The 144,179-nt window shown below is 42.5% G+C and overlaps 1 protein-coding gene across 1 annotated transcript; it reads left to right on the top strand.

Annotated features, from left to right (window-relative positions):
• The first annotated feature begins 68,486 nt into the window (after positions 1 to 68,486).
• Positions 68,487 to 119,386, top strand: LOC126336100 (uncharacterized). Its single transcript, XM_049999580.1, has 4 exons — positions 68,487 to 68,630; positions 97,806 to 97,886; positions 110,188 to 110,379; positions 119,058 to 119,386. The coding sequence occupies exons 1-4, from the start codon at positions 68,487 to 68,489 to the stop codon at positions 119,298 to 119,300; spliced, it is 660 nt and encodes a 219-aa protein (XP_049855537.1). The 3' UTR covers positions 119,301 to 119,386.
• The last annotated feature ends 24,793 nt before the right edge of the window (positions 119,387 to 144,179 follow it).

Genomic DNA, 144,179 nt, shown 5'->3' with positions numbered 1-144,179 from the left:
TGGAGGAGAGAGCTTTTAACAGTCTGACGGACGGACAGATACGAAAATGATCCTACAAGGGTTCCATTTTTACCCACTGTGGTGAGGAACCCTATAAATGAATTTCTGAATGAAGACACCTTTTTAGTAATTCATTTTTTATTCACTCAGTATTTGAGATCCGTCTTTTCTGGTTCGACCTGGTCTGAGACAGGACAAAGTAAAGCAGAGTGGAAGTTGTGTTGCGTTTCCGTGGCTAGTTGTGCATGCCGCAGGTCGACCGTGAGTTGTGGAGGTCTGTGTGGGACGCGACGTGACGTGACGTGACGTATGAGAGGACGCCGTGTCCAGCAGGTCGTAACTCAGTTTCCTCCTGTCGACCTGGTCAGTGACCTGCCAGCAACTGCGAGTACGATGATGTACGTGTGATGCGCAGCTAGCCACAAGCGGCGAGAGATGTATCTGGTGTCAGCTGCAGTGCTGTGCCCAAGCCCTTCTCGCTTGTCCACTGTCTAGCTTGTCAACTGCCTCTAATAACTAATTTCTTTCATGGACTAATGTCTCACCATCACCCAGACCTTCACAGACAGACAGTAAATCAGTTTATTAATGATAGGATACAGTCGTTTAGAGAACTTCTCCGAGATTCGCGTAAACTAAACTACGGACTCGGAGTTTTGAAACCCGTATGTATCGAATGTGAGTCCAGAGTTTTATCCATAGCTGCTGAGCGTTACTACGAGAAGAATGTGAAATAATTGTGCATGCATTCTAACGCTCAATAAAAACTTTGTGGTCGAAGGTCTTTCCGTGCCCGCCTTTGTTCCTAATACGTAATAAGGAAATATGATTCTGCCTCGAGCAAACAGGCTTTTTCTTGTTTTACTGTCCATAGGTATGTATGCTTCGGAGAAGTTTTCTGTCTTTAGTGGGTTTTATTTATTTCATGTAGAACAATATACAAAGACTCTATACTTTGTGATATTTGCCACTTCTTGGGATAGTAAGATTTGCATCACTATAAATACTGAAATTATAACTGTGCTGCAAATACCGGACAGACTTGTAAACACCAATGTCTAATAATAATGTTGATGTTAATATTTTGTCAATAAAATTGTGTTTTCTCAAGGCAGCACCACATTTCCTTTTTACATACTGCTTAATTTTAAAATGTCATGTTGTAAAACTAGACAGTCGCTAAAAAGTTGCGCTGCTTGTTGTCAGGTTACCGATCAATAATACTATGATAAAGTACAGTTGTTATTATTAACATGCATCACTGCATAGAGGAATAACACATGTGTGGGTGTACTTAATTACGGCCAAAATATATTTTAAATATTTGATAATTTTTCTTACAATGCTTACTGCCCAAAATTAGTACAGAGTTTATTTTGCAATTGTTGACTAACATTGAAGTATTTGGGTGGCCGGGCGGTTCTAGGCGCTTCAGTCTGGAACCGCGCTACCGCTACGGTCGCAGGTTCGAATCCTGCCTCGGGCATGTATGTGTGTGATGTCCTTCGGTTAGTTAGGTTTAAGTAGTTCTAAGTTATATGGGACTGATGACCATTGATGTTAAGTTCCATAGTATTCAGAGCCATTTTTTAAAGCATTTGGATATGACAGAATTTATATAACTTTTTTGAAGTAGTTGTCTCAGTTCATTCATGCCAGTTGGCCAATTTCAACCCTCAAGTAATGCAGTTTTCAGTCATGTTTCTCAGCCTGTTCAAGTTTCTACATTACACTGACGCGTGATCTACAATTTGGTTACCTCCCGTGCATGGACGCATGCCGTCGTTGGTTATTCAGACTCGACGATAGTAAGCCTTCAGTTTTCCTTGCATCGTTAACATCACTGTGAAATTAGAAGAGGTCGCTAATCTGATCGCCAGTCTTTGATGCACCGTTGGAAAATATTCTTTTGCAATGATTCCTTTTTCAATCTGTTTCCATTTTTCCTCCCATTCCTCCAGAATGCTTCTCGTGACATTTGCTTCGCGAAGGTTTTGGAACGTTTGGCATAGCTAACTTCCTCTTGTGACCTGCATGTCTCTCCTGCCGTCTGTCTGTGTGTACCTGTGTGAGCTTTAATCTATGTTAACTCTATAACCTCATTGTTCATTTGCAACGTTTTTATCGTAATTGACTGAAAGTGTTGTTGCCTAGTTTAATGCAGAATGTTCCTGGATACGATTATACACTCTCACGGTCACAGAGAGGATCTTTCTTCTTCCTTTCTTTGTGCTGAGACGAACACACCTCCGAACTGTTCGTATAATGTACGCAGTACACATTGCTGTAGAATGTTTTCATATCCTTTCACAGATTTCGTTTACTTAATCGCCGAAAGTGTGTAACGTGCGCGTGGGGCACACAGTACTCGCTAAAGCCTGTGCTACGGTAAGTGAGCGGGATTCACCTTATGAGAAAGGATTTTCGTACAGATATAGATCGCGTGTACCTGAATGGTGGCAAATCAGACTTACACCCACTCTTTAATAGCAATGATCCGTCAAGCAAGTTCGAAATGCAATTACACGTCCGTATGGACCAAAAGCAACACTGAAGATACCAATTTAATAATAATACGGTCGCCAGCCTAATTAGGCATTAACTGAGTTTCTTCCCTGTACAAGTTGGTATATATTCATGCAAACCAACAAGTAGTATCACTGCATAATATAGTAGAATTTTAGAACCAGAAAATCTATGGAACTGATAGTTTCACGTTCTGTACTGATATGGAAAAAACCATGAATACATAACACTACACTATAATGTATACTACAAAACTTTATACTTTCTATTAATCTGATTAAAATCGGGCATAGGTTACCCTATAAATAGCACTTTCGAGCCACCCACAAAAAGTCAATTTTGATGAAGATGGAACACTGATAAATTTTTACTTTTATATTGACTTTAACTTTTGCTGGTCAAACGAATTTAGAACACTTCATAATTTAAATGAATAAAAAAAGGGTGGGGGGGGGACGACAGTGAAACTGTATTTAAAAAATGATTACTGATTTTATTATGCTTTCAAGATTTCAAGTATATAAGTTACTATTCTTTTCATCTTATTTACTGCTCATTTAAATACCTTTATGTCTGTCTCGAAATAATTAAACTTCATTACTATATCAATATTAAAGTTATCTTTCAACTTCGTTAGACCTTCGTTACTCATTTACTGGTTTATTAACAAAACAGTTCTTTAAACACCATTCTAACATAGCTAGGACTGCAAGTAATTATTATTAACACAAAATTTAATTTTTCATTTCGGGACACTCGGATTGCACAACATTTGGAAAGGACCCTGTCTAGGTTAGTTGTGAGGATAATTAAATGATGGGAAAGTTCTGGTAAAATTTAGGTCATTATTGAACAGTTCACTTTCTGGTCCATACAAATACAGTACTAAAAGTTTCAACCTGCTAGTATCGATGCGGCGGTTGGCGAGCGGCGAGATGTCGAGGCACAGAGCACACATACAACCACAGCTACGGCTCTTGACGTATCGGCACTTTAATGCTTCTTAGCGTCGCAATATTTTTCCATTTAGTGCCTATGGAATTTTGCCATGCTGTGTAGGATTTGCAACGGCATACCCGAGGCTCAGTGAAGCTACGTCTTCCAGAAGAGCCTCCTCGCTCCAGTGCCAAACCCCAACCACTGCTGCTGAGCCCGTTGTGCCGTGCAGTGCCCGTGCACATTTCCCCGCGCTCGCCTGCCATCCACCTTTTACCGCTCCCTTACAGACAGGGTATTCACCCGAGGTTTTGCATTCTACATATCCTAACACATTGCCTACGTATGGACCAGACGCACAGTTACAATTTTAAACATCTTACAACAGTTCCAAAATTTGTTACATTTCAACTCTATCACAATATTACTTGACATTTAACATAAACATTAATCTTCACATTGAAACTCGTTTACAGTTTTCTTAACACAATGACATGACACAAAAAAGAAATGAAATCAGGACATCAATTACACTAGTTTATCGAAAAATCAGATGGAAAAAAATTACTTATATGTACAATAGTACAACGTCGTTGTTGTTAGAAGTGGACCACACACTAATAATGAAATATGCCTCAATACCGTAGCAGTACCTCCTCGGCCTTCACTGTTTGCACTATACGTGATGGAAAGTGACGTTCTCTAGGAATTCGTCAAACCCAGACCCTTCTACCCGATTGCCACATTGTGATTCATCACTCTTCTCCAGGCATCCACTGTCCAATGTAGTCGCTGTTTCCACTACCTCAAGCGTTTCTATGTACTGACAAAGGAAATGTGTGGCTTACGAGAAGCTGCTCATTGTTCTACCTAGTTCTTGTAAACTCCCTACGTACACTGTGCTAGCAGGACTGATCATTCACTTACTTTCGCTGGTTTCATGCGATTTAGTACAACCATCTTCCGCAGTGCTCCAGGGTCCCTGTCCTCCAGTACGACTTGAGCAGCTGTAAAAGTACTCAAATACCCCCGACTGAACTGTTGTCCGGGTGACATGTAATGAGTGGTCGAAGTTCGAAGCCACTGAGCTCTCCTGGACGACCCATGCTGCTGTTACTTCGTCTCTACTGACAAAACAGTACTGCTCTTTTTATACTGCCGGCTATGTTTCTCGTGACATCTAGTGGTCCATTCCGCAATACATAGGGGTGTCCGCATAACTGATGTACCGATACTTTTAATCGGGTAGTGTATACATCCGCCGCTCCTGGATTAGAATGTACGGTGTTTAATGTACAACGAAAATGCTCTCTCCGACGTTATAGAGAAACCATTACTCTCCGAAGCATAGTGCGATCACCTTTCGAAGCTCCGACATGTCGCCTGGACTATATTTCAGGTAGTCTATCGGTTTTAGCCGAGAAAACAGGTGAACGATTTGTGACAGAGATTCGAAGGAAGTTCGAGTGAGGCATTGTGCTATTTACCCTACCCTTGGAGGTATTGGTTTCTGTGAAAGACTATAGAGGACTTATGCTCATAATTGCTACATATTTATTTGCGACGATTGTAAATTAAAATATATAGAAATGCGTCTAAACTACGAAATATAACATTAATACAGAACAACATTCACTCATAAAAATTGAATTAGGCACTCACCTTTTAGTGTGTAGGCCTAAGTGATGCCGGCAACGCATCAGTAGACTTGACGATAGCGTTGAGGTGCCGTTCACATAAGCGTTCGGCACATTTACTGCACACATCTCATCCTACCCCAACTTTGTTTCCATCCCTTCCTCGCTCCATCTCTGTATCTATTTCATCCTCCTAATTCTGTCTTCCTCGTCCTACAACTTTCTCTCTCTCTCTCTCTCTCTCTTCATCTCCCCCTCCCCCTCTGACTTTGTTCATCTACTCTGGCCCCGCTCTCCAAAACCCCTCCATTTGTCCATACCCTATTCCCTCTCTGTTCATCTCCTCCTCCCTCTTCTTCCTTTCCCAACTTCCCAAATACACCTCCTATCTGCCACAAAGTCTCCCCCTCTTAGTTCCTCTCTCTTTCATCTCCTCCTCCTTCTCTCTCAGCCTATCCCTTTCACTGTGGCAAAATCCTGTGCCCTGTCTCCATCTCCACCTCATCTCCTCCACATACTCTCTGCCCATTTCCTCCTCTCCCTCTCCCAGTCCATTTTCATCTTCACCTCTCTGTCCATCTCCTCCTTCCTTTCTCTTTCTGTCCATCTGCTCCTGCTCTACTCTGTCTGTCCATCCTCTGCTGCCTCCTCTTTTCCAATCCATTCCATCCTGCCGTCTCTGTGTCTGTGACCTACTATATCCATCTCTGTCCTCACCCAGTCGTGACCATCCATACGTGTAGCTCGCGTAAAACAGCTCGATAAAGTGCGCCACTCAAAATAAACGTGTCATGTGAGGCACGATACGTATCAGGGGCTGAAAGGAGCATCTTTTGGCTGTATCTGCATTTCAATTGGAGCTCGTAACTTATGAACCTCACAATGCTGACATTTGTGAAGTTTTCTTTCTGTGTGCCAAGTTTCGCTGAAATCGATGCAGAGCAGATAGACATAGATCTATTCTGGGCTAGTATCCCATGGTCAGATGAATTTCTTGTCGAAAGCCAACGTTTCATCCGCTTCTGCGGGGCCATCTTTGAAGGGGATTCTAGTTTTTCAGTTTTTTTCGGAGGCATAATAGCCGAGAATATTTTAATAAGTGTAACGCTTCAGGCCTTGAAGGTTTACGTTTTACGGAGTACTATTGGGCCAACAGCATTACCAAAAGTCCTTTGCGAAGAGGAATGTGTACATCACAGGACATGAATGTTTACAGTGTATCTAGTAGTTTGTGAGTAAAATGTTCGTTGTCCAACTGAATCACTCTTACATTTTGAGAAATCGATAGAGTTATTCGTTTTCGGAAGGAATACGCTCTCGATGGCTGTGCAACAAATCTGATTGTCAATGAAGAGCCAGATAAACTGGTACACCTGCCTAACATGGTGCTGGGCCGCCGCAAGCACGCAGCAGTGCCGAAACATGATGTCACATGAACTCGAATAAACTCTGAAGTAGTACTGGAGGGAACGGACACCATGAATCCTGCAGGGGTGTCCATAAATGCGTAAGACTATAAGGACGTGGAGACCTCTTCTGGAGAGCACGTTCCAAGGCATCCCAGATGTACTCAATGATGTTCATGTATGGGGCGTGTAAACTCAGAAGAGTGGTCCTCTCAGAGTCGTATCTAGGGGTATCACGGCTCCCATACCATTCCAACTGGACGCGCCCGCACCATTACAGAGCCTCCATCAGTTCGAATGGTCCCCTGGTGACATGCGGGGTCCTTGGACTCATGAGGTTGTCTCCGTACCCGTACACGTGCATCAGCTCGATACAATTTGAAACGAGATGCGTCTGACCAGACAACATGAATTTTTGTGTTCACGGGCCCAGGCGAGGCGTAAAGCTTTGTCTCGTGCAGTCATCAAGGGTACACTAGAGCCCCTTCGTCTCCGAAAGTGGCGGCTGAGCACACGATCATCACCAAACGATGCGCGGAAGAGATCTTTCACGCGTCTAGCAGTATGGGGTGCTTCTAATAAAACCCCATGTCATTCCAAGTATGTGTGTCAAATTTTACCTCTCTATCTACATTATTCCGTAGTTTATTAGGTTTTCAAATTTATACGGACTTTTTTATCACCCAGTATTGACACAGATTTTCAGGAGAGGACTACTAACAGTCGTAAAGTAATGCATGACGTGCATGTTTGGCCATGTTGTGTACATAGTTCCGCGTAGTCATCGCACACACAACTTTCCCACTAGAGCGCGCCCCGCTAAGCACAACAGCGCAGGCGCAGCGCTCGTCCGTCTCCGCACTACGAGATGGCGCTGCCATAGAGGCGGACCAAATTCTGCTTCCGCCGATCTGTGTATTAATATGTAACGCAGCCAATGAGATTGCTGCTAACGTAGAACCTTTTCTCCTCGCGGATCACATTCGCGCAGTGATACATGAACGCTCGAGGTATTATAACGAGTGTACAGAATCAAGTTACGTAATATCTATGGCTTTTATTATTTTAATAAATATGTGTGAAAATTAGTCAAGTTTTGCTTAAAGTTCGTCACCGTCAATCTGTTACTCTAAGCGTGCAAGTGGCATTTCTATCGTCTGACCTAACAGCAAAAGATAAACACGCCACGATAAGACCACGAGACATATTGCTGACACTCGCCTACTTCGTTTGAGCGACAAGTCAAATAATCTGATGGTGTGTGTACCGAAGGTCTCACAGTACGCACACCACAGGCCACCAGTTGCTTTTTATTTAAAACCCAAGTATCGACCGGTTTCAGCCACAAACCATGTTCACGGATTAATGTGAAAACAGTTTGTAATGGTTCTTTATTTGCGAAACAATTACCACCCGCCAACCCAAGTTTTCGATACAGTAGATTAATAAGTATTTTTCTACGTAATGTCTCATATTTTTCATTCTATTCAAGTTTGGTTTCATTATATATGTAGGTACGTCGATATTTTGAGATGTTGAAATCGATATAATATCTAGCGTATTACTTATTGTTAACTTTGATGCTGGTTTGTGGCTTTTGGCGCGGAAGCGTACAGAGCAGTCAAGTTTTTGTGTTGAATAAAATGAACAGTCTTGACTTTGTGTTGGAAATGAAAAGATGAGTCTGCGTTGTGGACAATGAAAAATGTTGTGAGTTTTGTTAATAGCAGTAACGGCTGCGAAATTGTATGATGAAGTAATGTTTTGAACATGCAGAAGTATAAGAAGTTAAATAAATGTGAATTTTTGTGAAAAATTGTCTTCGTAAGTTCTTCAACTCGGCGTAATTAACATCCGAGTGCCTTTCGCACCAACAGCGATAGTCATGCTAGCTAGACAACAATTTTAATTACGAGCCAAAGCCAGAGCGAGATCGTCGTTGGCTTGCAAGTACAAGATAAGTGATATTATTGTTAATTTTCTTCACTGACTGTAATCAATTGATGTAGCAATACCTGCCACATTAAAGACCTCTTAGTTGCGCAATAAAGAGATTGTACTTTGAGTGCGCGATGTGATAATTTTTGAACTAATCAGCTGTTAGTAGAGATACTGTTATAAGTTCAGGCCACATCAGCACATCTGTCATTACTTAAATAATGGTCGCATCTCATATGTAGAGCATGCCATTAATTCCTGTATAACTCCATTAGAGGCAAACACACTAATAACGTGAGAAAACAAAGCTGTACTGAAGAGATCTTCCCTCAGTCGTAGCCAGGTGTGTGGCGCATTGTCATCCATAAAAATTCCTTCGTTGCTTGGAAACATGAAGTCCACGAATGACCAAAAATAACAGTTTCCAGTCAATAATCGGTTCAGATGGAGCAAAGGAGCCAGTCCATTTCGTGTAAATACAGCCCACACTCTTAAGGAATCACCAACAGCTTGCACAGTGCTTTGTTGACAACGACGGTGCATTGCTTCGGGGGTCTGTGCCACACTTAGACCCTACCATCAGCTCTTACCAACTGAAATCGGGACTCATCTGACCAGGCCAAGGGTTTCCAGTCGTTTACGGTCCAGCCGGTATGGCCACGAGCCCAGGAGAGGCGCTGCAATCGATGTCGTGCTGTCAGCAAAGGCACTGGCGTCAGTCGTCTGAATTAATTTATTTATTTACTCATGCATTTATTTTACCTGGCAAGATTAGGGCCTTCAGGCCCTCTCTTACACCTAACCAGGCATACTCAGATTGAACGAGTTACAGTTTCCACAAAACATTAAGGACATATAGCGTATTATATAGTATTGATGTTAAATAAAAAATAGAGATTATAACAGTAGTACAATGATAATTATAACAATCAAAAAAATAATTATAACAATCAAGAATAATAATGATAATAATAATAATAATGACTATGTACATGAAAGTAAACATACTTTTCTTTTGTGAATGTCAGTCCTACCGTTAGTTGGGAATTTTCTCGTTATGTTCTTGAAGCTTGTGAGTTATTCTCATCGAGCAGAGACATAATACGATAGAATGGGGTGAAAGAGATATATAAGAGTTAGATAGGTTAGAGGAAGAAAAATAGAATGGTAAAATTCGAAGCTGTGATGGAGAGGAGAAAGAAAGAGATGAGATGGGCACAACAATGGTGGCTATACCGTCCCAAATATGTAAGTTTTGAGTTCCCTCTTGAATGTTGAGTGGTTCTGGATAAGACGCAGATCACAGGGGAGCGCGTTCCATAGTCGAATGGCTGAGATGAAGAATGACACGGAGAAAGATTTTGTGTTATGTAAAGGTACAGCCAAGATGCTAGACGTATCCGATCTGGTATTGCTGTTGTGGAATGATGATAGGTGTTTAATGTGAGAAGATAAGTGTTGGGGGCACCAGTGCCTAAGAAATCGATGAAGTAAGCACATCGTGTGGAGATCGCGTGCCTTATGTGGGCGTATCCAACATAGCTGGGAGTATGAAGGACTGATATCATCATATAACCGAATATTTCACACGTATCTAACGCAAGAATTCATCACTAGCTCGAGCCATCTAGAATTTTCACTATTTGTGCCGTGTTGAACTACATCACAGTAGTAAAAATTAGGTATATTGCGCCACACCGTCCTAAGGAATGTGTTCGTTGTTCGTCCCACATTGATTTCTGCTGTTATTTCACGCATCTACATCTACATCTACATTTATACTCCGCAAGCCACCCAACGGTGTGTGGTGGAGGGCGCGTACGGTTCGCGGGAAGAACGACTGCCGGAAAGCCTCCGTGCCCGCTCGAATCTCTCTAATTTTACATTCGTGATCTCCTCCGTAGGTATAACTAGGGCGAAGCAATATGCTCGATACCTCATCCATAAACACACCCTCTCGAAACCTGGACAGCAAACTACACCGCGATGCAAAGCGCCTCTGTTGCAGAGTCTGCCACTTGAGTTTGCTAAATATCTCCATAACGCTATCACGCTTACCAAATAACGCTGTGACGAAATGCGCCGCTCTTATTTGGATCCTCTCTATCCCCTCTGTCAACCCGACCTGGTACGGATCCGACACTGATGAGCAATCCTCAAGTATAGGTGGAAGGAGTACTTTGTAAGCCACCTCCTTTGTTGATGGACTACATGTTCTAAGGACTCTCCCAATGAATCTCAACCTGACACCCGCCTTACCAACAATTAATTTTAAATGATCTTTCCACTTCAAATCGTTCCGTACACATACTCCCAGATATTTTACAGAGGTAACTGCTACTAGTCTTTGTTCCGCTATCATATACTCATGCAATAAAGGATCCTACTTTCTATGTATTCGCAATACATTACATTTCTCTATGTTAGGGTCGGTTAGCCACTCCCTACACCAAGTATCTATCCGCTGCAGATCTTTCTGCACTTCGCTGCAATTTTCTAATGCTGCACTGTTGCTTATCTGTTAGCACTGACAATCCTACGCAAAACGCCACAGCTGTCAGTCGTTAAGTGAAGGTCGTCGGCCGCTACGTTGTCCATAGTGAGGTAATGACGGGAATTTTGTATTCTTGGCACACTCTTGGCACTGTGAATCTCCAAATAATGAACCCCTAACGATTTCCGACATGGAGTGTCCCGTGCATCTAGCTCCAACTACCGATCAGCGTTCAGAGTCTGTTAATTCCTATCTTGAGGCCACATCCACGTCGGAAATCTTTTCACATAAATAACGCGATTATAAATGATAACTCCGCGAATGCACTGCCCTTTTGTATCTACCGCCATTTGTGTATGTGCATAGCGCTAACCCCTGACTTCTGTCAAATCATAGTAAGCTTTCAAAGAGAACTGGCTTTTTGTGTGTGTTACATAATTGATTTGGTCACTGCAGATAGACGTCAGTTAGCTTTCAAACGATAACGAGTTATATATTGGAAGTGGATGGTGAAGGAAACCCTGAGTAATTGTTACAAGGAGGGCAGAAGTCAAACAACAAATGGCGTCTTAAACTTTTGTACTTCTGTCTTCCTCAGTTTTGTGTAATATTTCGGTATAATGATAATTTTTACTTTATGGGCCATCTGACAGCAACTGAAAGACCGTCCATAAAGTAAAAATTATCAATACACCTTAATATTACACGCAACTGAGGAAGACAGGACTACAAAAGTTGAAGATGTCAATACAGCTATGTCAAGCATTCCCTGTCGACGTGTACAACAGGTTCAAGAAAATACATCTGAGACTCCATAAGACGATACAGCATATAAAATTCGACAAAATATGCAAAAAGAACGATTTAATTCCAAATTACGTTAATGTAAAGGTTAAAAACTCTTTTACAGTGGCCGGCCGCGGTGGTCTCGCGGTTCTATGTGCGCAGTCCGAGACCGTGCGACTGCTACGGTCGCAGGTTCGAATCCAGCCTCGGGCATGGGTGTGTGTGATGTCCTTAGGTTAGTTAGGTTTAAGTAGTTCTAAGTTCTAGAGGACTGATGACCTCAGAAGTTAAGTCCCATAGTGCTCAGAGCCATTTGAACCATTTTTTCTTCTACAGTGGCACAAAAGTCGAGATCAGTTGCAGAACGATATTGGTTACTAAATGAAATTAAGGTGCTATATTCGAAAAAACTGTATCTAAACATTGTACTCTATGAGACTCATCTATAATTGGCGCAAAACATAGGAAACGCCACAGTTCTCATGGCACTAATAGAAAAAACTGAACACAACACGTACACAGCGGTGAAAAATTTAAACAGAAGATAATGAAACCAACAGTAAAAGAGACACAAAAATATATTTACATTTTAAATGTGAAACCACATGAATTCCAAAACACATTCTATCCTCGTTTAGTTAGCCTTACCAAGACAGAACTACACGAAAAAGGAAAAATTCTATTGGAAAAAGGGTTGAAACACTCCACCACTAGCAAATTGAACAACCACTGCATAGAAAATCTCATAGTAGAAATTTAAAACATCCTAACAACGTGAAGAACAACAAAACAATTGTGAAAAAAACAAAGGACTGACAAGAGAACTAGTAAATGAAGAAATAAAAGGCATAATAAAACAAACACAGCAGACACACAATAAGAACAACCAAACAGAAGCAACCACCATGAAAAGGTTAAAACGAAAGATAAAAAACAACAACATAATAGTAACAAAAACAGACAAGGGAAATGTGGCAGTACTCATGGACAAAGAGCAATACAGCACAAAACCAAGGAATACATAAACACCAACGCTATATAAAAACTGAAGTCTGATCCAACTACACGATTCCAGACAAACGTGAAACAAACACTGAAAAACACTGAACATACACTCACAGACAAACAGAAATGCAACATAACACAGAAAAACCCACAAACACCAACACTCCGCAGTCAACAGAAGGTACATAAATATGGAATGCCAGTGACAGCTGTTATCAACTACAAGAAAGCCCCAACATACCATATAGCCAAACACCTCCAAACGTTAGTTACAAAACACTATAAAATAGAAAACAACAGAACAGTGATAAACACAGGAAACCTAATAGAACACATACAGGTACCACACACAGCAACACTGATTTCATTCAACGTGAAAAATATGAATACCTTCATCCCTATCACAGAAACAATAGAAATCACAGAACAAAATCTCTCATTCCACAGCAACCTCACAACAGAAGCAATTAAAGAAATAACATATATGCTCACACTAACGACTGAGCAAAACTACTTTCAGTTCGATAAACACTATTATCTTAAAAGTGATGGACATTCCGTGGGATCCCGAGTAACAGGAACATTAGCAAACATTTTCATCAGTCATCTAGAAAATCAGATATTTGAAAAGATAACCAATATAGAAAGTTTAGAAATCATATATTGGTACACATATGTGGATGACATTATTTGTCTGGTAGATGAGCCAAGTGAAAAAAAAAACAGATAAACTCCATAAGGAAATCAACAAAGCTAACCAGAACACAAAATTCACACTTCAAAAAGAAAAGGATATCAAATAAATTTTCTTGACACTACAATAAAAAAAGAAAATGGCAAACATACATTTAATATCTTTAGAAAACCAACAGCCACAAACACAATTGTCATTCCACATCTAACCATCCCCAAAACCAGAAACTTAAAGCACAAAGACATATGGAAGGTAAGAAAAAATCGTCCCTCTCCCACAACCAGGAAAAAAAATCTCTCTCCCCCCGTCGCCTTCTGGACACACACACAAAGCCCACAAAAAAAAGAGTTTATACCACACCAAAACACACACACACACACACACACACACACACACACACACACAAGCGCGCGCGCGCGCACACAAATGCATATGCAAACAGATCACAGATTAATAATTAGACTCGAAATTTGGCAATAGGATTCGATCTTTGGCAATAACATCTGACAGTCGGCAACACAAATCAAAACAAGCGTTCAATTCATAGTATTGTGAAATGTGGAAAAAATCCGCTAATTGGCATTTATAAGAAGAGGAAAAACACCAAAACTGCAACAGGAGCGTAATATGTAAAACATCGTCTACGTAACCTGTAACTACAGTTCAAAATATTAGTACATAATAGCAAAAACCAACCACCAGAACTGTTTATATCCTAGAGGTACAGTGACAAAATGTAAACTAAACAGCAAACATATGTACATATTCCAGGACACTGAAGATGTCTTGCAGTAAATAAAGGCGAACCGCGTGTGGCAGGAAAATTGTGTTTCATTCAGTTGCTGTCAGACGGCCCGTAAAGTAAAAATCATCAATGTACCGTAATGAAATGGCGTCACTATCGGTGTTTGAAATCTTCGCTTAATGAGAAAGGTCATGTGTCACTGACACGTGCACTTTTTGCAATGACTGTATGGAAGTGTGTTTAATTGAAAGCAAAAGATATTGTGACCTGTTACTACGTTCCTCTTGTTAAGTTTAGGTTGCAGTAAGTACTGGGATATGAAGAAGCTTGTACAGGATAGAGTAGCATGTAGAGCTGCATCATACCAGTCTCCGGACTGAAGACCACAACAACAACAACAACAAGTTTGACTAACTGTAACAATTTGGTTAGGGGTTCACTGTAAAAGATGCAAAAAATTTCGCAGTAAAATTAATGAAATTTCTGAAATGAAAAGCAAAATAATGTCTGTTGGCTGATGTTTCACAACATGCAAAATTTACTGTTACCAAATATTCCTCTTCAGGATATCTTTTCTTTGAGAAAGCTACCTGACAATTTTCTTAACATATAATATGAAAAGTAAGCACTCACACTTTTATGGCTATCATGAAAGAGAAGCCAAGAAAGGAGAAAATGAAGTTTGCTCATGTCTGTACTAAACCTCAAAAGATGTGAATGAACTACACCTGTTCTCTAATAGTTGTGCCGGTCGGAATAAGAAAAACATAGTAATTCACTTTTGTTTAACGCTTCTACAATCAGCATTTACTCTACATCTACATGGATATTCCACAAATCACATCTAAGTGCTTGGCGGAGGGATCATAAAACCACCTTCAAAATAAATCTGGAACTTTAGCTAAATCTGTACTAGTCTACTCTCGAACAACGAGCGGGAAAAACGAACACCTAGATCTTTCCGTGCGAGCTCTGATTTCCCTTATTTTAACATGGTGGTCGTTTACCCCTACGTAGATTAGCGTCAAACAAATATTTTCGCATGCGGAGGACAAAGTTACTTATTAAAATTTCGTGAGGTCCCACCGCAACGAGAAACGCCTTTCTTTTAATGACGTCCACCCCAGATCCTGTATTATGTCCGTGACACTGTAATTTTTCCTCCTATCTATGTAGTTCTCAATTCGTTTGAGCAATCAGTCATTCATAATATGAAACACAGTCATAGCTCATTCACTCAAATGATTCAGAAATTTTACTTGTTAGAATGAAATCAGGAGATGATTCTTCTTCTCCGCAGGCTCTTGCTTTGCGGCAGTCTTCTAATCTGTACAAATAAAATGCCTCGTAATTTTGGGAGCGTTGTATCATCAGTCTGGAAACCTCAGATCAAGCGGATATTTGGCTTTGATGAAGTTTAACCTTCCGAAAAAGTAATGGAGCTCTGGGATTATTAAATGCAGGTTAGGATCCAGTCTTTTGGAAGTTCCCTTCTGATTAACAACTACGCAATATATCGATGAATATCATTAATTCTCAAATGTCAAATACACACCTTTTGTATGAAGGAGCAACATATATGTATTTCCCTTCTAATCGTACAGTTCTTATCAGTTATCTTCTGTCATAAATCTTAATAATCAGATTACAGTTCTTCAAAACAAAGCTCATGTTAATCGGCACGAAGATAATCTCGGAAGCTTTTTTCTTCTAACAACCACCAGAGAGAGTACTACAAAGAATAATTATGCCCTCATGGCATAGCTATTGCATGAAACTACTTTGCGCATGGATTCTGGGAGTATGAAGATAGAAAATTAAATTTGTAAACGTCATTCAAGGGTAGAATTGTATCAGAATAATTCATCGAATATAAAGAGATATTACAACTATATGCCTTATTTCTCGGCAATACAAAACATGCTGCCCTTCTCTGAACTTTCTCGATGTACTCCGTTAACCGCATCTGATAAGGACCCCACACCGTGCAGCAGCTCTCCAAAAAAGAACGGTCAAGCGCAATTTAGGCAGTCTCATTAGTAGATCTGTTGCAGTGTCTATTCTCTGCCAATAAAATCCAGTTTTGGTTCGGTTCCTCGCAACACTTGCTATGTGTTCTTTCCAACTCAAGTTTTTTGTAGTTGAATTTACAGCCTTTGGATTTGATCGATTTATCGTGTAAGCGAAATTTAACATATTCCTTTTACTACTCATGTCGATGACCTAAAATTTTTCCTTATTTAGGGTCAGCGGTCAATTTTCTCACCATGCAGATATATTTTATATATCTTTTGCAGTTTGTTTTGATCTTCTGATGACTTCTCTTGGCAGTAAACAACACCGTCATCTGCGAATAACTTTAAACAGCTGCTCAGATAGTCTACTAAATGATTCATGTAGATAAGCAATAGCAGAGGGCCTACGACCCTACCTTGGGTAACGCCAGAAATTATTTCTGTTTTACAAGATGACTTTCCACCAATTACTAGGAACGGTAGACTGACTGATAGGAAACCTCGAATCCAGACGCATAACTGAGATAATGTTCCATAGCCATGAAATTTTATTGAAAACTGCCTGCGAGGTATGGTGTCGAAAGCATTCTGGAAATCTATAAATACGAAATAAATCCGAAATCTCTTGACGACTGCATTCCACACTTCGTGTGATTAAAGAGCTGTTGTGTTTCACAGGAACGATGTTTTCTAAATCCGTGTTGACTGTATGTCAATAAGTCATTCTCTTCGAGGTAATTCATAATGTTCGAACACAATATATGTCCAAATTCCTGCTACAGATAAACGTTAATGATTCAGTCACTTATTCCCTAACTAGTTCGTTTGCATACTCTAGTTACTTTTCTGATAAACCACAGTAGGTAACATTTACTTCACTGTTGCACAACATCCTGTCTATTTTCCAACGCAAAAACGCCCTCTTCTACCACTAGCCACATCATTCCACCACTAATTTTGTTGCACTGATCCTTTCATTCACACGTTATCTCTAGTAATGTGTACACCACTACATCAATATCCATTGCCTGTTGTTCAGCACAACACATTTTTCGGCAACAAATTACTTTATTTCCTCATTAATTACTTTTTTGCTAATTATAGATCCCTTTATTACAGCTTAAAACGGTATGTCATTGATTAAAAATTGCCAAATTGCAATCTAGTGGATGGGTCCAAAACAAATCGTAACATAGTGATCGCCTCACCAGTACATACGGAACCGCGTACTGAGGACGCGGCAGCGTGCTCTATCATACTACGTAAAGGATCTAACTATTTCTGACTAACAGCATTGCAGTATTTCTCTCACCATTCACGCTCTTAGCATTTGGCAATCTGTCTGCTAATGACAAATCAGAACACTTCTCCTCTCTTTGCTCAGTATTTAATTTATTCACTAACTCTTCGTCAACTTAATCCTTCCATAAATTCTCACTGGGTCCTATTACGGTCGCCACCTGCCTGCACTTCTACCACTGCTGCGCATAAATCTTCATCAGTTGCCTTCAATATTTCCTCCAACCTTTTACCTCCTAACTTCTGTAACTACATCTACACCTAAATAGATACTCCTCGAGCCACGATGCTGTGCATGGTGGAGGCTACCTTGTGCGACTACTTGTAATTTCCTTTTAAGTTCCACTCGCTAATAGAGCGAGGGCAAAAATGGGCAATCTCTGTGCCTCCGTATGAGCTCTAATTTCTCGTATCTCATCTTCGGAGTACTTAAGCGCAGTGTATGTTGGTGGCAGTAGAATCGTTCGGAAATAGCTTCAAATAACGGTTCTCTAAATTTTCTCAATAGTGTTTCCCGGAAAAAAACGTCGCCTTACTTCCAGGGATTTCCATTTGAGTTCCCGAAGCAACTCCGTAACACTTACGTGGTGTTCGAACCTACCGGTAACAAATGTAGCAGCCCGCCTCTGAACTGCTTCGATGTCTTCCTTCAGTTAGACGTGCTATGGATCTCAAACACTCGAGAAGTACTAAATGCCATCTCCTTTACTTTCGTAGAATCCTCCCAATAAACAGAGGTCGATCACTCACCTTCCCCACTACAAATCCTGCATGCTCATTATCTGTGTTCTTCTTTTTCCCATGACAAGGTTCGTCGTCGGTTTCACTGTACACACTTTCTTGTATACCAGGTGATATGCCATATTCGCTTTAACTATCTACCTTTGCTCTATACTGCAGTTCTAAGTTAATTCTTTCCCATTAAGCAACTCTTCCAAGCCGCCTTTAAAAATGCCTATCCTAACTTCATTATTCTCGTAAACTTCAGTTGTATCAGTCCTTTCATTGATTTCAAAATATGTTATTTGGGTGTTGCTATATACAAAGAGAATTGCTTGCGTATTCAAATTACTGTTATCTGTTCTGAAAATGCTAGCCACGTCACAGAAGGCATCTAGTTCAGTGTACTCAGAGACTCTAGTTCGTTTTCTACTCTTGCCCCCATCTGTTCTCTGTTTTGGAGATGGCCATCGTCGTATCTCGGAGAACGCGACCTATACACGGATCCCTACTCTCTACTAATTAATGTATTTGCTGCATTACGATACCACCTCCTGACTCCTGTCGTGTTATCTTTGCGCGACATGCCGTTCTGTTCACATTGACGTTCTGACGTGTTTCCACGTTTCCCTGGGCCCTGAAGTTCTTATTCACTTGCTCCTCTTCCTGTTATAACTTCTCGACGCCTTCCAAGTAATTAATAAACTTAATGATGTCATCTCTGGGGGCAGCAACTACCTTGCAACGCCAATTCTAGGAAATATTCCTTCCACTCCCATAATTATTTCTTACTGCTGTCAGTGGTTCGTGAAATACGACAAATTAGTAACCCACCGTAAAGAAAATATTTTTACACTTTCCTTACTGAGTTTAAATTTTTGACCTGCCCAGACACTATTTCGGAACTTTATTTGCCTGTTTACTTCAATTTTCTTTGAAAAAGGCTTCCTTAAAATTTTCTAACGTAGCATACTGCTCAGTAACAGTAACGCCGTATGGTCCAGCATCACGAGGAATTTCGACGCAAAGAGACCAATCTTTTGTCAGTCAGTCCACAAAGTAAGCTAAAAAATTTTCAAAGTCATTCCAAAACTCTTTTGGGTGCACATTTCCAGACGGATCAAACCCTAAAACTTGTCTGCTTGTAACATAAGATATTTCAGAAGATTCCGTTTTCAAACTATAACCTCTACCATTAATACCACTTTCTAAACGATATTATACAACCTTCACAGATATCAAACACTCTTCACTTTGTGCATTAATTTTACTATTTAAAGCTTTGTGGCCATTTTTGCAAAAAAATTGTATAGTAGCAATTTTTTGCCGATTTTATGAAGTCCTTTGTTAACTTGATATCCTCTTTGCTTGCTTCCAATGGCTACCTTTTTAATAACTTCTGTTAACTGAATTTTAACATTTTCTGAGAATTTCTTGCAATCTCTCTCAACCTGAGAAATTCTTTTGTCAGCCATAATATCAAACAAATGCAAATCTTTTCTCCTCCTTTTCTTTAATTGAGCAGTCCGGTTTTGCAATTTCACATTAATTTCAGATTTAAACCTTTTAAGTTGACAGCCAAAGTTTCAATAGTACTAGAACGCAGTCTAAGCTCGAAGCTCGCTAGACTGCTGTTCAATTTTTCGTTTATACCTTCTTTTACTTTACTTTTATTTATTACAATGAAATTGTCTTTCATGGGGGCCATCAATGAAGCAAAACAGTTATAGTAAGCTTGCTCTGTTTGCTTTACAGGCAACACATCAAGTTTGGCATCTGCTTCAAGTATTTCTTGCTCATTCACTTAAATTGTGTAACAAAAAGTAGACCATTGCTAGTAACGTCACTCAACCGATTACTGTCACAATTTAAATTCTCTCCTGTACTTGTAATTGTCGAAAATTTTGGTACCAGTGCTACCCTCACAAATGGAGATAATTCAGTTATCTACATAATCAACTGAAACATTTTTATTTACTGGATCATCTGTTCCTCTTTGTTTAGGAGTGCTTGTTTGACTAGAACTCACACTGACCTGTATCTCGTGCCCTTCTTTCATATTTACAGACTTATCACTTTCTTCCATCCTTTCACGTCTTTTAATACGAGTACATAACAAATACACACATCAAATAAAAAAAACTTTTGCATCACCTCTACGCATTGTCATATCGCTGGCTCAGTTGTGGAGTATCTTTGCGGACAGCCGAGTCTGTACAGAGTCGATCGCGGGACACGGTACTGTTATGTTGTGTAGTGTGTAGCTCTCCATGTGAGAGGAATTTTTAGTATTCAAGTTGAAGAGTTGCTACAAGTGCTGTTACAGTAAAGTGATGAAATATGGAAGTGATTTAGAGGAAAGTGCGTCAAGAAATAATGAAAAAATGTGCAGTGCCGTCCATAACATAGTTATGTATCCTCTCGTTGCGTCTCCAACAGCGTCGATCATCCCCGCCGTGTTCGGTCTCGCAGAATGAAATGAAGTGAATCAGTAGAAATTAATTACCATAAAAGAGAGCAGTGAAGTGCCAGTGTCTTGTAGCGAGCGTGAGGACGTGCGTTCAGTCATCGCGTTTCCGCATTATCAACAGTCAGCCGCGCCGCGACGGTTACGCCCACGCTCGTACAAGTGAGAACTGAGAAATGAAAAATTAACTTTACGGACTGTGTTATATCACTACTAGTGACAAGGAGGACTATCACCAGATACTTGTGTATGCGTGACGAGCGTTAGAACTTTCGTGCGATCATTCGGAATCCGCATCATCAACAATCACCCGCGTACGCTCGTTTAAATGATTTTTGTGGACTGTTAATCATCCATCAATTGGGATAACACTTCTGAATTAGAATGTAAACAGTGCAACCTGCGACATTCTTTATCGTGTCAGAATATAGTTGTGCATACAAGACGTCGAATAGTGTTGTGTTTTAACGTTGAGTGGCTCCCCTAAACCCGCTTGCATATTTCGATAGATAATTTCAGGCAAGCCAGCACCAGTGTGAAGCAGAACAGTACGATCGCCGCGGGATTACCAGGTACGTGGCGTGGACAGGGCGCACGGTCACGAAACGACAAACAGCTTAAAAGGACTCCACCCATTCGCACTCCCGGACGTGTTACACTCTGTTCCGAGAGTTGAGGAACCTGTACAGAAAATTGGATTAGAGATCAACATAAATATCATTCCGACTCTTTAATTGCTCATGGAAACCACACATTGCACGTTGTACCATCTTACAGCGAGACCTTCAGAGGTACTGGTCCAGCATGCTGTACACACCGGTACCTCTAATACCCAGTAGCACGTCCTCTAGCATTGATGCATGCCTGTATTCGTCGTGGCATACCATCCACAAGTTCATCAAGGCACTGTCGGTCCAGAATGCCCCACTTCTCAACGCCGATTTGGCGTAGATCCCTCAGAGTGGTTGGTGTGTCACGTCGTCGACAAACAACCCTTTTCAGTGTATCTCTGACATGTTCGATAGGGTTCATGTCTGGAGAACATAGTGGCCATTCTAGTCGAGCGATGTCGTTATACTGAAGAAAAGCCATTCACAAGATGTGCACGATGGAGGCGCGAATTGTCGTCCATGAAGACGAATGCATCCCCAATATGCTGCCGATATGGTTGCACGATCGGTCGGAGGTTGGCATTCACGTATCGTACAGACGTTACGGCGCCTTTCATGACCACCAGAAGCGTACGTCGGCCCCACATATTGCCACCCCAAAGTAGCAGGGAACCTCCACCTTTCCGTAATGAGATTTTCACTCTGCAGCGGAGTGTGCGCTGATATGGAATTTCCTGGCAGATTAAAACTGTGTGCCCGACCGAGACTAGAACTCGGGACCTTTGCCTTTCGATCTCAAGTGCTCTACCAGGCAAAAGGTCCCGAGTTCGAGTCTCGGCCCGGCATACAATTTTAATCTACCAGGAAGTTTCAACCTCCACCTTGCTGCACTTTCTGGACAGTATGTCTAAGGCGTTCAGCGTGACTGTGTTGCCTGCAAACCCGTCTCCCACGATTGTCTGGTTGAAGGTATATGCAACACTTATCGGTGAAGAGAAAGTAATGCCAATCGTGAATGGTACATGCGGCATATTTGGGCCCATCAGCACCGCGCCGTATGGTGTCTTGGTTGCAAAGATGGACTTCGCCATGGACGTGGGGAGTGAAGTTGCGCATCGTGCAGCCCCTTGCGCACCGTCTGAGTTGTACCACGACGTCCTGTGGCTGCACGAAAAGCGATATTCAACATGGTGGTGTTGCTGTCAGGGTTCCTCCAAGCCATAATCCGTAGGTAGCGGTCATCCACTGCAGTAGCAGCCCTTCGGCGGCCTGAGCGACGCGTGTCTTCGACAGTTCCTGTCTCTCTGTATCTCCTCCATGTCCGAACAACATCGCTTTGATTCAATCCAAGACGCCTGGGCACTCCCTTTGTTGAGAGCCCATCCTGGCACAAAGTAACAATGCGGACCCGATTGAACCACGGTACTGACCGTCTAAGCACGGTTGAACTACAGGCAACACCAGCCGTGTACTTCCTTTCTGGTGGAACGATTGTAACTGATAGACTGTCGGATCTCCTCAGTCTAATAGGCACTACTCATGCATGGCTGCTTACGTCGTTGGGCGGGTTTAGTGACATCTCTAAACAGTCAAAAGGACTGTGTCTGAGCTACAATGTCCACAGTCAACGTCTATCTTCAAGAGTTCTGGGAACCGGGGTAATGAAAAACTTTTTTTGAAGAGTGCAATTTATACTTATTACCAGTTGTCTACTGTAGTCGTGGCGTGTTGTCCGGTCCCATCTCCTCTTTCAGCTACGCCAGTTTCATGGACCTCATATGCTGCGTATTGTCAGCGCTGCTCTACTTCGGTGGCCGTTAGCTACAGCACGTGCCGCTGCCCCGTCCAACTCTACACTGTGTCCTACCTTGTCTCGACGACATTTGCCATCCGTTCATCATAAAATTCCCAGCCTCTTGGTATCTACCTTCTTATGCACTTTTGCGAGTAATGTCCCATGCTACCTGTCTGCTGGCCGGTGTGACCGAGCGGTTCTAGGCGCTACAGTCTAGAACCGTGCGACCGCTACGGTCACAGGTTCGAATCCTGCCTCGGGCATGGATGGGTGTGATGTCCTTACGTTAGTTAGGTTTAAGTAGTTCTAAGTTCTAGGGGACTGATGATCTTAGAAGTTAAGTCCCACAGTGCTCAGAGCCATTTGAAGCATTTTTGCTACCTGCCTCTCTTTGCGTTACACTGTCCTCTTTCTAAAGTTCCTGACATCTGCTTCAATCTACTACAGCTTTAAATTTCTTGGCTGCTGTCTCCCATTTGCAACATAACATCACTCATCTTGCGGTGATTTTTTCTTTAGCAGTCCGGTCTACACGGCTGCAGCGTTAAAAACGAATGAGGTTCCTTTACTGGAAAAGCTGTAGTAGAGCCAATACCATTGTACGAGTCCAATGGGTGCAATAAATATTTTCATTATTAGGTTAATTGAGTGATTGACTGAAAGATAGTTTGTGAGTGAAGACCTCAATAAATTGGCACCGGATTAATACAAAAAATAGTGCCAAGATCTTGGTGTTCTTAAGTATTAATTTCAGCAATCATACAGTCACTCGTAATAGCCAGCTTACGGTAATCAACTGAACCCGTTACCAAAACGATTACCAAACGGATTATCTGTGACAGAACGCTCTCTCAAATATTACACAATTTCACCACTACAAATTTTCAGTTTGCAGTCAGAGCTTGTATAGCACGCCATGCGCATTCTGGTTATTCAAAAGTCATCGTTTACATATTACAAATAGATTCTCACGTCTCCGTTTTTCTCAAACGTTCGCATCCACAATGCGGCACTCCATGAGCAAGTTTTAATCATTCTTGTGCAAAATTATCACATCTTTTCAGAGTACCTTACAACCGCATCCCAACATGATGATGGTTGAGCTCCAAACTGCCTTTTACACTTCACAAAGCAATTCATTAACCTAAAGTTAACTAAATAATCAGAATGAGATTTTCACTCTGCAGCGGTGTGTGCGCTTATATGAAACTTCCTGGCAGATTAAAACTGTGTGCCGGACCGAGACTCGAACTTCGGATCTTTGCCTTTCGCAGGCAAGATTTAGAAACTCCACAAATGTCAAATGGCTCCCTCCTTAAATAACAGAAATATCATAAAGTGTTTCTTGTTTTCCCAGTCCCGTAAAATGGTTAGTTGTATGTTAGAAAATTTCCCTGAGAGTATAATTTCTTTTTTTCGTTTATTGAGTTCCGAATCCCCCCCCCCCTCAAAGGGGGCGGGCTGGCATCAGTTTAGTATGCCACTCTTCAGCCTACAGACTTTTAAAACAGAAGAAGATAAACAATAAAACCAAGCCATAAGAACGCTGACTTAAATTGTAAAATGGTGGAAAGTTGTGGAAGTTAAAACATAAAACAAAGGGTTCGCGATGCTAATAAAATTCACAGGTAGCAGACAGGGAAATTAGTTGACAGACAATTAAAAAAAAACATGGCGACAGTCTGGTTTCTGTTCGCAAGACATATACAAATCACACCCAGCGACAGTATGACTTCTGTTCAAAACACTTCAGAAAAGATGCATAACACTTAGCACCTACTTAAAACACTGCACTAAAAAGTTGGCACGTAGATGACACACCACAGCCAAGGGCAAATTGGAGGGGGGTGGGACCTGGACATATGAGAGGAATAAAAACGGGGGAAGGAGTGGAAAAACTAAGTGGGGTGGGAGGAGCAGATGGAGGGAGAGGACTCGTAGGGGGGTGGGGGGCAGGGCAGATGCGAGAGGGAGTGGGGAAAGGCAGAGGAGGGGAATGCAAAAAGACTCGGGGGAGAGAAGGGAGGCAGAGAGAGAGCAGGCAGGGAAAAAACAGGATGGACGGGGGGGAGAGGGTGTCCAGGAAAAGGACAGAGGAAGGGAGGGGGAGATGTGGATCAGAGTTGATTGGAAGGATAAAAGGAGGGAGAGAGGGCATCATCCGGGAGAGGGAGTTGATGGAAGCCTCCTTGGGAATGGAGATGAAGGGTGTAGAGATGGAGGGTAGGGGAGACACAACAGTGAAGACGTGGCAGGGGGCGGGGATGGGAGAGGAGAGGAGCAAGCAGGGGGTGAGGGGGATCAAGGCGGTGGGAGGTGTAGAGGATGTGGATATGTTTGAGGAAAAGAGGCAGATGCAGGAAAGGAATAAGGTCATAGAAAAATCGCGTGGAGAGAGTATAATTCACTTTTTCTGACCAAATTTTACACGCTACCGTGTACTCACGTATCAGACACAACAAAATTCGTTTAATACCTTACGTTCCATTCACACCATCAATCACATCAATAAACCAATTAACAATAATTAATGACAGTCGAAATTGTCACAAAAACTATAGTTTTTTTCCAAAAATATGTTTTAAATACTTGAAAATTCAAAGTTCGTAAGAAACTGACATCTTTCAGCCACAATCGTAGCTACTTGCAGCTAGATCAGAAGGCATCTCTTATCCGATAACTATGACATTGACTGAAGCTGTATGCCCACTACTGTCTCTCGTTTATCATGGGCCTGCAACACCTGGTTCTCTTCAACTCAGCAGCCATCTTCCTGTGTATTGACCTCCTCCTCTCTGATCGCTCCATCCACACATTTGTCCACATTAAACCCACCAACCATCAAGAGATTCGTGGAAACGAATATGAGAATCATGTTAACTTCTGTACACGGGCAAAAGACAGAACAATCCACATGTATCATGTATCTTGTTTGGTGATGAAGCCAAATTTACCAAGCATGGCCAGGTAAGAGGCCGAAGTATACACTATCGGTCTGTTAACAATCCTTATTGGAGTTGTCAGGTGGAACATCAGCGTCCATGGAGTTTAAACGTGTGGTGTGGGATAGTGTATTCTCAGCTCATACGCCCGTTTTTGATATACGGAACATGAACGAGCACGAGTATCGCAACTTCCTACAGACCATTCTCCATGGATGCTATAAGATGCTCCTAACCCATAGTGTACGAAGTACTACTGCACTTCTTCACGACTTCGCTACAAATCGTTGGGTTGCTCGCAGGTGACCCATACATTCGGCAACCCGGATTTGAAGCCCATAGACATTTTCCTGTGGAGAAGGCCGCAAGGACATACCAACTGCACCCTATGATGTACAACGACGAATTACTGCAGCCTGTCCGGACATCTCCACTGAAATGCTAGCTCGTGTCCAGCACTTGTTACATACCAGACTGGAAGCATGTATTTCCGCTGCCGGTGATCATTTTGCACACAACCTGTGATGCTCAGTCGTATCTTTATTGGTCAGAATCCACATAAATATTGTATGCACTTGTGTCGTTTTTTAGTGCTACATCAGGTATTGTACGAGTATAGGTGTGGAAACCTCTCAAAATACGAGTGAGACCTGATACCAAGAAAGGCAGGATTGGGTTGCGATTTCGGATTGGGCCACAATCAATTACAGTTGGTTAGTTTATTTTTCAATCACGTACACTTTGCTTAGAAACAACAAAAATAAAAGGTGGCAATAAATTAATAAGTATTCCACGGCTGAAGCCCTTAATGACACCAAATTCAAACTATTTCTCGGCTGAAGGCCCCAATTCTGATAATTTAAAAACAGTTTCACGTCTGAAGGCCTAAATAGCAATCTTTTAAGAAGCAGTTAAACACATTAAAACTTGAAATTACAGTCTTTAAAATATTAAAAAAATCATCAAATCTGACAAAACCAGAGGGGAGGGGGGCCGCAGACGTTGCTCCAAAGATCTACCTGGGAAAGTCCCTCAGAACTTCACAAGCGATGAGACAGGCAGCCAAGAGTTGCATTCACTTCACGAGGTGGTAACTCAAACTAGGGGCAGTTTGAACGCATAACCAATAATTATTTGCCGTGACCTGCGATGACCGAAACAATGATGGAATAACACACAACTGGCAGTCAGCACTACGTCTTCAGACTCTGGTGTTTAGAGCATCTGGAAGCAAAAAGGAACCTCAACTACCAGAGACCAGAGTAGGAAACAAAAACAGCTCCCAGCCCACAAATAAAGAAAGCTGCCGAACTACACGCATTACTGGACACCAGCGGCAAGGTGAGGAAAAGTACACTGCCGTATCATACACTATGCTCCAGGGCAGGTAACTGGGGCGTTAGCGGCCACTAGGCAGGAAAAATACCACTGGTTGAACTTCATAAATAATAACATATAGAATGCAACAATTGATAATAAGAATTGGGGAAAGGCTAATTAGGTTCACCTTCCCCAAACGCTCCACTGGCTGCTCTTCACCTCGGTGACACTGCGAGCAGCAACACGCAAGCAAATGGCGAGATGTCACAATGGTGGAGGTTTCACTACTTGAATTAAGGCCCACTCAACTTAAGCTTCCTGGGTCCGGTTGACAACAACGTTGTACCCCTCGCAACTATAGCTCTTCCATCCGGTAGTGCATTTGTGGTGCCAATGGTCCCGGTGTGTTCTCGCACTGCGTGGACCTGACTGCTCGTCCGTCCCCAACCGACTCACTCGACACGGAGACACTCTAACATTCTGCGTGGTGTCTGTCTGTTCTATATCGTGTCTCACTACCACTTTCGCGCAACGACGCTCTGACCGTGTTTTTTACGGAAATGATTAGTTTGAAGCTGGGACCTGTTGCTGGTAAGGAGACGTCAGACTACACATGACATGTAGAGTTCAGAAGAGTTCAGTGAGACAAGCGATGATATAACCAAATACTTAATGATTTCAGCGTCAGCTCCACCGCACTCCCTGTAAAAGAACCTAAATACTAACTAAATTTAGTGGAAGGGGTTCAAGGCTTTCCTATTTTTAGTTAGTTGGTAAAATAACGTCGAAAAAGCAGTTAAGTTTACCATTGGAAATTTTATTCTACTCAAAAAACATTGTTTATAAATTGCACTATTGATAAAAGGAAATGTTTAAATACAGAATGGTAAAAACCAACTGCGTTCAACAAAAATGTGAACGAATTTTCCCTGAATGGGTCTCCAAGTTCTACAATGGATCGAACCTATGGACCTATGCCATATCAAATCAATAATATAGGTGTTGACAGATGTGAAAATTACCGAACTATCAGTTTAATAAGTCACAGCTGCAAAATACTAACGCGAATTCTTTACAGACGAATGGAAAAACTAGTAGAAGCCGACCTCGGGGAAGATCAGTTTGGATTCGGTAGAAATGTTGGAATACGTGAGGCAATACGGCTTATCTTAGAAGCTAGATTACGGAAGGGCAAACCTACTTTTCTAGCATTTGTAGACTTAGAGAAAGCTTTTGACAATGTTGACTGGAATACTCTCCTTCAAATTCTGAAGGCGGCAGGGGTAAAATACAGGGAGCGAAAGGCTATTTACAATTTGTACATAAACCAGATGGCAGCTATAGGAGTCGAGGGACATGAAAGGGAAGCAGTGGTTGGGAAGGGAGTGAGACAGGGTTGTAGTCTCTCCCCGATGTTATTCAATCTGTATATTGAGCAAGCAGTGAAGAAAACAAAAGAAAAATTCGGTGTAGGTATTAAAATCCATGGAGAAGAAATAAAAACTTTGAGGTTCGCCGATGACATCGTAATTCTGTCAAAGACAGCAAAGAACTTGGAAGAGCAGTTGAACGGAATGGATAGTTTCTTGAAAGGAGGATGTAAGATGAACATCAACAAAAGCAAAACGAGGATAATGGAATGTAGTCGAATTAAGTCGGGTGATGCTGAGAGAATTAGATCAGGAAATGAGACACTTAAAGTAGTAAAGGAGTTTTGCTATTTGGGGAGCAAAATAACTGATGACGGTCGAAGTAGAGAGGATATAAAATGTAGACTGTCAATGGCAAGGAAAGCGTTTCTGAAGAAGAGAATTTTATTAACATCGAGTATAGATTTAAGTGTGAGGAAGTCATTTCTGAAAGTATTTGTACGAGTGTAGCCATGTATGGAAGCGAAACATGGTCGATTAATAGTTTGGACAAGAAGAGAATAGAAGCTTTCGAAATGTGGTGCTACAGGAGAATGCTGCAGATCGATCACATAACTAATGAGGTAGTATGGAATCGGATTGGGGAGAAGAGAAGTTTGTGGCACAACTTGACCAGAAGAAGGGATCGGTTGGTAGGACATGTTCTGAGGCATCAAGGGATCACCAATTTAGTATTGGAGGGCAGCGTGGAGGGTAAAAATCGTAGAGGGAGACCAAGAGATGAATACACTAAGCCGATTCAGAATGATGTAGGTTGCAGTAGGTACTGGGAGATGAAGAAGCTTGCACAGGATAGAGTAGCATAGAGAGCTGCATCAAACCAGTCTCAGGACTGAAGACCACAACAACAACAACAACAATCTAGGTTTAAATTAAGTTTCACAAAAGAGAAAACTGTGAAAATGGTCTACAGAGACCCTCAATTTTCTGTAATTACTTATCTAACTTGTCGTAAATTACAGTGGCTGATGTGGCTTCTCAATAACTATACACCAGAAAAATCTTGGCGTTTCAGATTTTTACTTCAAATGGCAAATGTGAACACCATGAGTTTTAATTGACGATCGACACTAGCAAAAAGGGGGCGTAACAGATGAGACTTGTGCAGTTCTGAGTGAAGCTTTATGCGCTGTTACGCGGCATCGCGTGCGTTCATTACCTTGTCGGTGTTCGTCAGTGGACGCCGGGCAGCACAGCTCCGCTCACCTCGCTGTCTCAGAAGCAACCCTCTCCTAACTTCTCCTTACTACAATTTACCGAAGTTGGTTTAAAAAAACTATCTGGCTGTGTTTTCGCCTGACCAATCAGGGTCTCAATGCTAACCTTAAGCTCCGCCTACATAAATTCTGTCTATCCAATGAGAAACGTTATACTTTTCGTGGTGGGGCAATGTTTTTAAAGTTTGAAACGTAACAGAGACGCGAAAAAGCCTCACGCTAATACTTGCAGCTGGTGTGGTCCTTTTAGCGTTATTGTAAGATCTATACTGTTCTTCTGGAGATCTCTATCTTTTAACATGGGCTGAGAGTGGTCCTAATGGTTAGTTGGAGACGTGGGTGTCCAGCCCCTCCCTTATCGTAGGGGCCTTCTAATTTAACATGGTTCTGCTCTCGGCTTCTGTTCTCTTTTGTACCCTCTGAACTGTGTCTCACGGTGGGAAGGTATGACATGCATTTAGGCATTATTGTGTTATTCTGTGGTATTCCATTTGGTCACTTGTTACTCGTATTACTTTGGTTAATTTAATGTCACGATTTAGTCGGAGCTATGTGACATTATACTGGATTTGCTTATCATGTCAGGGATTTCATGGAAGGTGTTGGATTTTCCTGACGCCTTACAGCTTCCCTTTTTGTAATTAATTTTTTTTCATTTACATTCAAAAAAAAAATGAAGTAGAGGGTGATGTAGGGAAGCAGCATACTCACGCCTTATTAAATTCACATAAGTCTTTCCATTGTGTGCCAGCCTAGTCCGCTGTAACTAGCTCAGACGTCATAAATGTTGCACAATACTTTAAAAATCAAGTAAATAACCTGAAACATTTCTAGTATGTCAGGAGTAATACTAAATCAATATGTATTGAATATCAGTTCAATCACTTTTACCATTTTCGATATTTGGACGTTTTTCTGTAAAAATCATTGGCGCAACAGAAAAGAGCTTGAAACTTAAAAATTGAAATTTAGATTCCTTTTGTATAATAATTTAGTAGAAACAGTATTCTAGGTCTCCAATTCAAATTTTGGTAGAAATTCTTGATTTTCTGGTTTTATGTCTTAGAAATTAAGGAAGCAAGATAGATTAAGTAGGCGCATAAATAAAGCTAGGATGTTTAAATTTAAGTTGAAGGGAGGTCCGTTATAATCATAAAAATGTGAGAAGTTTCAACAGAATAACTATAAAACTATAGCTATAGCGTATCTCCAAAGAGCACGTTCAGAGCTCGTGTACTGTGTGTAGTGTAATTAAATTAATTCTCTCGCCCAAAATATTTGACATAGCCATGTCAGAGTTTTATTATGATTACTTACCTGTGTGCTGATTGCACATTTAAATTGAAAGCTTCATCGGCCATCAGCAAAGGAAGCAATGATTTATTCGATAACTTAAAGTGGTGCATTACTAACCCAGCAGCTAGTCGGGAGAGCAGATTTGATCAGGCGTTCCCTTAGCCGTCCGTAGTTTATATGTAAGAACGCTGCGTGACAAAAAAGAAGGCCCCTCTTCTCTCCAGACGCTGATTAGCGCACCACCTGTGCTGGGAGTCGCGTTGCGTCGGTATCGATGCAGTAATAAGTTACTTGGGATATGCGTAACCATGAAATCGTTTTCGAGTGAAGTGTTAATCCTAGGATGACTTTAATGGTCTATCTTCAGTTTGCGTATGTCGTATTTTCACGTGCCGCCACAGGACAGTCATTCTACCATTATTTAGTGTGGTGTTTGATGCAAAATTATCATCAAATTATGGCGAGCATTCACTTAAACAATTAATTTGAACAGTTATAGTTGCATCAGCGCATTAGACTCTGAACTGCTCTGGTAGTTGGATTGTGTGAATTCTTTTTGGTCTGTGACTTTCAGAATATAGTGAACATTTTAGAGAGAATGGTTTTTGATTATTAATCCCAGACAATCTCCTAATTCCTCAGAGCTATAACCTGTAGCTATAAATGTATTTCTCAGATGAAGTGGGCACTAGGAATTCTAATTACAGGCTTCACGTTTTGCTAATCACTTTCTGGTTGCCAATATTGTAGTTAGAGAGCCAGTGTTGAAAATGGCAAACAACAGCATTAAATAAATAATATGAACATTAACATTTATTCTCCCCCCCCCCCCCCCACAACCTCACTTTTATTATGGACCCTTTCTAATTCCCCGGGATCCTGCCCCACTTCATCACCCTATCCTTTGTCCCTTCTAATTCTTCCTCTATACTACAAATCTTATAGGTATACTCAGTTGTCAATTTCTTTTTTCTAGACAATGATAGAGTAACTTTTCTCCCACTTATTTCTAAAATCACAGAATCATTATTAAAATCCAACTTGTCTTTGTATTTTTTAAAGAAATTTACCCAAATCGACATATTAATGCTCAGACCAGAAATTATCAGAAGATGTGACACAACTGGATACCATTTATGTTAATAGGTAACATCACCTCATTACTTTTCCTGTTGCTACAATTATTTGGATACCCATGGTAGACAGTATTACCAATTCCTTGTATTTAGAATTGAGTATTAATAATCACTTCAGCTGTATATTGGTCCTTTATTACTGTATCATTACCGATTTCGTGGCGTTAAAGGCGCATTCTCAGGTGACATATGATTAAAACATTAGACCGGAAAAGCTGGGATTCTTTTTTTTTCTTTCTTTTTTCGCAAGATTCGTTGCCTGTCAAAGACAAAACACAACTAAAAACGGTGTGTAATGGATTTAAAAGTTACAAATTCCAATGTAGTGGATGGGTGCAAAACAAATCGTATCATAGTGATCGCTTCTCCAAACTATATGGAACCGCGTATTGGGGACGCGGCCGCGTGCCAGGTAAAGCATCTAACTGTTCCTGACTAACGACATTGCAGTATTTATCTCACCTTCCACACTCTTACCATTTGGCGATCTGTCCACTAACGACATATCAGAACACTTCTCCTCTCTTTGCCCAGTAATTAACTTTTTCACCAATTCATAGTCATCTTAATCCCTCCATAAATTCTCATTAACTGATTGAGTCCTATTATGGTCGTCACCTGCCTGCAGTTCTACCACTGCTGCGCATACATCTTCATCAGTTGCCTTCAACATTTCCTCCAACCTTTTCTCTCCTAACTTCTGTAACTACATCTACTCCTACATAGATACTCCACAAGCCACCGTTGTGCGTGGCGGAGGGTACCTTGTACCACTACTTGTCATTTCATTTCCAGTTCCGTAGAGCGAGGGCAAAAATGGGAAATCTCTGTGCCTCCGTATGAGCCCTAATTTCTCGTATCTCATCTTCGGGGTACTTAAGCGCAGTGTATGTTGGTCGCAGTAGAATTGTTCGGCAATAGCTTTAAATGCCGGTTCTCTAAACTTTCTCAATAGTGTTTTTTGAAAAGACCGTCGCGTTCCCTCCATGGATTCCCGTTTGAGTTCCCGAAGGAACTCCGTAGTACTTACGCGGTGTTCGAACCTACTGGTAACAAATCTGGCGGCCCACCTCTGAATTGCTTCGATGTCTTCCTTCAATTCAACCTGCTATGGGTTCCAAACACTCGAGGAGTACTATATGACATCTCCTTTACTTTCCTAGAATCCTCCCAATAAACAGAATTCGACCATTCGCGTTCCCCACCACAAACCGTGAATATTCATTATGTGTGTTCTCCCCTTTTTCGTAATAAGATTCATTGTCGGTTTCACTGTACACACTTTCCTGTATACCAGGTGACATTTCATTTTCGCTTTAATTATCTACCTTTTGACTATGCAGCAGTGTTACGTTAGTTCTTTCCCATTAAGAAACTCTACCTAGTCACCGTTAAAAATGCATATTCTAACTTTGTTATTCTCGTAAACTTCAGTTGTATCACTCCTTTCATTGGTTTCCAAGTCCGTTATTTGGTTTTTGCTATACAGATAGAGCATGGAAAAATTACTGTTGTGTGTTCTGATAGTTGTTGTTGTGGTCTTCAGTCCTGAAACTGGTTTGATGCAGCTCTGACACTGATAATGCTAGCCACTTCACAGAAGGTATCTAGTTCAGTGTACGCAGGGATTCCAGTTCATTTCCCACTCTTTATCTCCACCTGTTGTCTGTTTTGAAAATCGCCATCGTCATATCTTGGAGTATGCGGCCTATACACGGATCCCTACTCTCTTTTAATTAATCTATTTGCTGTAGTATGATACCACCTCCTGACTCCTGTCCTGTTATCGTTTCGCGACATGCCGTTCTGTTGCCATTAACGTTCTAAGGTGTTTCGACGTTTCCCTGGGCCCTAAAGTTCCTATTTCCTTGCTCCTCTTCCTGTAATAATTTCTCGACGCCTTTCAAGTAATTCATAAACTTACTGATGTCATCTCTGGGGGCAGCAACTACCTTGTCATGCCAATTGGCAGGAAATTTTCCTTCCAGTCCCATAATTATTTATTCCGGCTGTAAATGATTCGCCGGCCGCTGTGGACGAGTGGTTCTAGGCGCTTCGGTCTGGAACCGCGCGTCCGCTTAGGTTTAATTAGTCCTAAGTTCTAGGAGACTGATGACCTCAGACGTTAAGTCCCATAGTGCTCAGAGCCATTGGAACCAATTTGTAAATGATTCGTCAAATACGACAATTTAGTAACCCACCGTAAAGCTAATATTTTTACACTTTATTTTCTGGGTTTAAATTTTTCACCTGTCAGAAACTATTTTGCAACTTATTTTCTTCTTTTTTTATTTCAGTATTCCTTGAAAAAGGTTTCCTTAAACTTTTCTAACATAACATACTGCTCAGTAGCAGTAACACCTCATGTTCCAGCTTCACCCAGTAATTTCGTCATAAAGAGACCAATCTCTTGTCTGTCAGTCCAAAAAGTAAGCAAGACATTTTCAAAGTCATTCCAAAACTCTTTTTGGTGCACATATCCAGACGGATCAAAGCGTAAAACTTTTCTATTAGTAACATAAGCCACTTCAGAAGATTCCGTCTCCAAACCACAACCTCTACCATAACGCCACTTTCCAGGCGATAAGACACAACCTTCACACATCTCAAACATTCTTCACTTTGTGCATTAATTTTACTAATTAAACCTTTCTGGCCATATTCGCAAACAAATTGTACAGCAGCAATTTTTTGTTGGTTTTATGAACACCGTCCTTAACTTGATATCCTCTTTGCTTGCATCCAGTGGCTAGCTTTTTAATATCCTCTGTTAACTTAATTTTAACATTTTCTGAAAATTTCTTATAACCTTTCTCAACCTGAGAAATTCTTTCGTCAACCATAATATCAAACAAACGTAAATATTTTTCTCTTGTTGTTTTTAATTCAGCAGTCCGGTTTTGCAATTTCACATTAATTTCAGATTTAAACCTATTAAGGTCACTAGCCAAACTCTCAATACTACTAGCCTGCGGTCTAAGCTCGCTAGATAGTTCACTTAACGCTTCCGGGCTGAGATGCCGTGGTCCATACATAAGACTCTCCCCTGACGTTTCGCCTTCGACTGCGGAAGGCATCCTCCGAGGACAATGGGCCAACTGGCAGTTCCTCAGAGGATTCCTTCCGCAGTCGAAGGCGAAACATAGGGGAGACTCTTATGTATGGACCACGGCATCTCAGCCCGGAAGAGTTAAGTGATGACACCTGCCGTGAAAGTCTTCATTCCATGCTCACTAGACAGTTGTTCGTTTTGTTTATCAATATTATCATTTATATCTTCTTTTACTTTAGGAAACTTTTCATTTTTTATCATAAAATTGTTTTTCATGGGGGCCATCAATGAAGCAAACAGTTCTAGTAAGCTTGCTAGTTTATTCCCCCTCCCATACATTTCTCTGTTCTGTTTGCTTTACAGGCAACAGATCGAGTTTGGTATCTGCTTCAACTATTTCTTGCTCATTTACTTAAATTCTATAACAACAAACAGACTATTGTCACTTAAGTCACTAAACCGATTACTGTCACAATTAAAATCTCTCCCGTAATTGTAATTGTCGAAACATTTTGTTCCAGTTATACCCTCATAAATGGAGACAACTGAGTCACATCATCAACTGAAACATCATTATTTATTGGATCAACTATTCGTCTTTGTTCAGGAGTACTTGTCTGACTGGCAAGCCCACTGAACTGTATCTCGTGCCCTTCTTTCGTATTTACAGACTTATCACTTTCTTCCATTCTTGCAAGTCTTTTAATACGAGCACATAACTAACACACACCACAAAAAAAGTTTTGCATCAAATCGGTTCCGAGAGTTTCGGAAGCTGCACAAAAAATTGAAATAGAGACCAACACAAACATCATTTCCGCCCTTTTTATTGCTCATGGAAACCACACATTGCATGTTGTACCACCATACAGCGAGAACTTCATAGGTGGTGGTCCAGATTTCTGTAGACACCGGTACCTCTAATACCCAGTAGCACGTCCTCCAACTCTGATGCACGCCTGTATTCGTCGTAGCATACCATCCCCAAGTTCATCAAGGCACTGTTGGTCCAGAATGCCCCACTCGTCAACAGTGATTCGGCGTAGATCCCTCAGAGTGGTTGGTGGGTCACGTCGTCTATAAACAGACCTTTTCAATCTATTTCAGGCAAGTTCGATAGGGTTCATATCTGGAGAACATGCTGGCCACTTTAGTCGAGCGATGTCGTTATCCTGAAGGAAGTCATTCACAACATGGGCACGATGGGGGCGCGAATTGTCGACCATGAAGACGAATGCCTCGCCAATATGCTGCCGATATGGTTGCAGTATCGGTCGGAGGGTGGCATTCACGTATAGTAAGCTGTTATGGCGCCTTCCATGAGCGCCAGCGGCGGACGTCGGCCCCACATAATGCGACCCCAAAACAGTAGGCTGTCTCCACCTTGCTGCACTCGCTGGATAGTGTGTCTAAGGCGTTCAGCCTGACCGGGTTGCCTCCAAACACGTCTCCAACGATTGTCTGGTTGAAGGCAAATGATACACTTATCAGTGAAGAGAATGTGATGCCAATCCTGAGCGGTCCATTCGGCATGTTGTTCGGCCCACCTGTATCGCGTTGCATGGTGTCTTGGTTGCAAAGTTGTACCTCGCCATGGACGTCGGGAGTGAAGTTGCGCATCATGCAGCCTACTACGCACAGTTTGAGTCGTAAGACGACGTCCTGCGGCTGCACGAAAAGCATTATTCAAAATGGTGGCGTTGCTGTCAGGGTTCCTCCGAGCCGTAATCCGTAGGCAGTGGTCATCCACTGCAGTAGTAGCCCTGGGGCGGCCTGAGCGAGGCACGTCCTCGACAGTTCCTGTCTCTCTGTTTCTCCTCCATGTCCGTACAACATCGCCCTGGTTCAATCCGAGACGCCTGGACACTTCCTTTGTTGAGAGCCCTTCCTGGCACAATGTAACAATTCGGATGCCATCGAACTGCGGTACTGATCGTCTAGTCATGGTTGAACTACAGACAACACGATCTGTGTACCTCCTTCCTTATGAAATGACTAGAACTGATCTGCTGTCGGACCCCCTCCGTCTATAGGCGCTCCTCATGCATGGTTGTTTACATTTTTGGACAGGTTTAGTGTCATATCCAAACAATCTGTGATACATCATCCAGAGTCAGCGTCTATCTTCAGGAGTTCTGGGTACCGGCATTATGCACATTTTTTTATATTTTTTTCTGATGTGTGTAAATTATACTTATTTCCATTGTCTGCTGTAGTCATGGAGTGTTGTCCGGTCCCATCTCTGCTTTCAGCTATGCCAGTTTCATGGTCTACACCTACATCTACATCTACATTGTTACTCTGCAATTCACACTTAAGTGCCTTGCAGAGGGTTCATTGAAACATTTTCATACTACTTCTCTACCCTCCCACTCTCGAATGGTGCGTGGGAAAAAGGAACCCCTAAATCTTTCTGTTCAAGCTCCGATTTCTCTTATTTTATTATGATGTTTATTTCTCCCTACTTAGGTGGGTGTCAACAAAATATTTACGCTGTCGGAAAAGAACGTTGGTGGTTGAAATTTCGTAAATACCTCTCGCCGCAAATAAAACCGCCGTCGTTTCAATGACTGCCAACCCAACTCGCGTATCATACCAGTGACACTCTCACCCCTATTGCACTATAACACGAAACTAGCTGTCCGTGTTCGTACTTTTTCGATGTCCTCCGTCAATCCAACCTGGTAAGCATCCCACACTGCACAGCAATATTCGAGCAGAGGATGGACAAGTGTAACGTAGGCTGTCTCTTTAGTGGGTTTGTCGCATCTTCTAAGTGTGCTGCCGGCAAAGCGCAGTCTTTGTTTCACCGTCCCCACAATATTATCTATGTCGTCATTCCAATTTAAATTGCTAGTAATTGTAATTGCTAGGTATTTAGTCGAATTGGCAGCTCTTAGATTTGTGCGATTTATCGCATACCCAATATTTATCGGATTTCTTTTATGCCCATGTGGATAACCTCGCACTTTTCTTCTTTAGTGCCAATTGCCACTTTTCGCACCATACAGATATTCTCTCTAGATGATTTTGTAATTGGAATTGATCGTCTGATGATTTTACTAGACGGTAAATTGCAGCGTCATCTGCAAACAATCTAAGGGGACTGCTCAGATTATCACCTAGATCATTTATGTAAATCAGAAACAGCAGAGGGCCTGTGACACTACCTTGCGGAATGCCAGATATCACTTCTGTTCTACTTGATGGTTTACCGTGTACCACTACGAACTGTGACCTCTGTGAGAGGAAATCACACAACTGAGACGATACTCCATATGCACGCAATTTGATTAATAGGCGATTGTGAGGAACGGTATGAAAAGCCATCTGGAAATCTAGGAATATGGAATGGATCTCAGATCCCTTTTCGACAGCACTCATTACTTCATCGGAATAAAGAGCTAGCTGCGTTGCACAAGAACGATATTTTCTGAATCCTTGTTGGTTATGTATCAGTAACTCATTTTCTTCCAGGTGATTCATAATGTACGAGTACAGTATATGCTCCAAAATATTACTGCAAATTGAGGTCAGTGATATGCGTCTGTAATTCAGTGGGTTACTCCTATTTTCTTTCTTGAATATTGGTGTGACCTGTGCTACTTTCCTGGGTTTAGGAACAGACCTTTCGTGATGTGAGCGGTTATATACGATTGATAAGAAAGACGTTATTGTGTCTACATACACTGAGAGGAACCTGATTGGTATGCCATCTGGACCGAAGAACTTGCCTTTCTTAAATGATTTAAGTTGTTTCGCAACACCTAAGATATCTACTTTTATACCACTCATGCTAACAGCTGTTCTGGTTTCGAATTCCGGAATATTTACTTCGTCTCCTTTCGTGAAGGAATTGCCGAGAACTGTATTTAGTAACTCCGCTTTAGTGGAACCATCGCTGTGACGGTATTGACTGTTTTTTGCCACTGGTGTTCTTTACGTACGACCAGAATCTCTTTGGGTTTTCTACCATAATTTGAGACAATATTCCATTGTGGAAGCTATTAAAAGCACCTCGCATTGACTGCCGCACTAAATTTCAAGCTTCAGTGTAACTTATCCAGTCTTGGGGAATTTGCGTTCTTCTGAATTTGGCATGCATTTTTCGTTGCTTCTGCAACAGTGTTCTGACGTGTTTTGAGTACAATTGTGGATCGGTCACGTCTCTTATTAACTTATGCGGTATGAATGCATCTCTTGTTGCCGCTACCTTATCTTTGAATGTGAGCCATATCTGGTCTACACTTACATAATTGTTTTTGTTGTTGTTGTTGTTGATGTGGTCTTCAGTCCTGAGACTGGTTTGATGCAGCTCTCCATGCTACTCTATCCTATGCAAGCCTCTTCATCTCCCAATACCTACTGCAGCCTACATCCTTCTGCTTAGTGTCTTCTCTTGGTCTCCCTCTACGATTTTTACCCTCCACGCTGCCCTTCAATACTAAATTGGTGATCCCTCGATGTCTCAGAACATGTCCTACCAACCGATCCCTTCTTCTACTCAAGTTGTGCCACAAGCTCCTCTTCTCCCCAATTCTATTCAATACCTCCCCATTAGTCATGTGATCTACCCATCTAATCTGCAGCATCCTTCTGTAGCACCACATTTCGAAAGCTTCTATTCTCTTCTTGTCTAAACTATTTATCGTCCACGTTTCACTTCCATACGTGTCCATTCTCCATACAAATACTTTCAGAACCGACTACCTGACATTTAAATCTATGCTCGATGTTAAAAAATTTCTCTTCTTCAGAAACGCTTTCCTTGCCATTGCCAGTCTAAATTTTATACACTCTTTCCTTCGACCATCATCAGTTATTTTGCTCCCCAAATATCAAAACTCCTTTGCTACTTTAAGAGTCTCATTTTCTAATCTAATTCCCGCAGCATCACCCGACTATTCTCGTTTTGCTTTTGTTGATGTTCATCTTATATCGTCCTTTCAAGACTCTGCCCATTCCGTTCAACTGCTCTTCCAAGTCCTTTGCTGTCTCTGACAGAATTACAATGTCATCGGCGAACCTCAAAGTTTTTATTCCTTTTCCCTGGATTCTAATTCCTACTCCGAACTTTCCTTTACTGCTTGCTCAATATACAGATTGAATAACATCGGGGATAGGATACAACCCTGTTTCACTCCGTTCCCAACCACTGCTTCCCTTTCATACCCCTCGACTCTTATAACTGCCATCTGGTTTCTGTACAAATTGTAAATAGCCTTTCGCTCCCTGTATGTTACCCCTGTCACCTTCAGAATTTCAAAGAGAGTTCTCCAATCAACACTGTCAAAAACTTTCTTTACGTCTATAAATGCTAGAAACGTAGGTTTGCCTTTCCTTAATCTTTCTTCTAATATAAGTCGTAAAGTCAGAATTGCCTCACGTGTTCCAAATTTCTATGGAATCCAAACTGATCTTCCCCGAGGTCGGCTTCTACCAGTTTTTCCATTCGTCTGTAAAGAATTCGCGTTAGTATTTTGCAGCTGTGACTTGTTAAACTGATAGTTCGGTAATTTTCACATCTGTCAACACCTGCGTTCTTTGGGTTTGGAATTATTACCTTCTTTTTGAAGTCTGAGGGAATTTCGCCTGCCTCACACATTTTGCTCACCAGATGGTAGAATTTTGTCAGGACTGGCTCTCCCAAGGCTGTCAGTAGTTCTAATGGAATGTTGTCTACTCCCAGGGCCCTGTTTCGACTCAGATCTGTCAGTGCTCTGTCAAACTCTACACGCAGTATCATATCTCCCATTTCATCTTCATCTACATCCTCTTCCATTTCCATATTGTCCTCAAGTACATCGCCCATGTACAGACTCTCTGTATAATCCTTCCACCTTTCTACTCTCCCTTCTTTGCTTAGAACTGTGTTTCCATCTGATCTCTTGATATTCATACAAGTGGTTCTCTTTTCTTCAAAGGTCTCTTTAATTTTCCTGTAGGCAGTATCTATGTTACCCCTAATGAAATAAGCCTCTACATCTTTACATTTGTCCTCTAGCCACCCCTGCTTAGCCTTTTTGCACTTCCTGTTGTTTTTGAGACGTTTGTATTCCTTTTTGCCTGCTTCACTTACTGCATTTTTCTATTTTCTCTTTTCATCAATTAAATTCAGTATTTCTTCTGTTACCCACGGATTTCTACTAGCCCTCGTCTTTTTACCTACTTGATCCTCTGCCGCCTTCACTACTTCATCCCTCAGAGCTACCCATTTTTCTTCTACTGTATATCTTTCCCCCATTCCTGTCAATTGTTCCCTTATGCTCTGCCTGAAACTCTGTACAACCTCTGGTTCTTTCAGTTTATCCAGGTCCCATCTCCTTGAGTTCCCACCTTTTTGCAGTTTCTTCAGTTTTAATCTACAGCTCATAGGCAATAGATTGTGGTCAGAGTCCACATCTGCCCCTGGAAATGTCTTACAATTTAAAACCTGGTTCCTAAGTAACAGTCTTACCATTATATAATCTATCTGATACCTTTTAGTGCCTCCGGGGTTCTTTCATGTATACAACCTTCTTTCATGATTCTTGAAGCAATCTATACTCGATGTTAATAAATTTGTCTTCTTGAGTAACACTTTCCTTGCTACTACATGTCAAGTTTTGGCGATTTTCATCCACGGAACGTGGAGAACACTGAGTGGTGCCTGCACGACCCGCTGGTTGCAGTTTCCACGGAGTGCCTCACACCCAGATAGAGGGCGCAGGTGTGGGCCGAGGCAGGCTGAGGCTGGCTGTAAATTTCCGGCAGATCCCTTTGACGGGGAGAGCAGCGCCTGCCAGCCTGCGCTATGAGCAGATCCCACTCACGCGTCGCGACCGGGTTTAGCTGAGCCCGGGGGTGAGATCCGGAGGGGTGAGAAGCCGCGGAGGAGCGTTCTCTGCCCTTCCTTCGGGCCGCAACAGGCGCCACGCCCTGGCGGGTTTCCCGATAGATTTTACTCGGAATGTGTGGGGGGATAACCAGCTTTCATGAGAGATATTTTTTTTATTGTGGAAGAGATCGCAGCTGTCAAAATGCAGGTACTGTTGGTGGGTTTAATGTGGACAAATGTGTGGATGGAGCGATCAGAGAGGAGGAGGTCAATACACAGGAAGATGGCATGCTGAGTTGAAAAGGACCAGGTTCAGCAGGTGGGAGAGGAGTTGTTGAACTATATGGTGTGGTAGGTGGCTGTTGATGCTAAATAACGAAACGTGTGAAGTGATCCACATGAGTTCCAAAAGAAATCCGTTGGAATTCGATTACTACCTGGGTGTTAAAATTACGAACAACTTCAGTTGGGAAGACCACATAGGTAATATTGTGGGGAAGGCGAGCCAAAGGTTGCGTTTCATTGGCAGGACACTTAGAAGATGCAACAAGTCCACTAAAGAGACAGCTTACACTACACTCGTTCGTCCTCTGTTAGAATATTGCTGCGCGGTGTGGAATCCTTACCAGGTGGGATTGAGGGACGACATCGAAAGGGTGCAAAGAAGGGCAACTCGTTTTGTATCATCACGTAATAGGGGAGAGAGTGTGGCAGATATAATACACGAGTTGGGATGGAAGTCATTAAAGCAAAGACGTTTTTCGTCGCGGCGAGATCTATTTACGAAATTTCAGTCACCAACTTTCTCTTCCGAATGCGAAAATATTTTGTTGAGCCCAACCTACATTGGTAGGAATGATCATCAAAATAAAATAAGAGAAATCAGAGCTCGAACAGAAAGGTTTAGGTGTTCGTTTTTCCCCCGCGCTGTTCGGGAGTGGAATGGTAGAGAGTTAGTATGATTGTGGTCCGATCAACCCTCTGCCAAGCACTTAATTGTGAATTGCAGAGTAATCATGTAGATATAGATGTAGATGTGAAGGAATGAGGATATGATGTATTAGCCCTGAGTCCAAATCATGAAAATGTCATCAATGAACGTGAACTAGACCAAAGTTTTTGGAGACTAGGAAGATTTCCTCTCTAAGTATGTTCACTGGAGGTGAGGGTATCATCTGGAGTGCCCCAGGGAAGTGCGGTAGGTCCGCTGTTGTTTTCTATCTACCTAAATGATCTTTTGGATAGGGTGGATAGCAATGTGCGGCTGTTTGCTGATGATGCTGTGGTGTACGGGAAGGTGTCGTCACTGAGTGACTGTAGGAGGATACAAGATGACTTGGGCAGGATTTGTGATTGGTGTAAAGAATAGCAGCTAACTGTAAATATAGATAAATCTAATGTTGAGTACTCCATTAGTAGTGTAGCGCTTGACACAGTCGCTTCCATTAAATATTTGGGCGTAACATCGCAGGGCGATATCAAGTGGGACAAGCATGTAATGGCAGTTGTGGGGAAGGCGGATAGTCGTCTTCGGTTCATTGGTAGAATTTTGGGAAGATGTGGTTCATCTGTAAAGGAGTCCGCTTATAAAACACTGATACCACCTATTATTGAGCACTGCTCGAGCGTTTGAGATCCCTATCAGGTCGGATTGAGGGAGGACATAGAAGCAATTCAGCGGCGGACTGCTAGTTTTGTTACTGGTAGGTTTGATCATCACGCGAGTGTTACGGAAGTGCTTCAGGAAATTAGGTGAGCCTCTAGAAGAAAGGAGGCGTTCTTTTCGTGAGTCGCTACTGAGGAAATTTAGAGAACGAGCATTTGAGGTTGACTGCAGTACAATTTTACTGCCGTCAACTTAAATTTCGCGGGAAGACCACAAAGATAAGATAAGAGAGATTAGGGGTAGTACAGAGGCATATAGGCAGTCATTTGTTCCCTCGTTCTGTTTGAGAGTGGAATAGGGAGAGAAGATGCTAGTTGTGGTACGAGGTACCCTCCGCCACGCACCGTATCGTCGATTAAGGAGTATGTATGTAGATGTAGATGTGCTGAGAGACTGAACTGTTTCATTGCTCATATTTAGAGAGAATGTCTCAAACAGCGAGTGAACTGTCGCACGTGTTGGAAGACAGTGCTGCAGCTAACTATTTTTGCCCGCGGTCCAGTCACATTAACTTGACCACCGCTTATGTTCGATGTCAACGTCCACTCACAGCCGGCAGCTGGCAGCACGACCAATAGAAGATATACAGGGTGAAGCTAAATTCGCGCACTCGGGCTTCGCACCGCGACTCCTCACATAGAAGCGATAAAAAAATGTCTCTCGCAAAATTTCGTCCGTCAAGTGCATCCAGCAGAAAAGGTTAAAGAGTGACAATCTGGCAACACTGTAACCACATGAGAGACGTCTACAGACGTTAAAGTAAACTGTGGCGTGCCACAGGGAAGTGTCATGGGACCATTGCTTTTCACAATGTAAGGATTTTACCAAAAGGTACGGCCAAACTTTCAGGAAACATTCCTCACAGACAAAGAAAGAAAATATGTTATGTGTCCGGAAACGCTTACTATCTATGTTAGAGCTCATTTTAGTACTTCTCTTCAAATCACATTAATCATGGAATGGAAACACACAGGAACAGAACGCACCAGCGTGACTTCAAATGCTTTGTTACAGGAAATGTTCAAAATGTCCTCCGTTAGCGAGGATACATGCATCCACCCTCCGTCGCATGGAATCCCTGATGTGCTGATGCTGCCCTGGAGAATGGCGTATTGTATCACACTGAAATGAGGATTGACACATTGTTGGATGAACCATTCGCAGATGTGTACCCGTGGAGGCCAATCAGCTGCTGATAGTGCCTGCACACGCTGTACATGGTACGGAAACAACTGGTTCTCCCGTAGCACTCTCCGTACAGTGACGTGGTCAACGTTACCTTGTACAGCAGCAACTTCTCTGACGCTGACATTAGGGTTATCGTCAACTGCGCGAAGAATTGCCTCGTCCATTGCAGGTGTCCTCATCGTTCTAGGTCTTCCCCAGTCGCGAGTCATAGGCTGGAATGTTCCGTGCTCCCTAAGACGCCGATCAATTGCTTCAAACGTCTTCCTGTCTGGACACCTTCGTTCGGGAAATCTGTCTCGATGCAAACGTACCGCGCCACGGCTACTGCCCCGTGCTAGTCCATACTTCTAATGGGCACCTGCCAACTCCGCATTTGTAAACGTAGCACTGACTGCAAAACCACGTTCGTGATGAACACTAATCTGTTGATGCTACGTACTGATGTGCTTGATGCTAGTACTGTAGACCAATGAGTTGCATGCCAACACAAGCACCGAAGTCAACATTAACTTCCTTCAATTGGGCCAACTGGCGGTGAATCGAGGAAGTACAGTACATACTGACGAAACTAAAAGGAGCTCTAACATGGAAATTAAGCGTTTCCGGACACATGTCCACATAACATATTTTCTTTCTTTGTGTGTGAGGAATGTTTCCTGAAAGTTTGGCCGTATCTTTTTGTAACACCCTGTATATAAATGACCTAGTAGATAGTGTCGGAAGTTACATGCGGATTTTCGCGGATGATGCTGTAGTTATACAGAGAAGTTGCAGCATTAGAAAATTGCAGCGAAATCCAGGAAGATCCGCAGCGGATACGCACCTGGTGCAGGGACTGGCAACTGACCCTTAACATAGACAAATGTAATGTATTGCGAATACATAGAAAGAAGGATCCTTTATTGTATGATTATACGATAGCGAAACAAACACTGGTAGCAGTTACTTCTGTGAAATATCTCGCTCAGTCCGGAACCGCGCTACTGCTACGGTCGCAGGTTCGAACCCTGCCTCGGGCATGGATGTGTGTGATGTCCTTGGGTTAGTTAGGTTTAAGTAGTTCTAAGTTCTAGGGGACTGATGACCACAGATGTTAAGACCCATAGCTCTCAGAGCCATTTTGTAAAATATCTGGGAGTATGCTTACGGAACGACTTGAAGTGGAATTATCATATAAAATTAACTGTTGGTAAGGCGGGTGCCAGGTTGAGATTCATTGTGAGAGTCCTTAGAAAATGTCTTCCATCAACAAAGCAGGTGGCTTACAAAACACCCGTTCGACCTATACTTGATTATTGATCATCAGTGTGGGATCCGTAGCAGGTCGGTTTGACAGAGGAGATAGAGAAGATCCAAAGAAGAGGGGCGCGTTTCGTCACAGTGTTATTTAGTAAGAGTGATAGGGTTACGGAGATTGTTAGCAAACTTAGGTGGCAGACTCTGCAAGAGAGGCGCTCTGCATCGCAGTGTAGCTTGCTGTCCAGGTTTCGAGAGGGTGCGTTTTTGGATGAGGTATCGAATATATTGCTTCCTCCTACTTATACCTCACGAGGAGATCACGAACGTAAAATTAGACAGATTCGAGCTTTCCAGCAGCCGTTCTTCCCGCGAACCATACGCGACTTGAACAGGAAAGGGAGGTAATGACAGTGGCACCTAAAATGCCCTTCGCCACGCAGAGTTGGGTGGCTTGCGGAGTATAAATGTAGATGTAGATGTAGATATACCGGTAACTTGCTTGAAGTGGACAATTTAGCTGGACTGCAGAGTTGGTGCAGAGGCTGGCTAGAGTTTTGGGTTCGCCTGCAGGGGGTCGTGAGTTCGATCCTCGGTTGGGACACAGTTTTTTTTTAATTTACTAATTTCATTCTGACATTTCGTACTGTAAAATACACCGTCTCTTACGTCACATGTATCCTAAACTAATATTTTGTAACTCTGAACGTAACAAATACATGGTTAGACAAATAATGAATAGATAGTCGAAGCAAATGACCTGTCATAGTACAGTACAGCTGCAAACAATTTCGAGATGCTAAACGTGGGCCTGTTCCATGTAATGCGCACTACCCGTCTGACAGATATTGTTCTGCACGATTCAAACCGACATCGCTAATTGTGAAATGTTCTGTTTCGAATTACACTGCGTGTCCCTAACGGTAATAAACGTGATGTTTGCACAATCCCACCGATAGAATAATAATATTAATAATCTAGAATGAAATTTTCACTCTACAGCGGAGTGTGCGCTGACAGGAAACTTCCTGGCAGATTAAAAGTGTGTGCCGGACCGAGACTCGAACTCGGGCCCCTTGCCTTTCGCCGGCAAGTGCTCTACCACCTGAGCTACCCCAGCACGACTGCCGGCGGAATTAAAGCTGTGAGGACGGGGCGTGACTCGTCCAGGGGTAGCTCAGGTGGTAGAGCACTTGCCGGCGAAAGGCAAAGGTCCCGAGTTCGAGTCTCGGTCCGGCACACACTTTTAATCTACCAGGAAGTTTCATTTAATATTAATAATAATAATGGACTGAAATACGTAGTAAACAGCATGCAATTACCAGACTCAGTGTTGAAAGGCATAGGACCATGGTGATAACACATACAAATAGGAACCGAGTTTGGACATTATTCGGAAAGCAGATTGGTAGTCCTATTGATAACGGAAGGCCCTAACGAAATGTATGGACCTGAAAGAGGCTAGAATAATAGTTGCTACTAAACTCTGGGACCACTGGAGGGGGATACAAAGAAAACACGTTTCGCATCTAGTGGATGAGCTAATTGTGAAATTCCATGACATGTAAAGGGCTTCTTTCAAAGCTGACCAGTCTTCCATTTCTACGACTGTAGTATGTAAGTGCAAGTGTTTTCTAGAGGAGCCGCTGCAATCACTGTTGACGATTAAGATGCCAGATAACCTGCACTACATTTACTAAATAAAAAACCTAGGCCTCAACCCATGATCGAACCATCGACCTGCTGCATTGTAACTTATAACGGTATTCACTGCACCAAGTGTACAGCGCAAAGCGCAAAGATTGCTTGCTGACAGAGGTAGCTACCACACATCTGGTTACAGTGTGGCCAGATTGCCACTCTTTAACGTCCCTTTTTCTGCTGAATGCACTCGATGGACGAAATTTTGTGACAGACATGTTTTTATCGCTGGCATGTGAGGAGTTGCACTGCTAAGCGCGAGTGCGCGAATTTCGCTTCACCCTGTATAAAGCCTGACGGGGTACGCAGAAAACAGTGTAGTCGTTGTTCTAATTCAGAAAAGGAGCCATTGTCGGCTTTCGGGTACAGGCTCGAAGCATTTCCGAAATGGCTATGTTTGTAAACTGTTCACGTGCCGCCCTGCTTAAAGTATGACCAAATGGTGTTATCCAAAACTGGCGCCGAGTGAACTGTGGAAGCAAAACAGGCAACAGACGGTAGGGGTGAAGGACACACATGCAACTACTGAGCAATTGACCGCCCACATTAATCGAGTGCCTGCAAACAGTGTCTCTTCAACGACCGCCAGGGAACGTTGCAGCGTTTGGGCCCTTGCAGCAGTCGCCCGGTACATGCATCTGTGCTGACTGCTGTTTAATCGACGACGAAGGCTGGAATTTGCACGCCATTACCGCAGCTGGATATCCAATAACGACATTTGGCCTTTCCGGATGACAGATGGCCGTTTGCGTGTGAGGCGCGAAACGTCTGAAAGCAAATATTTTGCAACAATTACTGGAACGGTTGAGGCCGGTGGAGGGAGCGTCATGGTTTCAGGATTGTTTTCGTGGCACTCCCTGCGTGGCCTCGTCATTGTGGAAGGCGCAATGGATCAACGCAAATATGCAACTATCCTTGGGGGCCACGTCCACCCCCATATGCAGTGTGCTCATTGTTGGCATTATGTCGTGTTGTTGTTGTTGCTGTGGTCTTCAGTCCTGAGACTGGTTTGATGCAGCTCTCCATGCTACTCTCCCCTGTGCAAGCTCTTCGTATCCCAGTACCTACAGCAACCTACATCCTTCTGAATCTGCTTAGTTTATTGATCTCTTGGTCTCCCTCTACCTTCCACGCTACCCTCCAATACTAAATTGGTGATCCCTTGATGCATCAGTACATGTCCTTCCAACCGGTCCCTTCTTCTTGTCAAGTTGAGCCCCAAACTCCTCTTCTCCCCAATTCTGTTCAATATCACTAGTCACGTGATCTATCCATATAATCTTCAGTATTCTTCTGTAGCACCACATTTCCAAAGCTTTTATTCTCTTCTTGTCCAAACTATTTATCGCCCACGTTTCACTTCCATACATGACTACACTCCATACAAATACTTCCAGAAACGTCTTCCTGACACTTAAATCAATACTCGATGTTAACAAATATCTCGTCTTCAGAAACGCTTTCCTTGCCTTTGCCAGTCTACATTTTATATCCTCTCTACTTCGACCATCATCAGTTATTTTGCTTCCCAAATGGCAAAACTCCTTTACTACTTTAAGTGTCTCATTTCCTTATCTAATTCCCTCAGCATCATCCGACTTAATTCGACTACATTCCATTATCCTCGTTTTGGTTTTGTTGATGTTCATCTTACATCCTCCTTTCAAGACAATGTCCATTCCGTTCACGTGCTCATTCAGGTCTTTTGCTGTATCTGACAGAATTACAATGTCATCGGCGAAACTCAAAGTTTTTATTTCTTCTCCATTAATTTTATTTCCTACTTAAAATTTTCTTTTGTTTCCTTTACTGCTTGCTCAATACACAGATTGAGTACCATTGGGGAGAGGCTACAACTCCCTTCGCAACCACTGTTTCCCTTTCATGCCCCTCGACTCTTATAACTGCCATCTGGTTTCTGTAGAAATTTTAAATAGCCTTGTAAGGTGTCAGGCAAATCCAACACCTTCCATGAAAACCCTGACATGATAAGCAAATCCAGTAGTATGTCACATAGCTCCGAATAAATTGTGACATCAAATTAACCAAAGTAATACGAGTAACGAGTGAGCAAATGGAATACCACAGACTAACACAAGAATGCCTAAATGCATGTCGTACCTTCCCACCATGAGACCGACGCAGTTCCGAGGGGAGAAACGACAATAGAAGTCGAGAGAAGAACCGTGTTAAGCTAGAAGGCCCTACGACAAGGGATGGACTGGACACCCACGTCGCCCGACTATCGCTAAGACCACACAATCAGCACATTTTAGCGTGCGACTGTTTTGCGTCTCTGTTACGTCAAGGACCACCCCCCATCCCATGTTAAAAGCTAGAGCCCTCCAGAAAAACAGTATAGATCTTACGATAACGCTAAAAGGACCACACCAGCTGCGAGTTTTAGCGTGAGACTTTTTCGCGTCTCTGTTACGTTGCAAAGTTTAAAAACATTGCCCCACCACGAAAAGTATAACGTTTCTCATTGGATAGTCAGAATTTATGTAGGCGGAGCTTAAGGTTAACATTGAGACCCTGATTGGTCAGATGAAAACACAGTCAGATATGTTTTTTTTAAACCAAGTTCGGTAAATGGGAGTAAGGAGAAGTGAAGGGAGTTAGTTCCTAGACGGCGAGCTGGACGGAGCTGCGCCGGCCGCCGCCCCCCTGACGAATACCGACAGGGTAATGAACGCACGCGTTGCCGCATAACAGCGCATAAAGCTTCACTCAGAACTGCAGAAGTCTCATCTGTTACACCCCCTTTTTTTGTAGTACTAGTGTAGATCGTAAATTAAAGATCGTGGTGTTCACATTTGCCACTTGAAGTAAAAATCTGAAACGCGATGATTTCTCTGTTATATAATTATTGAGAAGCCACATTAGCCACTGTAATTTACGACAAGTTAGATAAGTAATTAAAGATAACTGAGGGTCACTGTAGACAATTTTGATAGTTTTCTCTTTTGTGAAACTTAATTTAAACCTAGATTATAGATGTGATATGGCATAGGCAATTTATAAACAATGTTTTGTGAGTAGAATAAAATTTCCACTGGTAAACTTAAGTGCTTTTTCTACTAACTAAAAATAGGATAGCCTTGAACCCCTTCCACTAAATTTAGTTAGTATTAAGATTCTTTTACAGGAAGTGTAGTGGAGCTGACGCTGAGATCATTTAGTATTTGGTTACATCATCGCTAGTCTCACTGAACTCTTCTGAATTCTACATGTCATGTGTGGTCTTACCAGCAACCGGTCCCAGGTTCAAACTAGTCAGTTCCCTAAAAATCATGCTCAGAGCGTCGTTGCGCGAATGTGGAAGGGAGACACGATATAGAACAAATAGACACCACCATGAATGTTTAGAAAATGGCGACCCTGCCAGGATGGTAAAATACCATGAGTGAAGGTCGACCACATGCCTAACTAGGTCAGAAAAATACCTGCTGAAAAATTTTCGTAGTAAATTTTTTTTCCTAAAGTTATACACAGTCGAAAACAGTATCTGCAGCGATAGATAGTGAAGTTATTCAATAGAAACGAGTCAGGCAGAGACAATACCAGAATTAAGTTATGAATTTTAATATTGTTAGAATTAATTTTTCTCTCCAATGCAAGCGCACACGTTCCGGATACATCGTTGACAAGTTGGTTCTGACCCAACAAGTAAGTGATGGATTGTCAGTCTTGGTAGTGTCAAGTCGTGTGAACAATAAGTTTATGAAATGCGTGAGATTGTATGAGCACATGTTGACGCGAAGTAGGGCGCGTGAATTGCTTTTAAAACAGAAAATAAGGGATTCGGAAAGATTAGCATTGGCAGATCGCGACCTTGACCGAATTGAGGTAGAGACCCAGCATGAAAATGGACAGAGAATAGAGGACAGTAAAACAGACGATGCTGTATCGCGAGAAATAGGACATATAACGCACCATAACGAGGATATTGTACGTCAAGGCATAGAAAACGTAAGTCCTCAGACGACAGAGGAGCAGGAAAGTAGAGAGACAGTCGATGAGGATTCTAACTTGCGTCTTGAATTCACAGAACCTATAGTACAAGTAATCAGAGCTCCCTCACCACAAAGTACAAGGAATGCGAGCAGAAACGTGTCACAAAACAGTTCAATGCAATCGGTTGCGAACCAACACTTGGGCGAAAGCGTAGGACGTTGGAAGAAAACGCAATAGGACCCACCAATCTGGCAGAATTATTACAATAAATTACGGAAATCATGACAAGGCAAAATAAAGACATAGCGAACCAAATTCAAATTCAGAATGCAGGTACCACGAGACAAATGCGTGAGATTAAAGAACAAAACAAAAAAATTCAGTTACACCTAAGTCATATTGAAGACGCGGCAAAAGAATCTCGAGATGTGGTAGAAAACTTAATAACAGGTTACAATCAGTTGAGAACAGGCATTGACAAGGTACAAGCGGACGTACAAACATTGCGTAATGACACTGAGGACGAGATCAAAACATTACGTAACAACACCCAGGGAGAAGTCAAGAAAGTAAAGAAACAGATAAACGTAATCACTAGACAAGCAACAGGTACAGCGCGTGAAATTGTTGAAAAAATTATGTTACACAAACGTATCACAAAAGCAGCGCTGAAAAGATATAATAACCGCATAGTCAAAATAGCAAAATACTAACGCGAATTCTTTACAGACGAATGGAAAAACTGGTAGATGCGGACCTCGGGTAGGATCAGTTTGGATTCCGTAGAAATGTTGGAACACGTGAGACAATACTGACCTTACGACTTATCTTAGAAGAAAGATTAAGGAAAGGCAAACCTACGTTTCTAGCATTTGTAGACTTAGAGAAAGCTTTTGACAATGTTGACTGGAATACTCTCTTTCAAATTCTGAAGGTGGCAGGGGTAAAATACAGGAAGCGAAAGGCTACTTACAATTTGTACAGAAACCAGATGGCAGTCATAAGAGTCGAGGGGCATGAAAGGGAAGCAGTGGATGGGAAAGGAGTGAGACAGGGTTGTAGCCTCTCCCCGATGTAATTCAATCTGTATATTGAGCAAGCAGTAAAGGAAACAAAAGAAAAATTTGGAGTAGGTATTAAAATTCATGGAGAAGAAATAAAAACTTTGAGATTCCCCGATGACATTGTAATTCTGTCAGAGACGGCAAAGCACTTGGAAGAGCAGTTGAACGGAATGGATAGTGTCTTGAAAAGAGGATATAAGATGAACATCAACAAAAGCAAAACAAGGATAATGGAATGTAGTCAAATTAAATCGGGTGATCCTGAGGGAATTAGATTAGGAAATGAGACACTTAAAGCAGTAAAGGAGTTTTGCTATTTAGGAAGTAAAATAACTGATGATGGTCGAAGTAGAGAGGATATAAAATGTAGACTGGCAATGGCAAGGAAAGCGTTTCTCACGAAGAGAAATTTGTTAACATCGAATATAGATTTAAGTGTCAGGAAGTCATTTCTGAAAATATTTGTTTGGAGTGTAGCCATCTATGGAAGTGAAACATGGACGATAACTAGTTTAGACAAGAAGAGAATAAAAGCTTTCGAAATGTGGTGCTACAGAAGAATGCTGAAGATTAGATGGGTAGATCACGTAACTAATGAGGAGGTACTGAATAGGATTGGGGAGAAGAGAAGTTTGTGGCACAACTTGACTAGAAGAAGGGATCGGTTGGTAGGACATGTTTTGAGGCATCAAGGGATCACAAATTTAGCATTGGAGGGCAGCGTGGAGGGTAAAAATCGTAGAGGGAGACCAAGAGATGAATACACTAAGCAGATTCAGAAGGATGTAGGTTGCAGTAGGTACTGGGAGATGAAGCAGCTTGCACAGGATAGAGTAGCATGGAGAGCTGCATGAAACCAGTCTCAGGACTGAAGACAACAACAACAGTCAAAATAGAAATGCAAACGAAGCGACAATTTCAGAAATTGCGAACAGAGTTGTTGCAAACCATTGAAGAGCTTAGTGAACAGGATCGAACAAGCACAGAGTCTGCAACTACATCCGTATCTGTAACAGCACCGGAAAAACAAGCAATTAACGAAGATATTACGCATTTGCGATTCCAATCACAGGCGGAAAGTAACATACGTGAAATCAGACAGCCTGCACAGCAACAAACACGTTTTGAAATTCTTGATGAACAAACGTCTTCACAAACACATGCGGAACCACAAATGTATGTTTCAAGACATTTTGGATCGTGCAATGAAGCAGCAAGGTTAGCCAGACAAGATACCCAACCAATAAGTGACAATGGAAAGCCACGTCGCGAAGAGTACAGTGCAATGCATTCAGCTACACGTTCACATCCGATGGAAGAAAATTATTGCGTACCACTCCAACGATACTACGCAAGGGTAGGCGAAAGTTACAGTGGACAATATCCAATGGATCTACCACAACAGGTAAGAACGACGGGAGAAATGATCTGAAACAAAAGTGGCGAAGAATCATGTGGAACTATGACGAAGTACAACAACGATCATTTCCTCACAGTCAGAAAATTTCAACACTTTGAGAGAAGGAAACTCATTACATCCACGAACTTTTATTGATCAATTCCGAGTAGGATTACCAGAACACTGGACGCTAGCACACGAATTAGGCTTGATATGTGCACACATGTCAGGAACTGTCGCAGAAACCATGCAGAATGTTGCAGCGACATGTCGATCGTACGAAAATTTCAGAGAGAAGTTTCTCTCACGATATTGGTCCAGCGAATCACAGAACAGAGTGAAGTACGAATTACTACAGAACCCATATTTTGAAAATTCAGGAGAGAAGAGTCCCGTGATATTTTTCGAACTAATGGCAAAGAAAAATCAATGCTTAGATGTACCATACAGTGACGGAGAGTTGATTAAATTATGCGCGATGAAGCTACCATTGAAATACCAGCAATCATTAGTAGGTCGCGGAGGCAATGACGTTGAAGCATTTAATGGTATTCTAAGGGAACTAGAGTTCATATTTTCGGAAGATGACGCAAGAAAAAGACGAAGCGCACGTGAAAACGAAAGCAAAAAACAGTGGAATCCACAAGACACAGTACGAAGGAACAATAACTACGAACCACGTGATAACTTCGCACCAAGAAACGACAATAGATTTCATCAAAGAACTGGTTATGGATTTAGAAGAGAATATGGCAGTAACTATAATTCACCCAGGAACGGCAACAACTATTACAGAGGGAATAACGACAACCGGTACGGGTACTGGAGAACCAATAGACCGACAAATTATCAACAAAGAAACCACTATCAACAAGCTGAACAAGAAAAGAGAATACATATAGAAGAGGTGGAAGTAAGTCCACTAAACTGCCATAAACGTTCGAATTGACAGCTAAGCGCCCATGCCAAAGAGAATAAGGCACCGACCCAGAACAATTGGAGCACCCTGAATAGAGAAGTAAAAGTCTTATCACGAGATGAGAAGAAGGAAGAAACAAATCCGCAGGGACCAGATGAAAACGAAGACAAGAAAATAACAATATCGTGTTGGGACGAAATTATTTGGGAGAATACTGACGAAGAAGATGAATTACCAGAGGCATGCACAACGAATGTAGGAGGAAAGGCCGAAGTAATGAGTATTGCAGAGCTATTTGAGATGGCAACCAGGGAAAGCGAATTCAATGAGGATAATGCGCAGTCGACAGAAGTTGAAAATAAGTTACGAGTGGGCACACAACCCAACTTATATAATGAAGGAAGTTATGAAGCGATAATTAGAGCATTTAGATGCGATTATGTGGAAGTAGCGACGAAGAAGGAGAAGATAGACGAGGATGAGAAAAAAGTAGAGGATGTAGAAGAAAGCGTAAATGAAGGAAGAAATAGAGAAAAGGAAATAAAAGAGAGAGAAGTAGCAGTCGAAGGTTATCCTACAGAAAGTTAGAATTCACAAGGGAAATTCCTAAAAAGACTCATGTATGATTCAGTGGAGGATTCGTTGATGCAAGAGGAAGAAGAACAGAACCAACCCTTTCAAATTCAACCAGTTGTGAAGGCCATGGTAAAGCATATCCCAGTCAATATTGTAATTGATAGCGGAAGTGAACTGACTGCGATCTCAGAAAATTTATTCATGCAGTGTAATACCAATGAGGAAATGCCAATTCTGAAAACACGTAAGATTAAAGTAAGAGATCCTATTATAAATAATGCTGCGGATGTTACGAGACAAACAAGGTAAACTCTTTCGTGCCAAGGTCAAAAGATCGAAGCTAACTTCGTGATTATACCTAAAATAACTGTACATTTGATTATAGGTGCAGATTTTTTAAATGAGAGACGAGCGAAAATAGATATGGGGAAAGGTAGCGTAACATTCGGGAATGTCACACTTCTCTTTGAGCAAAAGCTAAAATTAGAAGAAATACCAGTTATAAACAAGCAATTAAGAATGACGCGAGATAAAGAGGATGAAGAATTAGAATGGTATGCACAAAAGAAGGAATCGCCTCAACTCATGTCAGAAGTCCACAAAGAAATCGACGAAAAATTGCGAGAAGTTCAATGTATTTCGGAACACAGTAAAAGAGAATTAGAGGATATTTTACGAGATAAAGCAGAGGTATTTTTACCCAAGACTGGCAGTATTAAACACTTTCAGTACAAGTTTGAAGTAAAACAGCACAAACCATTTAGAGTGCCACCCTATACAATCCCATTAAGCACAGGAATAAAGTATTCCAGGAGATATCCAAAATGTTAGATGGCGATATTATTGAACCAGCTATCTCCACATATAACAGCCCGCTCCATATTGTACAAAAACGAGATGGGAGCATCAGATTAGTGCTTGATTCCAGACAGATCAACACAATCATAATCACTGAGACAGATCACCCAGAAAAATTAGAGGAATTGATACAAAACTTCCACGGTGCTAAGATATTTTCATCAATTGATTTACGGAGTAGTTTCTGGCAAATAGAATTGGCCCCAGAATGTAGAAAATTTACAGCATTTATCGTATTCGGTAGATGTTACCAGTTTAAAAGATTGCCATTTGGTTTAAACATATTATAAGCAGCGTTTATTAGGGGATTTAATACTATACTCAGTCCTGAAATTTTACAAAAAATTACTTGTTATGTTGATGATGTGATTATAGCAGAACCCTCTTGGGAACATCACAACGACACATTAAAGCAGTTTTTACAGATCATGAAAGAGCATGGGGTCACAGTAAATATAACAAAATCCAAATTTGGAAGGCGAGAGGTCAAATTTCTAGGACACATAATTTCCGAGAAAGGGGTAATGCCTGACCCAGAAGAACTAACGGCAATCAAAGAATTCTGTACTCCATATAATAAGAAAACTCTCAGAGGATTTCTAGGTCTCACCGGATTCTATAAAAAATTTATTTGGATCAACTCTCTCGCAACACCACGCTTATGTGCACTGACTGGAAAAAACACGCCATGGGTATGGGATCAACAGGCCAATGAAGAATTTTTAAAAGTGAAAAACGCACTAACAACAGCACCGATTTTAGCACATCCTGATCTAACACAAAATTTTTGTATGGCCACTGATAGCGCGAAAACAGGTTTAGGAGTTGTGTTATTCCAAGAATACGAACAGGCAGGGCTAAGATCATATCGAACAATTGCCTTTGCCAGTCGGGTACTCACAAAAAGCGAGAAAAACTATTCAGTCACGTAGCTGGAAGCATTGGCCATTGTATGGGGCTTCCAACGTTTTCGATACTTCCTATTCGGAAGAAAAACAAAAGTATACACTGACCACAAAGCATTAGAATTTCTGTTATCCGCCAAACTAACTCATGGGAGGTTAGCCAGATGGATGTTAACACTACAAGAATTTGACTTCACTATTACACACATACCAGGACCAGCGAATATATTAGCAGATGCTTTATCACGAAGTCCACAGGGTGCATCCAATAACATAGGTTTGGAAGCAGCAGAAGACCAGTTTACAATGTACTATATGAAGCAAGTACCTTTCGAAAACTACATAACGACACCATTGAAAAACATAGGCAAAGAACAGGACAAAGATCCCGAAATACTAGGAACACAAGTGGAGAAGTAACGATTTTCCCGACATTCGACAGCACTATCTCGTAAAAAACAATGTTTTATTTTTCAAACGAAATGTTGCAACGAATGAATGATTAATTTATATCCCAGATGAACTAATTAATAACTACATATGGTATACACATTTAAGTAATGGTCACTTTGGACCAAAGAAATGCTTTTTAAAAATAAAACAAACAAGCCATTTTCCTAATACGGAAAGACGAATTAGAACAGTATTAGTCAAATGCAAAAAAAATGTATGAGGGCTAAACACGTCACTTTCCAAACCAAACCACCTACATTTCCAGTAATCCCTAAAAGATTAAAACAAATAGCTGCTACAGATTTGATGGGGCCCCTCTCACGCACAAAAAATGGATACATTTTCATATTTGTCGTTTTGGAACTTACTTCTAAATATGTGACCTTGACACCATTAAAACGGGCAACAGGTCTTGCAATAAGTAAAGCATTTAGAAAAGATTTTCTCAGACAAGTAGGTCGAGTGGAACGAATAATTTCTGATAATGGCCCACAATACAAATCAGTGCAATGGCAGAACACGTTAAAACAACACAAAATAAAACCCATCTACATATCTAAGTACAAACCTAGCGTAAATCCAGCAGAACGATCTATGAAGGACATAGGCACTTTATGCCGATTATATGCACGCAAAAGACATAACACTTGGGATATATATACCTTAAAGATTTTCAAGAAGTAATAAATGAAATGCCACATAGCACTACACTATTACCTCCAGTTACTGTACTTAAAAGTATTGAACCCCCAAACATAACCAGAGAAAATGTTAGATTTCCTATTGTACCAGGTAGACAGCAAAAACAAGTCATAGCAACAGACTCTCCAACATCAGAAAGGCAGCCATTAAAAGAAAAGAAAGACGAGATAGAACAGCAATTAAAAGAACATTCTCAGTAGGCCAGAAAGTATTTGTAAAAACACACCATCTCTCCAGCAAACAGAAACACAAAATACGTAAGTTTTACGCTGCATACAAAGGACCTGTCATAATTAGCCGAATTGCTCATGATAATGCTGTGGAACTAATGAACCCAAAAACAGGCAAAACCTTAGGACTTTACCATGTGAGCCATATCAAAAAGTTTGTAGATTAATTTTATTACTGGTAAATAATAAGCACAATATTTCACGATTATGTTGCAAATAAGATCGTCAGGAGAAAGAAGAATGAAGAGAGAGGAAGGTGGGAAAAAGAAAATAGTTTCAATAATAACAGCAATAGTACCATAGATTAAGGTGAAGGGATAAAGCGTAGATAGTCTAACAGCATGAAATACTAAAATGCTACACATCACGACACTACACAAAAATAAAAAAACCAATTTGAGGATTCTTGAGTAGATGTTAAGACTCCAAATATCTTAGAATTGTAACATGGAAAGGGCGCCGAAATTTGTAAAGCATTTTAAAAAAAGGCGAAAAACAATGTAGGTGCTAGACATATGTTAGATGATTATAAGTAAAACTTTTTGTAAGAACCATTGTAAAAATTCCAACAAAGACCAGATGCAACGACCCACAAGTTGCAATGCGAGAAGTATCAAGAAAGAAAAGGACGTAATTAGCAAGACACGAGGACAGCGAGACCAACAGAGTGACCTTCTTGTAGCGAAAGTGGGCAATAAATTTGCCCGCTAGGGGGAACCCTGCTGAGACGTGCGGGAACGCCGAACGTCAGAAGGGACCGGTGCAGTGACACCAGACTTACACCGCTCGTAAACCCCGGGGCGCCCCCGACTCAGCGGAGCGAGGAAAAAAAACGGCCGGACGAGAAGACCGCTTGGGCAAGCCACCGCTGGCAAAAAATATGTGTAAAAGTCACACTACTGCTATTAAACAGCACGCTGATGTGCGAAACTGAAGAAGAACTTCCACAAAGTAAAAATGACACGCCCAAACAATTTATCAAACTGTTACTAGGAGGAGAACTTCAAAGCGACTAGTTATCAATAAATATTTCCATATCCTGCCCAGAAAATAACCAAGAAGCAAGTAAGAAACAGAGAAAAAGCAGGGAGAACAGAAGTTGAAGATTCGCAAGATTGAGACCAAGACAGGAGATGGGTGAAGAATAGACGACATACCTTCCCAAATTCCTATCCTATTGTAAAGTAGTCGTCTGCGAAGTATTACAACGAAAAACGACCGCTTTTAGCGACACATAACGATGGCTTTCAAACATACAAACCAGTAAACCACGAGATTCAGCACTCACAGCTCCATTCCATTATGGGACCTCCACAACAGCAACACACACTTGCCAAGCCAACAAGGAACGACGAACGAATCTGTACATCAAATACTTGCCCACATCCATCTCGCTCAAGTCCATCACCTTCGTGCAAACACATTCGCCAACCTCATGCTTAAACATTCGTAGGATTGTGTGAGTGTGTGAAATCAAATTATGTGACGTAGGAGTTGGGCAAAAGAAATATGTGAAAAGCTAAATAAGTTAAGCACACCAAACAGCTAATAAACCACAAAATAACAGTCATTGACTATGGACTTAAGTAAAAAATAGACTATTGATAAAAATAAGCCGTTAGTTCTGAAATGGACAGTATATAAAGTAACAATATGCCACTTATTTTCTCCTCATAAAAATAAAAGAATAACTATATTTTACTTATTTTCTCGTTATAAAAACAAAGAATAAAAAATTATGTTGTTGGATGTTTTCCCTTTCTTTTTAACATTTGTACCACTTATTAGGATAATATCTCAATACTTGTGTATGTATATTTTTTTGTCAAAGCAATTCTTGGAAATAATTCTTATTTGTTAGTGTAACAATGTTGAAATGAGTGTCTAGAAACAAAAACATTTTCCTTGTACATGATATTTAGAAAATGTGTTAGGAATAGATACTTAATTACTACATTTATAAAAACAATATTTCTAGGAAAATCGATGTGAAAGACTTCTCACTTTCGAAAACAAACTTCTTAAAAAACAAACTTCACACTTAAATAAAGAAAGAAAATAATTAAAAATAAATAAAAGCATAAAAATATTCTTCTCTTGTCATTTTCAATTATAATGTGGAAGAATTTAAAACATAAATTAGTAATACAAACTAGCATAAAACCGAATAATGTGGCTGAACAGTGTGCAACAAAACTTAGATAAATTAGAAAATTTTTGACTGACTTAGAGAACGATTCAATCATTGCCTAAATTCAGTGCAAAAATTAAGTTCGAAGGGTGGTGATATGTAAGGTGTCAGGCTAATCCAACACCTTCCATGAAAACCCTGACATGATAAGCAAATCCAGTAGTATGTCACGTAGCTCCGAATAAATCGTAACATTAAATTAACCAAAGTAATACGAGTAACGAGTGAGCAAATGGAATACCACAGACTAACACAAGAATGCCTAAATGCATGTCGTACCTTCCCACCGTGAGACCGACGCAGTTCTGAGGGGAGAAACGAGAACAGAAGCCGAGAGCAGAACCGTGTTAAGCAAGAAGGCCCTACGACAAGGGACGGACTGGACACCCACGTCGCCCGACTATCGCTAAGACCACACAACCAGCACATTTTAGCGTGAGACTGTTTCGCGTCTCTGTTAAGTCAAGGACCACCCTCCATCCCATGTTAAAAGCTAGAGCCCTCCAGAAAAACAGTATAGATCTTACGATAACGCTAAAAGGACCACACCAGCTGCGAGTTTTAGCGTGAGACTTTTTCGCGTCTCTGTTACGTTGCAAAGTTTAAAAACATTGCCCCACCACGAAAAGTATAACGTTTCTCATTGGATAGTCAGAATTTATGTAGGCGGAGCTTAAGGTTAACATTGAGACCCTGAATGGTCAGATGAAAACACAGTCAGATATGTTTTTTTTAAACCAAGTTCGGTAAATGGGAGTGAGGAGAAGTGAAGGGAGTTAGTTCCTAGACGGCGAGCTGGACGGAGCTGCGCCGGCCGCCGCCCCCCTGACGAATACCGGCAGGGTAATGAACGCACGCGTTGCCACATAACAGCGCATAAAGCTTCACTCAGAACTGCAGAAGTCTCATCTGTTACACCCCCTTTCTTTGTAGTACTAGTGTAGATCGTAAATTAAAGCTCATGGTGTTCACATTTGCCACTTGAAGTAAAAATCTGAAACGCGATGATTTCTCTGTTATATAATTATTGAGAAGCCACATTAGCCACTGTAATTTACGACAAGTTAGATAAGTAATTAAAGATAATTGAGGGTCACTGTAGACCATTTTGATAGTTTTCTCTTTTGTTAAACTTAAACCTAGATTATAGATGTGATATGGCATAGGTCATCCTTCGATCCATTGTAGAACTTGGAAACCCATTCAGGGAATATTCGTTCACATTTTTGTTGAACACAGTTGGTTTTTACCATCCTGTATTAAAACACTTCCTTTTATCAATAGTGCAATTTATAAACAATGTTTTGTGAGTAGAATAAAATTTGCACTGCTAAACTTAAGTGCTTTTTCGACTAACTAAAAATAGGATAGCCTTGAACCCCTTCCACTAAATTTAGTTAGTATTAAGATTCTTTTACAGGGAGTGCAGTGGAGCTGACGCTTAGATCATTAAGTATTTGGTTATATCATCGCTAGTCTCACTGAACTCTTCTGAATTCTACATGTCATGTGTGGTCTGGCGTCTCCTTACCAGCAACAGGTCCCAGGTTCAAACTAGTCAATTCCCTAAAAAACATGCTCAGAGCGTCGTTGCGCGAAAGTGGTAGGGAGACAAGATATAGAACAAATAGACACCACCATGAATGTTTAGAGCCTTTCGCTCCATGTATTTTCTCCTGCCATCTTTAGAATTTGAAAGAGAGTATTCCAGTCAACATTGTCAAAAGCTTTCTCTAAGTCTACAAATGCTAGAAACGTAGGTTTGCCTTTCCTTAATCTAGCTTCTAAGATAAGTCGTAAAGTCGGTATTGCCTCACGTGTTCCAATATTTCTACGGAATCCAAACTGATCTTCCCCGAGGTCGGCTTCTACCAGTTTTTCCATTCGTCTGTAAAGAATTCGCGTTAGTATTTTGCAGCTGTGACTTATTAAACTGATAGTTCGGTAATTTTTACATCTGTCAACACCTGCTTTCTTTGGGATTGGAAGTATTATATTCTTCTTGAAGTCTGAGGGTATTTCGTCTGTCTCATACATCTTGCTCACCAGATGGTAGAGTTTTGTCAGGACTGGCTCTCCCAAGGCCGTCAGTAGTTCTAATGGAACGATGTCTCCTCCTTGGGTCTTGTTTTGGCTAAGAATACGAGCCCCTGACTATTAATCCATTCTGCACATCAGTAGCACTTTCCATTACCACAGTATTTGTGTAGCAAGTTTACATGCTTTACTCTGAATATGAACCTGAAACGAATTTTTGTTTGTAGATGTGATAATGTCGACGATAAACACTCTGCACATAGGGGTGGAGATGGTCCCCAAAGTTAGATGTATATTTATGTTGATCTGTACGTTTAGGTTGTTAATATCAATAGGCATAGTTCCATGTAAAAAAAAAAACACACTTTGTAAGTATTATTACAATCTGTTGAAGGTTACCGGTACGAGCCCTTGACTACCAATCCATTCAGTGAAAGCCGCACATCAATAGCACTTCCCATATATCTTCGGTGGAAGTTTCAACCACGTACTACTTATTACAATCTTCAGAAAGACTCACAAAGTAATTGGGCTGTAACATTTTATTTTTTTTATTGCAACGAAAAGCTCATATTAACATTGAATCAATAACAACAGAACTATGATATACAATGAAAGAATAAACAATCTGTCCCTTGTGCGCGCCGCCACAGAACAATGCTATCCTTTACTGTGCGTCTACTGATGTTCTGCTGGCGACTCCCACAGTGATACTGAGGTAATTTGGAATATTAGTTTCTTATTTCAGGACAATTTTAGGTATCTCATTTTCGTTTGTAGGTATGGATTTGTTTGTTGCGATGAACACGGATGATTTGAGAGAGGCTATGGGCGTAGACATGTTGCCTACGATTTGTTTTTTACAAATGTGTGGTCTCGTTGCCGAGTATGTTCGATGTCGTGAGTGCGGCGAACATATGCGCCTCACAAGTGTACCTCGTCGCTGTACTCACGACATATTCGAATGGCGCTGCAGCAAAGGTCGGTTGTGGCTCTACATTAGACGAGGGACGTGGTTAGAAAAATCTAAGCTCGCCTTGAGAGACATTATGAAAATCACGTACTGTTGGTGTTTGAGATATCCTCTGTGGCTGTGTGTCCATGAATGTCGTATGAGTAAGTGTACAGTTGTGGATTGGCACTCTTTTTTCAGGGACGTTTGTGGGGAATACGTGAAATACAGGGGGTCGGGGGGGGGGGGGGTGATGGTCGTTAAATGATCAGTCGCGTTTTGGTAAAAGAAAGCACAACAAGGGAGAAGCTCCGATGGGATTATGTGTTTGCGAGGCTGTAGTTCCAGGTCAAGAGTGTGACGATGTAGTCTTTAAAGTAGTACCCACTTGAAAGAAAGAAGTTTTGGTCAGCTTAATTGAAGAACACATTGCATAGGGTTCCTCTGTAATTTCAGATGGTTTTTCTTCATGGGGATTTAGGGGAAAGGGGTTGTCAGGACCTCATAGTTAATCACAATATTGACCCACAGGGGCTTGCACAAATAGCATAGAGGGTTATTGATCAGCTGTGAAATCTCTTGTAAGGAAGGGGAAACGCCGGATTTCCACACTTCAAAGTCACTTAGATGAATATTCATGGAGGCGTAGTATTCCCCAAACATATTGCCCGTCTAAGTGTTTTGTTAAACGTGATGGGCAAATGTACTGTCCGAAATATCTTAGCTAATTTCAGATTAGGATGGGAGGTGGGGCGGGGGTGGGGTGAATGTGTGTGTCTGTGCGAGCATGTGTTTGTGTGTGTGTGTCTGAGTGTGTGTGTGTGTGTGTGTGTGTGTGTGTGTGTGTGTGTGTGTTTGTGTGTGTGTGTGTGTGAGAGAGAGAGAGAGTGCTTTCGTAATAATTTGCTTGTTGTGTATGTGGGTATGTGATTTTTGTTGACGTATTTCTAGGCGAGCCGAGCTTCGGTTCTTTTAAGAAGTTCCTGTATGGTAAGCTCAATTTTCAATTTTTTTCTTTTACTGCATTTGACTATTTTGACGTATTTCATTGTTGTATTACACCAATACGTATGTTTTCGTGTAGCCCAGTACGTAACAGAAATTTCGCAGCTGTCGTTCTTCTTTCATTTCCCAGCACTAGTGTCAGTACGATTATTTCGTATCTGTAGTAGCAATATTAAAGGCGAAACGCCTTCGGCACAACTAAAGTTTGTATCCCGTCCTTCAGTTGACCTTTACACTGACACCACCTATACGAAAAGAACGACATGTGTATAGCTATACAGCTCAACTAAAGAATCAGATACTATTGTCGCTGCTGTAATCGAAACTATAACTTTCAATCGATACTGTTAGCATCAAAGACGAAAACAAAAACTGAACCCCTTAGAGAAGTACGGGCTACAAATTGTACATGTGTCGTCTTATTGCCTCTTCGCGTAGTTCAACTGAGGTACAGGTTGCAAATGTAACGTACGTTTTCCTTAGCAGTGTACATATATGTAGGTCAACGGAAGTATGGGATACAAATATTATGTACGTAGCTCCTTCTGCCATCGGTAGAACTACTATCTACGTAAGAACAGACTATTAGTGGTAGCGGAGGCGAAAGAAACAACACATGTAAAATTTGTATCCCGTCCTTCAGTTGCCTATATAGTTAAACTCAACAACAGGATATTAAAGCTAACGAAAACGAAGAAATCGGCGTACGCTAGACTTGTATCACGTACTGCAGGTAGCCAACACAGTTCGAATGAGTTCTAGATACCACCCATATATATTTTACGTGAGGTATTCTATGCTACCAGTATTTCCATCCTTTTTCCCCTTCATTTTCCTCAGAAATAATACGATACAAACACGGTATATCCTTAACGTGAAAATACTACTTGCCTTGATATATATAAACTATATTTTTCGTCTGTCGTATTCCATTGTTTCTGAACAGTCTTGTCAGCTCTTTCATCTGTGTAATAAATGTTCTCTGGCCAGTTCTGACGACATTGGTCAAAGACGAGGGGTTGTATCCCCTGCTTGACTAGACCCGATTATTCCCTATTAAAAGGCAGACACAGACGGCATTCGGGTAGCTATGCCACTAAGCTGTCTTTCGGCGGACGACGTCGAAACCATACTTAGTACGTCCACTAACCCCAAGGTAGCAAACGTTATTCATCGAATCAAAATCGACGTCTTCTTTCCAAATGTACTACTTTTTCTCCGGCAATGTAAAACACGAAGAGATTTTCTCGGTGTGACTGCGAAGTTGCGCAGTATTAATAATACAAAAAAGGCCACATTTGCCAAATTGCTACACATATTATTCATAATCGGATAGATTCCAGTGTCCGATTCCACTCGTCGGCTTTGAGGAATGACGTCATGCCTGAGGCAAAGACGCTACCTATAGGCAGTCTATGAAATCAACGGATCACACTCGTAAACAAACGAATGTAGCAAACGATAAAATTGCAATCACATTCACGCAGTTATTTACTCAGTTACGAAGTATATCGAAACGAAATAAAGATAACGAGAACAATTAAGAACAAGAATTAAAAATAAATTTTCATGTACAGAGCGCCTTTAAATTGCTTTACAGTGAAGCACATCGTGAAGCCATACTGTTATAACATAGCGTTAATTTTGTATTAATTACTGAACCTAACGGGAGAAGCGCAGGTAAGTGGGTATTTTCGGCGGGGAGAAACTAAAACGGAAAAATTAAATGAACGACACCAGATACGAAACAGTAGCATAAAATGTCGAGAAACCGACACACTAAATTCTAAAAGAAAAGCCAGTACATGACAAACGAATATCTAGAAAAAATAAAGAATATTGGAATCGATAACTATAATTAGCCTATGTAAGTATATTCCAGTAACAGATTCCTATCGCTCCATGATTCATATGTAAATTATTTTTGCAGTTGTATGCACTGAAACGTAATACTATTCTACATTTATAATGTACCTCTAAAACTACGGCGTTGTATGACAAAAATCGGAATCGGTAACTGCAACTGATCTTCTATATAGGTCAATCTAGTTACCGATTCCAATATTAGCAACTTTTTTGCTGTAGTTCAGAGAGCAATTGCAAATGCAGACGTCATATTACCCTATATTTTAATGAACACACGTGCTAAAAAAAGATCTAATTGATGACTCACCGAATGGCTAGAATCGGTGACTAGAATTGATCTTCACTTCTAGTTTCCGATTCCAGCTTTTCGATTGTTCATAATTTGGGACATTTTCGCAGTAAATATCTGGAATATGTTTTTGTACGATTTCTAGATTTCGTATTGATCTCAGAACTTCTACGAAAAACTAATAATTATTGTGCGTACACCTTGCAAATTTTTCTCCGTTTCATAGTAATTAAGAAAGTAATTCCATATGTAGAAATCCTGTAACACTTTAGTACACACAGTTATTGTTAAAACGATCTAAATAACACACCGCGGAATGGATGGAATCGGTAACTGGAATTAACCTATATAGGTCAGTTCCAGTTACCGATTACAGTATTTTATTTGTTAGATCCAACTATTTTTCGATTTTCGTTACTTGTGTTCTCGTCCCGCGAGATTTAGTAGTTAGTATTGGCAGTTAAAGCGAATTCATAATATTATGACTTCATGCTCTATATTTCACAGGATTTAAAGGTTCTCTATACTTTCCTTACTCGCATAAACTGCGATAGTAATTTATTTCTGACATGTAGGTATTTCTCTTTTTCTGCTCTTATTTATTTTCGTTACCTTTAATTCTTGTCCGTATAATTTGTGGCTAATTGATCGATCACGTGAACTGTGTTTGTAATTTTATCGTATGCTACAGTCGTTTGTTCATGAATATGGTCTGTTGCTTTAAAAGACTGCCTCTATGTAGCATCTCCGCCTTAGGTACGACGTCATTGCACAAAACCGACGAATGGAACTGGATACTAGAATTGACCCTAATAATCTGTTTACGTTTATGTGGTGCAACGTGTTGACAATGTCCCGCTTGACGTTTTCCATCTTCCGTGCACGACAACAGAATTTATATCTCTGGCGTCAACAATGGCAGTGCAGTTGCAGCCGGCGCCCCGGGTCGTTGCCGCGTAACTGAGTTCCGCGGCAGCAAACCGGCAGGTCGCGGCGCGGACGCGGGCCATGAGCTGGTTGGAGAGCGCCGCGCGATGGTCTGTGCGGCTGCCGCGAGGCGCGCTGCGGGCGCCCGCACTGCGCATGCGCCAGCCGGCGCGAGCCTTGGCCGACGAGCCCGAGCAGCGCCAGCCTGGACCCGGCCGCGAAAGGGTTAGTACGCGTGCGAGACGCTAAGCGCTGCGGTCCAGCATCTGCACTACAGTTGAATTCTTTTATCTTGGCGGTTCGCGAATGCCCGCCCAGACGCGGGAGATTGCTGCGTTGCCAGTTGCAAACGACACACGCGCCAAGTTGAGCAGCGCCGTAGTATAGTATAGTTCGCAAACTTATTTTTAGGGGGGAGCGCGTAGTTTATGAAGTAAAGCCACAGCGGCCGCATTATCCCTTTCGCTGCTACACAGACGTGCTCCACGCATTCCGTGCTGTGCACGATTTTGTCATCACTGCATTTCTCGCCTGTGCAGGCACATGGTGTTTCGACTGCTTTGACAGACTTTATCACTCGATTTCACAAAATCTATTTGGCCCAAAAATTTGATTTTTACACATCTTCTTGACTGATACCTTTCCCCCCATAAATGACTTAACTTTGTTTCGATGTTCAACGCAGTTATTGTGCAGCATTAGATGTAGTAAACCCTTGCAGGAAATATTGAGTACTTTGCAGAGGTAAAAGTCCATAGCGTATACTTTTCGTATGGTCGATTTTAGTTGCCACTAGAAATTTTAAAAAATTACAATCAAACGAATAAAATTCATGAAGTAAGACATAACGATATTGTTTTTGAATAAATAAAATATTAAGCACCGAACGAGGTTTGAACATAGAATCTTTCACTAAGGTGCTAAACACTTTAACCATCACGCTAACGCAGCTTGTCATTCAATACATCTCACTAAGGACTTTAAAACATAACGCAAAATACCGACAAACACTGTTTGTATGACAATGAGTTACGTTTCATCTACGTAGAATAGGAAATAAACAATTACCGCTGTTCTTTATTGCAAAAAAGCGGTTAGTGAGGATGATACACAAACCTTTCCTTGGTATTGCCTGAATTAGGAGGCTTATTGCTTGTTTTGTTTGATTAATTAATTAATAGAATATGAAGCAAATGGCATAAAAAATGCTTTTTTCCAACATTCTATAAAATAAATTCTGCTATCAAGACACTGCTTTTGTTCAATTACTTTATTTATAACTGAACGTTTCTAAAAATGAATACACTCGTCTGTGTTCTGCACTGCTGTCGAGCTCTGGCAACATCGTTCTCTGTTCATTGGCTGAGTGTTCTGTGACGTCAGATGCGCAGAACGAACCTAAACTCGGCCGTCGTCGTAAATGACGCTTACTTTAGACACCGGCTTACGTAGCAGAAGATCACAGAGATATAGTCACCTCAGAAAATGCGGAGTCGCATCAAGTCCTTTCGTGACACTACTCGTCTGTTTCTTCAGTAACGCAGTCAACATGGCGGCTGTAACATTGTAGGTTCTCGCGTATTTCGACTGTTCAAATGTGTGTGAATTCCTAAGGGACCAAACTGCTGAGGTCATCGGTCCCTAGACTTACACACTACTTAAACTAGCTTAACGCTGAGCACAACTCTCGCACCCATGCCCGAGGGAGGTCTCGAACCTCCGGCGGGAGGAGCCGCACGATTAGTGACATGGCGCCTCTAACCGCGCGGTCATTCCGACCGGCACTTCGATTGTTATAAAGCTAATGGAAGACCAAGCAATAATGATGCTAAGACGTATAAGAGATTCAAGTTTTTGGAGATGTAAGGGGCGATCAAAAAGTTTCCCTTTGAGGGCGTTGATGCAGCGTATATGCAACGTAGTGCGTCTCCGCTGCAGGTGTATAAGCACCGACATGTAGGCAATGGGTCATGGTGGCTTTCACGTCTTTCCGACGTGTGACGGTAAATGCGGAAACGTCAGCTATGGCGACGTCATTACCAAATGCATCCAAACAGGACCAACGTGAGGTTATTGTTTTCTTTGCTGCTGAAGGACAAACACCAGTAGACATTCTAACAATACCACCACTTGCAAAGTAGGTTAGAAATCAGATTAATAATGTTGCTCGCGCAGCATATGTTCGCTTTATCGGGCAACAGCAAACTTATTGACTTTGGATGGTATCGTCAGAATGGAAATAATGAAGTCACTGTAAAAAAAAAGTCATTAATTTTGGCACTTATCTTGAATGGATCCCCACCTTGTTTTCGTCGAAGTTGTTATGGCTCATTTGGCTGATTCTAGGCTGATTCCACTTTGACTGCTAGAAGGTCCAGATCTGTATTTCAGCAATACCTGAAGACCTAACAAATGCATTTTTCAGGAAATTCTTAATGATCAAACAATCCCAGATCAGAGCAATGGTATGGTAGAAATGATTTTTGACTTGGTGTTCACGATCCACATTTTTATTAAACTGCTTGTAAATTCACATATACTTCTTCTTAATTGTCACATCATTAAGAAGACAGTTTTGTATCAATCTTTGTATGTTTAATTTCCACTTTAACCATTCACAAGACTTGACTGTTCTTTAACAAAGCGGTATAACAACTTAATTTCTGCAAAGTGAAACAAAGACTGCTCTGTGCGCATTCGCGCCAAAACGGTTACAAGTAAGTCAAAGATTATGACAGTCTCACAGAAATGAATACACACAAGAACCATATCACTGTAATATATCGATACATCGGAGCACCTACACATTAAGAAAAACAAATGTGAATATTGTCACAAAAATAAGCCTGTTTCTTCGTAGAAAATTAGTACGATATTACAGGATCGAGAACTGGCGTTGGAGTGCCGTAATGGCCACGTAAATAAAGAACCATTACAACATTCATCGGAGAATCAATAATGCTTGTGAATCAGTAAGTTTGGCGAAAACCGTCATTGTGGAATGGTGTACTAAGTTATGTGTTGGTCACAGTTCGGCACAAGACGCCAGTGAGTTCAGAAGGTCAACCTCACCATTATGAATGAGGTTCATTGGCAGAACGCTTACAACGTGCAACAGTTCTAGTAAAGAGACTGCTTACATCACGCTTGTCCGCCCTGTTATGGAGTATTGCTGAGCGGTGTGGGATCCGCATCAGGTGGGACTGACGGATGGCATCGAAAAAGTACAAAGAAGGGCAGCTCGTTTTGTATTATCGCGAAATAATGGAGATAGTGCCACAGACATGATACGTGAATTGGAGTGTCAATTGTTAAAACAAAGGCGTTTTTCTTTGGGACGGGATCTTCTCAAGAAATTTCCGTCATCAGTTTTCTCTTCCGATTGTGAAAACATTATGTTCGCACCCACCTACATAGGGAGAAATGATCATCACGATAAAATAAGATAAACAGGTCTCGCACAGAAAAATTTAAGTGCTCGTTTTTCCCGCCCGCCATTCGAGACTGGAACGGTAGAAAGACAGCTTGAAGGTGCTTCAATGAACCCTCTGCCAGGCTCTTTATTGTGAATAGCAGAGTAATCACGTAGATGTATATGCAGATGTAGGCAGACAAGTGGGAAGCACTCCAGCACTCGTCCTGTGATCCCGATGTCTCTTCATCTGATTATCACGCCTTTGATCCTTTAAATAAGGCCTCCACGGCTATACTGCCTGATTGGCTTACCGATTCTCAACTGTTCAGTCATCGAACGGTAACTTTTAGATCGCCCGTATTAGTTTCCGCCAATGTTGACCGTAATACATTCTTTAAAATTCTGTGGATAAAATACACAGCACTCGCTATCGTCTACAAATGAAATTTGACTGATGTTATAAGGCTCGGATATGTAGGGAACACATTAGTTGAGAACAGACTGAAACACCGTTGTGGCCTATAGCTGATGTTATCAGTCTGCACGTTGACCAAGCAGTGAAGGAAACCAAGGAGAAGTTCGTGAACGGGAATTGAAGTTCAGGGAGTGGACAGAATAATTTCGAAGTTTGACAGTGGCATCGCAGTGCTGTCAGAGACGGGTTAGGACTTCGAAGAGCAGCTGAGTGGAACGTGTAGTGTCTCGGAAAGATGTCAAAAGATGACTATGAAAATAAGTAAAACGAGGCTAATAGAATGTAATCGAATGAAATCAGGCGATGTGAAGAGAGTTAGAAATGTAAATGAGACACTCAAAGTGGTATTTGAGTTTTGCTACGAGGGTAATCCCAAAAGTAAGGTCTCTTATTTTTGTATAAGTACATAGACCTGTTTATTTCTACAACGGTTTACATTAGTTTACAGCTTGAACGTTTACCAATTTTTCGACATAATCACCATTTCTGCCGATGCATTTTTGTAGACGCTGTGGTAGTTTTTGTATACCCATGTTCAGAAAGTTATGAACCTCTTCTTTTACCTCGTCGTCGGAGCTGAATCGCTTTCCGGTCAAATGTTCTTTTAACCTAGGGACCAGGTGATAGACACTGGGCGCCAAGCCAGGACTATAGCGTGGGTGGGTGATTACATTCCACTGAAACTGTTGCAGGAGAGCAACGTCCTCTTCTCCGGGTCTGAATTGCCCGTTTGAGTTCTCTCAGAGTACCTGTCATCACTAATTGTGGTCTCAGTGGACATAACGTCTGTGGTGTCACCGCCAGACACCACACTTGCTAGGTGGTAGCCTTTAAATCGGCCACGGTCCGGTAGTATACGTCAGACCCGCGTGTCGCCACTGTCAGTGATTGCAGACCGAGCGCCGCCACACGGCAGGTCTAGAGAGACTTCCTAGCACTCCGCCCAGTTGTACAGCCGACTTTGCTAGCGATGGTTCACTGACTTCTACGCTCTCATTTGCCGAGACGATAGCATAGTCTTCAGCTACGTCATTTGCTACAACCTAACAAGGCGCCATTATCTGTTACTATTGATACTGTGAATCATGTAATGTCAAGAGCGACGTTCGTCATTAATGGATTAAAGTATTCCACCAGCTACGTCCGTTTTTCTCAATTCTATTTTTCCTTGTCCTGTTCTAGACCTCACGCCAGCCTGTGTGAGCTAAAACTCGTGCCTTTCGGCCTCCTCTAGCAACACGGTGTTGCCTCTCCTGCCAACCACAACAAAGTCGACCAACAATACATCTTTCCGATCCCAAAAAACTATTGTCATGACTTTAACGGCAGACTGTGTAAATTTCCACGGCTTTGGCGAAGAAGGATGCCATCACTGGCGTGATTGTTGCTTGGTCTCAGGTGTAAAGTGGTATGCCCTGGTTTCGTCACCCGTGACAATTGAGCCCAGAAAGTTGCCCTGTTAGGCTGCAAGGCAGTGAAGAAATGCGCGGGAAGCATCAATTCGTTGCCGCATGTGCTCCTCAGTCAGCATGCGTGGCACTCATCTTGCACAACACCTTCCGGTAGTTCAATGTTTCCTTTAAAATTCTGTGAGCGGTGCTTCGGGAAACCTCAAAACCAAAATGCAGAGATCACCCAGGGTGATCCGCCGATCTTCCGCATGCTTTGGGCAACCTTCAACACTGCCTCCTCAGAAATTGACGGTCTTCCGCTCCTTTGTTCGTCGTGAATTTCGGTCAGACCAGCTGCAAACTCTGTACACCACTCCGATCATTTTTGACATCCATGCACGACTCACCTTACAATTCCGTCAATTCGTGATGGATTTCAATCGGTGCAGTGCCCTTTTCGTTCAAAAACCGAACAACTGCGCGCAATTCGCACTTGGCGGTAACATCCAACGGGAGCTCCATTCTCAACGGCTGCCAAGTCAACACTGAGCGCCTCAGCTCGGGGTGCGCATGTTTACACACAGCGCGTGAAGCACTCTTCATAACAGTGTGACCAACTGCCACACAAACAGAGTTGTGTACTTATAGGAGACCTTACTTTTGCATTTTGGCAGCAAAAATAACTGACAGTGCTTAAAGTACGGAAGACGAAAATACATACAGCCAATAACAAGTGAAGCGTTTCCGAAAGAGAGAAATTAGTTAATATCGAATATAAATTTAAGTGTTGGGGACTGTTTACTGAAGGTGTCTGGAGAGTAGCCTTATACGGCAGTGAAGTGATTGGTTGATAGGAAACGTCCTGAGACGTGTTGAGGATTATAATTTGCGGAGAGAGACAGATAGAGAGGCCAAGGCTTCACTACAATAAGGAGCTCTGACTGAACTCTGGTTGCGGTAGTTATGCAGGGACGAAGATGCTAACACAAGATACACTAGCATAGAGAGGAATATGTAACAAGTCTCCATCAAACTCTGCATAACTGATCTGCAGTTAACAAGTAAGTGTCGGGGAGAGGGTTCATCCAACCGACTTCAAGCTGAAACTTGAAACTTCCTGGCAGATTAAAACTTTATGCCAGACCGAGACTCGAACTCGGGACCTTTGCTTTCGCGGGCAAGTGCTCTACCAACTCAGCTACCCAAGCACGACTGACGCCGCGTCCTCACAGCTGTACTTCTGCCAGTACCTCGTCTCCTGCCTTCCAAACTTTACAGAAGCTCTCCTGCAAAGCTTACAGGATCGTTTCGTCCGACAAGAGACGTAGCACTCTCAAGATCTTTTTTAAGGGACCGAAAGTGTGACAACCGCATGGGGAGATATCAGGACTATACGGTGGGACCCGGGTGTCTCCCAGTGCAGTTGAGTAGCCGCTGCTTCTGCGTTACGACATTCGCGACATGGAGACGTCTGTTACTGTGAAGCGGTATCGTCCCACGTCACGCACCATTCCGCAACGGTGCTTGGTTTTCAACACATGTGATACCCCATACACATTCTTCATTCTCCGTTGGATGTCTACCTGTGTTTCTTCTTCGGAAGCCAAGAAAAGAATAACAGCATGCTGGTCTTATTGGAATGCATTTGGTGATAAACAACGTCACAGGTAACGTTTCCGCATTTACCGCACGCACATAGGAAGGACAGAAAGGCACAAATGGCTCTGAGCACTATGGGGCTTAACTCCTGAGGTCATCAGTCCCCTAGAACTTAGAACTACTTAAACCTAAGTAGCGGTCGCGTGGTTCCAGACTGTAGCGCATAGAACCGCTCGGCCATATCGGCTGCCAGAATGTCACAATGGTACGTCTTGCCTATATGCCGTTGCTTATATACTTGACCCAGAGCGGCAGTACGTTGCATAAACTGATGAGGCAGGAACATTATGACCACCTGCTTCATAACGTGTTTGTTCGTCTTTGGAACGAAAAACAGTTGAAAGTACACTATGTCATCAGAAGTATACGGACACCCAAAAAAACAAGTTTTTCATATTAGCTCCATTGTGCTGCCATCTACTACCAGGTGCTTCATTGAGTGACCTCAGTAGTCATTAGACATCGTGAGAGAGCAGGATGGCGCGCTCCGCGGAACTCACGGACTTCAAAAGTGGTCACGTGACTGGGTGTCACTTGTGTCATACGTCTGTACGCGAGATTTACGCACTCCTAAACATCCCCTAGGTCCACTGTTTCCGATGTGATAGTGAAGTGGAAACGTGAAGGGACACGTAAAGCCTAAAAGCGTACAGGCCGTCCTCGTCTGTTGACTGACAGAGACGGCAGACAGTTGAAGAGGATCGTAGTGTGTAACAGGCAGACGTGTATCGAGGCCATCGCACAGGAATTCCAAACAGCATCAGGATCCACCGCAAGTACTATGACAGTTAGGCGGGAGGTGAGGAAACTTGGATTTCACCGTCGAGCGGCTGCTCATAAGCCACACATCACGCCGGTAAATGCCAAACGACGCCTCTCTTAGCGTAAGGAGCGAAACATTGGACGATTGAACAGTGGAAAAACGTTGTGTGGAGTGACGAACCACGGTACACAATGAGGCGATCCGATGACAGGGTGTGGGTATGGCGAATGACCGGTGATCGTCATCTGCCAGAACCTGTAGTGGCAACAGTAAAATTCGGAGGCGATGGTGTGGTCCTTTTTTTCGTGGAAGGGGCTTGCACCCCGTGTTATTTTGAGTGGCACTTTACAGCGCAGACCTACATTGATGTTTTGAGCACTTTCTTGCTTCCCACTGTTGAAGAGCAGTTCTCGGATGGCGGTTGCATCTTTCAACACGATCGAGTACCTGTTCATAATGCACGGCCTGTGGCGGAGCGGTTACACGAGAATAACGTCCCTGTAATTGATAGGCCTGCATAGACTCCTGACCTGAATTCTGTAGAACGTCTTTGCGATGTTTTGGAAGGGCGTCTCAACTTCGTGCCAGGCCTCACCGACCGGCATCGATACCTCTCCTCAGTGCAGCACTCCGTGGAGAATGGGCTGCCATTCCCCAAGAAATTTTCTAGCACCTGATGAACGTATGCCTGCGAGAGTGGAACCTGTCATCAAGGCTAAGGGTGGACCAACACCATATTGAATTCAAGCATTACCGATGGAGGGCGTCCCGAACTTGTAAGTCATTTTCAGCCAGGTGTCCGGATACTTTTGATCACATGGTGTACACTCAATTGGTCTTGAAGTTTGAACTGAGTTCGCATAAAGTCAAAACATACACGCATCGTCTCTTTCTCTCTCTCTCTCTCTCTCTCTCTCTCTCTCTATCTCTCTCTCTCTCCCCTCCTTGAAACTTGAAACCGAAAAGTTCAAAGCAACTAAACCAGTTATCTTAATTGTCGTCAAAGAGTTTACCACCAGCAGGCTTTGCTGGTGAAAATGGTTCAAATGGCTCTGAGAACTACGGGTCTTAACATCTGAATTTATCAGTCCCCTAGAACTTAGAACTACTTAAACCTAACTAACTTAAGTACATCACACACATCAATGCCCGAGGTAGGATTCGAACGTGCGACCATGGCAGCAGTGCGGTTCCGGACTGAAATGCTTAGAACCGCTTGGCCACAGCGGCCGGCGATGATTAGAATTTAACGTCCAGTGACAAAGACGTCACTGTAGGCGGAGCACAAGCTCGGAGTACGGAAGGATGGGGAAGGAAATCGAACGTGCCCTTTTAAAGGGACCATCCCGACTGTTGCCTGAAGCGACGGAGGGAAATCACGGAAAACGTACAGGACCACCGGGAGCAGGTTTGATCCACTGTTCTCCCCGATGCAAGTCCAGTGTGCTAACCACAGCGCCACTTGACTCGCTCACTTTTTAGAGGAAGAACCATATTTGTGTCTAAGCCCCAGCATGTCTGCAGCCGTTGTTGCATATGTTTCCTGAAATTTCTTAACACATGGCTTCCAGTTTGATCCTAGTTGCATCTAGCTTGGTTTCTAGAAGACAGTATCAGTGGACTGTGACGTTCAGGGCGGTTCCTGACTTGGCTGACACTGAAGAACAAAATGACATGAATAGAGCTCCCAGTTTTGGTTTGCCTCATCGACGCAAGCAAATGGCTGAAGGGGAAGCGATGACTCTGCAGCTTGAGACTGTCATTGCTTCTGCAACAGATGTAACAGCAATGCCTGCTGTTAGTGTTGCAATTCTCACTTCTTTTCTTGCCATTTATGTTGCTGCCGTTGGTTTTCCTTTTGCAGTTAGAAACTTAGTGTTCATGCTTGACAGGTGAACAAGTCTTCGTCGCTACTTTGCTATCCATCTCGCTGTACGGAGAACACAATTTAAGATCATTGATATTCCAGAGACTGCCGAAAGTGGTCATAATCGCGCACAAACAGTCCAGGAAGAGGTCAGAATCGAAAATCGCAGACACAGGCAATGTCTACCACTCTGCTATCGATGGGAGGTACCGAGGCTTTAGGGAATAACGAGAGTGGGCGGACAAGCGCACACTGCGGTACCGAATCAATGAGGCCAACTTTGACGTGCCTGCGGCTGCAGCAGTGAGCTCTGCTGCGGCCGACTTATGAAGGCCGAGTATCTCTGGTCTTTGCTGCACATCGACAGTCGGGCTGAACTGGGAGTCTGAATCACAGTCGGTTACAGCAGAACTTGCTCTTTAGGTTTTGTGAACATCGGTTGAGCATTATGAAACTCACCGTGCATGAAGCTCATACACGGTGCAATCACATTAATGTGATTGCCACCTGTTGTCAACGTGCAACAAACACTCACTGACGGAATGTGGCAGCACTACCAGCGGAGGGTATATATAGGGTTTCGGGGGGACGGGGGGGGGGGGGGGGGGGAACGCGGAAACCAGTGCAGTCCTTGTCGTTATGCGAAAACGGCGCTGAGGCAAATGCGATATACCACGGGCAGTAGATGACAGGTAAACGATGGATGAAGTGATATGTGCGGGTAGATAGATTGGAAGGAGTTTCTTTCAATAAATGAAGATTAGGGACCCTAGGCGGGTCAGCCAAATGTCGAGGGGGGGGGGGGGGGGGGTTAACAAGAATGTTTTGACTTCTACACTTTGCCTACTGGATTGGGTCGTTGGCTCTGGCTCAAGGCCTGTTATGAAACCCAGCCTGTTAATTAAAACTGCCCCTACAGTAACTTTGATTAATATTTAGTAACTAAATAGTGTTCAGGGAACTGATCACTTCTAAACAAACCAGAATAGCATTGAACCCATTTATTGAACAACAATCTTCCTAACATCAAACTGAACAATGACATACATTTACAAATGATAAAATTAAGCTAGTAATGGCTTTTATTTTCTACTCTCTCCCCTTGTCAGACGGTATAGAATACGTCAGACAAACGTACTGCAATTAGCAAATTCTCAATATGAGCGTGGGTGGAAAACTGAGCTCTGGTAATCACAGACGTGGGTAATATCGGATTAAATGCCGAAAGTGAGCATCACGTGACCAGATGCAGCATCGAGGACAGGTCAGCAAGCTGCCGGTGGCGTCTGCGTCGTCGAGGAGCCTCAACTGCAAGAAAAATGAACTTATTTTCGCGAACAGGCTACCTGTTCGTAAACTCCTATTCAAAAGCTAGTTCTGCTTTCTTTCCAATCGTCTCGCACTCGTTAAGACGGGACTCACCAACACAAAGGCGGAATCCAGTAACGACTTTAATTAAGTGTGCCTCAAGGAAATTGCTCTGCTCCTGTCTGCTTCCTGTGAGACAGTATTCCCAACCGTAATTAGCGGAATCAACATGTCGGTAACAGTAAAACATGACAGTACCCTTAACTGAATACTACAGTTCCAGCTGGCAGACTTATTCAAAGTTCTGCACAGCACACTGAAAAGAATTTACTCTCCTACAGCAGAGCCCAAAGCACGACGTCCGCTCGCTACAGGAGCTAAGACGCTTCTCTCGATAACAGCTCCAAAAGTTCCCTCTGCAAAAATCAGCACCCCCACTCTATTTTTCGAGCTGGCCAATCCCGTGGCTCTAGACCAGCACAGTTCGCTCCCACTGTTACTTCCTGGCTTCTTCCAGCCAATCAAAATATTCCGCGCCTTACTGCGCCTAGAATGTTCTGGAACAAACTGAAACTCCGTTCAAAATTGAACCCACCAATCGTGTCTGTCTGTTCGCCCTCGCGCAGGAAAAAGTCATTGCACTAGCTTAACAGCGTTTCCTAGAAAGCCCCAGAAAACGTTAAGACTCGTGGGAAAGCTCCCTTAGGCACCAGCTCATCTCGACATAGTGGCGTCGGCGTAACGTCCTGCGCCATCAAGGCGCCGTCCCTCGAAGGCCTGCCTCAGTTGTGAGCGCAATGGGTGCCTACCTGCTCCGGCGGCGCGTCTCCCCCAGTGCGAGGTTTTCGCATGCCGACTCGTAATGGTCGGTTGTAAACTTTCGCACCCCTCTGCCCTGCCTTTGAGCAGTGCCGCTCGTCCGCTCCAGCCAAACTCCATGAAAATATCACCTGAACCCCGACTCCATGCAACATGCGAATTTCTTAAAGTTAATACGCGTCTTATGCCGTGTGATACTCCCTATATTAATTTCAATAGGCTGATCACCTGATAAATAATATAATAACCCATATCCAACTCGTCTTTGCAACAATTATTTACTACAGTAAGGTGCAAAATACTGCTACCTTACAAGATGTGCAGCTGTTGAGCAAGCGACCGCCCAGATGGAACAAGGGGCTACCAACAGTGTCTCTTGAACGACTGTTCGGCGAACGTCGCTGCGTATGGCCTCTGTAGCAGGTGCCTGGTTCAGCCATTCATGATAATTGCTGTTCATCGGGTACGAAACGAACGCAACTGGACTATCACAGAGGGGCGACAGGTGCCTGTTTGAGATGAATCACGTTTTTTGGTCCTCCGGACAGATGACAGTCGGCCTGTGCCGTGTAAAAAGTCTTAAAGCAAACAACCTGCTGCAGTCTTCACAATGGTCCACGCACGAGAAGGGAGCGTTATGGTCGTAGAACGTTTTCACGGTATTCCCTGGGTGATATCGTCATTTTTGAAGGTACACTGGACCAACAAAAGTATGCATCTATCCTTGGGGACCGTATCCACCACTGTATGCAGTTTGTTTTTCCTCAGCACGGTGGCATCTACTGACGATGCAACGTGTGACACAGCTTGCAGTGTCCGTGCTTGGTTCGAAGAGCACCAGGGTAGCTTACGATGTTATGTTATGTTATGTTAACCGCGGGCCTAGAAACAACGGAGAGGCTCCGTCCCCGCCGCAGCCGCAGTGGTCCACGACCCCACGACGACTACCGCAGCCCACTTCACGCCTCCGCCGCCCCACACCGAACCCAGGGTTATTGTGCGGTTCTGCCCGCGGTGGACCCCCCAGGGAACGTCTCACACCAGACGGGTCTGTTTGTGTGGTAGAGTAATGGTGCTGCACGTGTGGGTGAACTTGTTTGCGCAGCAATCGCCGACATAGTGTAGCTGAGGCGGAATAAGGGGAACCAGCCCGCATTAGCCGAGGCAGGTGGAAAACCGCCTAAAAACCATCCACAGACTGGCCGTCTCACCAGACCTCAGACCTAATCAGCCGGATGGATTCGTGCCGGGGAGCGGCGCTCCTTCCCGCCCGGAAAGCCGTGCGTTAGACCGCACGGCCAACCGGGCGTGTGAGCTGAAGATACTCCCTGGACCACCGAACTCCCTGTACTTAACCCCTGGCTAAAATCTGTGGTACGATCTCGATCGGGCTCTTCCATGATCCTCAACCCTGAAACCTAGCGCAATTGGCCATGGCACTATAGTTGGTATGGCTCCATACACCTGTTGCTACCTTCCAGAATATCACTGACTCTCTTTCCTTACGGCTCCCAGTGCATGTCCGTTTCCAAAAAGTGGTAATTCAGGCTGTTGGTAGGTGGACACATTGATGTGACTGAGCAGCATACCAACCTAGTGTGTCTGTGACAACGGTAAAGAACGTTGTTGAAAATGGTTTAAATGGCTCTGGCCACTATGGGACTTAACATCTGGGTTCATCAGTCCCCTAGAACGTATAACTACTTAAACCTAAGTAACCTAAGGACATCACACACGTCCATGCCCGAGGCAGGATTGGAACCTGCCTTCTAAGTTTGCCTTTCCATCCACCCGAATACCGTGAAGCAAAATTCTCTGTTGAACATTAAGTACTTTTATGCAACGATAACTTTGATGCGGGCCGCTGTGGCCGAGCCGTTCTAGGCTCTTCAGTCCGGAAAGACGCCGCTGCTACGGTGGCAGGTTCGAATCCTGGCTCAGGCATGGATGTGTGTGATGTCCTTAGTTAGTTAGGTGTAAGTAGTTCTAAGTTCTAGGAGACTGATGACCTCAGATGTCCCATAGCGCTCAGAGCCGTTTGAACCATACCCTTGATAATGGCTGATATAACTTCTCTAGGTGAGTCTGGTGTGTTACCCTGCTGCAGTAGTCTCTTTATAATAACGCATGCCAGGAGCGTACCTTTGAACTTAACAGTAAAAAAAAAACACTCATATCTCTTTGTTATCCTTCACTATTAAGGAAGTCTGTTGAAGATGCGTTTGCAGAAATCTGTACACTTTTTGAATAGTAATTAAAGATGTACTCCTAATATAAACATCTTTCATCTACTAAATACTCATTTTTTTTTTGTTCAAGGGAGTCTTGACAGGAATGCAGAAGTAACTGCTTATATTTCAATCAGGTAGAAACCATCTCCTTACAGTTGTAAAATAATGTGATTAACTTTCACATAAAAATCAGTTAAGAAGCTATATCGTTTCGAAGTTTCAGTAACCTCTCTAAACGAATCATCTTCGCAAAAAAAAGTCGGAGTGTCACAAAATCTTTTCAGGCTATACCCGTTACTTATATGTGTAACAGTATATGACAGTAAATTCGTTGTTTCGTCATGAAATTTGTGAATTGAATGATTCTGATCTCGTCAAGTGTCGAAGTTATCTACTTTAGTTAGCAATGAAATATCATCTGCGGATTATATAATGCAAGGCGATTACATTTGTTACATTAGTTCTACAATACAAACTCAAACTCACTATACTATGCAATCATTACTGGACCACGATAGTTCGGAATGGGCACGATACTTTCAATAGGAATGAGTTTTTGTTTAAATTAGTTTACAAAATCTACATCTACATGACTACTTTGCAGCTCACAATTAAATGCCTGCCAGGGGGTTTATCGAACCACCTGCAACTTATTTCTCTATCGTTCCACTCTACAAGCGCACGGGAGAAACGAATACTGAAATCGATGTGGGGGAACTCTCACTTGTCTTATTTTATTTCAATGTTCATTTCTCCATATGCCGATGGGTGTCAACAAATTATTATCACATTCAGAGGAGAACGTTGGAGATTGAAATTTCCTAAAAAGATATTTCCGCAACGATAAACGCCTTTGTCTCAATGATTGCCATCCAAATTCACGTATTGTCCGTGACTCTCGACTCCATTCCGTCTAAAGGCCACAAGTGGCCCATCGGGACCATCCGAGCGCCGTGTCATCCTCCGAGGAGCGTGCGGATAGGAGGGGCGTGGGGTCAGCATACCGCTCTCCCGGTCGTTATGATGGTATTCTTGACCGAAGCCGCTACTATTCGGTCGAGTTGCTCCTCAGTTCGCATCACGAGGATTAGTGCATCCCGAAAAATGACAACAGCGCATGCGGCCCGGATGGTCACCCAACCACGCTCGACAGCGCTTAACTTTGGTGATTTCAAGGGAACCGGTGAAACCACTGCGGCAAGGCCATTGCCACATCCGTGACCGTCTCCTCTGCTTTTCGACAATACAAAACGAGCTGCCCTTGCTTTAACCTTTTCGATGTCTTCCATCAAGTCCATCTGGTAACAGTACCTTACTGCATAGCAGTGTTCTAGCAGAGAGCGAACAAGCGTAGTGTAGGTAGTCTCTTTAGCAGACCTGTTGCGTCTTGAAAGTAATCTGCCAATAAAACGCAGTCAGTACTTTACCTTCCACACAAGCATATCTATGTAATCGTTCCAGTTTCAGTTGCTCGTTATTGTAATTCATAAATATTTAGTTGAACTGACAGCATTTAGATTTGTGTGATATATCGTGTAATCGAACTTTACCGTATTCATTTGTCATCTCACTGTTGAGGTAGAGAGTGATGCAGCGATATGAAGAAGAGTGGTTGGAAGTGACAGACAATAAACCACGTTTTGTCAGGTTCACAGTGCGGCCTTCCAGCCACGCAGGCGGGCTGCTCATTCGAGTGTTTTTGTAACTGATCAGAGATAGTGCGATTGTGTGGGTCATCGTGGATTCCACTGGCGGAAAAGTGAGTGGCATTTTATCTCAGATTGCTTTTTCTCTCTTTCCTCGCGTTTTCGGCTGTATGACCAAGTTCGTTTCTACTGATTTCATATGGGCGCAGATAATCTCGTCGTTGAGCGCTCCTAAAACACACACCCACACCCACACACTCACTCACTTTCATCTCTTACAGGCTAGCACACTGCCCATTACGTTACACCAGCAGGCCCGTAAAAATATTTCAGTTACAAACCTAAAAATAATACCTAGTCTTTGTAGAGACTGCATAAATAAAAAAAAGATGAACTAATGTGCACACTGCTGTTCTCGTGAATGACGTTTAGCCATCTTCCCTTCTTCCCTTGTGTCTAATGCATTTTGTATTGCAAGCTTAATAGTAATATAAACAGTTGGTACCTGAAGGAAACCAAGGGCGTCAAAATAGATAAATAATTTTGAAATAAGCAAAATCAGACCATCTTCACAATGCCAATAATTGAACACTTTGATCTCTTGGCGACGTATAACCCTGAGCTTATAACAAGTGTCAAAATGAAAACAGGGATTAGTGAACACAGGGTTGTCGTAGCGATGCTGAATACCGTAACTTCCAAATCCTCCAAAAATGAACCAAACTACACCTATTTAAAAAAGGAGATAAAAATTCTCTTGACCCCTTCCCGAGAGACAATCTGCACTACTTCCAGATTAACAATGTAAGTGTAGACCAAATGTGGCCTGAATCCAAAGAAATAGTATCGACATCAATTGAGAGATTTATACGAAACAAATTTACAAACAGCGGAGCCGATTCCCCTTGGTACAGAAAACAAATCACAACACTGTTGCAGAAACAGGGGAACAAGCATGCCAAATTCAATCGAACGCCAAATCCCCAAGCCTGGCAATCTTGTCAGTTCGAGATGCTTATAATAGTTTTGACAACGAAACACACGCTCACACACTTTCCTGTCTTTCAGACGAGCACAGAAAATCCAAAGAGATTCCTGTCGAATGTAATGCATGCTAGGGGCAAGGCACAATCAGTGCCCTCCCTGTGCAATAGCGATGGAAAGACAAGAGATGGTATGGATGTTAAAGCAGAGTTACTAAACACAGCCTTCAGAAATTCTTTCACGAAAGACGACGAAGTAAATATTCCCGAATTCGAGGCAAGAACAACTACCAACATGAGTAACTTCGAAGTAGATATCCTCGGAATAGTGAAGAAACTTAATGCACTTAATAAAAGCAAGTCCTCCGTTCCATACTGTACACCACTTAGGTTCCTTTCGGAGTATGCTCATGCATTAGCTCCATAGTTAACAATCACATGAACCGTTCGTTCGACGAAAGATCTGTACCCGAGGACTGGAAATTTGCATAGGTCACAACAATGTTCAAGAAAACCAATAGAAGTAATCCACTACATTACAGGCCCATATCATTAACGTCGATATACAGCACGATTTTGTTCGAACATTATGAATTACCTCGAAGAGAACGGTCTACTGACACACAGTCAACACGGATGTACAAGACACCGTTCGTGTGAAACACAACTAGGTCCTTATTCCCACGAAGTGTTGGGTGCTATTGACAAGGGATTTCAAAATGATCTCGTGTGTCTAGATTTCCAGAAGGCTTTTGACATGTACCTGGCAAGTGTCTTGTAATCAAATTGCATACTTATGCAATGTCGTCTCAGCTATGCGACTGGACTCGTGCTTTCCTGTCAGAGAGTTTGCATTTCGTACTATTTCACTGCTTTTCCTTACCAATATAAACGATTTAGAAAATCAGTCTTACGTTGTTTGCAGGTGACGCTGTCGTTTATCGACTAGTAAAGTCATAAGAAGATAAAAGCAAATTGCAAAACTATTTAGAGACGATATCTCTATGGTGCGAAAACAGACAATTGACTCTAAATAGTGAAAAGTGTGAGGTCATCCACATGAATGCTGAACAGGATCCGTTAAACTTCGGTCACACGATAAATCAGTTAAATATAAAGGCTGTTAATTCAGCGAAATACCTAGGAATTACAATTATGAGTAACTAAAACAGAGAGTAAGAAAGCAAAATCACAAATACTTAAACGCATTTTCAAATGTCCCTTTATGTAAGAAATCAGAAGAGAACTACACCAATTTAATTCTAGTACTACTGAAAAGATTAGCGGAATAAGTATTAGTGTCAGCGGCTTTAGGAAACAGCTGAAATTGTTAGGGTTCCATGGAATCCCTCTTAGAAACTATACTGAATTTAAAGCTCAGTTAGCCCCTCTATTAACTATAATCTGTTGTAGATCCCTCGAACAAAAAACCATGCTCAGTAGTTGGCAAAATGCACAAACCTACAAGATTGGTAGTGTAGTTGGCAAAACTACCGCCCAATAAACTTGACATCGATTTATTGTACAATCATAAAACATTCTGATCTCTAACACACTGAGGTGTCTCGAACAGAATGTTCTCCTCCATGCTAACCAACATGAAACCGGAAAACATCGATCGTGTGAAAACCAATTCGCACTTCTTTTTCACTTGACGTACTGAAAGCTCTTCATCAGTCAAGAAGATGCAATATTTCTTGATTTCCGAAAAGCATTCGGCTCTGTACCACATCCAAGCTTACTATCGAAAGTTCGATCATAAGATGTATTGTCAAGTTCCGGCAGAGGTCCAAGCAAATAGAGTTGGTGAGGACTGCGTGGCGCAATCAGGTAGTTGATGACGGTGTGAGTGTGTGGTGCTGTCGTTTGAGTTCTATATTCAGACTTTATGGCGAGGATGAGAGATGACAGAATATCCTTGGTTTTCGTCTGGGCGGGATACGTTATCCAAGGATGTAGCCTTCATACACCCATTGTTGAACGGTATGTCTCATTTAGGATGACATCCAGTTTTACAGTGTTGGCCAATCTCTTCCAGAATACGAACGTGTGTTCAACTGTGGGAAAGCACAAGGCGTTGAGAGTTGTCCGGAGAACAGTAGAGTTTACTCCCCACTTACTGTACAAGCACTTATGGGTGTGTGTGATTTGTCTTCTGTCCCTCCAATATATGAGAGCAAACTGAACAGCGTGAAAATTCTTACAGCTTTTAAACTAAAACAAAGTTTATTAACATTCTACCAAAAATGAGATTGCAAAATGGCTAAGCAGGGATGGCTAGAGGACAAATGTAAGGATGTAGAGGCTTATCTCACTAGGGGTAAGATAGATACTGCCTACACAAAAATTAAATAGACCTTTGGAGAAAAGAGAACCACTTGTATGAACATCAAGAGCTCAGATGGAAACCCAGTTCTAAGCAAAGAAGAGAAAGCAGAAAGGTGGAAGCAGTATATAGAGGGTCTATACAAGGTCAATGTACTTGAGGACAATATTATGGAAATGGAAGAGGATGTAGATGGAGATGAAATGGGAGATACTATACTGCGTGAAGAGTTTGACACAGCTCTGAAAGTCCTGAATCGAAACAAGGCCCCCGGAGTAGACAACATTCCGTTGCAACTACTGACGGCCTTGGGAGAGCCAGTCCTGACAAAACTCTACCATCTGCTGAACAAGATGTATGAAACAGGCGAAATACCCTCAGACTTCAAGAAGAATATAATAATTCCAATCCCAAAGAAAGCAGGTATTGACAGATGTGAAAATTACCGAACTATCAGTTTAATAAGTCACAGCTGCAAAATACTAACACGAATTCTTTACAGACGAATGGAAAAACTAGTAGAAACCGACCTCGGGGAAGATCACTTTGGAGTCCGTAGAAACACTGGAACACGTGAGGCAATACTGACCTTACGACTTATACTAGAAGAAAGATTAAGGAAAGGCAAACCTACGTTTCTAGCATTTGTAGACTTAGAGAAAGCTTTTGACAATGTTGACTGGAATACTCTCTTTCAAATTGTAAAGGTGGCAGGGGTAAAATACAGGGAGCGAAGAGCTTTTTACAATTTGTACAGAAACCAGATGGTAGTTGTAAGAGTCGAGGGACATGAAAGGGAAGCAGTGGTTGGGAAGGGAGTAAGACAGGATTGTAGCCTCTCCCCGATGTTATTCAATCTGTATATTGAGCAAGCAGTAAAGGAAACAAAAGAAAAATTCGGAGTAGGTATTAAAATCCATGGAGAAGAAATAAAAACGTTGAGCTTCGCCGATGACATTGTAATTCTGTCAGAGACAGCAAAGGACTTGCAAGAGCAGTTGAATGGAATGGACAGTGTCTTGAAAGGAGGATATAAGATGAACATCAACAAAAGCAAAACGAAGATAATGGAATGTAGTCGAATTAAGTCATGTGATGCTGATGGAATTAGATTAGGAAATGAGACACTTAAAGTAGTAAAGGAGTTTTGCTATTTGGGGAGAAAAATAACTGATGATGGTCGAAGTAGAGAGAATATAAAATGTAGACTGGCAATGGCAAGGAAAGCGTCTCTGAAGAAGAGAAATTTGTTAACATCGAGTATAGATTTAAGTGTCAGGAAGTCATTTCTGAAAGTATTTGTATGGAGTGTAGCAATGAATGGAAGTGAAACATGGACGATAAATAGTTTGGACAGGAAGAGAATAGGGGCTTTCGAAATGTAGTGCTACAGAAGAATGCTGAATATTAGATGGGTAGATCACATAACTAATGAGGAAGTATTGAATAGGATTGGGGAGAGTAGAAGTTTGTGGCACATCTTGACTAGAAGAAGGGATCGGTTGGTAGGACATGTTCTGAGGCATCAAGGGATCACCAATTTAGTATTGGAGGGCAGCGTGGAGGGTAAAAATCGTAGAGGGAGACCAAGAGATGAATATACTAAGCAGATTCAGAAGGATGTAGGTTGCAGTAGGTACTGGGAGATGAAGAAGCTTGCACAGGATAGAGTAGCATGGAGAGCTGCATCAAACCAGTCTCAGGACTGAAGACCACAATAACAAGAACATCTTTTTTCTGTACATCTGCATACATATATGTATTTTAAATGACAGCATTACGTGAAGGGGAGACTGCCAGTCTTCATGTAGAGGACACGTTGAGTTCAAACAGTCGAACAAAAAGACTGCTATATGAGGTGTGTCCTACCAACCTATCCCTGCTTCTAGTCAAGTTGTGCCACAAGCTCTTTCGTTGGAACTGTACGGTACTACACAAAAATTATGCCACGTTTTGTACCCACTGAAGAGTAGTCAAATGAGAGCACATGAAGTTTACAATGGTAGTGTGGTGCTACAGTGGTAGGATGTTCGCGGTGTTAAGATGTTACCAACAAAACACGTACCTATTATGACGTTACTCTCGGATTCTACGCATCGCGGTTGTCCTCCGAAACAGGTAATTTAGCCACACTGGCATACAATAATGGAAAACTGCCATCGATAGAACCGACCAGATGGTGTCATGTGCCACAACGATATGTAAGGGTATGAAGTGGCATCGGAAATTATCAATAAATTTGCTCTTAGGAACAAGTGTAGTAAATGGTCACATCGTGTACCGGAAGACCACAAATGGAAAAAGAGAAATAAGAAAATTTCAGGGATATATCGTTACCGAATGACTGTCCGCATAAAATGCTATTCCTGACAGTAGTAGAAATAAAACGATGAACCTGGCACACCATTCAGGGATTCCTATGAATCATTGGGGCAAGGTTATAGGATGGATGTGTGCGCCCTATGTTGCCAGAAGAAGAGGCAAACTGCTGCACACCGAGAGGCGAAGAAAAACTAAAGGAAACTGCGACTTGTTGTTCCGGATTGGGAAGGAGCGCCTGGTCCCCGGCACGAATTCGCCCGGCGGACTTTTGTCGAGGTCCGGTGAGCCGGCCGGTCTGTGGATGGTTTTTAGGCGGTTTTCCATCTGCCTCGGCGAATGCGGGCTGGTTCCCCTTATTCCGCCTCAGCTACACTATGTTGGGGCTTGCTGCGCAAACAAGTTCTCCACGTACGCGTGCACCACCATTACTCTACCACACAAACATAGGGGTTAGACTCGTCTGTTGTGAGACGTTTCCTGTGGGGGTCCACCGGGGGCCGAACCGCACAATTACCCTGAGTTCGGTGTGGGTCGGCGGAGGGGTAAAGTGGATTGCGGTAGTCGTCGTGGGGTTGTGGACCTCTGCGGCTGCGGCGGGGACGGAGCCTCTCCGTTTTTTCTAGGCCCCTGGTTAACATACATTACAGCACAATACAATACGACCTATTATTCCAACTGTCCACAATCACCTCAAATATATTTAGCGTGTTTAAACGAACACCATGCGACATAGTATAATGTAATAAATGGCATAGGCAAAATAATGTGAACAGTGGTTATAATGGGATGGTTGCGTTTGACGATCAACAACGCAGGTAAGTCACTTGACGCGCTGGACTGTGCTCATTCAGTACGGACCAGGCATCAGTGCAGGTTGTTTACGAGTAGTGCACATTTCGTATTTGCATTCAGAGCCCGAGGTCGACGTGCAATGAAAGACCCAACAGAGTTCCAAAGAGGGCAGATAATGGTGATGCGATAAGCTGGAGCATCAGTAACCAAGACAGCCATCTTATTTAATGTTTCAAGAGCAAATGTTTCAATAGTCATGACAGCCTACACAAAACATGGGAAGACATCATCTTGTAAACGTAATATAGTGGGCGCAAATCAAAACTAAATGACGAAGATCGTCGTACGCTAACACGAGCTGGGTCAAAACAACTCAAGACTACGGCGGCTAGAGTAACTGTAGAGCGCAGTAGACATCTGCGAGACCCCGTAGCTATCGACACTATCCGCCGGTTACTCCATAAAGCGAATATTCATGGACGAGCTGCTATATCGAAGCCATTAGTGACGACAACCAACACAAAGAAGCGTAAAACATAGTGTCAGGAGCATAAATACCGGACTAGTGGAAACATCTCATATGGTCCGACGAGTCAACGTTTTCGTTATTGCCAACATCGGGCCGGGTTTACGTCTGGAGAACGCCAAATGGAGCCTACGTCCTGATTGCTTCTACATCTACATATCTTCATCTACATATATACTGCACTAGCCACCAAGCGGTGAGTGAAGGCGGGCACAATTCGCGCCAAACTCACATCCCCCCCCCCTCCCCCTCCCCTCCTTCTGCTACACTCATGGATCGCGCGAGAGAAAAACGACTGTCTGAATACCTCAGTACGAGCTCTAATTTTCCTTATATTTGAATGGTGATCATTGCGTGATTTGAAAGTTGGTGGTAATAATATATGCTCAACATCCTCGGTGAACATCGGATTTCGGAATTTAGTGAGCAGCCGATTCTGTTTAGCGCGCCGTCTATCTGCAAGAGTGTCCCCACTTCAAACTTTCTATGAGATCTGTAACGCTCTCACGATGGCTAAATGTACCAGTCACGAATCTTGCCGCTCTTCTTCGGACCTTCTCAATCTCTTGAATCAGACCCAACTGGTAAGGGTCCCACACAGACGAACAATACTCCAAGACTGGACGAACTAACGTATTGTAAGCTATTTCCTTTGTTGAAGGAATGCATCGCTTCAGGATTCTACCAGTACACCGCAATCTTGAGTTCACCTTGTGTAATCTGATCGTCCCATTTGAGATCATTGCGTATAGAAAACCCAGATACTTGACAGGCGTTACCGCTTCCAAAGACTGGGCATTTATTTTGTATTGGTACATAAATGGGGATTTTCCCCTTGTTATATACAGTAGGTTGCACTTACTAATATTGAGAGATAACTGCCAGCGATTACACCACGCATTTATTTTCTGCATACCTCATTGATTTGTTCACAACTTTCGTGTGATACTACTTTGCCGATGATGCTGTAGTCTACAGGAAACAGTCTAAGGCCGCTGTCAATACCATCAACCAAATCGTTTATGTAAATCGTAAACAGCAGGGGACCTTTTACGCTACCGTGGGGCACACCTGAAGTTAACGCTCGTTTCTGTTGAAGTCACCCAGCACAGGACGACATACTGCAGATGAGCTTCTCAGAGTCTAGAAAGTTCATTATGTCTGAACACAAAATATGTTCCTTGATTCTACAACGAATCGATGTGAGTGAAATTGGCTGGTAATTATGTGCATTCGATTTTCTACCCTTTTTTATAGATTGCTATGACTTGGGCCTTCTTATAGTCCCGTGGAACTTTCCGCTGTTCCAATGATCTCTGACAGATGATGGATAAGAATGGTGCTATATTTGTAGCATAGTCAACGTATAATCTTATGGGGATACCGTCTGGCGCAGATGCCTTCCTGGCGTCTAAGGATCTTAACAGTTTTACAATCCCAGATACACTAAACACTATGTCAGCGATGCTTTCGTTTGTTCGACAATTGAAAGGGGGAAGGCTAGGTTTAGAATTTCGGTCTTCTGTTTATCATCATCAGTTACATTACCCGTACTGTCAGCAAGAGAAGGTATTGAATCATTTGCAGCGTTCATAGATTTTACGTAAGGCCAAAATTTTTTTTTGGGGGGGGGGGGGGGGGTTATTTTTAGAATCTGCTTGATTCCAACAGTTAAGCACGGAGGTGGAAGTGTGATGGTTTGGGCAGCCATATCACGGTATTCTGCTGGTCCCATCAATACCCTCAAAGGCTGTGTTGCAGCCAACGATTGTGTGAACATTTTAAGTGATCAGGTGGACCCCATGATTCAAATGTTGTTCCCCAACAATGATGCCATACTTTAGGACGACAATGCATCCATTCACACAGCCAGGACAGTACAGTCGTGGTATGAGGAGCTTGAAACTGAACTGCAGCGTCGTCGCTGACCAGCGCAGCTCACGGACTTGAACATCATCACACTCTTGAGAGCGGAATTGGAGCGCAGACTGCGAACAGATAAATGACTAAACCGTATAGTATTACGTGTATATTACTTGTATTATGTTGTATATCCTACAGTTGCATTTAAGTGGCTATGCCATTCGTTTGCAAATTCCTACTTCAAATCCTGTCAAGTTGATCAAGAAGAGCGTCACCCATGTGGGGATGATGGGGCTCACAAAAAAGTTTTCTTGTTTTAAAAAATTCTTTATTGCAATAACAATAATAATTATACAAACATAAGCCACTTCCTTAAATGATTAGTGGGTCCTAAATTTATCCAAACATTAATTACAGCTAGATACAGATTTGATTAATTTGTGAGCTACAGCTATAACTAGATAACAATGGGCAACTAATTTGTCTATTTTTATTAATATTAAATTTATATTACCTACGCTTAACTGAACTGTATTGCCTGCAGCGTCACAGTTGTGTCAGTAGTTTATAAACCTACTTTTTAGAGCTAATCCCGATGGGCGTGACCCTGACAAGGGCAGACCAAGGATGTTATTCGCTGGAGGTTCCTAAATAGCTAATTTCCTAATCTAAGTTCTACTAACTAATTCTAACCTACGTCCGCTGCTTTGTCCTGTATCGGTAATGTTGTACCACAGTCCCCTAGTCCCGTACGCTGCGGATTCCAGACTACGAGGAAAGTCGGCCTGTCCACGCACAGGCGGTACACGGGTAGGGCGCAAAATTCAGTATTTGGTGTGACTCAGATTGTTAAGTTAGTTAATGTCCCACGTTGTTGTTGTTGTTGTTGTTGTCTTCAGTCCTGAGACTGGTTTGAAGCAGCTCTCCATGCTTCTCTATCCTATGCAAGTTTCTTCATCTCCCAGTACCTACTGCAACCTACATCCTTCTGAATCTGCTTAGTGTATTCATCTCTTGGTCTCCCTCTACGATTTTTATCCTCCACGCTGCCCTCCAATACTAAACTGGTGATCCCTTGGTGCCTCAGAACATGTCCTACCAACCGGTCCCTGGTTCTAGTCAAGTTGTGCCACAAGCTCCTCTTTTCCCCAATTCTATTCAATACCCCCTCATTAGTTATCTTATCTACCCATCTAATCTTCCCCATTCTTCTGTAGCACCACATTTCGAAAGCTTCTATTTTATTCTTGTCTAAACTATTTATCGTCCACGTTTCACTTCCATACATGGCTACATTCCATACAAATACATTCAAAAATGACTTTCTGGCATTTAAATCTATACTCGATGTTAACAAATTGCTCTTCTTCAGAAACGCTTTCCTTGCCATTGCCAGTCTACATTTTATATCCTCTCTACTTCTCCCCAAATAGCAAACCTACTTTACTACTTTAAGTGTCTCATTTCCTAATCTAATTCCCTCAGCATCACCCGACTTAATTCGACTACATTCCATTATCCTCGTTTTGCTTTTGTTGATGTTCATCTTATACCCTCATTTGAAGACACTGTCCATTCCGTTCAACTGCTCTTCCAAGTCCTTTTCTGTCTCTGACAGAATTACAATGTCATCGGCGAACCTCAAAGTTTTTATTTCTTCTCCATGGCTTGTAACCTCCCCACAAAATAATTTACGTAACTTCCCAACAGTAAGAAATATAATTATTTATAGCATTCAGCGTAACCTCCCACAGATAAATTTCGTAACCTACCAATAATACAATGCGACTAATCTCTCAATAAAATTGCGACTCACTTATAACCTTTCAATAATTGAGTGTGAATTTAAACTGGTAAATTTTGGACGTCGGCAGTGCTGCGTCATGGCTCTGATACATCATTCTGAATAAACTGAAAAATCTTACCTTAATTAGGTCGCCGGATAACGCGTATATATCTGCTCCTATAAGAAATTTTTCTGGCGCACTTAAGTCCAATGCTGACCCATAGATTGGTGTTATATAAAAGGAAACAACTGATTTTTCTTTTCAATAATCGGGATGACCAAGGATCGGAGAAATTAGTAAATTCTTTAAATTGCAATGAATGTTTGTCAAAGGTTACATTTTATGAGAAAGATTCTTATCAAGCGATTTCTTTAAAAACATTTACATGGGACTTGATATAACAATACTACATATGCGCGAGGCTGCTTTTACCTTATCCTACAACGCTCAGCCTCTGCCATCGCTGCACACGACCGGCCCAGCCAACACGATACAACAGCCTGCTCGCTAGCAACCACTTACTGCTACTGCTACACAGTTCCTACTGCAGTCAACACTGCTCTTTGGTCTCAGATTCTCTTATAGCTTACATGTCGCAGGCAGCGCGTGAGCAATACATCGAAATTACATCTGCTCGAGTGCGCTAGCAACATATTCTTTAATCATGGACCTCTTACAGGCTTTTAATTTTTACTCCGAACATTACTTTTGTTTCCTTTACTGCTTGCTCAATCTACAGATTGAATAACATCGGCAATAGGCTACAACCCTGTCTCACTCCCTTCCCAGCCACCGCTTTCCTTTCATGCCCCTCGACTCTTCTAACTGACATCTGGTTTCTGTGCAAATTGTAAATAGACTTTCGCTCCCTGTATTTTACCCGTGCCACCTTCAGAATTTGAAAGGGAGTATTCCAATCAACATTGTCAAAAGCTTTCTCTACGTCTACAAATGCTAGAAGCGTAGGTTTGCCTTTCCTTAATCTTTCTTCTAAGATGAGTCGTAGGGTCAGTATTGCCTCACGTGTTCCAATATTTCTACGGAATCCAAACTGATCTTCTCCGAGGTCGGCTTCTACCAGTTTTTCCATTCGTCTGTAAAGAATTCGTGTTAGTATTTTGCAGCAGTTACTTATTAAACTGATAGTTGGGTAATTTACACATCTGTCAACATATGTCCGTCAGGTATTGTTTTAACACTTTTCGTGATACCTTATCTGCCAATTGTTTAAGAGTTCTAAAATCGTCTTCTTGTCTTAGTAAGTGGTATGTGTCATGGTCAGATAATTGGTCAAGTAATGTGGATGCTACACCATTGAAAAGGGGACACTCATAGACCACATGATCGGGTATACCATCTGATTGACAACTTTCACACGCGGGTGTGACCCTTTTCCCGAACCGACATAAATATGTAGGAATCAGCATGGGTTTCGAAAAAGATTGTCGTGTGAAACACAGCTCTCGCTATTCGTCCACGAGACTCAGAGGGCTATAGACACGGGTTCCCAGGTAGATGCCGTGTTTCTTCACTTCCGCAAGGCGTTCGACACAGTTCATCACAGTCGTTTAATGAACAAAGTAAGAGCATATGGACCAATTGTGTGGTTGGATTGAAGAGTCTCTAGATAACAGAACGCAGCATGTCATTCTCAATGGAGAGAAGTCTTCCGAAGTAAGAATGATTTCAGGTGTGTCGCAGGGGAGTGTCGTAGGACCGTTGCTATTCACAGTATACATAAATGACCTTGTGGATGACATCGGAAGTTCACTGAGGCTTTCTGCGGATTATACTGTGGTATATCGAGAGGTTGTAACAATGAAAAATTGTACTGAAATGCAGGTGGATCTGCAGCGAATTGGTGCATGGTGCAGGGAATGGCAATTGAATCTCAATGTAGACAAGTGTAACGTGCTGCGAATACATAGAAAGAAAGATACCTTGTCATTTAGCTACAATATAGCTCGTCAGCAACTGGAAGCAGTTAATTCCATAAATTATCAGGGAGTACGCATTAGGAGTGATTTAAAATGGAATGATCATATGAAGTTGATCGTCTGTAAAGTAGATGCCAGACTGAGATTCATTGAAAGAATCTGAAAACAAAGGAAGTAGGTTACAGTACGCTCGTTCGCCCACTGCTTGAATACTGCTCACGGGTGTGGGATCCGTACCAGATAGGGTTGATAGAAGAGATAGAGAAGATCCAACGGAAAGCAGCGCGCTTCTTTACAGGATCATTTAGTAATCGCGAAAGCGTTATGGAGATGATAGATAAACTCCAGTGGAAGACTGTGCAGGAGAGACGCTCAGTAGCTGGGTACGGGCTTTTGTTGAAGTTTCGAGAACATACCTTCACTGAGGAGTCGAGGAGTATATTGCTACCTCCTACGTACATCTCGCGAAGAGACCATGAGGATAAAATCAGATAGATTAGAGCCCACACAGAGGCATACCGACAATCCTTATTTCCCCGAACAATACGAGACTGGAATAAAAGATTGAACCGATAGAGGTACTCAAGGTACCCTCCACGACACACCGTCAGGTGGCTTGCGGAGTATGATGTAGGTGGACGAAGAGGTATGTCCCATGACCAGTGAGAAAATGGATCAGTCCTCGAGTAGGTTCAAAATATCTCATGCCCAGTCGTTCCCTGACGTTAGGACGTAATTCTACTCCCTGCTTCTTCAGCTCACAAGAAAGTTTATCCGTCGCCTACATATGGTGACACGGCGACGAGCGTGTTAATCTCGGTCCAGCACACAGTTGTAACGCGACATGTACAGCCTTCGCAGTGAAGACTCTGCTGAGAATAGGTGAATCGGATGTCAGTGTTTGTTGTGCAGGACGTGTCTCCGAGTAAGCTGCGGAGGGAAGCCATCATCTGCCCTCCGGCCGTCCACGCCACGTGGCCGTACCGGCTGCCGCCCCAGATACCGCCCCCGCGCCGTCCGCCGTCGCGGCCGCCGCCGCCGCCCCCGCGGCCCACGACGCGCCTGGACTTCGTGAGGAACCTCAGAGTGCCCGCGAGGTGCAAGCTGCCTCCGCCGCGCTCCCCGAACGACCCCCCGGTCGTCACGGGCCTGTGCCCCATGGAGGAGGTCACCAACTGCCCACGAGTGCCCGGCCCGGGGCCCGAGCCGCAGTGCGGGCCTCCCAGCCCGCCGCCCCCGCCGCCCCCGCCGCCCCCGCCGGCGGACACCTGCTGCCTGCCCCCGGGGCAGGACGAGGCCAGCGTGCCCAGGCCGCTCTTCAGCTGCGAGCCGCCGCTAGACTGCCAGGGGCCGTGCCCTCCGCCCCCAGAGGTACGGCGCAGTTACGCTTGAGACGAACTATGTAATGACCAAACACACAGCGACACAGTTAAGCGGAGACAGTAACACACATTTAAACACATTTACTTTTAGAACATGAACATCAGCAAAAGCCAAACGAGCATGATGGACTGTCGTCGAATTAAATCGGGTGATGCTGCGGGAATCAGATTAGGGAATGAGACGCTTAAAACAGTAAATCAGTTTTCCTATTTGGAAAGCAAAATAACTGATGATGGTTGAAGTACAGAGGTTATAAAATGTAGACCGGCAATGGCAAGGAAAGCGTTTCTGAAGAAGAGAAGTTTGTTAATATCGAACGTAGATTTAAGTGTCAGTAAGTCGTTTGTGAAAGTATTTGCATGGAGTGTAGCAACGTATGGAAGTGAAACATGGACGATAACTAGTTTAGACAAGAAGATCGTTCATATGACTCTAACCACTATAGGACTTAACATCAGAGGTCATAAATCCCCTAGAACTTACAACTACTTAAACCTAAGCAACATAAGGACATCACACACATCCATGCCCGAGGTAGGATTCGAACCTACGATGGTAGCATCCGCGTGGTTCCTGACCGAAGCGCCTAGAACCGAGACAAGAAGAGAATTGAAGCTTTAGAAATGTGGTGCTACAGAATAATGCTGAAGATTACATGGGTAGATGATGTAACTAATGAGGAGGTATTGAATAGAATTGGAGAGAAGAGAAATTTGTGGCGTAACTTGACTGGAAGAAGGGATCGGTTGGTAGGGCATATTCTCAGGCATCAAGGGATTGCCACTTTAGTATTGTAGAGCGACGTGGAGGGCAAAAATCGTAGAGGGAGACCGAGAGATGAATACACTAAACAGATTCAGAAGGACGTATGTTGCAGTAAGTACTGGGAGATGAAGAATCTAGCACAGGATAGAGTAGCATGGAGTGGTGCATCAAACGAGTCTTTGGACTGAAGACCACAGCAACAACGACTTTTATAAGAAGAAGACCAACTCAAATTTTATTCGCGTATCTGCAAATTTCTGTTCATATCGGTGTTTGTGGCATCTGAAGGTGGCCATAACTGTTCTGTGAATATATAAGTAACGACATCAGTTAGAAGCGTAAAGAACGATTTGCACAGATGTTGTCGTTTTCCTGTAGGCATAAATTCGTTAATACTGTTCTTAATTTCGTGATTAATTCCGTCAAAAGTGAAAGAATTAACAGACAGTGAGTCCAAAAAGTATTCGTCTAGTTGTCATTTTCTTAAAAAAAAGAAGTAAGTATACGTCACGTGAAAGAAAGGGAACATAAAATGTGAAAATTCAGTCATATGTAACGAACCTTGATGATTCATTTTTATAGATGGACAAGGAAATAAATACATTCATAGCGATAAATAATTTGACAAAATGGAGAATTAATTCAAGGCCCACTTCATTTTTTTAAAATTTACAATCTGAAAATATGATTACAACTTTAAAAAATTAATATTTAGTGGCGTTTCCATTTGCAGCTGTTACTGCTTGTAGTCTCGGTATGGACCTCACCAAGTTTGCCGTTAGAGAGGCTGGAAGTTTGTCCCATTCGTTTTGAAGTGCTTCTTTTAGGTCTCTCTTGTTAGAAATCTGTCTTCTTCTGAGGCTATCTTCCAATACTTTCCAAAGGTGATCAACAGGATTAAAGTCTGGGCTCTGACGAGAGGTGTTAAGCTATTTTGGGATATTTTACAGGAGCCACAGCCTTGTATTTAGAGCCATATGCTTTGGGTCGTTATCGTGTTGAAAATGTAATTTCCTTGCAGACCTAATTTTTCGGCGTTAGGATTCAGATTGCCCTTTAAAATGTTGATATACATATGGAGATCTATTGTACCTTCTGTGACATATAATTTTCGAACACCTGAAGCACTCATATACCATTGGAGAGCCCCCATGTGTTTAATCGTTGGCACAAGATGGTGGGCGAATATTTTATGAACTAGCTCTTGTATTACATTTTCTATTTTGTTAACCTTGCTGTCAACAAAAATGACTTACCTAGGTACTTCTTGTATGACTGGCTCTTTACATTTTGTATACATCTCTCTTCATGTTAAACAGACTTCGTTTTCTAAACGATATGCATCTTGATGAATAATTTTTGGACTCTCTGTGGTTATACGAGAGCTGCCATCGCTAGGCAGATACTTTATTTTTGTAATAGCTTTGAATACAGTTACACTCTCTGGCGGTAGGCTGTTGTGTAATTATAAAGAGATGCACAATGGAAATTTACCTGGAGCTTGACAATACACGGCAATATTAGAAAAACTATGGCATAATTGATGTAACATTGCCATGACATGAACGATGAAGTTAATCTGCCTCTAAAACACGACGACAACAGCCCAGCCAAGTGATCTTTAGTGTGCAGTTTCCCAAGAAACAAGAGTATTTTTATTATCAACGTAGGCACTACCGTTCCTTAACATCAGTAAAATGGATCCGTGTGTTATTTAACTATTTTTCTACCGTGCTTTCATAAAAGTTTTGGCACTGAATCAAATAGGACGTACTGTTTCGCCATTGCAGTAAACTGATAAAATCAAGAACTGTCCACTATTCCTTGTAAAAATAACTATCTTGCCTAAATCACAGTAAGTAGTTCAGTTGTATGTGTTACGATGTGAGGGCGATAGTCTGGAATAGGGAAAGTGGCGAACTTAACGTGTTTCGTGCAGGAATGTTGTCAGCACTTGTCGTGAGGCTTGGTTGGAACAAAAGAAGGTGTGCCAGCTGTTTGTGTTACACAGCCAATGAGAGAGCAGCTGGCAGAAGACGTGTTTTGAACTAATACATTCGGAAGAAACGGTGAAATACTGCAATAAACAAAGAATATAAATTTGACTCGTCCTTAATTATAAAAATTTTTCTGGCTATTATGCTGCGTCATTTCTGAAAACTAACTACAATAATAAACTAAAACCGACGTTTCGGGGCGAATTGCAACGGCCTTCCTCGTGCCCTGAGGAAGTGCGTTGCAGTTCGGCGAAACGTCGGTTTTAGTTTATTACTGCAGTTAGTTTTTAGCAATGATGTGGCATAATACCCAGAAAAATTTTAATTACTATGACACCGGCCGCGGAAGCCTTGTTTGAGTGGCAGCCGTTAAACTGTGCTAGTATCTGCAAACGAAGGACAGAGTTGCTGTTCGTGATGTATGCCAAAAATCGGTGAAATATTTCTCTGCTCTGCGTTGCTACGCAATCGATCTGCGCGAGCACACTAAGTGGATCAATGTTTTTCAATTAAATCATGAAAGGAGGTAGGTGGGTCTATGTTTTTAATTAAATCATGGAAGAATGTAAATGGATAAATGTTTTTTAATTAAATCATTGGAGAAGATAGGTGGATCAATGTTTATTAATATATCGAACGTCCGACTGTTATGAGTAAACATTAATCCACCTGTGACACTGTAGACCGGCAGTACACCCGTGGATATTTTGATTAATCCACCTATTTTCTCCCATGATTAAATTAAAAAAAGCAATGATACACTTACTTAATACGCTCACGTAGGTCAGGTGAGTATTCATTTCACCAGCATGTTTGATGCATTTTCGTGTCTGCAATTAGTCCATGAGACATTCAGCAACATTGGTGGACTACACTTTATAAAAAAACAGCAAACAAGACAATGGTGACAATTTCGCCGCTGGAAATACGTCTCCTCTCTTCTCGTCTGTCCCCGGCTCGTGGTCTCGCGGTAGCGTTGTAGCTTCCCGAGCACGGGGTCAGGAATTTTCACCTGCCTCGAGATGACTGGGTGATGTTGTGTCGTCTTCATCATCATCATCATCAATCATCCCCATTACGGTCGGAGGTAGGCAATGGCAAACCACCTCCACTAGGATCTTGCCTAGTACGGCGGTGCGGGTCTCCCACATCGTCCCCTACTCTCTGTAAAGGAGTATGGGGCTTCATCATCATCATCATTATGATCTTCTCGCCTTTCATTGGTTATGTCGAATAACCATCGCAATGGCTACGCGAAACTGACGCCTTGGCAGCCAATGTGCAGAAGATAAGCTCCGACTTGACTGCCGCTGGCCCTGATGTAGCCCAGTGTGGGTGTTTATCTAGTGTCTATGACCGCAAACTACTGTGTAGTCCAAAGCATCAGAAGCAATATAGTCTGGATACTTTCGCTAAGACTCCAATGCTGTCGAAGTTTTGTTACTGATTTCAAAATAGTCAGTGCTTGCACAAGAAACTATTTTTCCTTGTGCCTGAAATTTAGTTTTAGCGCCATTTCATTAGTGAGTAAATGTACTGTGAGGCTGTTGTAAGAATTCTCCATCTTTTTCAAATTTGTCCACAAGATATGCGACTATGAACGCTAGACATTATCCTAACCACTTTCTTTTGAGCAGTGAATACTTTTTGCCTACATCTTGAGTTACCCCAAAACATTATTCCGTATGACATCAGAGAGTGAAAGTATGCAAAGTATGTTAGCTTACTAATTTCTATATCCTCAAAATTGGCAATTACTCTGATTGCAAAAGTTGCTGAAGGTAGTCGTTTTAGAAGATCCAAAATATAAAATTTAGTATGCTTTATCCTGTCTAATGACTGATGTGTTATATTTATTGAAGGAACTGTACTTTTTGCAGCAGAAAACTCGATGAACTGTGTTTTTTCAAAGTTTAGAGCAAGCCCATTTGCAGAAAAGCAATTAATATGACTTTTCCAAATACCTTATTTGTATAATTTTCAATCGGAATTTCTTTTACTGGATTAATAATGATACTTGCATCATCAGCAAACAGTGTCAGTTCAGCTTCCTGGCCCTGCAAACCACACGCCGCTTCCACAAACTGCGTTAATTCCTTTCTGTTTCGTGCTCGGTTCCTCGAGATGTCTTCAATCTTCAGGTCTGCCAGCTCCTTCGGCGGGTCGTCCATTCCGCCCTCTCTTGGTCATCCTATGGAGCGTCTGGTGTTTGGTTCTCCCTCAAATGCGTTCGCAACTTGTCTTTAGTCTGGCATATGGGCGACGTGGCCTGCCTTCTGGATTCTTTTCTTCTCCAGCTTGTCTACTGTCGTTGCACCAAGAGATAGATTTCTTCATTCCTCGGTTTTTGTGGATATTTCACGCAGTGCTGCACTGACAACTCCACGGAAACGCCCTGCTCTCGGTCGTTAAGAGAAGGCCGTTAGGCACCAAGTTACCTGTAGTGAGAGGTAATGCCAGAAATTTGCTGCTCTCGGTACTCACTTGGTACTGTCGATCTCGTAATATTGAATTCCCTAACGATTTCCGACAGGCAATCATCGTAAGCTGCACCACCAACTCCTTCCGTCTCTATGACTTCTGCCTCACCCTTTATGGTCGTCCCATCCAGCTCACCCCCACCTCAAATACCTTGGCCTCACCCTCGACCGTCACCTCACCTGGACCCCTCACCTCCTGACAATCCAGCAGAAAGCCCATTCCCACTTCCGCCTCCTGAAACTCCTGTCTGGCCAGACATGGGGACTACATCCTTCCACCATCCTCCACACTTACAAATCGCTCATCCGTACTATCCTCTGTTATTACAGAGTTTCCTGGGCCTCTGCACGAACTCGCTTCTACAAGGCCCTCCAAATCCTCCAACACCATGCGCTCCACCTTGCCTTCTGCATCTGCCTTCCTTCCTCGACATGACTCCTGTACAACCTCATCCCCTTCCCCCACCTCCTCCATCACCTCATCCTTTACACTGTCCATAGGCTTGATACCCCCCACCCCCTGGTTTCCTCCTTCCTTTCCACTCCCCACCCATTGCTGTACCTCTATCACTGTATCCCTCCCTCTCTCCACCTCCACACCCTCCATCTCCATCATCAGGGCAATTTCCAGCACCTCCCCCTCCCAGATCTTCAACCTCGCCCTGACATCTACCCTTCCTTCCAACTGTAACCTGGTCTTGTTCCCTCCCCTCCCCAGGCCCCCCTTCTCCTCTCCCCTCCTTGTCCCAGAGCGGATTTTCCTCCTTCCCCCCCATGAGTCCCTGCACCCCGTCCTCAACTGTGTCCCTCACATGTCCTTCCCTCCCCAGCCCTCTTCGACGCGCCCCAGCCCGTATCCCCCCTCTACCTGCCTCCCTCCCTTCTCCCCTTCTCCCTGGCAGATCCTGTGCTTTGTCCGCAGCTCGTGGTCTTGTGGTGGTGTTCTCGCTTCCCGCCCACAGGGTCCCGGTTTCGATTCCCGGCGGGGTCAGGGATTTTCTCTGCCTCGACATGACTGGGTATTGTGTGTCTTTCATCTTCATTTCATCCTCATTCACTCGCAAGTCGCCGTAGTGGAGTTAAAGAACTTGTGGAGCGGCGGCCGAAAGGCGCGCCAGGGGTCTTCTGGCCACCAATGCCATACGCTCATAATTATTATTCTGTGTTTTGCTTATCGCCATCAGAGTGCTACGTCAGTGCTGCGTTTGGTGCTGTTCTCCTCTGCGTCAAGAGGTGTGATTTTAATTGTGTGCTGTACTTGTACATAGTGTTCCTGTCAGTGATTGTTATGTGCTACGCTGTCCGTCGATACTTCTATGCTCTGGTCATACTTCCCTTCTGTTCTTTTAATTGTCCCAGTATGGGGTTTTTGTGTGCGCCGCTTTTTTATGGTTTTTATCTCCATTTTACAGTCACTCCCCTTTTTGTCTCTTGTCTTCCACAAAGCTCCTACCTTTTTCACATCTATGTACACCATATTTTCTGGGCTGGAAGGAGCGCCTGGTCCCTGGCACGAATCCGCCAGGCGGATTTGTGTCGAGGTCCAGTGAACCGGTCAGTCTGTGGCTGGTTTTTATGCGGTTTTCCATCTGCCTCGGCGAATGCGGGCTGGTTCCCCTTATTTCCCCTCAGTTACGCTATGTCGGCGATTGCTGTGCGAGCAAGTTCTCCTCGTACGCATACACCACCATTACTCTACCACGCAAACATAGGGGTTACACTCGTCTGGTGTGAGATGTTCCCTGGGGGGTCCACTAGGGGCCGAACCGCACAATAACCCTGGGTTCGGTGTGGGGTTGCGGAGGGATGAAGTGGACTGCGGTAGTCGTCGTGGGGTTGTGGACCACTGCGACTGCAGCTGCTGCGGAGACGGAGCCTCTCTGTCGTTTCTAGGTCCCCAGTTAACATACAATACATACATACAATACACCATCTTTTCTGCTTTTTGTTATTTTTAAATGTCTTCTGTTGTATGTTCTACGTCTTTCGGCTGAAGAGCAGCGCATATGCTGCTGCCAGCATGCCCTGGTGGAGAACTGAAATGCAATAAAGAAAGAAAAAGAAAAAAAACTATATCCGAAATGGAAAGTGGGGTGCGTCTGGCTGCAGTTACCATTTCGCGTTGAAATTCTGTTAATTACCGCGGTGCGTAATCACGTCGGATACCTTTTCACATGAATCACTTGACTACAAGTGACAGGTCTACCAATGCACTGACCTTTTATATGTTGTGTACGCAATACTACCGCTGTTTGTATATGTGCATGTCGCTATGCCATGACTTCTGTTACCTCAGAGTAGTGGAGTGTAGCGTAGTGCAGGGAAGTGTGTCAGAGAGACGTTCAATAATTCAGACATCTAAACAAATGCACTACGAGAAGAAGATAGCAATGTCAGGGAACAAAATAAAAACAATATGGGATATAGTGAAAGAGGAGACTGGTAGAACCAGAAAGGAACAGGACCGAACAGCACTAAGGGTGGATGATACATTAGTCACCGATGGGCATAGTGTGGCAAATCTATTTAACAAGTACTTTATATCCGTTACTGATAGAATGGCACTGTCAGGATCAGTAAATAATGCCCCTGAGTATCTGAAACTAGCCTTTACAAATAGCTTCAGGTACATGAATATGTCACTCACTTCACCAAAAGTAATAACTTCCATAATAAAATCTTCAAAAACAAAGCATTCTAGCGGTTACGATGAAATATCAACAAAGTTGATTAATGCATGTTCTTGTGAGTTTAGTACAATTCTAAGTTACTTGTGTAACCAGTCAATTATAACTGGGACATTTCCTGACTGGCTAAACTATGCAGATGTTAAGCATCTATTCAAGAAAGGGGGTAAAGAGATACCATCAAACTACAGACTGGTTTCACTATTGTCAGCATTCTCAAAAATTTTAGAAAAAGTAATGTACAGGCAGCTGCTCAACCATCTGACCACAAATAACATATTATCAAGAACACAGTTTGGAATTCTGAAGGGTTCTGATATCGAGAAGGCTATTTACACCTACAGTGAAAATTTACTTAATTCATTAAATAACAAGTTACAAGCAGCAGGTATTTTCTGTGATTTGTCAAAGGCATTCGATTGTGTGAACCATAACATTCTTTTAAATAAATTATAATTCTATGGTGTCACGGGCAGTGCTGCATAAAGGTTCAAGTCGTACCTCGCTAACAGGAAAGAAAGGCTGTCAGTGCTAGGAACTAATGAATTAAGTCATCTGTCATGATCAGAATGGGAAGAAATTACATGTGGTGTCCCACAAGGATCCACCTTAGGGCCATTGCTTTTTCTTGTGTACATTAATGATCTCTCATCAGTTACACTGCCAGAATCAGAGTTCATTTTGTTTGCAGATGACACAAGTATTGCAATAAATAATATGTCGAGTGTAGTTCTAGAAAGATCTGCTCATGATATTATCATGGATATTAATAAATGGTTAAAGCCAACTCACTGACATTGAACTTCAAAAAGACTCACTATATGCAATTGAGAAGATGTAAGAGGTTTCCATCCAGCATATGCATAAAGTATGAAGAAGAGCAGATAGAAGAGGTTGACACTTTGAAATTCCTGGGATTACAACTTGATAATAAATTCAGTTGGGAGGAGCACACCACAGAACTGCAGAAACGCCTTGTTGTTGTTGTTGTGGTCTTCAGTCCTGAGACTATTTTGATGCAGCTCTCCATGCTACTCTATCCTGTGCCAGCGTCTTCATCTCCCTGTACCTACTGCAACCTACATCCTTTTGAATCTGCTTAGTGTATTCATCTCTTGGTCTCCCTCTACGATTTTTACCCTCCACGATTCCTCCAATACTAAATTGGTGATCCCTCGATGTCTCAGAACTTGTCCTACCAACCGATCCCATCTTCTAGTCAAGTTGTGCCACAGGCTCCTCTTCTCCCCAATTCTACTCAATACCTCCTCATTAGTTATATGATCAACACATCTAATCTTCAGCATTCTTCTGTTGCACCACATTTCGAAAGCTTCTATTCTCTTCTTGTCTCAGCTATTTATCGACCATGTTTCACTTCCATACATGGCTACACTCCATACAAACACTTTCAGAAACGACTTCCTGGCACTTAAACCAATACTCGATGTTAACAAATTTCTCTTCTTAAGAAACGCTTTCCTTGCCATTGTCAATCTACAGTTTATATCCTGTCTCCTTCGACTGTCATCAGTTATTTTGCTCCCCAAATAGCAAAACTCCTTTCCTACTGTAAGTGTGTCATTTCCTAATCTAATTCCTTCAGCATCACTCAACTTAATTCAGCTACATTCCATTATCCTCGTTTTGCTTTTGTTGATGTTCATCTTATACCCTCCTTTCAAGAGACTGTCCATTCCGTTCAACTGCTCTTCCAAGTCCTTTGCTGTCTCTGACAGAATTACAATGTCATCGGCGAACCTCAAGGTTTTTATTTCTTCTCCATGGATTTTAATACCTACTCCGAACTTTTCTTTTGTTTCCTTTATTGCTTGCTCAATATACAGATTGAATAACATCGGGGACAGGCTACAACCCTGTCTCACTCCCTTCTCAAGCACTGCTTCGCTTTCATACCCCTCGACTCTTGTAACTGCCATCTGGTTTCTGTACAAATTGTAAATAGCCTTTCGCTCTCTGTATTTCACCCCTGCCACCTTCAGAATTTGAAAGAGAGTATTCCAATCAACATTTTCAAAAGTTTTCTTTAAGTCTACAAATGCTAGAAACGTAGGTTTGCCTTGCTGAGTCTTTCTTCTATGATAAGTCGCCTTAACAAATCTCTATTTGCAATTCGAATGTTAGTAGACTTAGGCGACATAAAAATGGAAATCTTGCATACTTTGTCTGCTTTCATTCCATAATGTGATATGGTATAACATTTTTGGGTAACTCTTCAAGTGAAACAAAAGTTTTCTGAGTCCAAAAGCGTGTAATACGTATTATTTGTGGAGTAAACTCACGGACGTCCTGTAGGAACGTCTTCAAAGAACTGGGTATACCAACTACTGCCTCTCAGTATATTTACTCCTTAATGAAATTTGTGCTAAATAATATATCTCTTTTTCCAACAAACAGCTCAGTTCATACATGCAATACCGGGAATAAAAATGATCTGCACAAGGACTTAAAAGCACTTACTTTAGTTCCAAAAGGGATCCAATACTCAGGAACACTCATTTTCATCATTTGCCACCAAACATAAAACACCTATTATGCTTATCCATTACGGATATTTTAGAACTGTGACTGTATATTGAATGTAAATAAGTTGTACACAACTGCAACCAGTCACTTTTTTTCCATAACAATGCATTATTACATGAACCGGTTTTCGAACCCTATGAGCTTCATCTTCAACACACTGGTAGAAGCTTCACAACAAGATTTAAAGAAGACATGGATGCACTCCGTCTTAACAACATGAAGAAGTCCAGCTTTGCCTCACACCTTGCCCAACACAATCATTCTGCAAACAACATAGAACAGGATCTCCGAATACTACATTTTGCCAACAAAGGCACAGTACTTGACCTTCTTGAAGAAATTGAAATATTTATCTACACAAATACAGCACCTGGCTACCTACTCAATGATCAAACTGAACTGAGAAACTAATTTTTCCTTCAGAACTTTGAAGATCTACTAATTCAAAACAAGTATCCACCCAACGAACCCTACACAGGCTCCCCAACCCCCCCCCCCCCTCCCAATGTCCCACCCTCTCCCTCTCATTGCATCCTAACCACACCGGTGTCAATATACTACCACAGAACAAGACATGTACCATATCTCTAAATGTTAAAGCCCTCCATTGCTAACATAAATTAGTACTTTACACATATTAATTCTAGCTGGAACAAACAGAAGCTGCCTTTACCAATATCCCAGATCACTCTCATGCTAGAATAAAGATAAGTCAACAGTTTAAGAATTATTGTTTATGATTTTTTGAATATTAAATCTACAGCCATACAAACAGCTTTAATCGATTACAATCACTATAACTCTTATACATATACCTTTAGCCAAAATAAACACAATCTGCTCTTGATAATACTCCAGACCACGTTAACGTAACAACAGAAATAAGCCAACAGTTCATCTGAAGATTTGTTATTAATTTAAATATACTGCTCCTAGTCTTACAGACAGCTGCATCTCACTGCACATACAATAACTCAGTATTATTGATTCCTTGGGATTCATGTTAATGCCAAACATGATAATTGCTATAAAAAAAGACTGACTGTAACACGCAAGTAGGAATAACATATCAGATCACCTGAAATTTGTTCTTGTAGTAGTTTATTATTATTTTATCTTCTGCTCTTATGTTATCGCCATTCTGATTAAAATACTTGCCCTTTATCGACTTTAACACATGTAAAAAACAACTAATTACATCTCTGTACAAAGTAGACTTATGCCATATCGCTCTGTCAAGATCTTTGTTAGAAGAACAACAGTTGTAAAGCGCATGCTGGATGCTGGTAAAGTGTCACTGTCAAAGTGTAAACTAATATAGTTCGTGTGAAAGTGTTCTGGACATCAAAATGGAGGCAGACAGATACGAAAAAAGCCGCCTATACTGTCGCAAATCAGCACCCAGCATTATGCTACTACCAGTAATGATGTAACTTCCCGGATCCTCCCGAAATCATCCGAAGATGAACCTGAAAGGGTTCGAAAACCGGTTCATGTAATAAAGCATTATTATGGAAAAAAGAAGTGGCTGGTTGCAGTTGTGTATAACTTATTTACATAAAATATTTAGTTACACATAAAGATCAGTTTAAAAGGAGCCTGAAAGACTTACTAGTGGCCACCTCCTTCTACTCCATTGACGAATTTTTTATTCGAAACAAATGATGTATTGTATATGCTGATAGTATTAATATTGTTGTTTCAGCTTAAAAAAAAAAGGTACTGACATGTTCCACATGGACGAGGATCTCCTCAGCAAGGATCTGTGGGACGGAAAACTAGTCTAATGTAATCTTTGGTGGCGGTGCCGTAGTGCCCGTGTCCGCCGCCGCCGCCGCCCCCGGCGCTGCTGCGCTTCGCGTCGGCGTTCTTCTGGTGGACGGGTCGCGCGGCGCTGGGCGCCAGCCTCGTCTACTGGACGTACGTGTACGGCCTGTGGGGCTCCTCTGACGACACCAAGGCCATCGTGGACCAGTGGCGCAAGGCCGTCGGCTTCACCAAGCAGGTAGCCAGTAGCTCTCCCCCCTCTCCCCCTACCACGCTCTTCTCGTCACAAAACGTCACGAGAAACGTCAAACACGCTCGCGACTTAGACCGTGTCGTTGACTTTCCATTTCAATATTACCCAACAGTCACTCCAACGTGTTATAGTTGCAAAATACTGACCACAATTACGACGGCTATTGGGAAAGTTAAGTTCGAATCGGGCGCCAAATGGAAACCACAGTTAAAATCCGATAAAACTTGTAAGCTGTCAGGCAAATCCAACACCTTCCATGAAAACCCTGACATGATAGCAAATCTGGCGGTATGTCACATAGCTCCGAATAAATCCTGACATTAAATTAACCAAAGTAATAAGATCGACAAGTGAGCAAACGGAATACCACAGAGTAACACAAGAACGCCTAAATGCATGTCTTACCTTCCCACCACGAAACAGACGCAGTTCCGAGGGGAGAAACGAGAACAGAAGCCGAGAGCAGAACCGTGTTAAGCTAGAAGGCCCTACGATAAGGGACGGACACCCACATCGCTCACAGACCGCCAAGTCCACCCCCCAGCCCGTGTTATTCGATAGACAGAATTTTTGTAGGCGGAGCTTAAAGTTAACATAGTGACCCTGATTGTTCAGTTGAAAAAACAACCAGATAGCTTTTGTTAAAACCAAGTAAAGAGAAGTTAGAGAGAGTTGCTTCCGAGGTGGCGAGGTGTGTGGAGCTGCGTCGCCCGCCGCCCCCTGACGCTGCCTAAGCACCGAGAAGGTAATGAACGCACGCGATGCCGCATAAGAGCCCATAAGGCTTCACTCAGAACTGCAGAAGTCTCATCTGTTACACCCCATTTTTACGTAATACTAGTGTCGATCGTCAATTAAACTTCGTGGAATTCACATTTGCTCTTAGACGTTATAAATTTGAAACGCGATGATTTTTCTGTTATAAAATCATTGAGAAGCCACATCAGCAAATGTAATTTACGACAAGTTAAATAAGCACTTAAAGATAATTGAGGGTCACTGTAGACCATTTTTGATAGTTTTCTCCTTTATGAAACTTAATTTAAACTTAGATTATTTATGTGATATGTCATAGGTCATCCTTCGATCCGTTATAGAACTTGGAAACCCATTCAGGGAATATTTGTTCATATTTTTGTTGAACACAGTTGGTTTTTATCATACTGTATTAAAATATTTTCTTTGATCGATAGTGCAATTTATAAACGATGTTTTGTGAGTAGAATAAAAATTCCAATGGTAAGCTTTTCGACGTTATTTTACCAGCTAACTAAAAATAGGGAAGCCTTGAACCCCTTCCACTAAATTTAGTTACTATTAACATTCTTTTACAGGTAATGCAGTGGAGCTGACGCTGAAATTATTAAGTATTTGATTATATCATCGCCAGTCTCACTGAACTCTTCTGAACTCTACATGTCATGTGTGGTCTGGCGTATCCTTACCAGCTACAGGTACCAGGTTCAAACTAGTCAATTCATTAAAAACCACGCTCAAATCGTCGTTGCGCGGAAGTGGTAGGGAGACACAACTTAGAACAAACAGACACCACACAGAATGTTAGAGTATTTTTTTGGTTCTAATTAAACCCCATGCCATTCCAAGTATGTGTGTCAATTTGTACCTCTCTACCTACATTATTCCTTGATTTATTCAGTTTTCAAATTTATAATGACTTTTGGTCACCTGGTATATTCAATTCTGAGCGCGCAGAGAGCCAGCACCCCCTGTAAAAGAAAGCTTGTCCACATAGTGCGTGACGTCACAAGATGGCTACACATCTAGTCTCTTCTTCAACAGTTTCATGGAACAGTGCTTGTGAACAGTCGTGCGGCGAGTTTACTATTATAGTGAATGGTGTTCCTGCGTTAGTGTACGTGATTTGGTTGTTTAGTTTCTGTGCACTAAACTGGTGACATGTTTTTCTTGCCTGTCCAAATTTTGCCTGCAAAATGCCGTTACGTTGCTATGTGCCGAATTGTTGAGGAAATTACGACGGTGGACCAAAAGTAACTGTGTTTAAATTTCCGGAGGATGAAGCAACGAGGAAGAAATGGTTATCAAGTATATGCAGTGATAACTTTCCTCCTTCTTCAAGTCCAAGAGTGAATATATGTTTTGTTTATTTCTTCAAAGGAGAATATAAGATGAACATCAACAAAAGCAAAACGAAGATAATGAAATGTAATCGAATTAAGTCCGGTGATGCTCAGGGAATTAGATTAGGAAATGAGACACTTAAAGTAGTAAAGGAGTTTTGCTATTTGGGGAGCAAAATAACTGATGATGGTCGAAGTAGAGACGATATAAAATGTAGACTGGCAATGGAAAGGAACGCGTTCCTGAAGAAGAGAAATTTGTTAACATTGAGTATTGATTTCAGTGTCAAGAAGTTGTTTCTGAAAGTACTTGTATGGAGTGTAGCCATGTATGGAAGTGAAACATGGACGATAAATAGTTTAGACAAGAAGAGAATAGAAGCTTTCGAAATGTGGTGCTACAGGAGAATGCTGATGATTAGATGGGTAGATCACATAACTAATGAGGAGGTACTGAATAGAATTGGGGAGAAAAGGAGTTTGTGGCACAACTTGACTAGAACCAGGGATCGGTTGGTAGGACATGTTCTGAGGCATCAACGGTTTACCAATTTAGTACTGGACGGCAGCGTGGAGGGTAAAAATCGTAGAGGGAGACCAAGAGATGAATACTCTAAGCAGATTCAGAAGGATGTAGGCTGCAGTAGGTACTGGGAGATGAAGAAGCTTGCACAGGATAGAACAGCATGGAGAGCTGCATCAAACCAGTCTCAGGACTGAAGACCACAACAACAACAACATTTCTTAAAAGAAGCAATAACAGTGAACAACGTCCGTAAAATGTTAGCCGCCAGTGTGCTACTTTGCAAAATCCCGTCCACACTATTAGACCTGCGTCAAAATTATGCAATATTTAACTAAAAAACCCCTAATAGAAAGTCCGCAAAAGTGTACGAGAATCTTTTGCGGTGACTTTCTATCAAAATTTTTGTCATTAAAAGTAGCTACAAAACGTAAGAATGGTGAATGGTGGTCAACCATAAAAGATAAATATATACTTTTGCACACGTTTAGGTAGGTCTTTTAGAGATTTAAAATTTATACTACACCACTTACAGTTTAGCAATGGTATTGGAAAAGAGCACACTGGCGGAAAACACTTTCATTTTGTATAGCTCACGATCTTTGAATGGCTAACCAGGCTTTCATCAAACAAGTCGTGACAATCCTCATTAAACCAGTTTTAACATAAAGTCAAATACAATGAATTGTGTCCATTCATTTGGGAGTTTTGATGCCTCAGATAGTGAAAGTTATTACAGCCTCTTTTTACGTTGGGGCTAAAAGTTATGCAGGAAAAAGTTACAGACAAAAGAACTGGGTCATTTAAGAAAGGAAATCTTGTAATTCATGACAGAGTTATATCAGATTTCTTTTTCGAATTTTCGCTGTCCAGATCCCTTTACAGTCTACTGCTGTGGCCAAACGGACTGCGACCACCTGCACCAGGCTCAGTGCGTGACGTCACAGAGCGGGCGCGCAGGCTTTCCTCTATAGGGGGTGCTGAGAGAGCACGGCAAAGACGAGTATATAAGCAATGTCTCCTGGCAAACATGAGGTCTTCGAGGCCATCCTTTCTCGCCATGTTCACCGCCAGCTTAACCAGCACCGCCTCCTTCCTCTTACCCAATGTGGCTTCCGGCCTTCCTTCTCCGCCGACGATCAGCTCCTTAACCTCACCAATCTTCTTTCCCTCCAACTTAACTCCAGTCGCTCCGCTATCTTTGTTTCCCTTGATCTCCAGAACGCCTATGTCCGTGTCTGGTATCTCGGGCTCCTCTTCAAACTCCAGACCTATGCTCTCCCCATCAACTTCGTCCGTCTCGTTGCTTTCTCCCTCTCCCATCGTCTCTCTATGTGACTATCCACAATTCCAACTCCCGTACTTTCTATCCCTCTGCCGGCGTGCCCCAAAGTTCTGTCCTTCCCCTCTCCTCTATCTCCTGTACACTGCTGATATGCCCAAACCTCACCCACCTGTTCATCTTCTCCAGTTCGCTGATGACACCGCCTTCCTACCCCTTTATCCTACCCTTCAATGGTCCCAACGTACCCTCCAAACCCACCTTCACCCATTCACCGCTTGGTGCAACCAGTGGTTCCCCCGTGTCAATCCCTCCAAGACCCAAGCGATCGTCATAGGCCGCACCGCCCATTCCTTCCGTCTCCATGATTTCTACCTCACCATTTATGGCCATCCTATCAACCTCACTCCTACCCTCAAATACCTTGGCCTCACACTCGACCGCCACCTCACCTGGACTCCCCATCTCCTTACCATCCAAAGCAAAGCTCAAAACTGCCTCTGCCTCCTGAAACTCCTGCCCTCAGGACGTGGTGTCTGCATCCTTCCACCATCCTTCACACCTACACATCCTTGATCTGCTCCATCCTCTGTTATGCCAGCGTAACTTGGATTTCCGCCCCTCCCGGTTCTATAAATCCCTCCAAATCCTCGAACGCCATGCGCTCTGGCTCGTCTTCCGCATCCGCCTTCTGTCCCCCACGTGCATCCTCTACGACCTCATCCCCTTCCCCCACCTTCTCCTTTTCCTTGAACACATCCGCACACTATATATTATCCGCCGCCTTGATCCCCTCAACCGCTGGTGTCTCCCTTCCTCTCCACCCCCAACCAGTTGCCGTGCCTTTACCGTTGTGTCCCACCCTCTCTCCATCTCCACATCCTCCATCTCCTTTCCCAAGGCAACTTCCACCATCTACCCCTCCCGGATGATGAGCTTCGCCCTGACATCTACTCTTCCTGCCAGCTCTAACCCCATCTTCCTGCCTCCTCCTCAGGGCTCCCTCTCCTTCCCCTCCCTCCTCCTGAGCGGCTTCCCCCTCCTACTCCCCCTCCCTCTCTTGTGGCCCCTTTCAGTGTCTCTGCACTCCCTCCTGCCCTGTCTTCCCTCTTCCTATCCCGCCCCATGTGTCTCCTGCCTGTTCCTGTGCCCACTGATGCCCCTTCTCTCTTCATCCCGCCACTTCCACTGCTGCCCCTTGCCCTCCCCTCCCCTCCATTTCCATCCTCTCTGCCTTTTCCCTGGGCAGGTTCCGCCTGGCAGTTTTATTCTTCGTCGTGTGTGCTCCAAGTGGGTTTTAAGTGTGTTGTTCCAGAGTGTTTTTACTACTGTGGCCGACTTTTAACCTGTACCTGCGCATTCAGTGTCTTCTCTGTGTTTTAAGAATCACGAATTGTGTTTTTTAACTTTCTGGTGACTTTTTTTAACTGTCCCCCATGAACGTCTCCATGTCAGTGTATATTTTACCTCCATTTTCTCCCCTTACTCTGTTTTATGTTCCCCTTATTTATCTCCTTATGTATGGAACATTTTATTCTTATTTTAGTTGTCTTGTCACTCGGCTGAAGAGTGGCGGATTGTGCTGCTGACAGCCCTCCCCTGCCCATATGGGGCAGGGGAATGAAACCACAATAAAGAAAAAAAAGCAAGCATAAGGCAACTGCCTTGGCCCACTGGGCACAGGGGTTCCCGTTAGATAACCAAAGTTAAGCGCTGTTGAGCGTGGCTGGCCCTGGGGTGGGTAACCATCTGGGCCATCAAGCGCTGCTACCATTTTTCGGCGTGCACTCAGCCTCGTGATGCCAATTGAGGGGCTACTCGACCGAATAGTAGCGGCTTCGGTGAAAGAAAACCATCGTAACGACCGGGAGAGCGCTATGCTGATGACACGCCCCCCTAACCGCATCCTCAGCTGAGGATGACATGACGGTGGATGGTACCGAAGGGCTACTTGTGGCCTGATGACGGAGTGCTTTTTTTTGGTGCCAAGTATGAGGGCCAGATGAAAGATACCGCCTGATGTCAAGCAGCCCACATAACGTAACTGTCATGTGTTTCTCTCTTTATGCAATTCTTGGACGCACTCTGGGGAGGGTAATGAAGATGCTTCTGCAGTGTTGTCTATGGGAAGTGTTTTATCACCCACAATACAGCCCGCAGTTAGCTCCCCCTGAGTTTCATCTCTGCTCGTTTGAACCGCTGGCTATGAAAATAACATTTTGGCACAGACAACAAGCTGTCTTCCGGCGTAGAGAATTTGCCGGAAGTACAGGTGGTTGATTTCTATGACGAGGATATAAGAAAGTTGCTACAACGCTACAAAACATATCCAAGTCAGAGCGGCGACTATGTAGAGTGATAACTGGAAGGTGTAGCTAACTGCTTCAAATAAAACATTTCTGATTTTCACAGTGGTTTCCATTTCGCGACCGATTTGACCTTACTCTCTGAATATACCGCGTGTTTAGAGAAGACCGGGGAATAAACTAGCAGAAGCCGACCTCTGGGATTATTTTCTTGGTTCTGGAGAAAGGCAGGAACACGTGAGGCAATACAGACCCTAGCCGCCCCCTCGCGATACGTGGAAACGAGCGTGGACGAGCAGCTGGCGACGTCACAGCATGGAATTCCATGTTCCACTACACTTTGGAGTGTGAAATGAAGAATCTGGCATGTCAGATTGTTGCCTCCAGGAACGTGACACACAAGATGTGACATAGGTTTTACGTTACGAGCAGAACTGAGGAGCCACCATATTGTATTGAATTAAATTACGTATTCCATGGGTTCTTTTTATCATAGATTACGCGATATGCATATAAGGTGTTTGAGTGCAATTTTCACCGATAATACTTAACAGATGTCATGCGACAGTATCACTAACGAAGAAACAATAGAACGATAGAGTGAGCAACAAAAAAGAAAAAAAAGTAGCTCAGCCAATAGCTTCGTCAGCTGTAAAGCGAGAAACGAGTTCTCGTCCACCTCCTTCCAAATTTCTTTTTGAACTTTTCTTTCCTAAAAGATTTGGTAATTTTTTTATTAATTTCCTAGAAGTATTACCTGGGTTAGTGATGAAATTTATTTGCTGTCTTGAGTTCAAGGATTTTAATCCTTAATGCACAGTGTGTTTCACAATATTTTGTTGATTTCAAATTTGTATAACGCGCACTAACAATAAGATACAGCGACGAGGGCTCTCTATTATTAGTACAGATTCTCGAGTTTCATCGCACATACGGCTCAGTGTCGAAGCAAAATCTTGCGTTCTCATTTGAGTGTTTTTTTCGCTTTGGCGAATCTGTTGTGCGCGTGCAACGATGCTTTCGTAAGCATTTCAAGATTCAGCCGCGTTTTCCACTTCCTGCTCGTGAAACAACATTGAGCTGCGTAATAAGCTTTCGTGCAACTGCCAGTACGTCAAATCGGAAGTTAACCGACCCTCTGAAAACCAAACTAACTCCCGAGAACATCGTACGTGTGTATAGCAGGGTACAGGTAAACCCTGGCATCTCCTTAAGAAAAGATGTCCAAACACTATTTCACAGGCGTCCACTCTTTGCATAATGTTATGTTATCTGCATTGTCATCCGGATAACTTCTAAACAGGCCTGTGTCGAATGGCTGCCTCGCTCGCTGATTTAACCGTGCCGCACTTTTACCTACGGGGTTATTTGAATGCGGAAATGTACTCCAATCAGCCGAGAAGCTTGAAACAGTTAACAGATATAATTCACTTAGAAAACTTTCTGAATTCCTCCAGCAGTTACGAAAGATGTTCAAGAACTGGGTGAAACTCCTCGGGAATTGTGTAGCCGTGAATCGTCGTTATTTGTCCGAGGGAGTATTTCGTAGTAACATTGAATAAATGTTGTGCCTTGCGTAAAATGTTCAAGTTTGCTTCGCGATTAGTAATTATATTAATAGAATTTGAAATCGTTGAAACATTGTGAAACACCCTGTGTACAAAACTGCGACAGATGGTCCGTCTCCGACGTTGACAGTGTCAACAAATGTGATATGCTCTATACCATACACATACCTTCTCATACACAAACATGGCATTATTAAAACTATAACTTCATCCAGAATCAGTGACAGGAGGGAGAAATATCGAAGGAAGAGATGAAGTACTCAGGTCATTTCTTGTACTTAACAGATCTGTATAAATTGCATATTTGAAATTTTCCTAGCCTCTTCAGCGAGCGGGAAATCGCAATATTGCAGTCAGTCTTTCGTACCGTGTTATAGTTTCTCACACTATGGCATCATATTTCTTAATCGAACATGTTATTACTAAGAGGAGGTTCAAATAGGTTTCTGCCGGCCGCGGTGGTCTCGCGGTTCTAGGCGCTCAGTCCGGAACCGCGCGAGAGCTACGGTCGCAGGTTCGAATCCTGCCTCGGGCATGGATGTGTGTGATGTCCTTAGGTTAGTTAGGTTTAAGTAGTTTTAAGTTCTAGGGCACTTATGACCTCAGATGTTGAGTGCTATAGTGCTCAGAGCTAGCTTCAACTAGCAATTCATCTTCCGTCGATTTGCAAGTGGTCTAACCACAAACCGATACTTTTATAAGCATACGTCGACTGTGTGGAGGTTATTTGTGCATGCTTTCGCGAAGTACCTGAGAAGTTGCTGTTGCCTGTGTACGTGTGTGGCCACCTTGGTGCAGACCTCTGGCCTGTTTCTGATACGTTAGTCTGTCACCACCAGAGTGTGTGGTGAACACCGACGCGTGTGTCCGTCCGTGCGTCCACAGGCTGGGGCCGGGCTGTGGCTGGGCCTGTCCAAGCTGTGGGACGGCGGCGTCAAGGCGGTCTTCTCGGTCATCGCGCTCGGCCTGCAGTACATGATGGGACCCGGTGTGGGCACCGAGAAGCCGCGCCACCAGACGGCAGAGGTCGCCAAGGAGCCCGAGCGCGACGACGACGACGACGAGCTGGCGCCGTGCGGCTGCTGCAAGCGCAAGTGGGACGCCGCCGAGCGGGACCCGGCCGGATAGCCACGCCCCCAAAGCACGCCCGAGCACCTGCCGGTTCTTACAAATTTCCGTCCAAACAGGTCCTGTGCCAATAAAAGTTGTCGTTACCTCACTACATCTCTGGTTTGTTTTAACTGCTTCGGGTAATTCAGGTAGATGCTTTGACATTTATTTAGCGTATGGCTAATACAGACACATCATGAAATTAAATTACCTATAAATATGTACATATTGACACACAAGAAACTTTAAGTTTGTCTTTACAACTGAATATCCAGTCCTTCTATCCAGCGCACTGCATCTGTAGTAGCTAGCAGGAAGTCCTCTTTGGCGCCGTGATAGGCTCGAATCCTGCATTCACTGACAATGTGGTGAACAGTCTGGTGTGGAGCCCCGCAGCCACAGGCTGGATCAGGCAGCTTCTCCCACTTAAAGAGAGCATCCCTGCATCGGCCATCGCCGGTACAGATTCTGTTGGGAGTAGTCCAGGTCTTGCGTGGTAAGTCGAATCCACTTGGAAGTTTAGCACCTGAGAAGATGTTATGCAGGTGCACATCTGTCACTGCTTCCCACCGACCTTTCCATTCTTCAAGAGGTTTGAAATTCTTAGCAACCATTTCAGCAGCATCGCACAGAGTTGGAGGGCATGATTTCAGTCTCTTGCGATTTAAAAGTGGCAGGTCGCTATGCACGGGTAGGTTAGAATTCCTGGAGATCTTGTGGAATTCTCTCATAAGGGCAGTACATCTGCGTAGATCAGAAGGCATTATACCGGTTAACAGTGGAAGCCAATAAACTGGAGTACTGTAGATCTGATTGCGCCAGATATTATGCGCATTCTCGTATTCCGTTGGGTATCGACAGGCCTTGTATGATGACTGTTCATCCAAACAGGTGCACAGTACTCAGCACTTGAGTACACCGAGCCCAGAGATGAAGATTGCAGGGTCGTTGCTGAAGTTCCCTAGGTAGTTCCGCATAGCTTATGGAGGATGTTGTTTCGAGTCCTCAGCTTTTGAGCTAAGTTAAGAAGGTGTTGTTTGAAGCATAGTGTATTTAGTTGATATGTGATTGCCAGGAGATCCAATGGATAGTCTGGCTACCTGTAACCACTGTTGCTCAATTAGCACCACCCAGGAGGCACTTGTATGGTATTTTAAGGTTAAACCTACGGACGTGAGCAGCGCTAACTCCCGATGCTTTGACAGTTAGAAAACTAATGCTGTGGTCTCCAACATTTCACTGCCTCTCTTCTACGTTATTGCTCTCGTAACAACTAATATACGAGATAAAATATGTTGTTACGAAAAGAGCCCTGAAATCCTTTTTAGGGATGCTGTACTGTGACTTTCTTCGGATCATTAATTTTCAACAAAACAAAATATATTATGTTCTTATTAATCTGGATCTGGCTTTCTATTAAAGGAACATTGTTTCGTTACTGTAAGTCGCTATAAAGTTCAATATATCTTCCTTACTTTACAGTTATAGAAAAGGTTACTGAAAATTATTACGTCATCATTACTGATGTTAACAGTACGCAATGTTTGTTCAACATCAAAACTTTGCAGTGGATTGTTGTTAACAGTAAAACACCAATAAGTACCACGACTAACACGAGAACATGAGACTATTTTCAGAGAAAAAGATGTTGTTACTATAATGTTTGCCAGACCAGAACTACGCACAGCAAGATTTCTTTTATGTTATGAAGGTAAATCATCCTTTTGCGCTGTTAATAATGTATCATCCGCAGCCCGCGTCAACATGTAAAACACATCATAAAATCTGCTGCTCTGCTCTGCAATCTCGAAAGCTGAAAGAAATAATTTTAGTTCACTATTACCTGTCCGCTTCTTTGTGGTATGATTGGTTTCATTTAACGGAGTTTGAATGCGCCACGGCAGCGGCTCGTTCGTTCGTAGCGCAGCTCTGCACCACGAATAATGTTTAAATAACTGAAAATGTCTTAAAAGGATGGGATAAAATACCAGGCAAGCTTATTACCAATCATAATGCAAGTTTTCACTAAGTAACTCTATTCAAAACATTCACACAGATTAAATTATTACACACCTTTACAAATCAGTACCTAATGCCGTCCTTCTCTCAATCTTGACGAAAGAGTGCTGCACGGGCATGCAGTATAACGTCACAGGCTCTTCCTACTCACGGACCTCCAAGAAGACGACAGAGAAATTAATGCTCGGTCACTACTATTTATACTCGTTGTAACACATTTTCATCTTTATTTGATATTTAATAAGTATCGTCTGTGGGAGTTTCAGAACTCGCCGACACGTATATTATCTTTAAAAAGATCGGTACATAATTCTATACAAGTATAAGACATGGCACATAATAGTTTCTCTTTATTACATAAGGTTCATACAGTCGTTGTCCACGCAATTACAGTCATGCAGTTCAATTATTCTTTTCTCCTTTTTATCACATATAATATGTGTTTTGCTAGGAGACGTTACAAACAGATGCAGTGGTAACTTTGGAGAACTTCCTCAGGGAACGATAAAGGACAAATGTTGTTCATTTTATTCGTTAACAACCTAATGTGCCTGTTAAGTAGAGTAGATACGCTCTTTTCTTCACACAGTTTCTCTCTAATAATTCCTTTACCAAAGGCTTTCTACAAATTTTTTGATCTGGAAAAAAGCCTCTGATAAAGTAATACAGAAAAATTCTGGCGTTTCATGCAGCTGTTGGAACAGACGAAGAGACTTCTTTGAGTTGTGTTTTACAGGCAGACGACATCACAATTTTAACACAGATGTTACGACTTCTGCACCATTTCTTAGCAGCAGACACAGTTGCTGCGCCAAAGACTGAGACGCCGTGGAGTTTTACAATTATTTATTGAAGTTTCTTTACAATTTCTCCCTCGTCGTCGCTGCCCAAAACCTGCGGATCCCCCCTCCTGGCTGCTGCTGTGTAGATTCTCTGCCAATGCGTGCAACGGCCGCCGCTGATCGAACTCGGGAGCCTCAGGCCACCAGTGCTCTGCTGAAGCCAGGATGCCCTGTGGTTGAGGTGAACTCGTCGCCTCTCGGCGCCCCAGTACGGCACGCCCACGGAGTCGAGTCGCCATGAGGTCAGCTGTCGACGCCTGCTGCACCGGCAGCTGGGAAGCCGTCAGTCGCGATGTCCCGTCATGGACGGACCACGCACCGTGGGGCCGGGTTGCCGTGAAGTCCGGGCGTCAGTCCCCGGCGGCGCCTGTGACCGAGGCCGCGCTGCGGCCGGTCCTGCTGGAAGTTCTCGCTGTGGTTAGTCAGCCGTGGCGCCGACCGAACTCGGGCCGACCTCCAGCGCTGATGTTGACATCTGGTGGCGAACGGATGACCCCCGTGAGCTGGAACAGACTTCCGGAATCGTCACCTACGAAGATTGAACATTCGGACACGGACCATATCCGTCCTCAGATCCCAACTGCTTCCTAATGGCTGCTGTCCGTTGCTGCCTCTGTTTTGCCATTCTCCACTGCGTGAAGCAACGCTTACTACATGTGGCTACAATAGAGAAGAAACGATGCGCAACGCGGGATTTATCTTCTTAATAAAGTATCCAAAGGCTTCAACACGCCTATATCCGCAAAGAAAACTAAAACAAAGGCGTACATAGGACACAGTCCCATAACATAAATAATGGTGAAGAATACAGTATAGAACAGGTCAGACATGTTCATTGTCTGCAGTGTGATATATACAAGTATGAAAAAGATACAGATACGGAAGTACGAAAATTTGGAAACTTTCGTGGAACAATAAATGGATACTTCAGAAACAAGACACAAAGATTACACGAAGTTTTGTAAAGTAATGGTCGTCCTCGTATTACCCAAAGGAAGGAAGTTTTGGGTCATTTACAACTGACACGAAAATAAGATCCACTCTGCATAAATGAGATTTTTTACCATTCTGAAACGTTGTACAAGGGCAGATGGGTTAAGAAGCAGTGACAGTAGGAAGAAGTTGAACATATTCAGTGTAACAAACAAAATTGAATGCAACAGCAGAAAATGCAGTCAACATCTCTACTTAATGAACAGGCTACCTTACAAAGTTAGAAACTGTAACCAGGTAGGTTGAAGAAGTCTGTGCCCTAACAACCAGAGGCCTAATACTTGAAGTGTAGTAGAATGAAAACTCATCATGTAGTGGAACTCAAGACTTGAAACTTCATCGAAGATGAAAACTGTATGCCAGACCTAAGCGTGAATCTGGGACCTTCCATTTAGCATCAGGATTCTTATGACTCACCCATCTAGGCGTGAGTCAACTCGGCCCACGCGCAGTTTCAATCTGCCTGGACTTTCCACAACAGCGAACATCCCACTGCATAGTGAAAGATTCGTTCTGCAAACAATCTTAAAGGCTATGGCCTTGGCAACATAGTGGCACTGCTGGTCTCTGGTGAAAGGATGTGCCTTGTAACGTACCCTCTCTGTTATTGTTTTTGTTTTTTGTTATTGTAGTTGTAGATATATCAAATTATTGTAGCGGTTTGCTTAGTCAGCCGTACTTCGGAATTTTTTTGACATTAAATGGAGCCAGAAACTTGCGTAATAAATACTTCGCGTGAAGTGCGTTTTGCGGCATAAACAAAAATTAATTGCGGAGATGCAATCCACAGAATATTAACAGAAAAGCTTTGGAACAATGCGCACTACTGACTAGTCACATTCAGAGGGTCCGGACATTCGCGTGCGAGTGGCTGTGATCTGATGAGAAAGATCTATCTTGATTTTTGAGTGTATTATAATTACGTCGTAACACACTCGGAGATTGCGAACGTACAATCAGGGTAGAGGCACGTACTTTCTATCATTCCCCGTGGCCTGAGTAAAAGAACTGCAATTATTTAAATTGAACAATATTTCTTTTTCAATCGGACTCCTATTTTTATACGAATATGAAGATTGCAGGTTCTGAATGTCTCGGCAAAAACACATCGAAATTAATCTTAGCGGCCACCAAAGGAAAGTAGTGAGCACAATCACGTACCTCTATTGTTGAGCAGCGGCGTCGTAAAGATCGTCGCCTTCATCTAAAATTCGCCTTCTCGAATTAACAGAATACTTTGTACTCCATTGGTATGGGATTTAGGCTTGATCTTGACAGAAATTATAAAACACATTTTTCATCATTTAACACCTTCATTTAACACACATATAGACATGAAACTATACAGTACGTCTTTACGCCAGCACATCAGAACAAAAAAGTAAAAAAAGAATCTCGAAGATAGTCCTTTGTCTCTCAATGAAAAAAAAGCTTTTTAGAGTATTCCTCTGGTATGACAGTCGAACAGATTTTCTTCTTGTATCTTTGAGAGTAAATTACAGCATTTTTTTACTTTCTCTCCATCTTGTGCCTCAATGTTCAGATATATCTATATCGCTCCAATGTGCATACGTTTCACTAATACCTGGCAACTAGTCACGTCACCCATAACAAGAGACTTACCGTGGTGTGGTGCCCCCCCCCCCGCCCCCCCTACAGTGATTATTATTGAACAAGGCAGTTTCTGCGTATTATGGCTTGCCTGGTCCCTCGATCACGTATTATTCTGACCCTCATATTCCCACAGTGTGGCCAGTAGCCTGTGATTGCTCGTACAATATTTCACGGCAGCTTTCTAACCATTTCTTATTACTTTTCCTTAAAGTGGGGAGGGGGGGGGGGGAGGGTAGTGATGCTACACTTCCCCCCCCCCCCCCCCCCCCCCTCGCTTAGAGAAGATCTCGCCCCTTGCTTTGGCTTGGTTCGCTACTGCAATTACCTTCACCCTTATTGTGCAAAATCAGTACATACCATTAGGATGGCTATTCTTAACTTCTATACAGTTACTAAATTACTCCCCAACTTCATAATTATATTTATCATTCCTCGCTTGAGGAATCCAGTCCAAGGGTACTGGAATTATTAAGTACAGCCAAATGAAAACCGAAGACCCACCACAGTGACTCCATTGAATGGTACCATTCAAATGTAATCATTGCACAAATTAAAATGTTTATCCCATTGGGATAGGAGACACTCAGTTCCTGTTTTTCGGAACGTGGTCAGTAGCCGATGAATCCGCAACTGCACCTACTGCTGCACTTTCTCAGCCTCCCTTGCAAGCAAGCCCGGGTTCGGTTCTTGGCCGGGTTGGAGATTTTTTCCGCTCGGGGACCTGGTGTTGTGTTGTCCTCGTCAGATTTCATTCTGACTGAAACAAGACTTGCACTTGGCGGCCTAACTTCCTGGATGGGGCCTCCCGGCCAACGATGCCACACGCTCATTTCCATTTTGTTCCACTTCCTCATCCAACTAAGACTGACGTCGACCCATGTCTTTCTTCATGTTACCAAGGATGTGAAAATCATAAAATGAAAGATCTGGGCTGTACAGAGGGTGTTGTAATTTTCCCAACCACATTACTGCAGCACAGCCTTTGTTCAATTGGCACCGTGGGACGGGGTGTTATTTTGCAACAGGATGAATCCGTCTTACAGCATTCCTCAGTGTTCCGGCTTTATGGCGTGTCGCAGTTTATGCAGTGTCTCCATAGTGCTGCACATCGTTTGTGGTGTCATGCTCGAGGAATCTGACAAGCAGAGTACCCTTGCAGTCGGAGGTCATCGTGAGCTTACCGGAAATTAGTTGAACAGCTTTGGAGTTCTTTGGCAAGGGAGATGTGGGAAGTTCCCACCACTGGTTTTGGTGCCGTAATGGTGTGAGACAGTAGCATCCTGTTGCACGATAACACCTGCGCCCACAATGCGAATATGACAAAGGCTACGCTTTCCGCGATATAGTCGGGAAACGCTGCAACATTTCCCATTCAGCCCGGATCTTTCACTGTGTGACATTCAAACCTTTGGCGATCTTAAAGAAAATGTGCTGTCGTAGGTTTCAATCTGACTAGGAACTGCAAGATAGGCTTTGGTTGAGTATCGGTCAATGGCTGACCACCTTCGACGGGACAGGAATGGATCATCTAGTCTTCAAGTGGCATAAATGTCCTCACGTGTGTGATGATTACTTTTGAATACAACCGTTCCACTGTCCCGTTGTGGTGGGTGTGTCCGTTTTCATTTGACTGCTCCTCACACCGCTGGACTCGGCTTCTGCATGGCTCGTCGTTTCACATAAGTACAAACTAGTCAGAGCAAAAACAGTCACTATGGAGCTAGGAACTGCGACAATCAAGGTCATGGTTACCTGACGTGTATCAACCTGATATTGTTCTGCATTTCAGAGCTGCTCTGCAGTGATCCATCCCTCCTGCCCAGCTATCATATGACTTAGTGAAAGGACCAGGCTTCGTTCTCAGGTGTCGTTTAGGCAGGTATGTTTGGATGACGTCTCTGTAGTTTCGGCTGGCCAGTACAGCCACAGCTGTGGTACACTCAACAGAGTAACTACACTCATTGTGGCAGGTAAACAAAACGTATGCTCCATGATATCACAAATAGTCTCACTGATGAGTAATCCACTGCCTTGTAATTTCAAACGTCTTGCTCCCATGAGCTTTCTTTGCTACTAGCAACTAGCGACCACTACTACACTGTCATATACTGAGCACACCCAGCGGTAATGTGCTCTCTGAAAATACGGCTTTGGTTCCATTACCATTTATTCCCATGGTCATCCCTGTGTTTTATCCCTCAAGAGCTGCATGACACGTATACTTCCATCCATCTCGATTATGCGAGTGAGGAATATGGTGGCCACCCCTTTTTGACATTGCCGATGTTCAACCTCAGTCATCACCACATGTCGATCCCAGTTTCCTGTCACTAGTAATGCCCCTCCACTCTCAGCTGCATGAATCTCCCAACTGCCGCGAGCTTCGCCGGATAGGTGTGCACCGTGTAACATTTAAAGAACACATGCAATTTGGTACCTGGATCCTCAATGGTAAGGAGAACTGTGTCTTACCTGTGCTCCCACCCACAGTTGCATTACGGTAGTACAACGACAAATTCTGTCTGGTCAGCTTGTCTAGCAACTGTAATTCCGGTGGTATTTCTTCTTGCACCATTCTCAACGCCTTCAGATAGTGTTCATGTGGCAACAAAATGGTTCAAATGGCTCTGAACACTGTGGGACTTAACATCTGAGCTCATCAGTGCCCTATAACTTAGATCTACTTAAACCTAACTAACCTAAGGACATCACACACATCCATGCCCGAGGCAGGATTCGAACCTGCGACCGTGGCGGTCGCGCGGTTCCAGACTGAAGTCCTGGAAACCACTCGTTCACCCCGGCCGGCTCATGCGGCAACACGTTCGGACCTAACTGTCTATGTAATGCCTGCTGAACGGCTTCCTGCTAGGTCGAATGCTACTAGATAGTTGCTTCACTCTTCTTTGGTTATACCCTCGCGGCATCCATTCTTTTGTACAGTTCGTTCACGCCAGTTACATGGTCTTCAGTATTGTATTTCCAGCATCTAAACCCAACTACTTAGGGATAAATGATCATCATAATAAAATAAGAGATATCAGAGCTCGAACGGAAAGATTTAGGTGTTCCTTTTTCCCAGACACCATTCGAGAGTGGAGTGCTAGAGATGTAGTATGAGAAGGCTCGATGAACCCTCTGCCAGGCACGTAAGTGTGAATTGCAGAGTAACCATGTAGATATAGATGTAGATGTATACACTCTCTATTTACCCTCCCTGGTCACTCTGTTTACCCTTCCTATGCTCCTTCGAGGCCTCCGTGAGTACTCCGTTACTATTTACTAATTGTTGCACCCCTGAATACACCTCCTGCAGCCTCCTTATCTCATTTCACAACTATCATACATTAAATACTGAACATAAATACCATCTTCAGCTGGATAACACTATGTCTCGGTACAAGGAAAACAGAGCACGTCCATTCAGTTGGTGATTCGAAGGGCCCCTCACTCTGACCCCTGTGAATAGAAACAGCATTGCCTTTCCCTACACAGCAACCTGAGGACAGGGACACTGTCAGGCTGTTCTCTCCCCGCAGAAGTCTGCTGTCTCAGAACAGTACGTCTTATCGCACTAGAGATAATTCCCACCTTAGCTGCGCGGGATTAGCCGTGCGGTCTAAGGCGCTAGGCTCATGAACTGTGCAGCTGATCCTGGCGGAGTTTCGGGTCCTCCCTCGGGCATGGGTGTGTGTGTTTGTCCTTAGGATAATTTAGGTTAAATAGTGTGTAAGCTTAGGGACTGATGACCTTAGCAGTTAAGTATCATAAGATTTCACACACATTTGAACATTTGAACAATTCCCACCTTAACATAACATGTAACCTCATCTGAAATAACTTCAATAACCTATACAATACTCCAAAAGAAAAATCACAAAAACTTATTTCATATCAACTGCTTCCTCGCACTCGACATGTGCCGAGCCTGAAGTATATGGACCTCTTCCTCCCATTGCTCATCTTTCCACTTCTTCATTTCGTCCTTTCTCGACTTCATTAATACCTCTCGTGAATAGCTTCTGTAACATTACTGTATGGCCGAAGATGCCCCTGCATGCACAGTTGTATGATATTTGGTTATCTGTAACTACAGGCTTATCTCTACAGTTGGTCTCCATGCTGTTGCTGTTGCTGGATGCAAGAATGTTTCACAAGAATGTTTCATTCTGTTTCCAGTATTTATTTCATTTTCATTTTTTGGCCCATCTTCAGTATAATATTGAGAACACTGCTCCCAGCTGCAGCAACTTCGTCTTCTATTCTTTCATTCTTGCTACGGATGTTTCAACGTGAGTATCCATAACTCCAAATACTTCACTAAGACGTTGTTCAGTCGTTACTCGAAAGGATATAGCATGAATGTACTATAATTGTACGATATATTCTTATTTTCATCTACAACCGGAGATATGTTTACACTTCTGCTGCTAATAAAGTTGTGAGAGTGGCTTTAAAATGCGTATAGAAATTGGCAAACTTGTCTAACCGAACGCTCCATTTTACCTACACTACTGGCCATTAAAACTGCTGCTCCACGAAGATGACTTACTAGAGACGCGAAATTTAACCGACAGGAGAAGATGCTGTGACATTCACACAAGGTTGGCGCCGGTGGCAAAACCTACAACGTGGTGACATGAGGGAAGTTTCCAACCGATTTCTCATACACAAACAGCAGTTGACCGGCGTTGCCTGGTGAAACGTTGTTGTGATGCCTCGTGGAAGGAAGAGAAATGCATACCATCACGTTTCCGACTTTGATAAAGGTCGGATTGTAGCCTATAGCGATTGCGGTTTATCGTATCGCGACATTGCAGGTCGCGTTGGTCAAGATCCAATGACTGTTAGCAGAATATGGAATCGGTGGGTTCAGGAGGGTGATACGGAACGCCGTGCTGGATCCCAACGGCCTCGTATCACTAGAAGTCGAGATGACAGGCATCTTATCCGCATGGCTGTAACGGATCGTGCAGCCACGTCTCGATCCCTGAGTCAACAGATGGGAATGTTTGCAAGACAACAACCATCTGCACGAACAGTTCGACGACGTTTGCAACAGCATGGGCTATCAGCTCGAAGATAATGGCTGCGGTTGCATGACGGTGCATCACAGACAGGAGTGCCTGCGATGGTGTACTCAACGACGAACCCGGGTGCACGAGTAGCAAAACGTCATTTTTTCGGATGAATCTAGGTTCTGTTTACAGCATTATGACGGTCGCACCCGTGTTTGGCGACATCGCGATGAATGCACATTGGAAGCGTGTATTCGCCATCGCCATACTGGCGTATCACCCGGTGTGATGGTATGGGGTGCGATTGGTTACACGTCTCGGTCACCTGTTGTTCGCATTGACGGCACTTTGAACAGTGGTTCTACCCTTCATTCGATCCATGCGAAACCCTACATTTCTGCAGGATAATGCACGAACACATGTTTCAGGTCCTGTTCTGGCCTTTCTGGATACAGAAAATGTTCGACTGCTGCCCTGGGCAGTACATTCTCCACATCTCTCACCAACTGAAAACATCTGGTCAATGGTGGCCGAACAACTGGCTCGTCACAATACGCCAGTAACTACTCTTAGTGAACTGTGATATCGTGTTAAAGCTGCATGGGCAGCTGCACCTCTACACGCTATCCAAGCTCTGTTTGACTCAATGCCCAGGCGTATCAAAGCCGTTATTATGGCCAGAAGTGGTTCTTCTGGGTACTGATTTCTCAGGATCTATGCACCCAAATTGTGTGAAAATGTAATCACATGTCAGTTCTAGTGTAATATATTTGTCCAAAGAATACCCGTTTATCATCTGCATTTCTTCTTGGTGTAGCAATTTTACTGGCCAGTAGTGTAGTTTCCTCAGTGTCCGTTGACCTTGTCTGAAGTTTTAAAGTCATTTACAATTTGTACAGTCTTAGAAAGAACCCGTTTTTTGATTGAATACATTTTGAAGTTCTCCCCTTGAGGAGAAAAGATAAGATCTGTAATAATTTATGAAATCACGTTAGTATGTGCACTGCGTGAACTTACTGAAGAAGATATCCTGTAATTCAGCTTATTTGCTGTCCGCCACTCTATTCTGAAGGTTTTTTTATAACCGTACTTCAGTTTGTTTGTTGTCCGTCTCTCTCTTCTTATGTTTTTGTGCACTCCATGTAACTTTCGCTCTGTTTTCTAAGTTAGTTGAATAATCGCTTTAACCTCTGTAACGTATCCAAATCCTACTCATGTAATATTAGTAACTGAGCCGTTTAGAATTTTATTTCAGGTTCCAAATAAGAGAGGTTGGCGACGAATTGTTGCGCGGCGAACGACCGAACGCCAATCGCGTTCTATCGTTGCTTAATTCTTGAAATAATACTAAGGCATCCGGTCAATCTCCAACAGTTTACGTAATATTTTTCGTAACAATTGTCATAAGTTGATCAGTCACCCGACGTCAGACAAGGGCGCCAACCAATATGCTCACTGGATTGATATTTAATTGTAAGAAGAGGGAGCCTTTGAGGTAAAAATTATTAAATATTTGTTCCACACTATAAAGGTTAGTAAATAATATTCTCACCCCAATCTTCGATGATGCTTCCTTCTTTGCGTTCCAACGACCTAAAATAAAATGTGACGCGTCATGTCGTTTGCTGTTACATGCTTAACATGATGTTAATAATTTTGTGGAAGGACGCAATGAAACCTAGAAACTGCACATGTGCATGTAGAAAGTCCCTGCTGAAATGTTGGGTTCCGCGCTAGATGTCACCATTGTCACCATGTTCAGAAACGGCTGTTGTTTGCATCCATTATAAACTGGTAGTATCTGCCCCATTCTACAACGGCCACATCAGCTGCTCATAACGGAAGTATCAACACACTTATGACTACTGATGAAGTGCCAGATTCTGTAGCATTGCTGTAGAAACAGTTGAAGCAAGACACAACGGTCAGAGAGGTAGCAGGAGTGATGGCACTCTTAGAGAAAGCAAACTGTTTGCAAATACGAAGTTCAGTCATGATAAGGTTCACATGTGCGACGCGGATGACGACTTATGTTTTATCAGCATAAAATGTGACGCAAGAACGTCAAACATGAGGAAGCGTTGATGTTAACAGATTAGGAAATAGTTTCGAAATACATACCGTTAACGGTGAGATCATGCTATTAGATAGAGATATAAATGAGAGATGATGAGAACGGGACGGAGATCTGTCCGTGTTATCTATTAGAAAAACGATCAATATGGAAATAGATCCACACTTTTTCTGATACGGTAGTTACGTGGAACTGAAAATGTCTGTGCACTAACAAACCTCTTCTTCTCTTCTCTTCTCTTTAATGAAAGTACGACATTTCAAATTCTTCCTTTTTTTCTTCTCAAGTTTCCTCACTGTACATACAGTTATACATGTCCCCGTTCGTAGTCGCTAATTATAACAATATGTTTACTTTTGTGCTGTAACATACAGCTATAATCAGCGGTGGAAATACATTTGCGAACGCCGACCGTGTGCGGTTGTTTCTGGTTGGATCGTCTGATCAATCGGAAGTTGCATTGCAGAGGAGAGTAAATGCCTATTCAAAATATAATTATTTATGGATAGCTCAACATGAATTTCCAAAGGGACCGTAGTTTATCATGCATTTACCAGTAGAATATGGCGCAGAGAAAATATTTCTCCACATGCAACTTCCGTCCGATTTCGACGAAAGAATTCGTGACTGTGAACTCTCTATTTGGTAGAAAAATAAAGAAAATTAAATAACTTCATGAAGGAGTGAGACATAGATTCTATACTAAATAAATAGTCCATACAACCAGTTCCATTTAACTCTGAATTTATGGCAATTACTAGATGAACTTACACTGCAATGAAGGATTTAACATGAATGCCGTTTTGACTGGCACTTTTGTTCTCGTAATGAAAATAATGCCTTTGACGTTTTCATATACACGTGCACAATAAATGTACTGCTATGCAGTATTGCACTTTTAGTATTTCACTTTTACTTTACATTAAAATAATAATATTTTTAACAATAATAATACGGCGGCAAGACATGCGCGTCCGACACAAGTTACAAGAGACAAGAGAAAATGAGTAACTGAGTAACTGTTCATCGAGAATATCTCGTACATCAAAAGAATGTGTAAAAGTGTTCTTCTTCTGTCCGTTTTTCGCGCCGCGGTTTTCAAAGTCAGTAACTTACTGCATCTGTGACGGCGCTTCGACAATAAACACGTTACCTCGAGGACGTTCACCTTTTACATTCTCGCAACATTATTTGCTAACTGTAGCTGTTGCCGAGCGACTGCTCGATTAGTGAATGATTTAAAATGATAAGGCAATCACGTAAATTTACATCTCCCAGCCTTCCAAACACATCAAAATATATTCTCTGCATTGTGGCGAGGATGATATAGAGGGAACGGTAGTTTCGTCATTCCGTATTAAAGAAAGTTCTGAATTACGAAACAAGCGTTTTCACATCACATACTTCAATTTTTGGTTATTCGAAACTATAACAGAAAGATAGTCGTATTAATGAATCATATATATCTTTAAGACGAGAAAATCCTCTGAAAATGAGTTCCGGACACTGTGTCATCCACGAAAGCACAGTAATGTTTACCATTTTAAACAACTGCGTGTACTCGACAGAAATTAAGATCAGGAAGCAATTGTAAACAGTAGTCTGCTAATGTTGAGGGCCTACTGACATGGCAGTACCGTCTTCAAAGCAGTGTACAGTATAAGTCAGTAGAACCAGCTCATCTTTCTTATATCTCTGGCCGGCCAAGCACGCATAATAGTTAACGGCTCCTTTCGGCCAACATAATCTATTCTTAATGAAACACTCGTTAAAACAGTTACACAGTGGTATAAAAAAGGTACACTTCATAACTCACTGAATTACAAAACGTAATAAAAGGTGACATTGCCTGTAACTACGAAAACAGTAGGAGAGGTAAGATACGACAGGACAGAATATCCAAGGCATAAATTTGTGCCATCACTACAAGCTGTTGCCTGAGGTCGCACCCAACGCTTCGCCACACCATGTACCAGGAGTGACACTGCTGAGCCTCCCCAAAATATTGGAGGAATGGGATCTTTCCCCAGGTCGCTGACATTCTCGCCGCCGATGGTCATCTGGTTTAGCGCAGTACCGTAATTCATCGCTAAACACAATGCGATGCCATTCACCAGTGGTCCATGCTTCCCCGTTATGGCACCACTCCAAACGTGGCCTTTTTGGGTGTGTTAATTTACATAATTATGTAGAAGAATATTAAGACAACAGTCACTTTTCTTAAATTCTGGGAGCCCGTGGCTAGATGCATAATTTCAATTTTATTGTGTAGAATAGTGAACTCGAAAAAGAAGCGTTAGTCTTATGCATAAGAACGCATGTAACCGTTATTGTGGTAATTTGAGTGGATTTATGAATAAAATCGTCTACAACATTATTTGAATCATTCCTTCAGGTGCTTCTCATTTAATAGAGTTATTGAGTGAAGGGGAGGTGTGTTCTCAAAATAAAGGATGCTTCTGTTTTTTGGGAAGAATTTTACTTATTCGTCTGCATCATTTTTATCCTTTTGAAAGTAGTTCCCATTCGATATTATGCACTTATGCAACCACGCATTATGAACTAGGGTTCATTGTTTTGAACTCAGTGCCTGTTGCGCTTATGTGGCGCTGTCAGTTGTTGGAGCAAGTGCGCAGTCTCTCTCTCTCTCTCTCTCTCTCTCTCTCTCTCTGGGTCGCAGTCTGTACATTACTGAATATGCTGAAGTAAACGTCCTGGTTCATATTCATGTTAACGCGACTATGTGGGGTTCAAGACATTGTACGGGAAACAAAGATACAAGATCCACTGAAAACGGGCAAAGATAGAAGTCCACTGGAAGGGTCCTTTGAGAGAAACTCCCTTCTCTAAGTTCGCTCTGAAATTGTTCGAGATCGACCTGCGTTCATTGTCATTTGCATTTGACGACGAGTTAGAAACCGATTCTGCAGAGAAAATCCCTGACCTCGCCGGGAATCGAACCCGGGAACCCGGGCGTGGGGAGCGAGACCGCTGCCACACGACCACGAGCTTTGGACCCCCATCATGGCTATCAGTGTGGCCCTGTTGGTTAGGATCTTCTTACTACTGTTCTTATGACTTGCTACAAGGCTGCGAGGGACACACCATTCTGTGTAGACACCTCCGACAGTATGCATCTACATCTATGTGGATACTCTGCAAATCACATTTAAGTGCCTGGAAGACGATTCATCGAACCTTCACAATTCTCTATTATTCCAAAGTCATATACCGGCGGGAAGAATGAACAGCTGTATATTTCCGTACGAGTTCTGATTTCCCTTATTTTATCGTGGTGATCGTTCCGCCCTATGTAGGTCGGTGTCAACAAAATATTTTCGTATTCGGAGGAGAAAGTTGGTGGTTGGAATTTCGTGAGAAAATTCCGCAGTAACGAAAAATGCCTTTCTTTTAATGATGTCCATCCCAAATCCTGTATCATTTCTGTGACACTCTCTCCCATGTTTTGCGATAATACAAAGCGCGCTGTTCTTCTTTGAACTTATTCGATGTATTCCCTCAATGCTGTCTTGTAACGATCCCACACCGCGCGGCACTGTCCTAAACACAGACAAGCGTAGTGTAGGCAACCTCCTTAGTACACCTGTTACTTTTTCTGAGCGTCCTGTCAATAAAACGCAGTCTTTCGTTAGCCTTCCCCACAGCATTTTGTATGTGTTCCTTCCAATTTAAGTTGTTCGTAATTGTAATACCTAGGTATTTAGTTGAATTTACGGCTTTTAGATTTAACTCATTTATCGTGTAACCGGACTTAAATAGTTGATTCTAGCACTCATGTGGATGACCTCACACTTTTCGTTATTTAGGGTCAACTGCCACTTTTCACATCATTCAGATATCTTTTCTAAATTGTTTTGCAGTTTGTTTTGATCATCTGATGACTTTATTAGTCGATAAACGACAGCGTCATCTGGAAACAACCGAAGACGGCTGCTCAGATTGTCTCCCAAATCGTTTATATAGATAAGCAACAGCAAAGGGCCTATAAGACTTCCTTGGGAACCGCCTGAAATCACTTCTGTTTTACTCGATGACTTTCGGTCAGTTACTACGAACTGTGACCTCTCTGACAAGAAATACCAAATGCAGTCACATAATTGACACGATATTCCATAAGCACGCAATTTCACTCCAAGCCGCTTGTATGGTACAGTGTCAAAAGCCTTCCGCAAATCCAGGAACACGAAATCGATCTGAAATCCCTTGTCCATAGCACTCAACACTTCATGCGAATAAAGAGCTAGTTGTGTTTCACAGAAACGATGTTTTCTGAACCCATGTTGACTGTGTGTCAATAGACCGTTTTCTTCGAGGTAATAATGTTCGAACACAATATATGTTCCAAAATCCTGTTGCATATCGACGTTAACAATATAGGCTTGTAATTTAGTGGATTACTCCTACTACATTTCTGAAATATTGGTGTGACCTGTACAACTTTCCAGTCTTTAGGTAGGGATCTTTCGTCGAAAGAACGCTTGTATATGATTGTTAAGTTTGGAGTTAATATATCAGCATACTCCGAAAGGAACCTAAATTGCTATTAAGCTCTGGACCAGGAGACTTGCTGTTATTAAGTGATTTAAGTTGCTTCACTACTGTTCTCGTTTCGAATTCTGGAATATTACTTCGTCTTCTTTTGTGAAGGCATTTCGGAAGGCTGTGTTTAGTAACTCTGGTTTGGTAGCATTGTTTTCGATAGTATCTCCATTGCTATCGCGCACAGAAGGCATTGATTGTTTCTTGCCGCTAACATACTTCACATACGATTTCACTGGCTCTCTTTACTTTGTTTTATTGCTCGCGTAATAACTAATATATATGAGGTAAAATATGTTGCTACGAAAAGAGCCGTGAAATACTTTTTAGGGATGCTGTGCTGTGATTTCCTTTGGATCATTAATTTTCAACAGCCGGCCGGAGTGGCCGTTCGTTTCTAGGCGCTACAGTCTGGAACCGCGTGACCGCTACGGTCTCAGGCTCGAATCCTGCCTCGGGCATGGATGTGTGTAATGTACTTATGTTACTTAGGTTTAAGTAGTTCTAAGTTCTAGGGGGCTCATGACCTCACCAGTTAAATCCCATAGTGCTCAGAGCCATTTGAACCATTTTGAATTTTCAACAAAACAAAATATATTATATTCTCATTATTCTGGTTGTGGCTTTCTATTAAAAGAACATTGTTTTGTTACTGTAACTCGCATTGACGTTCAACATAGCTTCCTTCCTTTACAGTTATTGAAAAGGTCACTGAAAATTATTTCGTTATCAATACTGATGTTACAGTACGCAATGTTTGTTCAACATCAAAACTTTGCAGTGGGTTTTTGTTAACAGTGAACCACCAGTAAGTACCACGACTAACACTAGAACATGAGACTATTATCAGAGAAAAAGATGTTGTTACTATAATGTTTGCCAGACCAGAACTACGCACAGCATGATTTCTTTTATGTTATGAAGGTAAATCATCCTTTTGCGCTGTTGATAATATATCATCCGCAGCCCGCGTCAACATGTAAAACACATCATAAAATCTGCTGCTCTGCCCTTCAATTCCGAAAGCTGAAATAAATAATTTTAGTTTACTATTACCTGTCCGCTTCTCTGCGGTATGATTGGTTTAATTTAATGGAGTTTGAAAGCGCCGCGGCAGCGGCTCTTTCGTTCGTAGTGCAGCTCTGCACCACGAATAATATTTAAATAGCTGAAAATGTCTTAAAAGGATGGGATGAAATACCAGGCAAGCTTATTACAAATTCAAAACATTTAGACAGATTAAATTATTACACACCTTTACAAATCAGTACCTAATTGCGTCCTTCTCTCAATCTTCACAAAAGAATGCTACGAAAGGGTACAATATAACGTCTCAGGCTCTTCCTACTCACGTAACTCCAAGAAGACGACAGAGAAATTAATGTTCGGTCACTACTATTTATACTTGTCACATATGCTCATCTTTGTTTGATATTTAATAAGTATCGTGTGTGGCGGTTTCAGTACTCACCGGCACAGATATTGTCTTAAAAAAATCTGTACATAATTCTATACAAGAGCAAAACATGGCACATAATTGTTTCTCTTTATTACATAAAGTTGACACAATCGTTGTCCACGCAATTACAATCATCCAGTTCAATTATTCTTTTCTCCCTTTTTTTTACCACATATAATATGTGTTTTGGTAAGGGACGTTACAACGACCAGAATCTCTCTGGATTTTCTGCCAGGTTTCGAGACAAAGTTTCGTTGTGAAGTTCACGCTGAAATTCGAGCTTATGTAAAAGATCGCCAATCGTGGGGATTTTGCGTCCGTGCTAATACACCAATAAAAAGGGCAACTTCATTCGCTATGTAACCGTTTGCATACACACCACTTCTTTATGCAATTGTGACACTATCCGCGTCTACCGATCTTACTGCGATTATTCAACAATACCGACAGGCTCACACGCTCCCGCTACACATCCGTGATCTACAACAGCGATGGAGGGTCACGTGACTGCCAGTCACGATCTCTCCACCATCTTCACCGTCGCAAAGTGATCAGCGAGCTTTTCAAAGTGGCTTATTGATAGTGGCCACGTGGTCTACTGGTAGCGTCTTTCGCTAGTAACCAAATCGTCATGGGTCACGAGTTACAGCTGGGCCTGTACTGAAATTGTGAACAAAAATCAACAGCACTGGAGAACGGACACTCCGGGTACAAGGAGCCATCCTCGTTGTGCCTAAGGTCTTGTCAAGGAGCTACCGAGCGAGGTGGCGCAGTGGGTAGCACACTGGACTCGCATTCTGGAGGGCGACGGTTCAATCTCACGTCCGGCCATCCTGATTTAGGTTTTCCGTGATTTCCCTAAATCGCTCCAGGCAAATGCCGGGATGGTTCCTTTCAAAGGGCACGGCCGACTTCCTTCCCCGTTCTTCCCTAATCCGAAGAGACCGATGACCTCTCTGTTTGGTCTCTTCCTCCAAACAACTTAAATGTCAAGGATCTGACAGATGTTCTGGACGCCCTCTTGCATCTTACATGGGAAACTGGCCATAAAAGGCGAGAGCATCATTTACGATTTACGGCATCACGGTGCAGAAGCCAATGGACCACCACATCAAAGTGACACCTTATGTATCCACGGTACGTGTGGCCTGTAACTGAATGTCATGACGATCAATTCGTTAGCGAAAGATTCCGGATTAAGCGCGGATTCGGATCTGGATCTCTGAGTGATGATTGCCAGTGGGGAAGTGACAATGAGGAAAATATTCGATAACCAATAAAAACAATATTCTATGAATTGGAGCATGGAAGCATGAAAAATGAGAAATAGATTATGTAACTAACGTAAAAGTAATATTCTGTGAGTCGGAGCAAGGAAGTATGAACATATTCTGAGTTCGAATATATAAGGGCTATTCCGAAAGCAGGGTTCGATCGGTTGTGAAATGGAAAACACTATGAAAATCAAAAATGTTTTATTTACAGTGGTTAGCTACTTCTCTGGCTGCTACGTTTTTTAACCGTAGGTTCGAACAACATGCAAGTGTTATGGAGATGCTTCGGAACTGAAAAGGGAATCTCTGGAGGGAGCCGACTTTCTTTTCGAGGAACGCTATTGAGAAAATTTAGAGAAGCGACTTTTGAGAGACTAACTGCAGAACGATTCTACTGCCGCCAAAGTACATTTCGCCTAAGGACCACGAAGATAAGAGAGGAGAAATCAGTGTCCTGTGGAGGCAATAGTCAGTTGTTTTTCCGTCGCTCTGTTTGCAAGTGGCACAGGAAAGGAAATGACTACCATTGGTACAGTATACCCTCGACCATGCACCGTACGGTAGCTTGCGGTTTATGTACGTTGTTGTAGATGTAGAATGTTAGAATTCTGAACGCGGTAGGGAAGTTACTATTTCTGAAAAGGGAAATGCAAAGGCTCTTTCTGCAAGTGGCAGATTCTTATCTTCAAAATAAGTCAGAAAACATGAAAAGGCGCCCCCGTCTACTGCAGACAACGACGCACTGCCCTTCGGCTGGACGTTAGTCGCAAGTAGCCATGTGGGAGGACAGTGCCTGCCGCCCCCTGTGGGTTCTCCGCCGACACTTAGTACGCCATCCAGTTCGTGTCCCATCTTCTGGTCACCGTCCTGCTTGGAAGCGTCTCTTGCTGCCCTGTCTCAAGTCCAATGCACTGCGCACTCACCCGAGAAAAATTCACAATGAATTAAAAATTGTCACCAAGTTAATACACAGAGCCATACAAATTACACAAGACGCCCTACTCCCAGTTACTGCGGTTTATGATAACACTAAAAATTTCATTCTTACTTTCCCTGTTCAGAGAGACAGAATTATAAATATATTGTAATGTTTTATGAAACTGGCATGCAAAGTGCTTGACACATTTCGGTGACTCAGGGATGTGCGTTTCAGTGCATATAAATTAAATGTCAGTAAAGTTCTCAGCTATCTGATGTAAATGTTACAGAAATCGATACAATCTCTAATTTATCGTGAAGCTTCAATGACAATATTTAACATCACACATAAATGTAGAGTTATTCCCAGTGCTCTTCACGGACGACATAGTTGTAGACAGTTGTGAGGACATGATTAAAGCGCTGCAAGTGACATTCAGATTCCAATCCAGCCATCCAGGTTTACGCTTTTCTAGGATTTATTAATCAGTTCAAGTGGATTCAAGAATTCCTTGAAAATGGCCAATAGCCTATCCCATCTTTATCTAGCGAAATTAATGCCTTGCCTCTGATGACTTCGAGATTGTCATGTCATTAAAATCTATTCCGGCAATTAAATTATGATTTCAGGGCCTTTGTAGTTCTTTACGATCCATATTTCTGAATAGCTAACCCGATGAACAGTGCACATATACAGTTGCAGGGCCCTTACCTGAGAGGAGACAAAAGTATGATTTTCATGTTTCATATAGTTACTGACAGAATTTACAAATTTATAGCATCATAGTCTACTCATTAAAAGGTGTAACCTTGTGTGAAATGTTCAAACACAAAAAAGGGAATTTGGGTACCTGTCTTGTGGCAGGGGGAACAAATTATTCAGTCTAAGCTGATGCAGTATTTGATAATGAGAGCATTTGCGACTTCCAACAAGCTTTAAACGTAATTTCAAGCCTTTACGAAACTTTTTCTCTCTGACACGCCTCACATAATGAGACGTGTAACATGAAATTAGATTAGGTTCAGATTTCGATCCACAGACCCAGAAATGTGATGATTCTCGAGAGTGTGGTACTTGTCAGAAAGAATAACATAAAAAAACAGAGAAACTTTGATTAAGGTACTAACTTCACTGATCGTTTGACAGGAGACTGTCAGACTATGTGAATACATTACAGTAATCTGGAACCCTAAAATTTACAGACTTAATAAACTGTCAGAATGAAACATAGTTATGCTCTTTAAACGAATTTGTTATACGCTAAACACCCAATCTTGACCTTTGTGACCATGTGCTGTCAAAACTGAAATCTAACAGACGGTTTTAAGTAAGTTGATCTAACAGTTCCTGTTAAGATATTCATCTATCGAGTAGGAGTAGCCCATCGAAAAATCTTGAAAACACTGTTTAAGCTAGGCTTTATCTAAAGTCAAATTTTTAATAGCTGCTGGCAGTGTTCCTGAATATTGGACCTCTTTTTGGACCAAGGTATGAATATTTTATGGTTTTATCTAGATTGTTCTTATTGCTAGTATTGATATTATGTACTGAGCTATCAGTCGGAAATAGAGACATGTTATTTGCAACAAATTTTATTAAGGAATAAATATACTGAGAAGCAGTGGTTAGAATGCCCCGTTCCTTGAACAGATTTCTACATGATGTTCTTGAATGTGCACCACAAATGAGTCTGATTACACCATTTTGCACTCAAAAACTTTTGATTGGTTTGACGAATTGCCCCAGAATATGATCACATATGACATAATAGAATGAATATATTTGTATCTCCTGCATCTGACATCATTCGCATTCCAAATATAGACTTGTTTAGGTGCTTCAGCAATTTTGTGGTATGTCCTTCCCTACTGAATTTATTATTGAGTTGTAATCCCAGAAACTGAACACTGTCAACCTGTTCGGTCTGCATGTCTTCACGTGTTATACCCATGCTGGAAGGAAATCTCTTACAGGTTCTGAACTGCATATAGTGGGTCTTTTCAAAATTTAATGAGAGTGAGTTAGCTTTAAACCATTTATGAATGTCAGTGAAAAATTGATTACCATCCATTTTTAAATCAGTACCGGACTTACTATTTATTGCAATGTTTCTATCATCTGCAAACAAAAAATCTCCTGACAACTTAACGGACAAGATGTCATTAATGTATACAAGAAGAACCAATGGTCCCAAGATGGAACTTTGAGGAACACCACATGTAATTAATTACTAATCAGAAGGAAACTGATTGCTTACTCTATAGATATTTCGCAAGGACACACCTTGTTTCCTGTTAGTTAGGTAAAACTCGAACAATTTAGCTCACACCATAATATCATAATTTATTAAGAGAATGATTCACACAGTCAGGGATTTTTGACAGGTCACAGAAAATGCTAGACGCCTCTGATTTGTTATCTGGTGAATTAATTACATTGTCACTGTACGTATGAATAGCCTTCTCTATATCGGAACACTTAAGGAACCCAAATTGTAACTTGGACAGTATACTTGTACTATTTGCAGTCAGATGCTTAAGAAGCCAATTTAACGCAACCCTTTCAAATATTTTTGAAAAATCTGGCAAAAGTGAAACTGATTGGTTCAAATGGCTCTGAGCACTACGGGACTCAACATCTGAGGTCATCAGTCAACTAGAACTTAGAAGTACTTAAACCTAGGTAACCTAAGGACATCACACACATCCATGCCCGAGGCAGTCGGGCGGTCGCGCGGTTCCAGACTGAAGCGCCTAGAACCGCCTAACTACAGCATATTTTAGCCAGTCTGAAAATGTTCGGTTGATAAGAGAAAGGTTTAGCGCTTACAACATGTTCGTTCTTCATGCAGTAAAACCGCAACACCAGGTATAACGTTGTAATTTATTACTTATTTACTACTAATTCTATTCGCCATATTATCACTGATTGTATCTGCAAAATGATATCATTTTGCTATATATTTCGGGAGATATGACGTCATAAACATTGAGATACGTGATAATCTTGCTTTTGCTTAAAATAGAGCACAAAGTACCCAGACCATACTTATCCAGTGTTTGGTAATGACAATAGTTAGAGGCTTCCTGCAGACTTTAAACACAATTTCAAAACTTCTCTAAAATTTTCCTCACTTGCATGGTCTAACAATACCACCACTTGCAAAGTAGGTTAGAAATCAGATTAATAATGTTGCTCAAGCAGCATATGCTCGCTTTATTGGGCAACATCAAAGTTATTGACTGTGGATTTTATCGTCAGAATGGAAATAATTAACTCACTGTAAAAATGTCATTAATTTTGTCACTTATCTTGAATGGATTCCCACGTAGATTTCGTCGAAGTTGTTATGGCTCATCTTGTTGATTCTAGGGTGATTCCACTTTGACTGCTAGTAGGTCCATATCTGTATTTTAGCAATATTTGAAGACCTAACAAATGCATTTTTCAGGAAATTCTTAATGATCAAACAATCCCAGATTAGAACAATGGTACGGTAGAAATGATTTTTTCTTGGTGACCACGATCCACATTTTTGTTAAACTTCTTGTAAATTCACATATACTTCTTCTTAATTGTAACATCATCAAGAAAACAGTTTTGTATCAATCTTCATATATTTAATTTCCACTTTAACCAAACACAAGAACTGACTGTTCTTTTACAAAGCGAAATAACAACTTAACTTCTGCAAAGTGTTACAAAGACTGCTCTGTGCGCATTCGCGCCAAAACGGTTACAAGTAAGTCAAAGATTATGACAGTCTCACAGAAATGAATGCTCACAAGAACCATATCACTGTAATATATCGATACATCAGAGTACCTATACATTAATAAAACAAAATGCGAATATTGTCACAAAAATATGTCTGTTACTTCGCAGAAAAGTAGTACGATATTACTGGTATCGAGAACTGGGGTTGGAGTGCCGTAATGGTCACGTAAATAAAGATCCATTACAATGCGTAACATCAAATATTTAACACAGTGAGTTACTTGTAATCAGACTTTTGAACCTGTTTTACACATGGGAGCTCGATTCTTTATAAAGTGACGACGTGGGGAGGGGGGGAGAGGGAGGTTCCTTGTACTTTCTAAAATGCACGTGATATGGGGATGAGAC

Source organism: Schistocerca gregaria, chromosome 2 (assembly GCF_023897955.1).
Source record: "Schistocerca gregaria isolate iqSchGreg1 chromosome 2, iqSchGreg1.2, whole genome shotgun sequence".
In the NCBI taxonomy this organism is placed as follows: Eukaryota; Metazoa; Arthropoda; class Insecta; order Orthoptera; family Acrididae; genus Schistocerca; species Schistocerca gregaria.
Note: the sequence above shows the minus strand (reverse complement) of the source record. Positions and strands in the feature narration are given on the sequence as shown.

Bases quoted from the DNA above. Each gene is read 5' to 3' on its own strand.
- LOC126336100 (XM_049999580.1), top strand. From the start codon at position 68,487: ATGAGCTGGTTGGAGAGCGCCGCGCGATGGTCTGTGCGGCTGCCGCGA. The intron at 97,887-110,187 runs GTACGGCGCAGT...GCGGTGCCGTAG, and splicing joins CGTGCCCTCCGCCCCCAGAG to TGCCCGTGTCCGCCGCCGCC. The intron at 110,380-119,057 runs GTAGCCAGTAGC...GTGCGTCCACAG, and splicing joins CCGTCGGCTTCACCAAGCAG to GCTGGGGCCGGGCTGTGGCT.